Below are 144,179 nucleotides of genomic sequence, written 5' to 3' on the forward strand. Positions count from 1 at the left end.
GTGGGCCCCATTCACAAGTCGGCCCCCCACACACCAAGAGTGGAATCTGTGTGGACAATCACTCAAAAAAATATTTGTTTAGTATTTTCCATCAGCCACAAGAGATCTTTAGGTCCCTACACTGCCTTGCTCATTGTGACTGTATCTTTACTTCTTTTGAAGACAAAGCTAAACAAGAAGAGTAAAAATTACCAGTTGCTCACATTTGCGATTTTCTTTGCCTTTTTTAGCGTCTGTCAGGAGGTTCTCATTGCACAACTTCACCTGAGCAAAACAGCCTGAGATTTGATTGAAGGACTGAAGGTTAAAAATCTAGTTACTAATTCACAAAAGTCCACACCATAAGAATCCACATTCATCCTGTGGCTGTAATTTTCTGCCAGTTCACAAACCAGGGAGTATACCAAAGACAAGACTATCTGCCCTAATCAGGCATCATCATATTTTGGACCTGTCTCTGTTTTGACTGTTTTACTTTAAACATGCAACAAAGTACACCTTAAAATAAATTGAAAGTCAGATTTTCTAATTACCTGATATTGGAAAACCTTCTACAAATAGCGTCAGCTAGACAGTGAAGGTAAAAGCTTGTCTGAAATACAAGTGTTTATACTATTTTCAGCTTGCAGAGCAGAGTAAGAGGAAAGTTCGTAAGTGAAACAGCACCCAGTCTCAAAACAAAGCCATCCCCCAAGACACCCACAGACATTTAACAAATTTTTATTTATTTAATAGGAAAAACAGAATTGTAAAAATCTACATCATAAAATCTCACTAACAGATACTAGAGAAGAATGGTGCAAATTTCCCCACTGTTAAAAAAGCACCTGGATAGCTCCATGCCGAAGAGATCTCATGTTGCCTTACCTTGCCTTGTTTGGAAGAAGATCATTAAAAAAAAAAAAAAAAAAAAAAACAACCCACAGAAACATTATATAATGTGTCACTTATATAAAACCACGTTTCAGGAATGCTGAATATCTATGAAGAATCATGTATTACTAAGAGTACTGCTCCACACCACAATAAAGTGTTCATACAAATTTAAGAATTTAGCTATACAGCGAGTATTGCAACAATGTACAAAGAATGCATTTCCAACATGCAATTAACAAATTAAGTCCTACTATGGTATGTTACAACCCCTAGTCTTCCATCTGATAGTTGGGGTTAACTACCAGGTACGGGTCTTCATCAAAGCTCTCTCCTTCTGCGGAGCCTTTTAGCCCAGTGTGGGTGAGTTCTATTAGAATGTGGTCCTGAAACAGACACAAAAATCGTTACTCACACAAAGGCTTAAAGCCTTAATATTGAACACAGTTATTTTTCAAAGATAATTCTAATGCAGTAAGTGTTTGTTCTTTTTTAAAGAAAAAGTCAACTCCCTTTTGCACTTCACTTCATCTTTTCCCTCACCTCCCTTCTGCATGTTTCTATCTTAAGAACTTATATGGTACCCCCATTGCTATGATATTCAAGTGCAGATGCAGTAACTGAGACACAGATTTCAACAGGAGTCTGATGCCTAAATACTTTTGGGGATCTGGGTCTAGGCAACTTGCCAAGAGTCAGAAGATGATTGTGGCGGAGCAGGGAATTAAATCCAGGTCTCCCATAGCCTAGTGCTCTAACAACTGGATCAGCCTTCCTCCCAAGGAAGTGGTTCACTACCACTTTTACCCCTTTAATCCTGCATACCCTTCCTTATTTCACCTAGTCCTCATGCTACCAGACTCCATTGTCCCCTTCTCTCCCCACTCTTCCATTGTACACACTGTCTGCTTCAATTCTCCCCTGCAGAGAAACAAATTCCACAGGCTCTCTTCTGGTAGTTTTTCGCCTCTTAGAGCAGCTGACCCTTCTTATAGGCAGGGCAGGTAGCACCACCTATTATTAAAAGTTGCTCAATACTTTCCTTTATAAGAATGTTTTAAATTGTTTATAACATTACCAAGCCTTAGCCATCTAAGCTGAAATTTTCCTTGCCGGGTATGTCTCAGATGAATTTTTATTTTGAAAATTTCAGCCAAAATGGTTCAGCTACTCCCAAAAATGAGACCGGGGGCAGAATTTTTGGTTTATCTATGTAAAACATTTTGGTGACCTTTTATTTGAACAGTTCTTGTGCCTCATAATTTGGAGTAGGGACTTGAAATTTAGGTGCTAGGGATTTGTGCTTTGCTATCCCTAGGAAAATCTGCCCAAATTTGACCAAGTTATATTTTTTTTGGGGGGGGGGGGGGGGGGGAGGAGAGAAGAGCGGATAAATTCACAGTTCCTACATGCTCAGTAAAGACTTCGATTTTAGCAGCTAAAATCTCCAAACTTTCCATCTTCTGAGGACAGCTCATACACGTGCCTGGACTGCTCGTGCTCCATCCTCACAGAGCAACTGAGCATGCTCCATCCGGTCCGAGGCTAGAGGGTCAAAACAGAACTTTCCCTGTAATGGCTGCTCCAAGTGGAGGTGGAGCCAGGCAGTGGAACTGAGGGCAAGGAGCCTGCCTTTCCTGTAAATTCAATGCCCCCCTTCTTGGTACTTAGGCGGTATGGAGGAGAAAGTCAATTGACTCAAAGGCAGAGGAGACAAGAGCCAGACCAGGAACAGGGAAAGGAGCAAATCATGACAAGGAGCTTAGTGGAACTAGGGGCGGGTGGGCTGGCAGGTAAGGCGAGAGAAAAGCTGACCTAGTATCCGTGGGGAGCCTAGAGTTAGGGGAGACAGATCTGATAAGTCAGAGGAGAACTGGGACTGAGTGGGCAAGAGAGACTAGGCCTGGGATGAGAGACCTGAGAGAGACAGACTGAGACTGGGTAAATGGGGAGAACAGAACTGGTACAAGGAGTCAAGTGTGAGGAATATACTGGACAAGTTGGAGGGAATGGGGCAGGAGTCTGTGCTGACTAGAGCTCACTTCTCTCCAGAGGCTGGAATGGAACCCAAGATTCCAGAGTCTCACGATTTGTTTGATGCTGGGAAATCCCTGAGAAAGCCACTGGAAAAGCGTGTATCTCATCCCTCTCTAATGCTGGTCCACACAGAGGATGACAACCTACTCTTGTTACCAGTTATTCCATTAGCTGAAATGGCTGAGGTCAGGGTGGAAAAACTAATGGTTCCAACTCTGCTGATAAACCTCTTGGGTGTCAATAAGACATTGAAGCCTGTTCAGCCACATCTTCACTGCTATGTTTAAGATGTGATATCTAGATTAGAGCCAATACACACAGGCTTACCTAAACTGGAGTAGTATGTCCAGTTTTGGGGTCCCCCACTACAGAAAGGATGTGGACAAATTGGAAGGAGTCCAGCTGAGGGCAACGAAAATGATTAGGGGGCTGGGGCATATGACTTAGGAGGAGAGGCTGAGGGAACTGGGCTAATTTAGTCTGCAGAAGAGAAGAGTGAGGGGAGATTTGATAGCAGCCTTCAACTACCTGACGGGAGGGTTCCAAAGAGGATGGAGCTAGGCTGTTCTCAGTGGTGGCAGATGAACGAGGAGCAATGGTCTCAAGTTGCAGTGGGGGAGATATAGGTAAGATATTAGGAAAAACTATTTCACTCGGAGGATGGTGAAGCACTGGAATGGGTTACCCAGGGAGGTGGTGGAATCTCCATACTTAGAGGTTAAGGCCCAGCTTGACAAAGCCCTGGCTGGGATGATTTAGTTGGGGTGGTCCTGCTTTGAGCAGGGGGTTGAACTAGATGACCTCCTCAGGGCTCTTCCAACCCGAATCACCCTTTCAGTTGCAGTGCAGACATGCCCTAAGACACTTTACACTATTCTGACACTGTAAAATTGCCTTGAAGTGGACAAATTTATCCACTTTAAGAGGCCTCTTTTACACTACCAGAGTAGTGTAAGTGAAAATCAGGCCTGAAATTTGTATACTACCTGCCACCATTACAAGTGTCCATTTATTGTATTAACACAGCACTACTTCACCCCTCTACAAGTCTCAGCATTGAAGCCAGCTATAGGGATCTAAATCCAATCTTGTTAATCTAGAATCATGAAAATTAATATGGAATAAGGTACAGTGTGAATTTAAAGCAAATTAACTATTCTTGATTAACTCCATTTGTGGACACATTTATTCCAGAATACTGGGTTTGCCTTTTCACAAGGTTTCATTGGTCACTTTTGCCTCAGCAGCTGGGACAAGCTCTTAGCCATTTCAGCTACAAGGATAATAGACCAGATTGTTGTACGTGGTCAGCTGCCGTATAAACACGCTCCAGGCATGTTCATCTCATGAAGTGGCAGCTATTGGTGGCATTAAGATAAATACCATTTTGTTTTCAAAACCCTGAATCTGCTGATGACACGGCTTTGTTGGGTCGGTTTGGTGAATCGCTGCAGATGATGGCTGATCTGGTTGGGCACAAAGCAACATGCACTGGCCTCGTTATTAATATGGAAAAAACCAAGTCCCTGGCCATTATCAGCCCCTTGCATCTGACTACAACTAGCTCAGTATTAAACTGCCTAGTCAGATATTGGAGTAGGTGGCAACTGTCAAATATTCAGGAAGCATTACAGACCACATGGAAGATATTCACAAGATGCGGATGCTCATATCAGCAGCAGTTGCTGCCATATTCCAGGCCCTTAAACGGCCTCTATGGAGAAATTGTGACAACAAAGTTTCTACAAAGCTGTGTATCTACAGGCCTACAGTTACACCAACTCTTTGTATGACAGCGAAATTAGGAATGAAATCAGGAGGGCCAAATCGCACCTGGAGCTGCAGCTAGCGAGAGATGTCAAGAGTAACAAGAAGGGTTTTTTCACGTATGTTGGCAACAAAAAGAAAGCCAAGGAAAGTGTGGGCCCCTTACTAAATGAGGGAGGCAACCTAGTGACAGAGGATGTGGAAAAAGCTAATGTCCTCAATGCTTTTTTTGCCTCTGTTTTCACTAACAAGGTCAGCTCCCAGACTGCTGCGCTGGGCATCACAAAATGGGGAAGAGATGGCCATCCCTCTGTGGAGATAGAGGTGGTTAGGGACTATTTAGAAAAGCTGGACGTGCACAAGTCCATGGGGCCGGACGAGTTACATCCGAGAGTGCTGAAGGAATTGGCGGCTGTGATTGCAGAGCCATTGGCCATTATCTTTGAAAACTCGTGGCGAACCGGGGAAGTCCCGGATGACTGGAAAAAGGCTAATGTAGTGCCAATCTTTAAAAAAGGGAAGAAGGAGTATCCTGGGAACTACAGGCCAGTCAGCCTCACCTCAGTCCCTGGAAAAATCATGGAGCAGGTCCTCAAAGAATCAATCCTGATGCACTTGCATGAGAGGAAAGTGATCAGGAACAGCCAGCATGGATTCACCAAGGGAAGGTCATGCCTGACTAATCTAATCGCCTTTTATGATGAGATTACTGGTTCTGTGGATGAAGGGAAAGCAGTGGATGTATTGTTTCTTGACTTTAGCCAAGCTTTTGACACAGTCTCCCACAGTATTCTTGTCAGCAAGTTAAGGAAGTATGGGCTGGACGAATGCACTATAAGGTGGGTAGAAAGCTGGCTAGATTGTCGGGCTCAACGGGTAGTGATCAATGGCTCCATGTCTAGTTGGCAGCCAGTATCAAGTGGAGTGCCCCAAGGGTCGGTCCTGGGGCTGCTTTTGTTCAATATCTTCATAAATGATCTGGAGGATGGTGTGGATTGCACTCTCAGCAAATTTGTGGATGATACTAAACTGGGAGGAGTGGTAGATACGCTGGAGAGGAGGGATAGGATACAGAGGGACCTAGACAAATTGGAGGATTGGGCCAAAAGAAATCTGATGAGGTTCAATAAGGATAAGTGCAGGGTCCTGCACTTAGGATGGAAGAACCCAATGCACCGCTACAGACTAGGGACCGAATGGCTCGGCAGCAGTTCTGCAGAAAAGGACCTAGGGGTGACAGTGGACGAGAAGCTGGATATGAGTCAGCAGTGTGCCCTTGTTGCCAAGAAGGCCAATGGCATTTTGGGATGTATAAGTAGGGGCATAGCGAGCAGATCGAGGGACGTGATCGTTCCCCTCTATTCGACATTGGTGAGGCCTCATCTGGAGTACTGTGTCCAGTTTTGGGCCCCACACTACAAGAAGGATGTGGATAAATTGGAGAGAGTCCAGCGAAGGGCAACAAAAATGATTAGGGGTCTAGAACACATGACTTATGAGGAGAGGCTGAGGGAGCTGGGATTGTTTAGCCTGCAGAAGAGAAGAATGAGGGGGGATTTGATAGCTGCTTTCAACTACCTGAAAGGGGGTTCCAAAGAGGATGGCTCTAGACTGTTCTCAATGGTAGCAGATGACAGAACGAGGAGTAATGGTCTCAAGTTGCAGTGGGGGAGGTTTAGATTGGATATTAGGAAAAACTTTTTCACTAAGAGGGTGGTGAAACACTGGAATGCGTTACCTAGGGAGGTGGTAGAATCTCCTTCCTTAGAGGTTTTTAAGGTCAGGCTTGACAAAGCCCTGGCTGGGATGATTTAACTGGGAATTGGTCCTGCTTCGAGCAGGGGGTTGGACTAGATGACCTTCAGGGGTCCCTTCCAACCCCGATATTCTGTGATTCTGTGAATGGGTACTAAGGAAGGCTGAAGAGCACTGGATCAAAGTGGTCTTTTCTCATAGTCTTGGTCATTTGCTCCATATCAAGTGGCAGGACAAAATCAGCAATGAGGATATTCATAGCCAAACCCAGCAACTACCTTCATCAGCACTGGTTCAGTTTTGACAGCTTTCTTGGTATGGATATACTATTAGCATGGAAGACTAATGAATTAAAAAGTCCATTTACCATGGAATGCCCCTACATGGTTGGCAATCACATAGTCACCAAAAACTTCTCTTGGCACAATAAGATTGCCAATGACACAGAGACTGAACAGCCAACCCATTACTTGCTGGAGATCAATCTGGATGGCACTTGATCTGCAAGGAGGTTACGTCCCTTTAGGATTTGCCTTGAGGATGACTATTTCAGAATAACAGGTTTCAGAGTAACAGCCGTGTTAGTCTGTATTCGCAAAAAGAAAAGGAGTACTTGTGGCTCCTTAGAGACTAACCAATTTATTTGAGCATGAGCTTTCGTGAGCTACAGCTCACTTCATCGGATGCATACCGTGGAAACTGCAGCAGACTTTATATATACACAGAGAATATGAAACAATACCTCCTCCCACCTCACTGTCCTGCTGGTAATAGCTTATCTAAAGTGATCATCAGGTTAGGCCATTTCCAGCACAAATCCAGGTTTTCTCACCCTCCACCCCCCCACACAAATTCACTCTCCTGCTGGTGATAGCCCATCCAAAGTGACAACTCTTTACACAATGTGCATGATAATGAAGTTAGGCCATTTCCTGCACAAATCCAGGTTCTCTCACTCCCTCACCCCCCTCCAAAAACCCACCCCCAATACACACACAAACTCACTCTCCTGCTGGTAATAGCTCATCCAAACAGGAGAGTGAGTTTGTGTGTGTATTGGGGGTGGGTTTTTGGAGGGGGGTGAGGGAGTGAGAGAACCTGGATTTGTGCAGGAAATGGCCTAACTTCATTATCATGCACATTGTGTAAAGACTTGTCACTTTGGATGGGCTATCACCAGCAGGAGAGTGAATTTGTGTGGGGGGGTGGAGGGTGAGAAAACCTGGATTTGTGCTGGAAATGGCCTAACCTGATGCTCACTTTAGATAAGCTATTACCAGCAGGACAGTGGGGTGGGAGGAGGTATTGTTTCATATTCTCTGTGTATATATGAAGTCTGCTGCAGTTTCCACGGTATGCATCCAATGAAGTGAGCTGTAGCTCACGAAAGCTCATGCTCAAATAAATTGGTTAGTCTCTAAGGTGCCACAAGGACTCCTTTTCTTATTTCAGAATAAGAGTGCCTTATACCAAATTAACTTAATCTATTTAGTCAGGAATCGTTGCCCTCCCAAGATAGATAAATCCTAAAAACAGTAACTCTTGGCCCTGTAGAATTTACATAGCAAGCCAATTTAGCAATATTTTTACACTGTTTTAAGTAGTAGACTTGCCTGCCCCAAACGTTGCCATAGTGAGAAGGAGCATTTCTTGTCAAGTATAGACCAAGCAGTACTTTCTAGTTAGGCTTTTGATTAAAACGGACTTCTCAGCATCCCTCTGGCAGCTCTCATTTTAATACAGAGAGAAGAGAGATATAGAAAGTCTAAATTTCCAGAGAGCGAGTTACGCCACCATGGCAGAGAAACTCAGGAGTGAGGACTGTGACACTGAGCCTGTCATAAATATAAAGGGAAAGGTAAACCCCTTTGAAATCCCTCCTGGCCAGGGGAAAGCTCCTCTCACCGTAAAGGGTTAAGAAGCTAAAGGTAACCTCGCTGGCACCTGACCAAAATGACCAATGAGGAGACAAGATACTTTCAAAAGCTGGGAGGAGGGAGAAAAACAAAGGGTCTGTGTGTCTGTATATATGCTGTTTTTCTGCCAGGGATAGACCAGGAATGGAGTCTTGGAACTTTTAGTAAGTAATCTAGCTAGGTATGCGTTAGATTATGATTTCTTTAAATGGCTGAGAAAAGAATTGTGCTGAATAGAATAACTATTTCTGTCTGTGTATCTTTTTTGTAACTTAAGGTTTTGCCTAGAGGGGTTCTCTATGTTTTTGAATCTAATTACCCTGTAAGATATCTACCATCCTGATTTTACAGGGGGGATTTCTTTATTTCTATTTACTTCTATTTTTATTAAAAGTCTTCTTGTAAGAAAACTGAATGCTTTTTCATTGTTCTCAGATCCAAGGGTTTGGGTCTGTGGTCACCTATGCAAATTGGTGAGGCTTTTTATCCAACATTTCCCAGGAAAGGGGGGTGCAAGTGTTGGGAGGATTGTTCATTGTTCTTAAGATCCAAGGGTCTGGGTCTGTAGTCACCTAGGCAAATTGGTGAGGCTTTTTACCAAACCTTGTCCAGGAAGTGGGGTGCAAGGTTTTGGGAAGTATTTTGGGGGGAAAGACGCGTCCAAACAGCTCTTCCCCAGTAACCAGTATTAGTTTGGTGGTGGTAGCGGCCAATCCAAGGACGACGGGTGGAATATTTTGTACCTTGGGGAAGTTTTGACCTAAGCTGGTAAAGATAAGCTTAGGAGGTTTTTCATGCAGGTCCCCACATCTGTACCCTAGAGTTCAGAGTGGGGGAGGAACCTTGACAGAGCCAGATAGGGTTAAGCAACTAGCAAGCTAAATGACCTAAATTCAATCTTTAAACACATATTAGAAAAGTATATAAATGGCAACTAGGGCTATTCCTTATAAATAGCTAACATAGCCACATAGATTAGAGCTTTGAAATGCAAACCCATGTTGTTAGAGAATTAGAGGTAATACTGATTGTGTTTACTTATATCTTGTTAGATGTTAACCATGTAAAGAGACTGTTCCTGTCTGTTACTATATCTATTGATTCAGAGATCAAAAGGGAATATTAACATTTAGACAGAACTTGGATGTAAGAACATCATTGACTATATTTCTCTTTGAAGTTTGTAGTAAACTGTTTCTCAACTGCTTAATGGATAATTACCTTATGCTGATGAACGTAACTAGTTACCTGTGTATACATAGGAAATAGGTTACTTTAAAGCCAATGTTCTTCACCCAAGGAATGCCTGCTGTCAAGAAGCTATTGATGGCCTGCCAGAGAACTATAAAAAGAGCTCTTGGGCCCTGATCCTGTTATCTCAGATTTGCATAAGCTTCATAAGGGGAAGTTTGAGTAGCAAGACTGAGGTCCCCAGCTCCAGACTGGGTCACCCCAATATTGGACATTGGACTCTGACCTATGGAACTAATTCTGAAAGAACTCTTTGCATCTCTAAAGCTCACCATCTTTACTATGAAACTAACCTAAGGACTCTATTTATGTCTGTATGTGTAATGCTCTTTTAACCAATCCTCACTCTCTCTTCTTTTTTAATAAACTTTAGTTTAGTTAACAAGAATTGGCTGTAAGCGTGTCTTTGGGTAAGATCTGAAATATTCATTGACCTGGTGGGTAATGTGTCTGATCCTTTGGGATTAGTAGAACTTTTTATATGACGAATAAGATTTTCAGTAACCCTCATTGTATTTGACTTGGCTGTCTGGGTAGGAGCTCAAGGCTAGGTTGCTTTAAGAAAACTGTATTTCTGGCTTCTGGGTAAACCAGTAAGGTATTGGTGAAGCTATTTTGTTGCTGGCTGGTGAATCTAAGTATCAGAATAACCACCAGTCTGGGGGACTGTCTGTCCCCATTCTTTGCAATTTGCTCTAACTGAGCAATCTCAGTGTGGCCTGCCCTAGAACCCTAAATCACAAGAATATTTCAGCTACATGGGCAAAGGGAAGGGGAAAGTTCCATTCCTCGGGAGGCTCACATTATTTACTGAATGCCTCAAAAGACACTACAAGAAAAATAGCGGCCCTAGAAATTGCAGTCCATGAAAAGCTTCAGGGAGTATCACTGCCTGCTATTAACCCTTTCTTGTTTGCAATTCAGCAGGACAAAGGAAATCTACTAATACATGGAAAAAGAAAGAATGTAATACCTACAGCTTACTCACACCCACTCACCCCTTTTCTAGGTCCTCAGCCAGTAATTCTGACATACCTTCCATGACCGGAGTTTTAACAAAGATATCTAGGTATTTATACAGCACCAATTATTGGTGCCGCACACAGAGATACTGTACGTTCCTAACTTGTCAAACATACCAACAAAAAAAAACATTTATAAGCTAAAAACCCTTTAAAATATCCATGCAACTGCATACATACATAGTGTATAAGTCGATGAATGATTCTCTCTATGATCTTCTTTCTATTTATAAGCTCTTCTTCAGACTCTATTTCTGATTCAATTTCCTTTAAGTACCAATTAATAAGATCACTCTTCTTTAATGAGGAATCATCCTCTTCTGCAAGGAAAAAAGAAACCTAGATTATTCTAGTTACAATGCCAATCCCCAGATTGCATAAACATACAGCAGCAGGAGGATACTAATCAAACTGTCAAAGAGAAGGCTTAGTATAACATTTACAATGTTGATAAGAGAAACCCAAAATAACTTCTCAGATAATTTGTATCAAGGAGTTTTGATTTTCCAGGCAATGAGAGGTGTCTGATGACACATTACATGTCAGAATCACATTGGAGTCACATTTAGACTGAGAATTGAAGCTCTCATTTCTATCCATCCATGCAACTCACAAACTAAATAAGCTGTCTGGCAAAAAACCATCAGCTTGAAGATTCAAAAGGTAAGAAGCAGTGGCAAGCAGCGCTGTCCAGTTTCCTCAAAGTAAAGCCAACGAAATGAAAGCATTACTGTTCTGCCCAAAAAGGAAGAAACTAGTGTCTACTGTAATAACTGCACATTCTGTCTACCTATAGTGCTTTTGCAGCTTTAACTGGATATTGCAGTCTTCATTTCCAATCTTAATTTTTTCTGTAGGATTGCTATATTATTGTCAAACAGCTGCCATGTTTCACCCCAGCAGTGACCTCATTTCAGCTGACATATTGTGATCCACAGTGCTGTGAAAATGGGCCTCCCACTCAATTCATTAAGACAAATCATGCAGCCTTTCTCCCAACTTTCAAATCAACACTCTTTGGTTTAGATGACTGGGTATTAATGAACCCAAAGTCTAACCTAAGAGAAGTTTCCTCGTGGGATTTGTGTGAACTTGGTTTCTGAATAGGTTATACTGTCTGTCAGGATATTCTTCTTGTGTCCTTTTACCACAATCATAGGTTTCTCCAGCGTTGGGAACATAATATGGCTTGGTCTGTAGCCCTGGTGAGATCTTCCATGGTGCACGGTTCCTCCAAAAGCTGGCAGACCAACAAATGGTGTGTGTTTCACTGGAGTCACATGTGTCTGGATCATTATCATAGCCCCACTTCTGACCTTCCAGCTCTTGTTTGGAAGCTAATTAAACATCTCCTGGTCTATCAATCTTTCTCTGTATCTGAGGGAAAGTGTTCGGCAACATCAATGTGCGTTTTGATATCCTTGTTGATTATTTTGAGCTGTGTGCGCTACATTTCCAGTCTCGTAGCTGCTGCTGATTTTTTAAGCAGTTCTGTTGCTGCTAGGGAGGCCATGTATCAAAATGTAGCAGATGTCTGGTATCTTCAACCTGTCATAATCATTCAATTTTGCTTGTGACCACTCTCCTGATATCCGGTGGAGCAACTCCAGCAAGCACATAAAGGCTGTTCATGTTTGTTGGTTTTAGACACCTTGTGATGTAGCGGCAGCTGTCATTCAGTACAGGATCCAGCTGCTTTGCATGAGCCAATCTTTTCCACATCAGACTTGTGTATTTGGCCCTCAAATAGTGAGGTGTAAGTGCAGTGGCACTTAGGATTCAAAATGGGGAACCATCCCCACAATTAGCAATCTTTCTGGGCACGAATTTTGCCTTCTCCACCTGTGCCTTGAAGGAGAAAATGTGGCCTAACATCACTCCACGGTAGACAGGATTCCAACAGTGGACAAGTGATATCCCATTCCTGATGATGCCGAGTTGTCTCTACTGGCCTCACGATTCCAAAAATTGAAGAGAAGGACTTACATTTTGGCTGTGCTGGCGTGCACTTGATTCTCGGTGTAACAGACCCCAGACAGTGCTGATGTTTGCATAGCTTTGATCTGGGCAAGAGCCATGGCTTGGGCAGAGACACCTAGGTCATTGGCAAGATAAGAATTGTTCTTGCCAATTGATCCAGAGGTGGTGCTAGCCTATTGGGGGCCTTAAGCAGATGCATTTTTGCCCACCACAACGCATAATAAAAAGCTGATAGCCCTTGAGCTGCTCGGGCCCTAAGCAACTGCTCAGGCTGCTTATGCCTAGCACCAGCTCTGAGTTGATCATTCACATAGATGCTGAGAAGTATTGAGAAGAGTATGCTCCCTTTTGGTAGACAGTTTTTCTGTTGCCACCATAGGCTCCACTTGCCGTGTTGTTTGATGTAAAAACATCAGTTCTCTAGTAAACATCATCAGTTGTACAAGTTGGTAACCTTTCATCATGTTGTATATTTTAGTGAGGAGACTTCAGTGATTTATTGTGTCATGTGCTGCTGGTCGGTGCTATGTTTGTTGACCCTGTTACCATACCATTTTCAAAGCCATCTTCAATGTATCGAGTGATGTTCAGCATTTGACAGGTGCATGACTTGCCTGGGCGGAATCTAGCTTGCTCTAGGATTAGATCCTTTTCAACAAGTTGTGACAGGCGGTGTAGGATGAGATGCTCTTACAGTTTGTGGAGATGACATAGTAGTGATACAGATCCGAAGTTCTTCAGCTCCACTGTACCCTTCCCCAGTTTCAGGAGTGCCACAACACATGCTTGTTGCCAGATCTTGGATACTTTGTATGCGTCTGAGCAACCTAATTAATCAGTTCTTTATTGCTCGTCCAAAGCATTTGATTTGTTCAGTATGAACGCTGACTAGGCCAGCAGCTTTGCCATTCTTAAGGGCATTAATTCCAGAGGTTAATTCAGTATACAAAAGTCTCCTGCTTTTCTTGCCACTTAAGCTGCTTAGGTTGTTTGTTCAGTGCCTTACCATTTTCTAGGAGACGTTGCTTTGCCTTCCTTGGGTGGTTATGCTTTCTTCCTGCCGTGGGTCATGTCCATACTCTCAGTGAGATTCTGCCTTTACTGCTGTTTTTCCTTCTTTAGTGCAGAGACCAGTTCTTTGCCAGTTGCAATGATATCCTCAGTGAATGGGTCTTTTTTGAATTTCTGCTTTTATTTTGTGTACCGATCGGATAACTCAGATGTTAGTCCTGGCAAATAATTTGTTCTGCAGTCTCATGAAGTATGCTTCGACACAATACATACTGCATTGACAAATGGTTTGTAATTTTCTAGTATTGGTTCGATCTTTCTAACAAAGAGCGTTGAGGTCACTGGGGAAGCCCTTTCATTCTGCTGTCTTAAAAGTAAAGTCATGCTGGAATGATACTGAATTTGGCATTATGGCTTCATTGATCTGAATGGCAGTGGGCCAATGCTGCGAATGTGGAATCGGACCCAAACTAAGTACGTTACATGAACCAGCTATGTTATTGCTGACAAATGCCAGATCAGAGTTGTAGCCCTGCACTACAATATAACCAAAGAGTATCTGTGATGATGTAGCCCATTCACTTTACAGTTTTTAAATTAGTTCTTACCTTCTTCTGCTTTCCTGAGGTGCAGCACAATGAGGTTAGAGATTCGGCGGTATTCAGAGAAGCCAAGTTTCATGGAAGCCTTTGGGGCTGCATCTTTGTTTGCATCCTCAGAGTGGTCACTGATCCCATTCACAAGGCCGTTGCCACCTGTTGGAGCATCTGCACCGTCTGCATCAACAATTTTTATGAATAAAGTTTAATTAGCATCGTTACGCTGGATCTAGAAGCTGAAGCAGTGTGACTTTCCCAAGATCACAGCAAGACAGTGGCAGAATTAAGTACAATCCCCTACTCAAGCCACTAGAGCATGAGAAAGTAGGGACAGAGGGTGAAGCAGGAAACAAAAGAACAGATGCACTGTGTCAAACAATTAAGCACTAAACATTGGAAGGTCCATCCTCCCATTCACAAGCAAAGCCAGAAACTGTCAGCAGGTGACTTACCATCGACTCCATCTTCAGCCTCCTGATCCTCCATTTGCTGTTCGTCATCTTGATCTAAATTGACATCTGGAGTCTCAACTCTGATGATAGATTTGTTTAATAACCTGAATGCTTCTTTCACATGTTTTGGATGAACCTGGGAGAGATTTGCGAAACATATTCACGTGTTCAGAACCTAAGAACTGTATTTCAGATTGTGATTCTACCCTGAGAAGTGACTAAAAATGGCATTGCAGAGGTCTCCATAGTCACATTTCACTAATCCTACCTACATCAAAAGGAGTTTTGTTTTTTTTTTTTTTTTGCCAGCCCCAGAAAATCACCCTCAGCTGACAACCAAGGTGGGTTCTTTCTCTCTCATACAATTGCCATAAACTAAGGATTCTGAAGGCCAAACTATGCCTCTGACAGCCTGTGACTTTCAGAAAATTTGCATAGGATTACTGAAGAATAAATAGCCTGCTGATGGTGAGTTTTCAGGGCTGGCAATTAGAAAAGTTTTTGTTCAAACTGAGCCCACATAGAGAACATCGAGACAATGGACACGGAGTCCCACAATGACATTTTTATAAGGTCACTTAATGACTTTTGATGGGACATCGACCCTCAACACGACAAGCAACATTACCTAAATTACAGATAATCCTAACCTTTTCTTAGAAAGTGACACTTTTACTATGCACTAGTGGGTTTTTTTGCACACTACTTGAAAAATAAAAATGTAAACTCGCTTGTTTCACTTTCAGGTTTCCAATAAACCAACACAATCCTGTGATGTTTGACTGGCAACGGTATTCAAGAATGTTTATAACTGAAGTGTGTTCCCCTTGGAACCAGAAAGAAGTTAACTAGAATCATCTTCATTGGCCCGACTACAGGCTGCAAGGTTTGTTTTTAAAAACTAAATTTATCCAAAATCTGACCTGACAAGCATCTTTAGAATGTAACTAGCAGACGTGTTTTGGATATCCTATCAGTTTAGAACAAAATGCATCAAATTCAAACAGTAATCGGTAAAATCATGTTAATCCTATATTCACACTGAAGCAGATGGGTTTTTAAACTGGGATTAGATTATGGAAAAAAAAAAAAATGTAGTGAAGCTTTCCAAATCCCATCCATATAAGAAACCACATTCAGTAGATCTGAACAACTGCATAAATATTATCATGCATGTTCTTTGGGTTCCCTAGACTTGGTTCCCCCTCACTGAGTTCAAATACACACAGAGGCTCTGCTGGGCTCCTTATACTTGGCAATCCGTCAGTGAGACTTAGATGTGCTGCCGGGTGCCTCCTTCTTGATTGGGGATAGAAGAGAGTGCCAACATCTCCCACGCCCACTCAATCACAAAGCCAATGGAGCTGTACCTCAGTATATTGTGTAGATCTTCATAATATTGTCCTTCTCCTTCCTTACATGTTTTGATGAGCAGTGAACATTTATATTAATATTGCCAAGCATATGAATTAATATCCAATCAGGCAGATCACATACATCTCAGTTAACTTTGAAAATGTGAGCCACAGTGTACCTCTACACACACACACACACACACCCCACATCATCTAGAGATTTTTTAAATATGGGAGAACAAGGCAGCAGCATGAAAGAGGAGCCGACATGCCATACAACTGAGTACTGGGCCGAATCAGAGACCTTATTTTAAGCTGGGGAAGAAAATGGCCAGGAAAAAGTAAATTCAGAGTATCACTGTCAAGTTTCAAGACCAAAATGCTAATTGCCTTTATGCAGCTGTTTAAAAAATTTTTTTAAATCTACGTGTTACCTCATCACAACAGTGCATTCGGGCCATAGCTTCAGACAGTCGAATCATGCTTTCCAGTTGTCGTACTGTGATTCTCCAGGATGACTTTATAACTCCAGAGCCATCCCGTTGACGTAATCGTTTATACTGCTCAACTATGAAGTCCTCTGACTCTTTAGAAATCTGATTGAAATAAGATGGTACATTTGTTCATAATGAACTGGCATAAGTATACTGCTTCCATTAGTGGAACTTCTGAAAGTTCCACTGCATAATTCTAAAAGCCACTTTAAAGTTGAAATTTGGATAAACAACAACAAAGAATTTGCTTCAGTTATGTTCAAATTTACATTTTTCTATGTGCAGTAATCTTTCAAAACAAAAAAGTTGTTCAACCCAGTTGTTTGATTAAGCAACGAGTTGCTAAACTCCAAATTACCAGATACTGTTGAGGCAATGATTATTCTCCCACACCCAGAAATATGAACTGAACACAATGAAGCTCTTCATTTGCTTTTGGTACTGACAGACACTCATCTCAAGTTTTAAATCAGTTTTCAAGCTGTGCTGTCTGGGGCTCTGGCATTTATAAGGAGAGCAAGTGGATCCAAAATATTCCAAGCTTCCACACCACACCTTAATTAACTACTATACTGTGGGATCAGGTCATTGATTTACTCCCTATCTGCACAAAGAAAGCATGAAGTAGAGTAACTTCAGTTCCTTAGACCTTTCTGTATTCTAAGATAATATATAAAAAGTAAAGTTACCTTCGGTTTAAACTGTCTTGCAAATAGCAGGTACCTTCTGATATCATCTAATGAGTAGATACGATCAACGGATTCTTCTATTCTGGAATGCAGATCCACTATGCGCCTGGCAATGGCATAATCCGTAACCTAAGAAGTCATTGCTTTGTTAGATCATTCTCACTTAGCAGTGAAGCCATCATCAACTTAATACACAACAGGGACACGGTTCCTTCAGTTCCTGCTCTCCCATTCGTGCCCTTAATGACAGCTACTTTTTCCAGAAGCAAAACTATCAAAACTCTATGCCATAGCACACCACTGGAAACATTAACAGTTTTAAAGAGATGGAAGAGAGAGTAAAAAACCCAAATGAGACTGGCCATGACTTTTTGGAACTTTACTTTATGAATAATGTCTTAGCCAAACCAGTGGTAGACTCAGGAACTTGGCAGTGAGGGAATTCTAAATTCTCTTTTCTCTTCATCTCAGACTACTTTTTGTGTATTCGATCAACTCAATTCTGATTAGAGTGTCAATCTTAGGGAAAAAGAAAAGGAGTACTTGTGGCACCTTAGAGACTAACGAATTTATTTGAGCATGAGCTTTCGTGAGCTACAGCTCACTTCATCAGATGCATACCGTGGAAACTGCAGCAGACTTTATATATACACAGAGAATATGAAACAATACCTCCTCCCACCCCACTGTCCTGCTGGTATTAGCTTATCTAAAAGCCATTTCCAGCACAAATCCAGGTTTTCTCACCCTCCACCCCCCCACACAAATTCACTCTCCTGCTGGTGATAGCCCATCCAAAGTGACAACTCTTTACACAATGTGCATGATAATGAAGTTAGGCCATTTCCTGCACAAATCCAGGTTCTCTCACTCCCTCACCCCCCTCCAAAAACCCACCCCCAATACACACAAAAACTCACTCTCCTGCTGGTAATAGCTCATCCAAACTGGCCACTCTCCAAGTTTAAATCCAAGTTAAACCAGAACATCGGGGGGGGGGGGGGTAGGAAAAAACAAGAGGAAATAGACTACCTTGCATAATGACTTAGCCACTCCCAGTCTCTATTTAAGCCTAAATTAATTTAAACTTGGAGAGTGGCCAGTTTGGATGAGCTATTACCAGCAGGAGAGTGAGTTTTTGTGTGTATGGGGGTGGGTTTTTGGAGGGGGGTGAGGGAGTGAGAGAACCTGGATTTGTGCAGGAAATGGCCTAACTTCATTATCATGCACATTGTGTAAAGAGTTGTCACTTTGGATGGGCTATCACCAGCAGGAGAGTGAATTTGTGTGGGGGGGTGGAGGGTGAGAAAACCTGGATTTGTGCTGGAAATGGCTTTTAGATAAGCTAATACCAGCAGGACAGTGGGGTGGGAGGAGGTATTGTTTCATATTCTCTGTGTATATATAAAGTCTGCTGCAGTTTCCACGGTATGCATCTGATGAAGTGAGCTGTAGCTCACGAAAGCTCATGCTCAAATAAATTCGTTAGTCTCTAAGGTGCCACAAGTACTCCTTTTCTTTTTGCGAATACAGACTAACACGGCTGTTACTCTGAAACCAATCTTAGGGAAGGGTACAAAGAAAGGCATCGCTTTCTACATCTCATTTTCTTATTATTTGTATTATCATAGAGGCTAAGAGCCACAGTCACTGATAGGAAAACCATTGTGCTAGACAGGGTACAAAAAGCAAAAAGACTGCAAATTCTATGGGGTATAAGGCTACCTAAGATAACATAAAAGATGGATAGACAGACTGACAGGGGAGTACAAGGAAACAGATAATATGGTAAGCTGTAGTGTCACCACACCAAGGCAAATACCATGTGGACTATAGGCAGCAGTCACAGCTTCAGTGACCAGCCAAAGCACAAGTTAAATCAAACTACTAGACATTTTAAAGGTCAACATCTTAATGAGCACAATTTGTACAGTAGATTTGTATTTCCAGCCTTGTAATTCTGTAGAATGCAGAGAGAGAGTCCGAAGAAAAGGCTACTGACAGCTACTGCCCCTGCACTTACCTCATTACATTCATCCACAAGAATGAAGAAGAGATCAAATCTGGACATGATGGGAGCTGACAGATTTATGTTCTGTTTCAGAGATTTTGATCTGTCATAACGCCCACCAACTGGGTTTGCTGCAGCCAAAATGGAGGTCCTGGCATTCAGAGTAGCCTGACAATGAAAGAAGAAAAAAATTACCAAAGCTTTAATGTGTGACATGTCACTGTCACTTGCTAAAGGAACACAACAAGTTATGGCTTCTCTTCGAACTGGTAGGTATAGAATTTAGCCATCTGTCTGCTAATGCAGCCACATACTTTGCAATATCCCCATTGATATAGAGGGAACCTCTACTGACAGCAGAAGCACAACAAACACAGAGGAAACGATGCCACAAAAGAGTTTTGGCTAACTAGTACTTTTCCCTGATATATAGTTCACATTAAAGGTAATCATTTTAACAGTTAAGATAGTAGTATCTGAAATATTGCAGCAGGCACTTTTTAATTATTATATAAGGCTCAACGCATTCAGGATAGGTTTCTTAGTTTTACAGATAGCCTTCCTGAGCCTCACTTTCCCCTCAGTAACCTTAAATTAAACATATATGTTACAAATACAGAAATATGCATGCACACTCTGCAAGGAATGGTGCAAGTTACCTTAACTCCTGCTTTTGTTATAGATATAGTCTGTTGCTCCATTGCTTCATGAATGGCAACTTGATCTCGTACATCCATTTTGTCAAATTCATCAATGCAACAAACCCCCTAAAACAAGAGTATAGAAATAAGATCATCCAACTTCTACAGCAACTAGACCAGAAAAGACAAAACTTTTGCAAAATTGTATAAAAAGTGAATCAAAACAACACAGGGAATTACTGGAATCCTACTATTCTTAAATGCCACTTCAGATTTTAGTTAGTGGACTTACATTATCTGCCAACATCAGGGCTCCTGCTTCGATGACAAATTCATGAGACTCCTCATCTTTCACTACAGCGGCTGTTAGACCAGCAGCACTGGAGGCTTTCCCGCTGGTGTACACAGCACGGGGACTGAACTCCTCTACATGTCTGTTGGAGAGGTACCAATAAGTGATTAGTCTGCACTAACTATCCACTTTTGTTAGAAATGTTGCAAGAGGTGCGGATACAAGAACTTTTACACAGTGATGCCTTCTACCTCTCTATCAGGCCAAAACAGTACCTATTCTGTTCTTTAAAAACAAGAAGATAAAACTAATAAATCCAAGTAAATGTAGTCTCACTAAAAGTTTTTATTAAAGCTAATGTTAAAGTTATAAGAAAGAGTGTCTATATATCAAAAGTATAAACTTTGGTTTAAAAGTCATAAAATGCATATAGTACATAATCTGCAATATCCCAAATTTAGGTTAATAAATTTAACAATACAGTTTAGATATTAGCATCCAAATATTTAGATACATCTCTCAAATGTTATACTAAGAGTAGCTTGCGGAAAACAAATATAGCAGTGAGTGTAGATTATCCCTCAGTAATTGAGAATTTAGGATAGGCTGTTCCTTACTAAACACAATCCACACAGTTACTTTCCCCGACATGTTCCGAGTGCTATGTCTCTAAAAATACCTACTAGACCTCAGAAGTAAAGTATACAAATCTTACAGGTGGAGGAAAAAACACAGGTATGTTTAACAATTGTCAAAGGCCTCACTGCAAGTCAGTGTAGAGCTGGAATTAGAATTTAATTCTTCCTATTCCAAAATCTATGCTCATTCCTCTAAACTATGCTGTGAGTGGAAACCCCATAAAAATAATGCACCAAATATTGAACAATAAATTTACTTGTTTATTTTCTAAAAATGGGTAGCATGAACCATGGTACTATTATTTCTGCTGTAAAGAGAAATAAAAATATACTGCATTTATTACTCAAATTCTGTCAAAAGCAACACTTGTTACCAGATTTGTCAAGCACCAGTTCATTTTTGATATCTAATGTCATCACCACCACATTGTTCATACGGTGTAGCCAACAAAGTTTATTGTTTACTTCTGTATGTCAAAAATATTCAGTGATGTTTGCATGGTTCTGGAAACAGATGCTCAAATAACTTATTCCTCTTTACCTGACTTAAGGCTGAACAAATATGCTGCACAGATACGCCTCAAGTATGGCTTGACTCAAAGATTTATTTTTTTTTACTCTCTGGGATACAGTAAAACTTAAGGAGGAGAAATATTTAAGCCTTACAAGATTAACTCAACTACTTGCCAGTGCTCCTTAAAGTTCTTGACTACACATACAAAGTACTAGCTTAGGAGGCAAATGCATTGCCTTCCCATATCATTAAGTGCTTTACAACTTTCTCCCAACATACACTCCTAGCTCAGGTTACAACTGGCAACATTTAAGTGCTGGATTTTAAAGAGATGCTTACTTGAGAAACTGACTCTTGGCTGTACTTGGATCCCCAACAATGCAAACATTGATATCCCCACGCAATGAAGTGCCTTCTGCAGTTGTCTTCGGAACTCCTCCAAAGAGCATCAGTAGAATCCCTCGTTTCACTTCATCATTACCTGCCCCATAAAGAGAAGTTCTAGTGAAGGCCCATAATGGAGCTTTGGGATGTTACACTTTGTGTAGATAAAAATTCTGCCCAATGGAATTTTAAAATCTCATGTCTTTGAACATGCACTGGTAACAGCATTTATATGCTTGATGCAATTTCACCGTAGAGAAAATCACAAGGAAGATGATTTCCTTGGTGCTACAGTGGCCCCAAATCTTTGGACAGAAATTCAGCTGATCAACTTCTTCAGAAAGACAGGGGAACCTAAGTGAATTCACAAGCAATTATTCTGAGCCAGTGTCAAAATGGCTTACTATCAAATTGCAGCTATTATCTGAACAGTATTTCACACACTACATTCAGGAGATATGTGAAGTCCTATCCCTTGGATGTTCCTAAGAGTGTCTATATCAGACAAAGTTTGCATCCAACTGCTAGGCTGTAGGGTTTACTGAACAACTAGAAATAAAGAGGTCACCCTGTGATGGAGATTACTGTTCTGATTGCATTTCATTCAGAAATATTAAATAAAAAAACATCCTCTTACAGAGCACCATAAAAACTAGACAGGAGGATTTGAGATATTAGTTACATGTCTTCGACCTACCCCAACACATGACTAAATAGCAGTAGCGGATACTGTCAAGAATACAATCTGCTCACCCTGCCATAACAGCTGGACTCTTACCATGTACAGTAGGAAAGAGGCTGGTACAGAGATTGTGGTAAAGGTTTTTATCCTGGCTCATTTCAAACACCTTTTCCCATTCCTTTACAGACATCTGGTTTTTAATGCTCTCTGCAGTCTGTTCCTCATCTCGGAGCTCTTTTCCACCAAACTAAACACAAATTAGAAAGTAATAGTGAGGTAACTTGATACAAATGCAAAGTATAGCAGCTACTGGAGAAGAAAAAAAGAAAAAGAAAAGAAAAAAGAAAAAAAACTATAGGCTTGAAATCACACAAGCTTAGCACGGAGAAGAGAAACAAGGTTTTTGTTCCATGGGGGCTTGTTTAACAGGGAAATCAAAAATTGAGGAATTTAACTTTTCTTTTTTTATTTCCATGGAGAAAATACATTTGGAACATCCTTTTCTTTTCTAGTAATACCACCGAACCCCTTCACTCCCAAAGCAATGGAGCCACGTGCAGCATTTTGCACATAGCAAAAGAGAATTCAGTGGTGAAAGGGGTTTAGGAGTCTGTGCTAAAACTGTCCTTTTAATTCTCTATTGAAATTAATTACAAAAGGAAAGCATATCACTAATACTAGAGGAAAGATACTTCTGCTTCCAGCAGATTTAGGAAGGATTCAAATGGTCTTTGTGCCTATGAAGATGTCAAGTTGCTGGTGGAATTATGCATCATAACTCATGTGATGCTAAAACTTAGCCACAGATAGTTTTTTAAATTGTTTTTAGTTCATTTGTATGTGGGAGCACCCAAAGATCCACAATTTCAAGATCAGGAGCTTGGTTTTGTTCATGTCACCATTTAAGATGACCTTAAGACACCCAGGAGGAGATGTTGGGAGAGATGGGCCAAGATGTATAACTGGATAGAAGGAGATGGATCATTTACTACCTTCTTATTTTAAAACTCGACAGTGGGCCAGATAGTTACACCTCTGAAGTATAAGTGCAGGAGGCGGGACTGCTCTCTAGTAACCCCTTCAGGCCCAAGTATGGTACTGTAGGTGCTCCCTGCAAGAGTCTGCAAGGCTTGGCTGCCCGCTTGGAACAGGGCAGTCTGTGCTGTAAACTTGGTGTCAGTCTCTAAACTGTAAGTATCAAAACAGCAACTCAGGTTTCAGCTGTCTGTACCTTTAGACAAAGAGGAAAAAATGCAACCTTAAAATGTATGTGCTTAGTTGCAGTGATTAGGGCAAGGCCCTGTTGTGAACCTGAGTTCTGGGTTATCCCTGAGGAGTTCCTCCTCTGTCCCAGTCTCACCCAGCTCTGCCCCTGAGCAAAATCAGGCACACCTTAAACGGCCTGCTGGTTTTTGAATGGTCAGTATTTCCTTTTGGCTGTTCTAGGCCTCTGGAGGATTATCTTGTTGGCTTGCTTAAACTGAGTGGATTTTCCTTGTGCAGGGAGTGTCAGGACCTTGATGTCTCTAGCAGGGGTCAGAAAAGGTCCGACAGACCCTGTCAAAGTAAGACATGGGAAGAGAGACTTTGCTACATAAACCAAGATGGAAGAGGAATAGAACAGTTGCAACACATCAGATCCAGGGCAAAAATCATAAACAGATATAAACTGAAGCCTCACGCTCTAGGAGAGGCAAAAAAACCCACAACTCTCTCCAAGCCAGATCTTTAAGTCTATTTTCTTTCAATACTTACCCGTGGATTTGTTGGAGCAACGTAACATGCTAGGAAGACTAGTTTATAGGACAAATCTCTGACGCCCAGAGCACGAAGTCCTCTGATTCCTTCAGTTTCATAACCCTCGGTACCACTGACACGGGAACCGGTTTCTGCACGCACACCTGCCATATGAACAAGAGTCTTAACTTTGTTTCAAGTAAGTACACAGGACAGCTTAAGTCACCATTTACAGACAGCAGTGTACCTGGGGTGGATAGCTGAGCTACATCAGGCACAACAATCAGCGATCCTGTGAAGTCACACTTGTCACCAGCCTGGGCTGATTCTACCGCTTCAGCACGCAGGATAACTTCTACGCTGCGAGGAATGCTTCCTCGCGGCAGTTCAGCCTGCGTTTCCTGAATGCGAACCTGAAGAGGAAGAGAATATTAAATGCTCTGCCAAAACTGACAAGTTACTTTAAATTGTTAAAAATGGATTTCTAAACTTATGAGATCTAATATGTGGGGAAATGGCATTTGCCCTCTGGAAGCTTCATTCATAACAAAATCATGCCACTTCCTTTTAAATAAAAGAAAGGTTACTATTTAAAAATGTTCTACTGGAACAGAGGATTAAGGATGCTGGAAAAATTGGACAGGGTGCAACGGAGAGTCACAAAAATTATTTGAGGGCTGGGGAAAATGCCTTGCAGTGACAGACAAAGAGATCAATCTTTTCCTTCCTCAAGAAGAGTGCATAAGTTAATTTATGCCTGATCTAAACAGTAAACATTGTAAAAAAGGAGGGTGTATTGATTTAAAAATCAAGGCAATTTAAAACACCAAGCAGAAAGCCTCAATTTAGGTAGATTTTAATCAACTTTTCCATTTGTACTTCAGTTATTTTCTAAAGAAAGAAAATATTCACATTGGTTAATATAATCATTAGAAAATCATGTTGATTTACAACTAAATAGAGCCTTTACACTAGATTTAGTACATCTTTTTGCTTCCTAGGAGGGTACATTATAACAATATACATTGATTTAAGCAATTATATAGCTTAATATTTTCAGATTCTTATTAATGTGCATTTTTAGTATGTTAGAAAATGGTGAATGATATATTGCTTATTTATTAGATAATTTTTTGTTCATGATTTGTGTCAAACTGTATTAGGACAGTAGCTGGAATGTAATCAAACACAAAACAGCATATTTATTTTTCATTTAAAATATTTTGAGAGACTATACAAGTGTAGGGCTTAACATGTTTTGTATTAAACTCTGATTATAAATAGGTTTACTTTTTAAAAGAAAAAATGTAAACAAAATTTTAAAAAATCATTTCAATTTTTAAAAATACATATTATATACATTTTACCCTAGGAACAAAACAAAAAAAAAATTAAGTGCAAAATATCACTCTCATTGAACCAAGTTTTAAAAAATAAGTATTTCAGCATAGAAAGAGACAAAGGCTATTGTTTTTTAAAAGCCTGCTAAAATGGGTTGGCTTTGCTCATCTGAACCAGTCCATATTAAATATAACTCAGTCATAACCAAAGTTAATAACTGTTAATAAACTCTGTTGTAGGTGGATAGAAAAAAGCCAACAGTATATTTGTATATTTTACCTTGCTTATTATGGGAAACTGACATTGAAGCTCTCCTGCCTTAAAATTTGTGTTTTATTTATAGAAGAATAAAGCATCTCAAGTCTGAAAATTGCTTTAGTCCCACCAGTAACTTCAGACACTTTTAAAAATACATCTTCTGAAGATAGAAAGCAGCCACCTATAAGTTCCAGTGCCTTATGTTAGGACTGCAAAATATCTTACTCCATGTAATCAAAATTAAATGTGGACTAGTGGCAGTAGCACCTTCTAAATATGCAGAAAGCATTAACTCATACACTCAAAGTTCTAGGGAAGCCATGGAAATACCTTTTGAAAGTCAACAAATCTTGATTTGTTTGTGTCCAGCAGGAATCTCCTTCTATTGGCACAGACTGGGTTTCTGCAAATGTTTGGCTGTGTATATTTAAATTGCTGCTCCACATCTTTTATCACTGTCTGACAGTCTAGACACAGGAAGGTTCCACTTACAAGCTCTGGATGAACTGGATGGGTACGTACCACCTGTCCACTAATACGCATCAATGAGCCAATTCTGGCTGATGTCAACTCTCGAATTCTGTTAAAAATATCAGATTAATAGCCATTCAATTCCTAGGTAACTTGGCATTCCGCAGTTTTATACCCCATTTCAGCAAAGTACTTAAGCGCTTAAGATAAATATGTGCTAAGTTCTAAATAATACAATGGAATCTAAACACATGCTTAAGTGCTTTACTTAACTGGGGTCGTTAAGAGCATTCAGTACCACACCAACATAATTCTAGGACAGACACGTTACTGCCGATATCATGCTTAGCATTAATGCAAGTTGCTCATTTACTCTGTGTTTCTAAAATTATCTGTGATAAAGAACATAATCTGGATGATTTCTAAGGTTTAAGTCAGCATTACAAATGTATGAGAGTTGTGTTTTGAAAAAAAAACATGTTTTAAACTGATTTAAAAATAGACAAGTCACAGAACGCTTGTCTATTTACAAGCGACAGAGGGCTTGGAAAATATTTCTGTGGAAGACTAGATGTTTTTCTAAAAGATATGCTCTAGGAATTATTTTGGGGAAGTTATCTGGCCTGTGTTACACAGGACATCAGATTAGATGATCACAATGGTCCCTTTCTGGTTTTGGAATCTATTAATTTATTCAAATTTTTACTGCTCCATCCTGTGTTTATTGTTGTCAGATCTTCTTTATACTACATCTGCTTAGTCCAGCTCGATGTGTTTCAACTATGAAAAGAATATATATCCTACTTATGTCTGGTAGGTAGATCCTGGAATGCAACATAAAAGTCTTTGTTTGGAGGAACATTTCCATGGTCTCTGGCAAAAGTCTTCACTGCTCGACACAGATAAGGATAAACTCTGAAATACAGGAAAGAATTTCACATTTTACAGAAATTACACAACTCCTTTCCCCTTTACAACCAGTCAAATGTCTCCCTCATATATGTGTAAGCTTTGGCTTACAGCATGCCAGGACACATGTAAGCAAGTATAAATATGCCAAATATGAAATATTGTGATATACCACAATTTTGCTCTTCATTCTAAAAAAGATGTTTGGGTAAAGCTTATTTCACTACTAAAGGGCACGTCTTCACTTCATGTCTTTAACGTGGCTTGTGTAGTTGCAGCATAGCAGAGCTCTCCCAGTGCTATTAAAAAAAACCCACCTCCATGAGGGCAATAGCTTCCAGCGCTGATGCAGTCTCTACAGTGGCACTTTACAGCGCTGAAACTTGCAGTGCTCAGAGGGGTGTTTTTTCACACCCCCCAGCAAGAAAGTTGCAGCACTGTAAAATGCCAGTGTGGACAAGCCCTAAGTCTTCTTAGCCTTAGGGTCAAGCTTAGCCTGAATCAAATGTTGAGACTAGAAAACAGCAACTAGCTCAATAAAGTATTTTCAAAGTAGCGAGTACAATGATGGGTGGATTCATTTAGTATTTCCATACTGTACATCTAGTTTTCCCCACAGCACAAATGCAATTGCCTATTTGCCCCATGTTTGGTGATAGTTCTGAACACAGCACCTGAAGTGGGCAGAACTAGTAATGGGGCCAGTCAGCAGAAAGTTCTGATGTAATGGGGGGGGGGGGGCAGGGGGAATGTTTTTCACTGTAATATCCAGGTCATGTTGTCCAGTTCTCATGTGAACCTTACCTGTAGAACTCCTCCTGGACAGTTGTAGAGAGCTGCTGATTGAACTGCTCCAAATCCACAAAGCTCACAATTAACGTGTTCCTCTCTGGGCGGATTAGCTCTTCAGCATCATGCAAGTATTTGACTTCCCCATCACTGTTCTGGAATCTGAAAGGGACAGTATTTCAGGAGAAAAGTTTTGCAGTACTGTATACCAAACAGCAACTGAATACAGTTCTTCAGTGCCCTGTGTAAAGGGGGTAGAAGAAAAAGGCCATATACCACTAGCACTTGCAAATGTCACTGCCAAATATAATTTTCCTCCTGTCCCTTTGTCCACTGATCCACAAATGGGGATTTCAACATGAATATATATAACTGGATCTGTATTTCACATACCTGGTTCCCCAGACAGCATATTATTTATAGTTTAACAATGACCTGCACAGGTAAAACGTGTTTTCTTTCTTTATGATTGTTACAGATTATATGAGGAATAGCACCATGTGACAGCCTTTGTTTTTGATTGAAGACCCCTTGGACGACTAATCTGAACCTCGAATGTGAAAAATGAAACGTAAGCAACCAAAAGATGAAGGAATCTTTGACCACACTGTAAAAAACTTCATTAACAGCTATTGAACAAATATTCCTGATAATAACTTGGAAAAAAAGCAGTCTCTAGGAAAATTAAAATAACCCAAGGGAGACCCACATTCTCTCTCACAAGCCTTAGAAGAGACTCGCTATTCAGGACAATGAGGTATTATGGAGCACCAAATTTAAATGCAGTTCAAATCTAGGCCAAAATGATTTTGGCAGTCTTGCTAACAGTAACCTTTGTGTGTCACATGTGCATGATCGTACAGGAAACGGAGGGTACAAAATAAAGGCTGATTTCTGTCAAGCGTTAGCATTGTCTGTGCACAGCTATCCAAATGCACAGAGCAAAGCACAGGTGAATAAGGTACAAGGAAATCTCATATAGAATCTAAGAATTTATTAATTTGTAAACCTTCTTGGATTATACTTTGCTTTAACAAGGGAATGTTTAAACAGAAGTCAACCAAGAGGGAAGACACTCTCCCCCCTCAGGTCAAACATAACGGACACCAACCAGTTGCAAAAAGAGAGCTTACAAAACAAGCTCAGGTGTGTAGGGTTTTAACGAGGAGAGGCAGCATCAGTGCAGCGAGATGCCGAGAGACTTCAGCCCCCGTCAAGCAGTCGCAATGACCCCGGGCTCGTCCGCCCGGACCCCGACGAGCCAGGACGTTCCACCCCGCAGCGTCCGTGGCTTCAACAGACCGAGTTACGGGCGCTGGGGAGGCCTCCGGGACGCCGGGTCACAGCCAGACCGTGCACCTCAGAGCCGCCGCAAGGCCGCCTGTGCACCGCCCCGTCCCCCGCCAATTGCTCGCGGCTCCTGCAGGGAACATCTCCGCCCGGGGGGGGGGGGCACCGCTGCCGTTGCGCGGGGGCACTTACTCCTCCAGGAAGTCCTGGAACAGCTTCTGGCACTTCTCCGCCACCTCATCGCGGAGCTGCTGGGGCGCGGCCCCCGCATCGCCGGCCGCGAGGTCCATGGCTCGAGCTCAGCCTTCCCACCTCCACCGACCCAAGAAGGGCTAGACGAGCAACTCGCGCGCCACGGATGGAGCCCCACGTGGCCAGCGGGCAGCGCCATCGACCAATCAGCGGCTGCCTCTCCCCGCGCCCCGCCTCTTCCGAATGTCCCCGGCAAGATTTTCGCGCCAAAGCCGACAGGGCCAACAGATAGAAGGAGGCCGTGTAAAAGGGGAGGTGGCGATTAAAGGGGAAGGTTGCGAGTCGGCGGACGCCAAATGAAGAGACAGTGAAACAACAGCTGAGCCTCTGCTGCGGAATGTCTCAGCAGCGCAGGCAGCAGTGGCTGCGCATGCGCAGTGTTGGCGGTCCCTTTCTTCGGTTGCTAATCGTTTGAACAGACCCGAGGTCCTTTCCAGTCTGATGTTTCTGTGATTCCAGGCTTGTGAGCTGAGCCGGCGACCAGCGGCACCGGCCGGCCGCAGTTTTCACACTATGTGCCCCGCAGAACCACCCTCCCTTCAACTTAAACGAGAACCGCTAAGGTTTGTCCCAGCTGCCCCTCCGTCGTGACGGCGGCGGCGCCACCGGGCCAAATTTCAGTGGGTGGCGCTGGATCTTCGCGTTGCTTCCCCTGCCAACGGTAAACCCCGCAGCAAAGGTGTGCCTGGCTGCAGGCGCCACTGCCAGGGACGGCGCCTCTGGAACAGGCTCTAGGAGGGGCGGCGGAGCTCGCTCGCCAAGGGCCTCGCTGCATCCTTTTTGCTGATCTTAGACACAAAAAAGCTGACAAGAAGTGGAAGATTGGACAAATGACCAGGGAAGAGTATAAAAATATTGCCCGGACATGCAGGAGTGAAATCAGGAAGGCCAAATCACACCTGGAGGTGCAGCTAGCAAGAGATGTTAAGAGTAACAAGAAGGGTTTCTTCAGGTATGTTAGCAACAAGAAGAAAGTCAAGGAAAGTGTGGGCCCCTTATTGAATGAGGGAGGCACCCTAGTGACAGAGGATGTGGAAGAAGCTAATGTACTCGATGCTTTTTTTGCCTCTGTCGTCACGAACAAGGTCAGCTCCCAGACTGCTGCACTGGGCAGCAGAGCATGGGGAGGAGGTGACCAGCTCTCTGTGGAGAAAGAAGTGGCTCCGGACTGTTTAGAAAAGCTGGACGCGCACAAGTCCATGGGGCCGGATGCGCTGCATCCGAGAGTGCTAAAGGAGTTGGCGGATGTGATTGCAGAGCCATTGGCCATTATCTTTCAAAACTCATGGCGATCGGGGGAAGTCCTGGACAACTGGAAAAAGGCTAATGTAGTGCCCATCTTTAAAAAAGGGAAGAAGGAGGATCCTGGGAACTACAGGCCAGTCAGCCTCACCTCAGTCCCTGGAAAAATCATGGAGCAGGTCCTCAAGAAATCAATTCTGAAGCACTAAGAGGAGAGGAAAGTGATAAGGAACAGTCGGCATGGATTCACCAAGGGCAAGTCATGCCTGACTAATGTAATTAGCTTCTATGACGAGATAACTGGCTCTGTGGATGAGGGGAAAGCAGTGGACATGTTGTTCCTTGACTTTAGCAAAGCTTTTGACATGGTCTCCCACTGTATTCTTGCAAGCAACTTAAAGAAGTATGGGCTGGATGAATGCACTATAAGGTGGATAGAAAGTTGGCTAGATTTTCGGGCTCAACGGGTAGTGATCAATGGCTCCATGTCTAGTTGGCAGCCGGTATCAAGTGGAGTGCCCCAAGGGTCAGTTCTCGGGCTGGTTTTGTTCAATATCTTCATAAATGCTCTGGAGGATGGTGTGGATTGCACCCTCAGCAAATTTGCAGATGACACTAAACTGGGAGGAGAGGTAGATACACTGGAGAGTAGGGATAGGATACAGAGGGCCCTAGACAAATTAGAGGATTGGGCCAAAAGAAATCTGATGAGGTTCAACAAGGACAAGTGCAGAGTCCTGCACTTAGGACGGAAGAATCCCATGCACTGCTACAGACTAGGGACTGAATGGCTCGGCAGCAGTTCTGCAGAAAAGGACCTAGGGGTGACAGTGGACGAGAAGCTGGATATGAGTCAACAGTGTGCCCTTGTTGCCAAGAAGGCCAATGGCATTTTGGGATATATAAGTAGGGGCATTGCCAGCAGATCGAGGGACATGATGGTTCCCCTCTATTCGACATTTGTGAGGCCTCATCTGGAGTACTGTGTCCAATTTTGTGCCCCACACTACAAGAAGGATGTGGAAAAATTGGAAAGAGTCCAGCGGAGGGCAACAAAAATGATTAGGGGACTGGAGCACATGACTTATGAGGAGAGGCTGAGGGAACTGGGATTGTTTAGTCTGCGAAAGAGAAGAATGAGGGGAGATTTGATAGCTGCTTTCAACTACCTGAAAGGGGGTTCCAAAGAGGATGGCTCTAGACTGTTCTCAGTGGTAGCAGATAACAGAACAAGGAGTAATGGTCTCAAGTTGCAGTGGGGGAGGTTTAGGTTGGATATTAGGAAAAACTTTTTCACTAGGAGGGTGGTGAAACACTGGAATGCGTTACCTAGGGAGGTGGTGGAATCTCCTTCCTTAGAAGTTTTTAAGGTCAGGCTTGACAAAGCCCTGACTGGGATGATTTAGTTGGAGATTGGTCCTGCTTTGAGCAGGGGGTTGGACTAGATGACCTCCTGAGGTCCCTTCCAACCCTGATATTCGATGATTCTGTGATTCATGTCTGACCCTGTACTAAGGGCCCCAGACTTTGACAAACCGTTCCTAGTAACCACAGATGCGTCCGAGCGTGGTGTGGGAGCAGTTTTAATGCAGGAAGGACCGGATCAAGAATCCCACCCTGTAGTGTTTCTCAGCAAGAAGCTGTCTGAGAGGGAAAGCAACTGGTCAGTCAGTGAAAAAGAATATTACGCCATTGTCTACGCTTTGGAAAAGCTACGCCTATATGTTTGGAGACGGCATTTCCACCTGCAAACCGACCATGCTGCGCTACAGTGGCTTCATACCGCCACGGGAAATAACAATAAACTTATTCGGTGGAGTTTAGCTCTCCAAGATTTTGATTTCGACATCCAACACGTGTCAGGAGCTTCTAACAAAGTGGCTGATGCACTCTCCCATGAAAGTTTCCCAGAATCAACTGGTTAAAATCGTCCTTGAGATGTGGAAAATATTGTTAGTCTTTATATATTTGGTAGTGTATTTAGAGGTGCATGTGTCTTATTAACTCTGTTTTTTCCTAGAGCTTCAGGAAGAAATCACAGCCAGCGTTTCACCCTATCTGTGATTTGGGGGGTGTGTCATAAATATAAAGGGAAGGGTAAACACCTTTAAAATCCCTCCTGGCCAGAGGAAAAACCCTTTCACCTGTAAAGGGTTAAGAAGCTAGGATAACCTCGCTGGCACCTGACCAAAATGACCAATGAGGAGACAAGATACTTTCAAAAGCTGGATGGGGGGAGAAACAAAGGCTCTCTCTGTCTGGGTGATTTTTTTGCCGGGGACAGAACAGGAATGGAGTTTTAGAACTTAGTAAATAATCTAGCTAGATATGCGTTAGATTCTGATTTCTTTAAATGGATGATAAAATAAGCTGTGCTGAATGGAATGTAGATTCCTGTTTTTGTGCCTTTCTGTAACTTAAGGTTTTGCCTAGAGGGATTCTCTATGTTTTGAATCTAATTACCCTGTAAGGTATTTACCATCCTGATTTTACAGAGGTGATTCTTTTTACCTTTTCTTCTATTAAAATTCTTCTTTTAAGAATCTGATTGCTTTTTCATTGTTCTTAAGATCCAAGGGTTTGGGTCTGTGTTCACCTATGTAAATTGGTGAGGATTTTTATCAAACCTTCCCCAGGAAAGGGGGTGTAAGGTTTGGGAGGATTTTGGGGGGAAAGACCTTTCCAAACGGGCTCTTTCCTAGTTATATACCTGTTAGATGTTTGGTGGTGGCAGCGATAAAGTCCAAGGGCAAAAGGTAAAATAGTTTGTACCTTGGGGAAGTTTTAACCTAAGCTGGTAAAAGTAAGTTTAGGAGGTTTTCATGCATGTACCATAGAGTTCAGAGTGGGGAAGGAACCTTGACAGAAACCAAAACTTATGAAGCAAAGCCTAGCATCTTCAAGTAAGAAGGATTTCTCTTCAAGGATGTTCCTGGGAAGATTTGTTAGGGCTTGTCTATACAGACAGTCAGTGCACAGCAGACTGGGTTGTAAATGGATAGTGCACTATCTTGCCACATGCTAACTGGATGTGTGGTTCCTGCTACAATGCATTAAAGTTCTGTAGTGTGCTTTGATTTGCTGGTGTTTCACACTGAGTTAGTGCACAGCAAGCTAGTGCATTGTAGATTTCGACTTCACCTTGCCACGCACATTTCAACAAGCCTTAAGTAACCCCACTTTTTATCACCAGTTCTAAGCAAAGTTTGAGAAGTACAGGATCAGAGTGCAAAGTTAACAGGGGAATCAGTCACACAAACACCATGTGATGTGAACAATTGCAGTACTTTATAATTTTATCAAAAGAGCAGATAAAATGTACCTATCAGTTACCACAATGAACATGAGTCCAGAGTAGGAAAATCAAACAAAAAAAAACACCACTAACCCATCATAAACCCCAGTAGAGCTACCTGTAGGATTATCAGTTTTGCTGGAGATAAACAAATATGAACATAATTAAGTGTTACAGTAAATGCACATGGGAGTTTTTGAAAGAGTTGATAAGATTAAATACCTGTAAGGTGAACACAGGAGGTATTAAAGGTTTTACAGAAATGTTTTAACTCCTTTCATGCCAGTTCCACATTGAATGGGCAATTGCTCTAATGTGTATGTGTGTTGGGCAATCATGATACATTATATTATACTTATTCTTGCCTACATATGCTAAGGCATATATCCCACAATGCTCCAGGACAAGTATAGCTCAGCCCTTGGCTTATGCAAATACAAAAACTGTCAAAAGCTAAATAGCTGAGCATTATGTTCTAAAATGTAATATCTAGAAACAAAGGGAGTTTCAAGGAAATAATGTAAGATGTATGAATGCTTTGTATTGGAGAGTACCTACATGCCCCTTCATGTTTGGAATTTAATATTCAGTAGAAAAATAGGAAAGTACAGGAAGCACCAAAGACAAAGCTGGCACAAGCTAGCTAGTTCAACTGTAAGTGATGTGAACAGGATTCTGTAACTTGTATACAACCATCCTATGAAAAATAGCTAGTTTAAGGGGGGGAATTTGGAATGCACATCTTCTGTGTAAGATGAACTAAACACATTGTGAGATTTCACTTCCTGGGAAGGATTGGCAATGTATTAACTCTTTATCCTGTTCTATATTGTCTTTAGACAGTACATTTGACTGAGTTTGGTTATTTAGTGTCTTGAATGTTCTTAATATCGAATTGCAAGTATAGTCAGTTAGTTGGCTGTACACTTTGCGTCAATAACTGCCATGAGTAACAGTATTTAGAGCTTTTTTCTTTTTTTTTTTTTAATAGATAGCTGGATTTTGGGGCTGCTGTTGCTTGTAACCAAGAAAAATGGAAACTGGCCAGTCTGTCAGTAAATCCTTGTGTTCAGAGTGGGTGATTGGACTCTATGCTGTTTAGTTCATCCTTAAGCCAACATCCAGGTCCTTTAACACAAGCAGCCAATATGAACAGGTAGTAATATGAATCAGTGCATCTGGTGAAATATTAGGTTGTATGTTCTAAGAGTGCCTTTTATAGTAACATACACGTTTGCAAAGTCCAGTCAAAAAGGGGACCTGGCAGCATCTGGTCAGATCTACTGGCCGGACACCAAAATTCGGGTTACTGAGGGCATGGGAGGTGCCAGGTCATCACCTGCACCAGTCCCTTCTCAGCTGGGGCCGTCTCCTACCTGCGTCTGACCGCTGCAGCTCCCAGCTCCAGCTCCGCAGGCGAGTCCCACCAAACCTTGGGCGGTGGGGGAGCACTGAGTAATGGGGAGGGGGAAAGAGGAGCAAAGTGGGCGCGGGGGGGGAGGGCAGCAAGGCCTCGGGCAGAAAGAGGTGAGGCAGGGCAGGTTTCAGCACTCCCATGGAAGTGTCCAGTTTTTAAGTATTACAAAGTTAGCAATAACTATCCCACCTCTCCCCAAAATAAACAAACCATCACATTGTTCAGTGTGTGTGTGTTATGCTCCTTCCCCCATCTTGGGTCTGCTGTGTCTAATTAGATCAGGGGAGGGCAAACTATGGCCCGTGGGCTGGATCCGGACTGTCAGGGCTTTCAGTCTGGTCCGCGGGATTGCCAGCACCATGGTGCAGCGGGGCTAAGGCAGGATTCCTGTCTGCTCTGACCCCACACCTCTCCCAGAAGTGGCCAGCACTATGTCCCTTCAGCCCCTGGGGGGGGGGGGGGGAGGAGGGACAGAGGGCTCTGTGCACTGCCCTTGCCTGCAGGCACCACCCCCCACAGCTCCCATTGGCTAGGAATGGGGAACCGTGGTCAATGGGAGCTTTCGGGGTGGTACCCACAGGTGAGAGCAGCTTGCAGCAGAGCTGTCTGCCCTGCCCCACCCCCAGGAGCCACTGCCGGACATACTGGCCACTTCCAGGAACAACATATGGCCAGGGCAGGCAGGGAGCCTGCCTTAGTGCCACTGCCATCCCAGAGCTGCTCAAGCTATGTGGCACCAGGCTGGAGCCCACACCCCAAACCACTCCTGCACGCCAAGCCCCTGCCCTGAGCCCTCTCCTGCACACCGTACCCCCTCCTGCACCCCAACCCCCTCCAACACTCTGCACTCCTTCTGCACCCTAACCCCCTGCCCTGAGCCCTCTGCTGCACCCCGCATCCCTTCTGCACCCTAAGCCCTTGCCCTGAGCCCCTTCCTGCACACCACACCCCCTCCCACACCTCACCCCCTTGCCCTACATTCATGGCCCTGAATGCAATTTCCCCAAGCAGATGTGGCCTTCGGGCCAAAAAGTTTTCCCACCCCTGAATTAGATTGTGAGCTGTTCAAGGCAGGGACTGCCTGCTGCTCAAGGCACTAGCATGATAAGTAATAAAAGTTTTTGATCTGACAAAAAACGTAAGCAACTATGCAAACTGTTTGCTTTTTATCTGTATGCCATTACCATTATCTACCTTATCCAGCTACACTGATCTTTGGTATAAAATTTAGGCAATACATTTCTCTCACACTGAAAAGTTTATGTTTGTATGCTGTATGATCTCAGTCATTCTTTAAAGGCCATCCCTTCCTGCTGTGGAAGTTAATATTTCAGTAACATGAGACAGCAACAGAACAAAGGTATCAGGGCACTCTGCCATTATTTGGAACATTGGTGGAACCTAGTCTGTCCCCTGTTCTCCACCATATTTTATTTCAGAATTCAGGAAGGGGATCGTCACTTAAGATGAGTAATTTCCATCGGTTTCCACTTCTGACCTCAATACACTAGATTGGTAGAAGGAGCAAATACATTCCCCACCGTGGACGATGTTTATTTTGTTAGCAATGTAAACACTGACCCTGTGTGTCAATGTGAAGTTAAAGAAAAGCCATGACATTAGAAATTAGCAGAAAATGCATAAATTAGTTGAGACTTATTTGGCCTGTTAATGGCTACTACACTTGTAAAAGTCATTCACATATAACTTTATAATGTGAATACTCATGTTATGTGGACATTACTCATGCTAATAGCCAACTCTCGTTTTGGTTCTCATATGTAGAAGGGCTTTAAGTCTTTTAAAAAAACATATGCAAGTTAATGGAAGCTGCATACTGCTTCCCAAACCCTCCTCACACCACCCATGCACTGTCATTACAAACTGAACCCTTGACCAGATTCTAATAATGGACAGATGTTTAGAAAACAAAACTCAAGCCAGGTAGCTGTAATTAGGCAGGACCAGTGCAAGCATGAATGGGGCAGCCAGAGGGGAAAAAGGAATAGGGATATCAAAGCCAGCTACCCTCTTAATAAAATGCACCAACTTCTCTTACTCTTAATGTTCAGAGCAACTTTCAATAGCACTGTGAACTGGTTTTTGCTTCCTAATATGAGACTGGTTTCTCTGCTAATTTATTGTCTACAGCAGTGGTCTCCAAAGTGGGGTGCGCGGCAGGAGGAGCATCGCCGGACGGCATTCCGCTGTTGTTTTTCTTCGGCAGCAGCTCTGCATGCCTGCAGCAGGTCTTCCCCTCCGGCGGCACGCCTGCGGTTGGTCTTCCCCTCTGCTTTCTTCAGTGCCATTGTGGGGGTGCGTGATCCAAAAACTTTGGAGACCACTGGTCTACAGGATAGTATGCCTGGCAATACTCCTAAGTGGATTGTCCCTCTGCTGGGCAGATTCAAAGGCAATTCAGAGCTGTCAATCAGGAAGCCCACTGCTCTGTAGGTCCACCCCATAACTTCATGCTTCTGACTGCTAAAGTTGAATAAAGGAATGGAAATATTAATAAAGTTTGCTTCTGCCTGACTTCCTGCTGGCAAAGGCAGGACTCTGTTTCTATGCAGCCAGGGGATGGTCTGCAGAGCTTGGGGTCGCTGATTGTCAGCTTTGAATTGCCTTTGAATCTGCCCAGCGTGACAGAGAACTTTCTTATGAAGAATACAGATGTGTTCTCGTAAGAGAACTAGCCCCTAGGTTTACTTTGTATTAATATTTTAGAAGCAAAGCAAGTTTTACAGAGGCTCTGTGGCTATTTCTCTCTAATATCCTTTCTGATTCTGGAATGTTTGACTAGTTACACATGAGACTTTGATGTCCTTATATATATTTAAGAATACAAAAAATAGAAGTCTGGATTGGAATAAAGGAAGCAGTCATGCAGATCAGTGTTTAACATTTTGGGATCTTTCCCCAAAATTGGTGGAAATTAAGGATTACACACAATTAGTTTTTCTAAATCTGCTATAGGAGATTAAATATTTACCAAGACAGCATCCATACAATTGTAGGAGAACTATTTGTAAAGTTTTAACTGTATGTTATAATAAAGTGTTTTACACCCAAACTTACCCCCACATTAAAAAAAACCCACCACCAGAGCAGAATATAAATCTTAATGTAGAAAGTATTTGTTCTTGTGAATTATTTTTTAGGCAGCCAAGAGGAAATTGCACGTAAAGGATTATGCATATAGAGGAGTCCAGCCTCACATCCTAAATATGGCCCTAGTGTAGCAAGTGTGAATAAACTGAACTGAAACATGAGCTAGGACAGCTCCTATGGAAAAACAGATACAGCACATTGCCAGAGAGTACCCACAGTGATTACATGGTATGTATGCACCAAACATGCTGCATACTTACATGGCTAAAGGAAAAAAAGGCAACCTGCATTTAATTCTTTCTGAAACATAGTCTTTCCTCAATTTTTTTTTGGCACAAAACATGAGACAGTGATTTTTATCACAAATGGGGCTTCCAAAAAAACCTGTCACCCAGACACATTACCAGCTCTCTGTGAGAAAAGTTAATTGAATTTGATTAATCCCCATTAGATTAGCTGAATAAACAACTCTTTTGAAGCTAGTAATAAATCTGTAATAATCAGCTGTATTTATAATCCATGTAGCTTTGTTAAATACAACTGGGACACTGTAACAGATTTTAAACATAAATTAATAATTCTGGGAAAGTTCCACAATAAATCACCACAACAGCAAAGCTGTGCAGTGTATTCTCTGAATTGTATGACTTCTATCAAAGCTTTTGGCATCTTAAACTGATAATGTTTTATTAGAGAACTCCATCACAAAACATTCAAGGTTAAAGCCTTGTTAGATGGCAACTGCAAAAACTGATTAGCCTTTTTGAAAAATGCTCCACAACTGCACATAATTTGATCCTTGTATTATAACCAGTATCTGCTTCCCCAAGCACTTTATAGATGCTAAGTGTTGTTGCCATCTTGATTTTAAAGTTCCTCCTATAGAAGGCTCTCTAAACATGTTAAATGTTAAGGCCAACATTTTATAACAGGGGCGGGCAAACTTCTTGGCATAAGGGCCATATTGGGTTTCCAAAATTGTATGGAGGGCCGGCCCCTGCTCCCATCCACCTCCCCGCGCTTCTTTCCCCCTGCCTCATCCATTTTACCTTGTGAGTGAGGCTACTTCAGATAATAGCCTCACTGGAGTTATGTTTCTAACAAAACAAAATGCTCATTCTGAAGATTTTGCGAGTAGACATTTCATATATACAAAGATTAACAATTTTAATTTATTTCATTATAGAAGGCAATGCATCATTCTGAGAAGGAACAACTGACCTTGGTAGGCTTAAAAAAACCAATAAACTATTGAGAGATGGAAAAAACCAATCTCAAGCAAATTGGTTTTGTTTTTTTTTTAAACTGATCAGTGTTAGTAGAAATAAGGAAGAATATGACTAAATTGCTCCACAAACTGATGCTTGTGGGCAATAATCAATCCTAATTTGAATTTTTTTCCCTATATCTACATGGGTTGTTTAAAAGTAAAGACTAGTTAATACAAGAGCTTTCAGGTGGTAACACTGTGTTGGGGAAATAATTTACAAGTTTAAAAAATGAACAATAAAAAATATAGTTTTTCAGTTCTATGTATCAGAGATGCAAAACAGTGGCGTAATGCTCAGTTCGTCCTGCTCATGGGAGTTATAATTAACAGAACACAATATTTATTGGCTCACATTATTCTCCTGTCTTAAAATGATGGTGTAAATATGTAAAAACTTTCTCCCTCTTTTACTAACTATTCCATAAGGACCGGACACTAAGAAACCACCTCATGGGAATCTCTTTTAAAATTCATTTTCTATGCATTCCTCTTGAAATGTTTTTGCTGATTTCTCCTCAGATATTCCTGTTTCGTATGTTGTCAGAGGCTTTACCTTTAGAGCACCCCTTTCTGGGTGCTTCTTTTGCCCCAACACCTTTCTCTTGCAGCAGGATTTGCTATAGTGTTGGTCCAAAGAGGGGGCTGTGTCCCCTGAGTTGTAAGTATCAGGGAAGCAGTTCCTTCCTCCCTCCCTGTACAGTTCTGTAACTCACAAAAAGTCCAGCTTTGCCCTATTCTCCTTGCAAGGCAATGGGGTCAGTTGTCAGGGCTGGGTTTCTAACCCCTTGTCAGGCTGAGGGACCAGGCTGAGTTTCCTGGGCTCTAAGTAAAAGAAGAAAATAAACAAGGTAAACAAGGTCTATCTACTTATCCAGAGGGTCCAGGCAGCAGAGAATCTTAAACGTCTTTTCTAGTCAGCAGTCCCTGCTCTGTGGGTTTAGGGAGTTCTGTGAACTAGTTCTGTATCCTCCTTACTGGGTTTAGATACTCACTTTTAAGGAGCTGGCCTTCTCCTGGTGGAGCAGGCCTCACAGGTGTGTGGGGTTGGAGCTGACTGCCCAGAGTAGGTCTTTAACCCCCTCCTGACAGGGACGGGGCAGGTTCCTACCACATACATGGGTAATACACACACTATCTTAAAACCAAGAGTGGTCCCATTGTCTTTATATTACTTTCTGAAGGAGTTTTATACGAAAAGAAAAAAAAATAAACCAATTAAACTTCAGGTGGTTGTAGCATCTCTTTCCAAACAACTTCTGTATGCTCAGGATTATTTTATATTAACCCAAAGAAAAAAGACAGATACGGTACAGATAATTTACTTTGAGTTTTACTGCAATCTATTTTTACAATTTAGTATGAACACTTTTAGTTAAGAAAGTTCAACTTTTCACCTGCTTTTCATAATACTCAGTTTATCATGCAAATTAGTTAGCAACTTGCTACTTTCTGCCTGCTTTTTAGGTTACCATTGTATACAGTTATTGTTTAAACTTCAATCAAATACTGCACTAGAGGATATACAGTCTTTTTGCTGTAAGTTAAAAATTCATATCTTTGTAATCTTTATTGCACAAACAATTTATTAAAACTGAAGTGTTTAGAAACTTACTAAGTAATGCATTAGTATAACGTTAACTGAACGTAAGTATTACATAAAAAATGTACACACACCTATTGCAAAGAGTCCGGATTTATTAAAATACTTCCCTTTAAACAGATGGTAGTGAAGGATTCAAAAGGTTATTGTTGTGGCACTTCAGTAGATTTGACTTCCTTATTTTAGTGCATATTACAAGTAGTCAGGGTATAGGCTGATCAATAGCAGGGGACTGGAGGAAGCTTTCAGACAGACGTCTTAAGGAGTTAGTCGTTTGGGATCCCGAGGGAACATGGAGGTTTGACGAACATTGCTCAGTCCCAGATAGAGCATAGTTACTCTTTCCAACCCTGCAAAAATTAAATCCAGTCTAGTCACTCATTAGTTTCTAACTCTTGACAACATGAACACACAGTTAGCAATTCTAGCAAGCTTTATACACAGCAGAGTAAGGACCACCACACAATAGGGCATACAACTGCTCTGAGGTATCAGTATAACTGACTACAAAATGGAACTAGCACCAGAAAAAATGAAAGTTTCCCAACACCACACACATTCTGCCATGTGTTACTCTGCCTCATAAAACTAGTTACTGTGTACCTGGATTGGGCTATGCACACTAAGTAGGTGAGCACTAAAGGACAAAATGGAGTCCCAACTTCATTGGGAGCCTCTGGGTGCTACAATAAATAAATAATAATAATAATAAAGATGGAGAAGAGAGAAAAAAAATGAGGGAGACAGGAGTGCTGTCTTAAGAACATAGTAGATGCCAGTACACATCCGAGCAGTCTCTGACAGTGTCTAGTACCAAATATTTCAGGGCAAAGTGTCAGAAACTTTAGTAGACAACTATGGAATAACCTATGCTGAGGGGAAGTTTCTTCCTTATCCCCTAGTGGTTATAGGCAATTTAGAACTCATACCTGCTACTGGATGTAGCTGAAATTATTATTCCTTCCAGTGTGCAGTATTGTGTATTTATAAACGCTGAATTTTATGTGCCATCATGCTGCCCATTCACCTAGCTTTTTTAGGTTTCTCTAAAGTTCCTCACAGTCTTCTCTAGAGATAATTATTATGTTGGTCAGGACATCAGCAAATGCTGCCACTTCACTGTTCAAGCTGCCTTTCCAGCTCACTGACAGTTGCATCTTACATAAAGCCCTCTCTGCAATGGGTTGCTTACAATTTCTTATAAATCTAATTACTGAGGAAAATATCTGATTTAGAAATTTTTCTGAAAATTTGTTTAGAATTTTCTAAATTCATTTTACAAAGATAAGACACCCATGCAAAGAGAGACCGGAACAAAGAGCATTGGTTTCGGGCACTTATTGTGTTTAAGACACATATAGAACTCTATTTCAAAATGCGTGAATAGGTTACATTTTGCTGCTGAGACCAGTGTGTGCAATTGCAAATTGCTGTGCTTAACATGCATTTTAAAATTTAATGCTATACACTTCGAAAAATTCTCTCATTTTTGTTCACTTTAATATTTAAAATGCTCACACATAGGAAGCCCCTAAACCTCAGTATCTTTGCTGAACAAGTAGCTGCAGCCAAAGCTGATCAATGAGATTCAGCTGAGTAACTTCACCATAAATAAAATAAACGCAATCACTGGTTTCTCCTGACTTCAGAATGGCTTAATCAAAAGCAATGAGGGGCCTAGAGCCTCCACTATCTTTATTCACTTTAAGTCAGTTATAATAAATCATACGAAGTAGAGTATTTCTTTATTAAAGTTGGAAATAAGAATGATCAACGTGACTAACAAGTGATTTATTCTTGTGCTCATGTGTCTTTGAACATTGGCAGATTGTTCCCTCAATATTTTCCATTTTATGAAATTACTAATGCTCACAATTTAAGCTTTTTTCCTTAAATATTCTTAGATAAGGAGCTTACGATGTTGCTCACCAAGGCCACACCATACATCCAGGTTAACTTTTTGAATTTTATTCTGAACACTTGATTGATTACTGTAATCATAAATAAAGTTATTTGAGACTGACCATCTGAAGTTAAACTTGGGTTGGAATCTAGCAAAAATAAAATCAAGGCAGATACATTACCTATCCCACCACCTGCATGGGGAGGTGCACCAAAACGGAAGGAATCAATGTAAGCCTTTATTTTCTCCAAGTCTAGAGAAGAAAATAATTTTTATTTTCATGCAGTGCTAATGTTTTATCTTACTAATATACGCAAAGAAGCCCAAAGACTAAATGCTTGGATGTGTCTATAATGATTCTACAAAACAAAAACTGGGCAATGAAGCTGTGAAACCAGATGTCAGTCTGTAGCCATCAAACAGATGTAAATAATGAAGCACTGTCTGGAAGCTATGACTTTATATGGAATATTCTCTTTAATTTATGAAACTCCATGAAGTCCCCTGATGTGATTTACTTGGGGAATGCCTTTTATAGTGGAATGACAGCTAGGCCTCTACTGTACATCATGGCGATCTTAACCCTTACAGAGCTGAGGAATATAATGGAACATTCGTGCTGGTACACTATACTGAGGAGCTGAAGCTCAGTGTACCCTCTTCAGCTTCTCTGTCTCCTCACAGCCACCAGCAGAAGACCTCTCCCAGCTGCTGTTCCTTACCTCCAAGATAGATGCACTGCCACCCTACTTGCTACCCTTCACAAAGTAGCCCGACTCAATACTCACCTCACCTCTGCTGATTCACTTCTGTTTTCCACACATTCTCTTCTGTCTCCCTCTATTATTCAGGCTGCATCCATGCTAATTCCCTCCCCAGTTCCACTGATGGATGTTCCCTACATGACCCATTTCCCCTCTAACTGGTTCAAAGCCCAATGGTCACCAACAGTGGGGAGTTGCACTGAAAGTGGTATACCAGAAATCAGCATGACTTCACAGCTGCAGGTAACCATGCCAGGGTGGGACTTGCTCTGGTAAGAGTGCCCTGTCTGTTGCTGCAGAAGGCCTTCCTACTTCCTGTACTCTCTACAGCTCTTAGAAAATAGTTTATATGTTTTTCATAAGGATTAACAATATAATGGATTAAAAATGGTTAAATTAGAAATAAATTAGTTAATGTTGTGCAAGTGTCAGTATTACTATTGCAATATTGCACACGATTATGATATCAAACTGTCCCAAAATCTTTCTTGAAAGGTATAAAAAAAACATTCAGAACTCTCTTGATGCAAATGATTCAGACAAGGAGTATGCCTGTCATGCCTGAAACTAAAGACAGAAATAGAGAAAAAGGTTTTGATTTCATGCTTCAATTTTGAACTGTTCTCTCCCTCATTACCAATGCTTTGCACAGATTTTGGAAGTCATATGAAAAAACAAATTCTATCTCACAATTTATAATCTTTCAAAGTTTAAACATTTTATTACCAATGCCATGATGCTGGGCTCTTTCTGTCAGCAGCTGAGGATTGTGAATTCTCTGAGCCCCAGATAAAATCTCTTCCCCTCTCATGAACATATCATAGGAGTTGGAGTTTTTCTGGAAAGGAAAAGTTTGCATTTCATTAGTGATTGAAGTTGGAGAGAAGGGTGCATTTCCCACTGACACCTGCTCAGCCTGCAACCAGCCAACATGCACTTTTCAGTAAATTCACCTATGATACTTGATGCGGCGAGATGACGGTGTGAAGTACTGTGGGCTGCAGCAGCATCAGTAAGTAAATTCAGCTCTGCTTCCTGTCATCACATTCAGACAAACTTGATTTATGAACCTGAATTCTTCCACCTCCCTCTTTGCAGAATCACAACATTTATATTTGGAGTTTCAGCAAATGTAAAAACGCAGAGCCCATTCTGGCAACAATTTGGGGACTCCATACAAAAACTAAAGAAAACATAGCTTCCTCTGCAGCTTTTATTCCCCTGTAAGAATAGTTTTGCTCTCCATGCATTAGTGACTACAGAAACAGCAGTACTCTATTAGACAAGGACTCTGCTGGGAAGTTTTCTCCTACGGGTTTCTAATATTTACAGCTCTGTTTTCTTTCTGGCAGATTTTTACTAGTAAATGTAACTGTAATACATGTATGGCCCATCAGACATTGTTTTACTCCTAATACCAATGTGAATAACAAATCTTATTGGAACTGCAGATCACATATAAAAAAGTTTTTAACTCAGCTGTGTTTTGTCAGATTAGGTTTTCATAGCTAGATTAAAACTTTGCTTTTTCACACTGACAACACTACACAACTTTACTTACGGGATTTCCTGGGTCCGGCATTGTATAGAAAGGCCTCACAGCCAGAGGATATTTGTCAAGAATATAGAAGTCTGTATCATACTGTAAGAAGACCAAATATTTTAATAAAGTGAATACTAGATCAAATGGGGTGAGGTGAGGGTTACATAGAGGAAGCCACAATCAATGATTGTTTTAAATCTAAACAAAAGGTCTGTTAGTTTAAAACCTCATCTTTTTATTAACTTTTGCACAATTTAAGAAAAGGAGAAACAGTTGGTCCATTTATTTCACCATATCTTAGCTTGAAAAACAATAGTTAAAAAGGGGTACTACTATACTATCTTTACTAGATTTTTGGACACTGCAATTGTAATGAGCTCTAGCATTCTTGAATATAAAATTCCTTGTCCCAATAAATGTGGTGTTGTTTTTTCTAAATTTGCCAAACACAGATTTTCCCTTCTCCCACCATTCCTAATGGAAGCCAGACTAAAGGGCTACATTTTATTTATGTTCTTAGTGCACCAGGTTGAATGTACTCAGAATCATGTTTGTCAGTGAACTAGTTACTGCAAAACTACCAGGAGAAACTCACATTGTGTTTTGGTTAGAGGAACTAAAAATGTTTTCTGGGAAGAGTAGTTTTTTAAAGCATTATCATTTTGAAATTTACAATCTATGAGATGGTAAAAAATAAATATTAAAAAACCCAATAAAAAGATATTCAAATATTTACTTTATAGTTTGCTTTTAAGAACAATTATTCATGTGAAAGAAAATAAACTGTCAATAGATTGATGAATAGTAAAAAAAAAAAAAAACCTCGCACACATATCTAGAACAGAGATCCTCAAACTGTGGGGCGCACCCCCCCTCGGAAGGTGTGTAGAAACGTTTGGGCAGGCCACAGCAACCCCGTAGGGGGGCGGGGAGGGAGCATCACCCAGCCCCAGCCCTGCACCTGGCCCTATCCCCAGCTTCGGTGCGGCTCCACACCCAGCCGGGGGCTTGGCACCCCAGCTACAGCTCCACTCCTGGCCCCACCTCCGCCCCCAGCTGCAGCTCTCTTCCAGGCCTGGGGCCGAGGCCGGGGCCAGGACCGGTGGTGCACCTGGCCGTGGACCAGGCTGCAGGCCCCCACCGTGGCCAGCTGCAGCTCTGCTCCCGCCCCTAGCCTCGGCCCCTTGCTGCAGCTCTGTTCTCAACCCCACTTCTGGCCCCAGACCCACCCCCAGCTGCGACTCCAACCTCAGCCCTCTTACCCCGTCCACATTCCCACTCCCCCCATCCAGACCTGCAGCCCCACTCCCAGCCCCAAGGGGTACGGACAGGGGTAAGTGGGGGGCACGCCCCTCAAAAGTTTGGGGACGACTGACTAGAATAATCATTGAGGAAGTCTTATGTCAATCATAGAATGCTGCCCAAATGACTCTGGCCTGTTCTGAAAACAGCCTGAATTAAAGATGCAAAAAGCTGTTTTGTACAAAACAGACATTTCTCTTTAGTTTTCTATGTTGAGATTAATCTTCAGTTTTAATAAAGAGAGTAATTTATTCTGAAGTGATAGTTACCTTCTCTTTCACCAGACGACCCAGAAGCTTTTCATTTGGTGTGCTGAAAAGAAATATTCTCACCATCAGAATATATCAACTTAGACCTTTACCAGACATACACCTCAAAGAACTAAACAGATTTATATCTGATGGGTTCCCCCACACCCTCCTTTGGAAAACATACAAATAGTTCCTGAATATTTTTAGATCCTACAACTCAGAATTTTAAAAACATTAATCACATTTCTTTGTGTTCTTAAATGAAGTATGGTAGTGTCCTACAACATCCCACTTTGCAGACATATAACCCCCCTGAATTAACTAATATCTACATATGTGCTTGCTATTACCTTGCTAGTTCTTCTCACATTATTTTGATTAGTGAAAGACTATGGGCCTGATTCCCCACTGCCGTGCACCTTGCACAGTCATTGACACTTGTGTAAAATGGGTGTAAAATGCTACCACTTAGATATGGAAATAAGCATTTTGCAATATTGTGCCCTTAGACTGCAACCTTTTGGGGGCAGAGATCTGTTATTTTTATTTACCTGTAGAGTAACCCACACCTCTATGTTTTTGTACATATGTGAAAGAACAGAAATGTTTTAATGTAGTAAATGTACTTGGAAGCTATTGTGAACCCACAGGGCCTTTATCCAACTTCCACTGATATCAGTGAGAATTAGATCAGGACCAACGTTAAACAGGAAAAAATGTATAGCCAATTTCCATGGTAGAAGGAGTGATTAATAAGCAAGATTTTTGACCGGAGAGTTTTTGAACTAAAATCACGCACAGATTCCTGCCACTCCTAGGCAGAAAAGTGTTTTATTCTTAAAAGGAGTTCCACCCTCTTCGTACTTTTAGTTTGTTTTGTGTTGGGTTCCAGGGCTTTCTAAGGTATAAAATCTACAGTGGAAAAAAAAATTATTATTTTCACATTCAGTCACTTTAATTTTTTAACAGATATGGTCTAGTTTATTCTTCATTTCAAAACTTGTGATGTGCTCTCCTGCTTTTTGGTCACACAATGCAAAATTGACACCTTAACAACAGATGGTGCTAGACCACTTTTACAAGATTGTGCTACATTCCAACAATATGTATGTACCTTAGATCGTCTTCATCACCCATCTCTACTCCAGCTTCCCTGAGCATAGCCAGAGCTTCACGGTACTCCAGCCTCAGAGTTGGCTCCAAAAACTTAAATGGTTCACAAGGAAACTGTTTGTTCACTGTCAGAATTTCAGTTTGAAACCTGTATACATTGGGGAGGGAGGAGGGGCGGAGAGGAGAGGTATTTAATTTGCAGTGGAGCAATAAGCTTACAATTGCAGTGCATACTTTTGCCACAAGAAGTCACTCTTGCAACACACAAAAACTAATTTGAAGCAGTTTCTAGGAGAGTTCTATATAATCAAAACTGAATTTTATCCAAGATAATGCAATCCCCATTTAAATATTACAGAAGTTAAATATTTTAACACTACTCTTGCTGCTTCATTCCTCTCTCAAGAAGTAACTGACTGACCAGATTATTCCTCATAATCATTGCTCTTAAAAACAAAACAAAAAAACCCAACCCTCTTTACTAGCTCTATTCTTTGAAATTAAGTATTACGTAAATCCAACATTAAAAAAACAGATTTCCTTTTGGTCGGGTAATAAGATCTGTGTTTCTGGCAGCAAGATACTGTATAATCTGTAAATGGATGTTAGATTTCCTCCCAGAACTTGATGAACTAGATTTGTCATGTGAGGTATGTAGCAAAAAATGGAATACACTGTTCTTGGCTTTCATAGCAGATAATGCTGACTACTACAATAAACAGGATTCTAAAAAAATTTCTGCAAGAGCAAATATATAGCTCAACATCAAAATAAGGACAAAGAGTTTGTATGTGCACAAAAGTAAGGACATTTAAATTTGAGGACAGATAATTTCTTTTAGGAGGCCATTCCAACAGAAGAACAGTGAGTTTTCTTAATGCCCTCTGACATACCCTAGGAATTACAGCCCCAGGTAGAAAAAGATCATTTCCTGTCCTGATTCTTCAGTGAATTCCAAAATCTAAGATGCACAGGGCAAGTCTAGCAGAGTAAGAGCTTTAATTCTGAAGCGCTCTCGGTATAAATCAGGTTCCTAGCAGTTATTTGACAGAGCGCCCACTACTTTCCTGCGAGGACCCTAGAGATCTCAAGCAGATGAAGCTGTTCACGGAATGAAAAATGCTCTGTTTACCTTTCTTGAAGTCCCTTGAATATCTGTACTAAGGTGTCCGCAATCTCATCAACCACTTCATGATAGTGGTAATTAAAAGCCATTTCAATATCCAGACCAACAAACTCAGTTAGGTGTCTGTGTGTATTGGAGTCCTCAGCTCTAAACACTGTAAAATTAGAGTACAAATTCTGAATGATCTTGTATCCTAAAGAAAATGACTACAATAGTATTTGATTTACAAAAAATAACTCAGACAATCATATCATGTCTTGCATCAATCATGCACTGCTGTATGTGAGCACGACAATTCCTTTTACTTAAAACCACATACAACTCTTCCTGTAGAGATGGGCTGTCCCCAGAGCTTAATTTTGGTAATGAGCAAGACTTATAACATTTGGTACCTTTAGAAATCTTTAGTTCTCTTACGTTAGAAGTTGTTCTGCCAATTTAGAAATAAATCACTAGTTACCAACTTTAAATGTACTAGTTTTACAGTTCTGAGAAAGATATATGTTAGTGCTCAGCAGACACTATTTCTGTTTTTCAAAAGCTTTTGAGGAAAGGGAGATTGGAAATCAAGGCCTAGGGTTCTTTGCTCTAAATCCAATTTACATTGGGGGTGTTGTTTAAATGAAGTTGTTGGTAGACATACAACACAGGATGGGTGCATTTTAGGAATTAAAATAAATTTAAAGAATGTAAAAAACTATGCATATTTTTAACTGCTTGGTATTGGACAAGTGAAGAATGTTCATCAAGAATCATCAGCTTCTGGCATCACAGAGTTAGTAGATACTTTGCTAGCTTGTTTTAGCTCATCATTGAATTATTGACTTCCATTCCAGTCCTCCCTCTTTTTCATCCCTGGGCCTGGAATATTACATAGCAACATCTGCTAGAGAACACCAGTGCTTTCTATCAACGCATCTGACTTGAGCATTGCACTTTTATTCCATCAGCTTACCCCTTAAACACTGTCATTATGTCAGTCCAATTAGTAGCCCTTCCTTGAAACTTTTGTTCAGTATGTAGAGAAAGCAGCAAAAGGAATCAAACGTTCAGTGTGTGCACATCATCCCATTTGTCACAGGCTTGCTCTAAGCCATCACTGCAGCATGAAAAACTCTGATAAAACAAAGTTATTCTGACCTGGTCCAATGCAGAAAACCTTTTCGAAGTCAGCACAAATACACATCTGCTTGTACAGTTGTGGGGACTGAGCCAGGTAGGCACTGCTTTTGAAGTAGGATACAGTAAACACATTGGCTCCTCCTTCACTGGGAGCTGAAAAAGCAAGTGTTCACAACAATTAAAATATAAACTTACAAAATCTGAGGTTGATCTATTCAAGTACCTTTGGGTTCGTATGTAAAGTTTAGGATGAGATATTTCAAAACCAATTAGGAGAATATACATAGAGCAACCATTAATTTCAATGGGAATTGTATGTCTAAATCCTTTACTCAGTTTAGGGGTGTAACACGCTGGGCATAAAAAGTTATCCTGAAAAAGCAAGAGCATGCACACTTGCGTGCAAAGTCATAAGGAGCCAAGAACTCCTGCATTCTAATCCCACAACTGAAACCGACTCCCTTCTGTGCCCTCAGGTGAGTCACTTTACTGTTCTGTTTCTCTGTCTATAATATGAGAAAAATACTTTCCTACCAAGCTAACAAAGGATGTTGTGAGGAATTGTTAGCTAATGTTCTTAAAGAGTTTTGAAGATGAGAGAGTACTATGTAAATACTGAAAGATTATCATCTCTTCCATGAAGATGAGCTTTTCTCTTTTACCAATACCCTCTCTCCTCAAACTCATGCACAAAAATTGTTATGCCATTTGAGTTGCAACACAACTTTCCCCCACAAAGATCTCAGATTTTCAGCAGCTATTTTTGCACATTCTCAGTAGAAATGGCTTAATTTAAGTAAATACGGTAACATAATTATTCTTGAGCATGGAGCAACAACTTTTGAAATCTCAAAGACTGAAAACAGCTAGGATATGAAAATTAGCATAGACTGTACCTACTTTACTTAACGATTTTGCATAAACATAACCTCACTGAAACAAATAGGATGTCTGCACTATTGGTATGCAACACAGTAAGAATGGCACACTTCCTGGTGGGTCATATGCAGAGAGACCCTGTGAGCCATTTGTACTACAGCATCATTTCATAGTTTTATAACACAGAGACATCTAACATGAAGGTGGTGAACTGCTGCATTCAGTGAGATTTTGTGTAGTAAGACAATTGCTTACATATATTAGGTTATAAAAAGGCTGCTGTTACAGTCTCAGCTGACAACTGGTTTCATAAAATGAGAATTACAAAATCCACTTCTAAGAAAGATGTCTGGGTAAGGCACATCCAAGAAAGAATACCACCACTAATACTTTGCCCTGATACAGCACCTTCCATCAGAGAACTGCCATATACCTTAGCAACATCACTGATGCCTCACATACCTGACAGGCACATACCATCTCCCAATTTACAGATGGGAGAAGTGAGGCACTGAGCCGTTAACTGACTTGCTCAGAGTCACACAGCAAATCAGTGGCAGAGCCAGGAACAGAATCTACATTTCCCAGCTCCTAGTCATGTGCATTAGCCATTAGGCCATGCTTCTATGCAAAGCTATGTTAGCAGCTTCAAATAACCTTATTTTGCTCTCTACAGATCTGACAACTTGCAATATTTTCTACCATGGAATGATCTTATGTTCAGTATCAAGGGAGAGAAGACTCTTCTGTGAGGAAGCTGCATTTAAGTTACAAAACTACATACAAGTCTCCTCTTGTTTATGTAACCAGGTGCATCTGATTTTAGATTGGTGGTACCCAACATTCAAGAGTGTTCAGGTTCAAGAGCAATCTTTGTTTAACTTAACAGAATTTTTACATGCCCATGAGAGACTGCAAGTCAGCTAAGAATAATCCTTTCTTGTCAGGAGTACTAACACTAAAAGGTGCAAGCACTGGGCCAACTACTAACATCTAGGGATAGGAGAACAACAGAACACACTGTTTTTCCTTTCTAGAAGATGCTATTCTAAACTTAAAAGATAGTAATTTATTGCTTGTTAAAAAGAAAAAAAATCATCATTTTTCAGCCCCCCAAATAACAATCCAGTATCGCTGTGCTAAGTAAATGCCATCCCTCAGATTTGTAGTTGGTAATTAAACCACACAGTACCTGAGATGATTTTGGGAGTCTGAATTTCCACAAACCCCTTGTGAATGAGAGTTTCTCGAAAGAGCTGACAGATACCAGACTGAAGGTGGAAGACAGCTTGACTAGTACAGGTCTATAAGAAAGGAAATAAAATAATTAATCCTGAATTAGTTTTACTTGTTGAACTTTATTACTTTTGTCATGACCATGGAATGTTTAAGCTATTCTCTCAGGAGTGCTTATCCCATATTCCCAATGGCCTGAAAAGAGAGAAATCTGAACTGAGAATTACTGATTACCCGAAAACAGTAATAGCAAAGGTAACAAGTGAAACCCTTTTACTTCACTTTACAATGCATACAGTTACAAGAAGGCACTAATGTGAATTTTACGCCCTCTTAAAGAACCACTAAGTTGTGAGATACATCATGCTTCTCCAAGACTAGATTTACAGTACGATAACACTGTAAAAGCTAAATCTACTAGGAAGCTTTCATTGCATTGAACCAAAACAGATGCAGAAATATATAATGGATTAGTTTTAAATGAATACAAGATAAAAACAATGACCTTGGTACAACACATAAGGGAGAAAAAACTGTTTAGTCCTGTTAAAGAGACCACTGAAATACAGGGCCTTTGGAGGTGATATAAGATGTACCTATAGACATAAAACCCCCCCAAACGAGACATAAAAGCATTTAAAATTTCCCACAAAAACTGGTCAAGTAAACTGCCTTTTGTTCAGTCTTTCCCATGTTTGCTGCAAAATGTAAATCACCTTTTAAAGTGAAAACCTTAAAAAAAACGGTTATAAGAATATTGCTTTTCATGTGTGCAACAGTTAACGCACTTGTACATCTAAGTGCACTAAATATTCCTGTAACGCTTTCTGGAGCTCTGGTGTAAAAAAAGTAAGTCAATGCTGAAAAATACTTCAATACGTCAACACTGAACCCACATCTGATTTCATGCATATACAGCATGAAACCTGACAGTTAGTGATCTACAGCTGTATATAAATATATCAGATCTTTCAGTTGCTTGCAGGAGTTAACATTTTTTTCAAAAAAATATGATCTGCGTCATAGCACTGTTTACTTCTTCTTTCTGCAGTGTATCTGACTTTTCAGTTAGGTGAGGAGAGACTTGTGGTTTTTCACATGACATGCCACCAAACCACATATACCCATAAACCAATCAAAACAAATCACAATCATCCAAGTTTAGACAGACAGCATACCGAATGCTTGGAAACAAACCTAGGCTCAGCTCCATCGGAAGATGAAAATTTCACTCAACTCAAAAAGCAAAATAGAAAGCTGTAAAATATAGTGGCCTTGTAATAAAATGCCAATACACTCTAAATTATCAGTCTGATTACATGTTTTGGTGATGAGTGAGACTCTCTTTATAGTTGCTGGAGTTTTCACAGACTAATGTCTTAACCACAACTGTACTCCCAATACTTTCAGAATGTGGAAACTAAGGTTTTGAACAACAGTTAAGAAATGAGTCCTCTCTACCTTTTTTCAACCCCTGCCCTGCTCAGTTTCCAAAATATATTCACTCCAAGAGGCAGGCACAGATGCCAAGACAACGAATTGACCCCAAGTCTTGTGGGCTTAGGCATTGCAGTATAGAGTGCTATATCCAGACCATGGGAATGATCCAGAGGGATATTTTTCTGTTTTCCAATTTAATACTGAAAAGTTGGAAGATATTGTCCACCAGATGATGACCATCCAAGCCATCAAATTTGGGACCTAAATTGTCAGTGCCTTATATCTGATTACGAAGGAGATATGTGCTATTATATGGCACTATATGATATGCCACTATCAAAATGCTCACAAAGGCAAGTTCCTAGAGTATTCCTTTTAGGTGGCAGAGTAATAATGCCTCTTCCATATGTTTGATGGACTACCATTAATTCTATGAGAGAGAGAATTCCTGGGCTACAAAATCATGAAAAAGAAAAAGAAATGGGATTTTGCTATACCTCTTCCTTCCCAATCTGAAAGCAATTATTTGTTCTGCAGCCTAAAACTGTACACAGTAATACGGCCAGCTGAGATCTAACCATTCTCTTTTATAAGTAGTTTCCCCAAGAATTCCTCTTCTATTTCTTTAGCAAGACCAAAGAGCAAAGACCGTGGCTTCTTAATCCCACATACAGTACTAAGTTCTCTTTAAAAAAAAAAAAAAAAAGTGAGTATTTGTGAAAGTTGTCAGATTGACAGGCCTAGAGATCGATGCTTTTATTTAGTTACATAATGGGTATAGCACAAGCAGTGACAATGCAACCCTCTCCAAAGTGCCTCAATGCTGACCTGATAGGACCACCTCCAAAGGTGATATGGTAGTTGATTTTCAATGCTCATTCAATCATTGGCTTCTCTGTGGAGACTGCCAAGAAGGGTACCTATTTAAAGTCCATTGTGATGTGGAAAACCTATTCAGCGGGAATTAGACAGGCCACCAACTCATTTCACACAGGCTGCTAAAGAGCCATCACTACCAATGTAAAACAAATTCAAACTGCTGACCTAGAAGTGAAAAGCTCTGTATCCTATTACCAGTTTCCTGAGCCAGCCAGTCCTGAACTGAAGATGTGACAAATTATTCCCTGTCAATATGAAGCAACACCTCTCTCATTTAAACATTTTCACTACATTAAAATAAGCCTTAGGACAACACAGATCTAAACTGAACTGGCTAAAGAAAGGAATTCAGACTGTCACCCTAACCTTAACTATCTCAGCTGATGTATCTAGTATTGTGGGGTTTTACAGTGGTATGCAATGCTGTTACCCATGTGCTACAATACCTAAGTACAAAAGACCAAATTAAACAGTTACAAGCTCTGACTGTGAATAATTTTTACTATTGCCTTTAAAAAAGTTACACCACCATTATTATTACTCCTACAACACAAAACCTTCCACTGATATATTGGCAAATTACATTGTCCGTGTCCATTCCATTGTCTGTGAAGATTCCTTCATGGAATTAAATGGGAAATTGAAACAAACACATGCTACTTATATGTTATACCTATTGCAGTATTAATGTTCCAAGTAGGTCTTCTGATTTGGTTTCATATGCCAGCTCATCTGGCCTCTGTCACAAACAATGGAAGAAATCCTGCTAACAATTTGAATCTTATGCTTTCTTGGTCATAATCTCTTCCCATTTTCAGCTATCAACTACTATTTTTTGGCCATTTTAATAATACAAAGTAGAATTAAAAATAAGCTACATTTTAAAGATATAATTAAGCTTGTAAATATATAGTGAACACATTTCAGTCAAAAGGGGTTGTCTACAATAGAGTGACTGTAGCCATACAAAATACCTAGACAGAGAAAGAAGTGGTTCCAATGGAATTGAGGGCACTTAGCACCTTGCAGGACTGAGTTACAAGAGAGTAGCAATTTGAGCTCAGACGGGCAGAGCCAGGAACTATGAGTACAGCTAAGATTTTGTCATGGATATTTTTAGTAAAAGTCACGGACAGGCGCAGACAATAAAGAAAAATTCACAGAAGCCTGTGCCCTGTCCCTGACTTTTACAAAAACTAGCCATGATAAAATGGGAAGGGGCTAGGCAGCTGTGGGGTGGCTAAAAGCTCCAGGGCCCCCACCACCCATGGGGGCTCAGAGCTCCAGGGTCCCTCTGACCCCCATGGTGGCAGGGAGCTGCAGGGTCCCCCTGCCACATCCCCAGGGGTAGGGAGCTGTGGGGATCCCAACAAATTGCTGAAGAGGTGTTTATGCTCAACCAAACTATTTTTTTTTAAATGGTGTGCAAAAGGAGTAAGCATTCTTTATATTTATTCTGCAATGAATGAAAAGTCAGTGCATATTGCAGGCTCAGAACTATTAGTTTAAAGCATTTGTCACTAACGTGTGAAAGAATATTTTCATCCAGGTAAAAACAGTTTCTTTGTATTACTAGTGAAGTAGTCAGAACAACCAGGTTTCAGAGTCGCAGCCGTGTTAGTCTGTATCCGCAAAAAGAACAGGAATACTTGTGGCATCTTAGAGACTAAAAAATTTATTTGAGCATAAGCTTTCATGAGCTACTGCATGTATCCGATGAAGTGAGCTGTAGCTCACGAAAGCTTATGCTCAAATAAACTGGTTAGTCTCTAAGGTGCCAGAAGTACTCCTGTTCTTTTTTCAGAACTACCACTTACTTAAAAGTAGTACTCCATACATTTAAAATCGGCAACAACACACCGGAAATGGCCTTTGCTGGATATATGTATTAGGAATTTTGACAAATCCAAACTATTCATAACTTTAAAAAAAGACTAAATTTTTACATCTTGCTTTTCACAACCTATACCCATTTAAATATACAGAGAAGCAGAAAACAATTCATAAAAGGAATTCTGAAGCATTTACTGCTGCTTTCTGCCTGCTATAACTGACTGACTTCCAACTATTACAAGAATCACTAAACAGCAAAATTAAAAAGGGAGAAATAATGCAATTTCTCATTCTCAACATCTAGATTAAAGTTTGCAATTTAAAGTTCTTGCCCGGTGATAAAACATGCTTTTAAAAATGCATCTGGTCTCAATCTCCAAAAAAGGTTTGAAATAAACTGTGTTATATTCAAATGTCAGTGTTATTTTATAGTAGCAATAATAAAATGTGAGTTTGAACTTTGTTTTCAAAATGCTAGAGACCGTATTACACTTTCCCTCCCAAATAATCTCCAGTAGGATAAAAGAAAATACACATCTGCTTCCTCATTCCTGCTTAAGAGTCACTTTCATGAAAACTTACAGCTATTTTCTGCAGTAAGGAAACTGAATGCATCATATACTGAAGTCAGGCTTGAAGCCATTGAATATTTTGAAAGAACCATATTTAGATAGTGCACACTTTGGACTGTCAAATAATTTGTTCTAATGTTTATATCTTACTACAGGTTCCAAGCTTAATGGCTGTACACTGCTCTGAAAAAACCCCCCAAAAACACTAAAGTGTAATTGGTTCTGTGGATCAGACTTAATGCAGTTCTGCACAGGCACATTGTATGTGTGTGATCAGACCTAACTGCAGAAGCAGAGCTGATAAATGCTCTGTGTGATCTGAGCCAAATCTTTTGTTCAAGCAAGACTCCTGTTGAAGTTAATGGGAGTTTTGCCAGAGTAAGGACTCTAGGATTTAGTCCATCATTAAACTATGGTGAACTTGATTTGATATTCCATTCCCCAGACAGACATTCCAGGAAGCAAAACTCTGAATCTGTTTTTCATCTGTTTATACTCCTCTTTTTATTTAACCATTCTTGACATACGGCTGTGAAATACTGGGGTACAATTCAGACTAGTGGGGGGCTCTGTTATCCCTGCCCTGAAACTGTGGCTGCCTAATGCCTTGCTTAAGTAGCTCCTACCTGGGCTGCTCACAAACAGCCTTCCAGCATTTAAATCATGCCCTGAGTGTCTGTATGTAACTGGAGCCTGCCAGCTATACCCTGGCTCTCACCAGCCTTGATTACACTACAAGGTGACCCAAAAACTCCCCACTCCTGGATCTTCCCACAGAAATGCATGTCCTGTACTGCCCAGACCACTCTGGGACCGTACAAATATATTAGTTCATTATTCTTTGAGGGAATAATATGTCGTCATCTTATCTTAAATAGTTACCCAGACAGTTCAACTTAAATACACTGGATTAGATAAAACAGTACAAGTTTATTAACTATGAAGAGATAGATTTTGAGTATAAGTAATGAGGCATAAAATTTGGAAATGGTTATAAGAAATAAAACGCTTACTAGTATCTACTTAAACTATCTTAGTTGCAAAGCAAACTTCCTCACCACATGCTCCAGCAAATTACTGACCAAGCTTTCATGTTAGGACCCCGCACTCCCACTCTGAGACCAACAGCTATTTTCCTTTGTCTTCTTTGGTCCGATGCTAGAGAGAGGAAAGGTGTCTGTCCCTTCTTTTCATAACTGTCTCCACAGTATGCATCCAATGAAGTGAGATGTAGCTCACGAAAGCTTTGCTCAAATAAATTGATTAGTCTCTAAGGTGCCACAAGTACTCCTTTTCTTTTTGCGAATACAGACTAACACGGCTGTTACTCTGAAACCTATTATTACAATAGTGTGTAGTTTCTGAACACAGGGGCATATTCTGTCACAATGCACCTTTTGTTTTAGCAGTTTTGGCCATAATACTTATGAAAACAAAAGGCGTGTATGTCTCTGAATAGCATATTTAAGTGCAAGCCTACAGGAGAGATACAGGGATGAAAAGGAAGGAAGAGTCCCTTACCAGCCTATTCTTCTGACTCCAATTCAGGAGTAGCGAACCAAATGTTGATTCGATATTTTGAATCCTATAATGGTAACACACAATTGATACCTTTTGTATCAGTCCAACCTGGGATATATTGTTTTTCAATTCACCTCCCACTAGCCTTTCAAATGAATTTTATTTATCGTGCTCAGAGCAGCTCATGGCTGTCTACGAAAGTGGATATTTTAGAAAGCAATGCCAGAATCTGAAGCTTTTAAATGATTTTCTTCCCTGATACACACCACAATTTTAAAATGATGAAAGTGGCAAAGCTGACATTTACAGAAAGCCAAGGATCATAATTTAAAAATAGTACCTAAGTTCACTGTTATCAAGGTCTTTTGCTACCTGTCCTGTTGCAGAGTCCATTTTGCCACACAGCACTTCCTGTTAATTTGTAAGAGAGAGTGCTTCATAGGATAATGTGCATGCTGAGTGCAGAATGTCAGACAGACCTCCAGAGATAGCACAAAGGAACTCAACTTTTTTTTTTTATTGTGCCGTCTAATCGTCCAATCTTTTCTAATCTTCTTTTTCTGAACTAGACAAATGGTTTAAGTGTGAAACTGCTACATAGGGCTTTTGTTTTTTTAAATAGAAAGACCCTGACCTCGCTGTTAACCTAAACTTCCTTTTTGCTGAACATATAGAAGAGATATCGTCAGCATCAGATTCATTGAGTTTTCTCTTATTAGCTGTGACCCATGAATGAAGGGAAGCCAAGGTAGGAGCAGAGGCAGTGGTTATAGAGTCCTGGGTCTGAAGATATCCCCCTAGCTATAGATTTTTCTCATAGTCACTAGATCATATTGGAGATTAAGACCTAGCAGAATCCTACTTAGATTATATGGTCGCTTAATCCTCCAAAGTAATTTTCCCCACACTCATATCTTTGTTCCCTAAGTAGCCTGGGCTGAACTTCTATTTATTTTGCTTATGTATCAGGGGTTTCATCCTCATCTACTCTTTAAAAGAATCTTAAAGACCAAATGTTCATCCCTAGACTTCCATAAATTTAGAACAAACTAACATACATTTGAAATGTAAAAGGTCTAGGTGGTAATCTTAGTCTATTTATCCAGTGCACAATTGTTCTATACAATGTTTTCTACTGCTCAGTGTATTTTCAACTGCATCCAGGAATTTTTTTTGCCATTTAATTTAGGAGGCTATTCCTCACTATGATCTGACCGTCAAGATATTTTTCTCACAATATTTATCTTAAAATTTCTCTTCTGTAATTCTCTCTCATTATTCCTAATTATGCCTCTTGTATCATACCATGTCTCTCTCCTTGAATTTTTTATTCTTCAGAATATATACACTTCTGCCCTGCTTCCCCACTGGCCAGGTCTACTCTGGGATTAAGACCTGGTTCTAAACACAGTTCAGAATAAATTCAGGCTAATTTGTTTTAGCATACCATTGTGGATGAGGCCAAACCGAGTTTGGAAACCACATTTCCCTAATCTAGGGCATAGTTTCTAGACTTCGTTTAAGTGTGATTTGGTTCCAGCCACACTGGCTGGTTAAATTGTGTTTAAAATGAGGTCACCTGTGCTAATATAAAATAAATGTAGTTAAATGGTCAGCAAACACAATTTTAGACCTGGTGCAAGGACTATTTAGTTGTGGTCTAGCCAAGCTGTATGTATTTAGTTCTTTCAGTCTTTCCTAATAAACCAACAGCTCCAGTTCCCTAATGATTTTTGTTGCTCATCTCTGAATTCTCCCATTCCTCTACATTTTTCTAATAATGAGGTACCCAGAATGAAATACTATATTCTTGGTGTGATCTCACCACACCCTCATGGGGTGGGATTATGATTGTATCTTCGTTAGGATTATTTTGCTAACATTTCCTGTCATTGCTATCAATGGTTCAGATTCATCAATAGGAGCAACAGTGGGACAGCTAGTGTAAAAAGGGTTTCAGCTGACTCCTGGCATTTTAAGCACCCTGCCATCTAACCCCTGCTCAGACCACATCTACATGAATAGAGCTCTTGAAACACTGGTGGCTGACTGGAGTCCTGTCTATTCTAGCGCTCCCAACACTGCTACCACCAGAGAAACCAAACCATTGAAAGCAATGATACATTTTTTTAGGATGAAGTTGCTTAGTACAGACAAGGCCTATTGGTCTCTCTGCTCTGTAATGGGATTCCTCTACATAAAATCATATGCCTATACATAAACACACACTTAGACAAAAAGGCACCAGAGTGTGGGAAACTCTCTCTTCCACTCTCTGTGTTCTGGAACAGAAATTAAGGGTCAGGTTCATGCATAGCCAATTTGGTATCCTCTATTATAAAGTGAAGCTCCTGCAGAACACTGAAAGCCAGCTTATGAATAGACATGAGCATGACGCAGTGTTTTTGTTCCGGAACACAGAGGGAAGTAGGGGTACTCAAAATGGCAACTGAAGGGGCAGGCAGAAAGGTGCAGAGTAGAGAGAAACTGCCCAAGTGTTAGGTGAAAGAAGGCCAAATAAGCACCTAACTTCAATCAACTGGAAGTTGAGGCCGGGTTGCTGATTACAGGAAGGGGTGTGGGTGGAGAAGAGATCAAAATTTAACCTCTGACCCTTCTGTCAGAATTCACTAAAATATTAAACAATCTTACCAGATTTCAGCTACTCCTCTGAGCTACTCTCTTGAGACATCCATTTAAGATGAGCCAACACCATCTCTCCCTTTACATAACCACCAATTCTTCTTAACTAGCAGGGGAAAGGGAAGAACATGGCTTCTGTTAAAGACAGAGGTGGGATTTAGAAAGCAGTCAGATGGAAACTGGGAGCCCAAGAGTTTCTGTGGCATTTGGGGAATTGACAATAGCGAGGACATCTGAGGCGGAAAGAGATGCAGGAGAGTCCATCCTCCTGAAGATCACCAGTTGCATATCATGGGCATTAAGACAAGAAAATTGTCTGAAATAACAGGCTAGTAGGATTTTCCCTAGAATTCTGAAGAATTTAACATGCCTGTAAGCTAGAGATGAGTGAGGTCACAGTTACGCCACACTAGGTTCACCTCATCTCTTTCATCTCTGTCCCTTATGTTTGTTTTGGCATTTCAGCCTTCCTGGTTTCTCTCTCACTGTGTAAGTCTGCTACAGGTTTTTTCTCCCCAGATACATTAGCTTGCATTATCATAGAATCATAGAATATCAAGGTTGGAAGGGACCTCAGGAGGTCATCTAGTCCAACCCCCTGCTCAAAGCAGGACCAATCCCCAATTTTTGCCCCAGATGGCCCCTTCAAGGATTGAACTCACAACCCTGGGTTTAGCAGACCAATGCTCAAACCACTGAGCTATCCCTCCCCCCAAGTCCAATCTCAATTTGTTACTTCCTGCCAATATTTCTAACTTTAGGTACCTTCATATTATTTCTCCGTCCTCCTTGGAGTTCACAGCCATTTCCAGTATCTCCAGTGGATTTCATTAGCATGCTGCTTCGCCCCTCTGCCAGATCATCAAAAGATATTAAATAAAAATGGACTCCACAGCACTCCACCAGACTTCTGCTTGTAATGTCACACACTGCCTTTACCACTACTCTTTTTTTATAGTCTTTCAATCAACGTTCACATGACAGCATTAGTTCACAAGCAACCTAGTTTTCCGAGTAAGATTCTGAGACCCTATCAAATGCTTTATTAAAATAAGATACTAATGAAGGGACTAATTCAATGAGATGCTGCTGAGTACCTCCAGAGAAGTGAGAGAGAGTGGAGGGTGCTCAGTATCCTACAGCAATTAATCTTGCTGCAAATAAAAACTCCTACTGTGATAATAATCCAAATTAATCTTAGTTGCTGAGAGGAGGAGATCCAGTGTTCATACAAATCTCCAATTAACTTGATACCAGCACTTTTCAATGAAATGAATGACCACTGATTGTTGGCTTTCCATTCTCTCGCATTTGTTTATTGAGAACTTGTGTCATTATTACTTGTTACATTAGCAGTTCCAAAGAGGGTGCTACATATCTCCCAACACAGATAAAAAGACACTATCCTTACCCTGAGGAGTTCACACAAATACAATTTCAGTGGGGAGTCCGGGAAAATAAAAGGGAGGAGCAGTGAAGGAAGAACAGGGCCATATCAGTAGATCACACTGTTACTTAGTAAAGGCAAATGCATGATGTGCAGCAGAACGGTGGCTGTGTTTTGTTTTGTTAAAGAGAGGTTAATAAAAATAGGTAGGTGATTTAGCCAGTCAATTTCTTAAAGCTGATGTAGTAGTAGGTATTTGGGAGGAACCTGAATCGTCAGAGGACAGCGGCTCTGTAGATTAGCTTGGGAAAGGTGTTATATGTGTGAGAAGAAAGCACAGCAATGTTGTGGGAAAACTGGACAAACAGTGTCCTTAGGATGGCATTGCTACCTAATATAATGCTGCATGTGAGACATGTATTATAGTACCTATTCATCAAATTATGTGCCATATTCAAAGCTTCCGTCTTATATTTCAAAATTGAGGTCTTATTAAGCTTCTTGAGTTCAAAACATTGTATTTGAAAGGAATGCTATTTTTTACATTCTCTGAGTTATCCCTATTCAGTCATCTTGGTATTTCATTAATAAAAAAGGGTCCTAGCTGTACATGGCCATTTTCCAGATCCTAAATGTTCACCTCCAAACTATTATTGCTCACCATTTTGTGAATTTCAGGAAGGGCCTGTACAATATCTAATTCCTGCTTTATTATTATTTATCTGTATACATGTAAATAAAGATGCCTCCCACACTCTCAAAATTGAAAAATAAGTTAATAGTTTTTCCTCTGGTTAGGAAACAAAGCTCTCATCAAGACCATTGCCACAGCTGCTTTGTGGATCAATCAAAGACTGCTTCATCACCCCTTTAACTTTCATCTCACAATTGGTATTTTTTTTCTTTTCTTTTTTTTCAGTAAATGAATTAATTTAGTACTCATGAATGAGAGATACTAATAGTTCTGGACAAAGACAAACATATAAAAGACAACAATCACTCTGCAAGTCTCCCCACAGAGCACTGCAAATGCACCTCAATCTTAACATGCAGCACCCTTATTATTCCAACACTGGCCTTCTTTTGAGAAGCTTATCAGCACCAAATTGCCTGATGGTGATATGCACTACTAAAAATTAAGATACTAAACTATTTTCACTTGTGAATTAAAATAAATGCTAGAATTTGAATTTTATCTCAAAGTGAAAGTTTCATACTTTTAGTTGTACAGTACTGATTACTTACAGTCAGTTACAGGAACATATAATTATAGAACTGGAACGGACCTTGGTCATCTAGTCCAGTCCCCTGCACTCAGGACAGGACTAAGTATTATCTAGACCATTCCTGACAGGTATTTGTCTAACCTGCTCTTAAAAATCACCAATGATGGAGATTCCGCAACCCCCTAGGCAATTTATTCCAGTGCTTAACCACCCTGATAGTTAGGAACTTTTTCCTAATGTCCAACCTAAACCTCCCTTGCGGCAATTTAAGCCCATTGCTTCTTGTCCTATCCTCAAAGCTTAAGAAAAACAATTTTTCTCCCTCCTCCTTGTAACAACCTTTTACATACTTGAAAACTGGTATCATGTCCCCTCCCAGTCTTTTCTTTTCCAGACTAAACAAACCCAGTTTTTTCCATCTTCCCTCCTAGGTCATGTTTTCTAGACCTTTAATCATTTTTGTGGCTCTTCTCTGGGCTCTCTCCAGTTTGTCCACATCTTTCCAGAAATGTGGTGCCCAGAACTGGATAAAATACTCCAGTTGAGGTCTAATCAGCGCGGAGTAGAGCAGACGAATTATCGTACATACTCGATCATAAACCGGTTCGTTTATAAGCCGACCCCCACAAGATGGTTGAGTAAAAACGGAAAGATTTTATGACCCATTCATAAGCCGACCCTATAATTCAGGGGTCGGCAAACTTTGGCTCCCGGGCCATCAGGATAAGCCGCTGGCGGCCGAGATGGTTTGTTTACCTCGAGCGTCCGCAGGCACGGAGGTAAACCTAAGTAAATAAAGTGTCCCGGCGTGCCAGCTGCTTACCCTGACGGGCCGGGACAGCAACTGGTGGGGAAATTTTTTTGGAGGGGTGAGGGGAGAAGCTGGGGGTTAGGAGAGTAACCCCTGTGACCACCCCCCACATGACCCCACCCCTCGCCTGGGACCCCCTCACTCTCCCCATCCCATCCCTTCCTACCTTATCTGGGGAGGACCAGGGGAGGATGTCTCTGGCCTGGCTGGAACTGTTCCAGCACACTGGGCAGCGCGGCCGAAGTGTGCTCCGACAGGCTGGAGTGGGCAGTGCGGCTGCAGCATGTTCCAGCAGACTGGGCCGGGCAGCACAGCCACAGCATGCTCCAGTGGGCAGGGCCAAGCGGCATGGCTGCAGCCTGCCAGCCCTGGCACTGCAGCTGCTTCGGAGGCTGGGGGGAGAGCAGCATGGCCAGAAGCAGAGAGACTCTGGCCCCGCCTCTTCCCTTCTGGCTCTGCTGCCTCTCCTTGCTCCCTCTGTTGGGGGGAGGGGCTGTGTCCCACCTCTCCTGCTCTATACCCGTTCATAAGCCGACCCCCTTCTCTGATGCTTCCCTTTTTTACTAAAAAAATTTGGTTTATGAACGAGTATATAAGGTACTTCTCGTGTCTTGCTTACAACGCTCCTGCTAATACATCCCAGAACAATGTTCGCTTTTTTTGCAACAAAGTGTTACGCTATTGACTTGTATTTAGCTTGTGGTACACTATGACTCCCAGATCTCTTTCTGCAGTACTCCTTCCCACGCAGTCATTTCCCATTTTGTTTTGTGTGCAACTGATTGTTCCTTCCTAAGTGGAGTACTTTGCATTTGTCCTTATTGAATTTCATCGTATTTACTTTAGACCATTTCTCCAATTTGTCCAATCACTTTGAATTATAATCCAATCCTCCAAAGCAGTTGCAATCCATCCAAGCTTGGTATCATCCGCAAACTTTATAAGTGTACTCTCTATGCCATTATCTAAATCATTGATAAATATATTGAACAGAACCAGACCCAGAACTGACGACTACGGGACCCCACTCATTATGTCCTTCCAGCATTACTGTGAACCACTCATAACTACTCTCTGGGAACAGTTTTCCAAACAGTTATACCCCACCTTATAGTAGCTCCATCTAGGTTGTTTATCAGAAGGTCATGCTAGACAGTATCAAAAGTTTTACTAAAGTGAAGATACACAACGTCAACGCTTCCCCTCTATCCACAAGGCTTATTAACCTGTCAAAGACAGCTATCAGGTTGGTTTGACACAATTTGTTCTTGACAAATTCATGCTGACTGTTACTTATCACTAGGGCTGCCAATTAATCACAGTTAATCACAGTTTTAATCACACAGTTAAACAAGAGAATACCAATTGAAATTTATTGAATATTTTGGATGCTATTCTATATTTTCATATATATATATATATCTTGTATTCTGTGTTGTAACTGAAATCAAAGTATATATTTTAATTACAAATATTTGCACAGTAAAAATGTTAAACTGAAGAAATAGTATTTTTCAATTCACTTCATACAAGTATTGTAGTGCAATCTCTTTGTCCTGAAAGTGCTATTTAGAAATGTAGATTTTTTTTGTTACATAACTGCACTCAAAAACAAAACAATGTAAAACTTCATAGCCTACAAGTCAACTCAGTCCTACTTCTTGTTCAGCCAATCGCTAAAACAAACAAGTTTGTTTACATTTACAGGAGATAATGCTGTCCTCTTCTTATTTACAATGTCACCACAAAGCGAGAACAGGCATTTGCATGGCACTTTCGTAGTCAGCACTGCAAGGTATTTACGTGCCAGATATGTTAAACATTCGTATGCCCCTTCATGCTTCACCCACCATTCCAGAGGACATGCTTCCATGCTGATGACGCTTGTTAAAAAAAATGTGTTAATTAAATTTGTGACTGAACTCCTTGGGGGAGAATTGTACATCCCCTGCTGTTTTACCTGCATTCTGTCATATATTTCATGTTATAGCAGTCTCGGATGATGACCCAGCACATGTTGTTCATTTTAAGAACACTTTCACTGCAGATCTGACAAAACGCAAAGAAGGTACCAATGTGAGATTTCTAAAGATAGCTAATGCACTCGACCCAAGATTTAAGAATCTGAAGTGCCTTCCAAAATGTGATCGGGACTGGTGTGGAGCATGCTTTCAGAAGTCTTAAAAGAGCAACACTCCAATGCGGAAACTACAGAACCTAAACCACCAAAAAAGAAAAGCAACCTTCTGCTGGTGGCATATGACTCAAATAAAGAAAACGAACATGCGTCGGTCTGCACTGCTTTGGACTGTTATCGAGCAGAACCCGTCATCGGCATGGACGCATGTCCCCTGGAATGGTGGTTGAAGCATGAAGGGACATGTCAAGGTTCCTTCCCCATTCTGAACTCTAGGGTACAGATGTGGGGACCTGCATGAAAACCTCCTAAGCTTATTTTTACCAGCTTAGGTTAAAACTTCCCCAAGGTACAAACTATTTTACCTTTTGCCCTTGGACCTTATCGCTGCCACCACCAAACGTCTAACAGGTATATAACTAGGAAAGAGCCCGTTTGGAAACTTCTTTCCCCCCCAAATCCTCCCAAACCTTACACTCCCTTTCCTGGGGAAGGTTTGATAAAAATCCTCACCAATTTGCATAGATGAACACAGACCCAAACCCTTGGATTTTAAGAACAATGAAAAAGCAATCAGATTCTTAAAAGAAGAATTTTAATAGAAGAAAAAGTAAAAGAATCACCTCTGTAAAATCAGGATGGTAAACACTTTACAGGGTAATTAGATTCAAAACATAGAGAATCCCTCTAGGCAAAACCTTAAGTTACAAAAAGACACAAAAACAGGAATCTACATTGCATTCAGCACAGCTTATTTTCTCAGCCATTTAAAGAAATCAGAATCTAACACATATCTAGCTAGATTATTTACTAAGTTCTAAGACTCCATTCCTGTTCTGTCCCGGGCAAAAGCATCACACAGGCACAGAGAGAGAGGCTTTGTTCCTCCCTCCCCCCCAGCTTTTGAAAGTATCTCGTCTCCTTATTGGTCATTTTGGTCAGGTGCCAGCGAGGTTATCCTAGCTTCTTAACCCTTTACAGGTGAAAGGGTTTTTCCTCTAACCAGGAAGGATTTTAAAGGTGTTTACCCTTCCCTTTATATTTATGACAGGACATATGAATCTTTAGCACATCTGGCACGTAAAAATCTTTAGCGCATCTAGCAAGTAAATGGCCAGCTACAACAGTGCCATGAGAATGCCTGTTCTCACTTTCAGGTGACATTGTAAACAAAAAATGGGCAGCATTATCTCCTGAAAATGTAAACAAACTAGATTGTCTGAGCAATCGGCTGAACAAGAAGTAGGACTGAGTGGACTTGCAAGCTCTAAAATTTTACGTTGTTTTATTTTTGAATGCAGTTTTTTTGTACATAATTCTATATTTGTAAGTTCAACTTGCATGATAAAGAGATTGCATTACAGTACTTGTATTAGGTGAATTGAAAAATACTATTTCTTTTGTCTTTTTACAGTGCAAACACTGGTAATCAAAATAAATATAAAGTGAGCACTGTATACTTTGTATTGTGTTGTAACTGAAATCAATATATTTGAAAATGTAGAAAACATCCAAAAATATTTAAATAAATGGTATTCTATTATTAACAGTGTGATTAATCATGATTAATATTTCTGATCCCTTGACAGCCCTATTTATCAATTTATTATCTTCTAGATGTTTGCAAATTGATTGCTTAATTATTTGTTCCATTATCTTTCCGGGTACAGAAGTTAAGCTGACTGGTTTGTAATTCCCTGGGTTGTCCTCATTTCCCTTTTTACCGATGGGCATTATATTTGCCCTTTTCCAGTCTTCTGGAAATCTCTCCCGTCTTCCATGATTTTTCAAAGATAATTGCTGATGGCTCAGATATCTCCTCAGTCAACTCCTCGAGTATTCTAGGACGCATTTCATCAGGCCCTGGTGACCTGAAGACATCTAATACATCTAAGTAATTTTTAACTTGTTCTTTCCCTATTTTAGCCTCTTCTGATCCAACCTCATTTTCACGTCCAATCACTGCCAACCCTTCTGGTGAAAACCAAAACAAAAAAGTCATTAAGCACCTCTGCCATTTCCACATTTTCTGTTATTGTTTCCCCCCCTTCATGGTGTTTGTCTCAAAGACTGTGTAATCTAAATAACTACCATCAATTTTTTTCTTGGACTGTTTGTAAACAAAAGCCATCTGCTCTTCAGAGCAAAACTTTGCATTTGAGTTCTGTTTGACCTTAAGGGTTTCTTAGAAAATTTTACATGGGATCCCGGTCATTTAAATGATGTAACAAACAGGAATGACAATTTTTCTGAAGGAGCACTGATGAATATATAGTACAATTCTCAGAGGTTTGTGCTTTTTCTATTTCCAGTATGGCTGCCCATGCTTTTCAGACATATACAATTGAGGATTAGTTGCACAAAGAATCTAAACTTTCATGTCTGGAAGCTTGAATTCAAATCTTGACCAAGAACTCAAATTAAAATGAGCTCACTGAGCCAAATACATCTCTGACTTACATCCCAAAATGCTTTTGAGTCCTTATTGTGTCATCTAGTATCTCTCTCCTGTATCCATAGAGTACTTTCTTACCTGAATCCTTGGAATTCTACGTCAATCAGACATCTAAGAGGACATGGACACTGTTTAAAATCTATGTACCTTTATATCATGAAATACTGAAATCTTGGTAGGAGTTCAATTCAAGTGCATATGTTTAGCACAATTATTACTAGTGCAATATTTTTTTCCCCAATGTTATTTATAATGATCAGTTAACATGAGCTCAAAACCATTAATTCAAATCCTGGGGTTCTCATGGATATTTAAGCTCTAAATTGCTGCAGTTAACCATGTAACATAACCAGTTCCTTACCCTCAGATCAATTACTCTGTTGTCCAGCCGTGTATCTTGGTTTACAGTAGCTCTTCCCTCCTAAACAGTTGTACAAAACATATGTAATGAAAACATATACACACAAAGAAATACATTCCATAGAGTTCAGAGTAGCAGCCGTATTAGTCTGTATCCGCAAAAAGAAAAGAGTACTTGTGGCACCTTGGAGACTAACAAATATATTTGAGCATAAGCTTTCATGAGCTACAGCTCACTTCATCAGATGCACTCTAAGGTGCCACAAGTACTCGTTTTCTTATTCCATAGAGTGAAACACACTTTGGTTATAAAACATTTGCAAATTCAATGGAAGGACTTCTAATACTATTTTGAGGGGTTTAGTAGAACAATTCAAAAAAGGATTGTGGTGGATTCTCCATCTCTGGCAATTTTTTAATCAAGATTGAATTTTTTTAAATTATATGCTCAAGTTCGAAAGCAATTATTTTGGGGGAACTTCCATGGCCGTTGTGATACAGGAGGTGAGATTAGATTATCGCAATGTTCCCTTCTGGCCTTGCAGTCTCTGACCAGTTCTTTGTTCCTCCAATGTGATCATAAGCGTTTAAAATGTGGCCTTTCACAATGGATACAACGCATAAACTAGCCTCGAGGACTGCCAAAAACCTGAAACATGCACAAGTACTTGTTTCAGAATGAAGTCCTGTAACACTAATTGGTACAACAGAACAGTATCTGCAAATTATGTAGCTCTGACTATCCACTGTACGACAGCAAGTATCACATAGATGAGAAGGTTTCAGGGAACACACACAATCTGGATGTAAAGGAAGTTAAATAAAAGTCAAAAAGCAAAAATCACTGCATAAAGAAGTGCTTTCAAGTTTTTACTCAACTACAAATACAACGAAAATTCACAGGTGTGTTAAGGACAAAAAGTTTTCACCTCCTCGCCTTCCACCTCAGCTCTAACAGCATCATCCAGCTGCAAAGGCAGTCGGGGCTCAGCCAAACTGATCACATAGATCTGAAAGTGAGACAGTAACAGAAATAGCATAAAACCCAGCTCAAAACAAAAGGGTGATTTACAAAAAGGTATTTCTGGCATAACCATGAAACAGTGTTTGCATAAATCGTTAACTGGAAGCATGCGAGTTTACTCAAAAAGTCAAAAGAGGGAGATGTTTATTTGGCTTTATTCTCATGGCTGTACTGGGAACACTTAGTATCATTTCTTTCCTCCAAAAACCAAGAAACAATGCATTTTATATCTTTTTTGGAATAAGCACATCAAGGAAACACAGCCTGAAGGTGCCAGCCTAATGATTCATAACTGGGCTTTTGGAACCTAAGAGATCACATCAGTCCTTTTCCCTTCTGAGGAAGATAAACAGAAGTCCATGTGGTATTAAAGTATTATTATATCGGCAATATGGTAGTATCTAGAAGCCCCGATTAAGAGCCCATTGGGCTAGAAGCTGCACAAACACAGATTAAAAGACAGTCCCTTAGCTTACTCTCTAAATGTACGGTGAGGCATGTGTGGACACTTTCATAAAAATCCACAGCCTGCCTGATTTGCATGATTATTAAAACAAATTTCATGGAACTTTGAGTAAGTCTAGGGGCTTTCCTCAATATCCTTGGCTAAAATATACCTCCCCTCTGCACCTGTGTAACGTGTTATACATTGGCTGGCTACTGAACTCCACCCCCAAGATGACTACATATCAGTAGTTTGTACGGGTATAGTTTGTGAAGTGTTTAAGCGTCCTTTTGGTGAAAGATGCCATATAAATGTTAAATACTAATTGTATCAAACTGCACTTCCCCAGCCACAATATACAAACTATGGGGAATTTATGTACTCTCTTATATGTATTTCACAGAACTTTAGAGGGGACACATATTATGCATAGCTCCTCTGCATCATAGTGAAGACATATGCATCTTTCTGTACTAAAACAAACATCTAAAAAAATTCTTGGCTTCTGAGTACAAAGAAAGAGGCAGATCTGTATGGACAGAATTTGCTATTGACAAGAATCAGAACTGGAATTAAAAGCCAATCCTAGCCAAAGCGTTCCAGCTATTAACTTCAAAATACGGTTCCGAATGAGGAATTTTTTTTTTTTTTTTTTTTTAAAAAAGAGTAGATGGAAACCACAAATTCCTAAAATTGCATGTGTGCGTGAGTACAAAACCAAAACCAAAACCCACAAAAGTGCTTCATGTTTACCGTATTAAACATTTAAGTTTGTGTTTTAATGAGCTTTACTGTAAGACCAGTCTACAAATCTTATGAACTTTTACTGAAAACATAAATTTGTATAAAAAAGGGTGTCAGAAATAATTACCCAGGTGCACTATTTGCTTAAAAACATGTTACCCTTTGAACGTGCAGCTCAACATCTTGCTGAGTACAGCCTCCAATTTTCTGATGTACTTTCCTCACAACGCCTTCAACATCCACAATGCTCTCTTTGTTGATGCTGTCAATAGAGATAGCCAGTTTAATAATTTCAACACACTTAAGTACTAATTTGGATATCACCCACCGAGAAGACTATGTTTTGCACGTAACGCAAGAACAATATAACAGACTAGAGCATTTTAGGTAAAGTCATTGTTTATTTATATACAAGTATTGAGCTAGCGAGAGGTCTTTGTTAAAAAAATGTCACAGCTGCAATAAATTAACATTGGGGTGGAGGGTTGGGTAGAAAAGTGGTAATAATTAAAGAAATTTCTTCAACATTTCAGATTTGATTACTATTACTTCTGTCTGGGAATTTCTTTTTCTTTCTTTCTTCAACACAAAAAAGAAAAAGGTTGCTCTGTGTACTTGCAACTGAATGAGGTAGTAACAGAGTACAGAGTCAAACATCTTTTAGGAACAGATTTCAAGGGAGGGTGCACTTTTTGCAGGCTGTGGAGTCTAAAATAGTGGTCCCTCAAATTACAGGAACACTAAGGTGAGAACTAAATCAATCACCTGCAGGTTTGTTTGTGTTTTGCTGGTGAGCTCCAACAGGAAGCTCATTTAAGCTATAACTTAAGATACAAATCCATGTTGATATTATGGTTGTGTGTGTGTACTTTTGGTAAAAAAATTAAATTTATACACAGATAGGGAGGCAGATACTAGCCTTCAGAGTAAAAAACTGGGGTACTCAAAGGAAGCTAGTTTGCCAAGGCCGATAAATGCATTCTTCATCTCTAGATTTCTTGGCCTGCCTTTCGTTGCTTCTGTGATCACCTTCCCTCTGTTAGAGATGATAGATAACATATATTCTTGTGCTATAACTGGCCTATTTTCAGGTACAGGTAAGCTGTGCTAAATGCTCATTTAAATCCAAAGACACACACCTTTGCTTAAATTGTTTGTATTTGTCTTTTTTTACTACTGTAATGCCCGCGCCAAGAAAAAAATATACTCTTCCTTTCCTTCCAATGCCTGTCCTAGATTAAATAAACTTGTCTCAGAAAGGAAGGTAGTTTAGATCCAATTGGTCTATATTAATTTATCTGCCATTTAATTGGAAGTATCATCTCAAATTGCCAGTTCACTTTTTTTCTGGGGTGTAGGCCAACAGTTCTGTTTTTATTCTGTTCAGTGCTGGTTCTCATCAGCAATATAACTTAAATCTAACAAGAAGTTTCTGGATCAATACAAGATGATGGTTCCATTTGCTTCAGAAGAGATGTAGCTAAATTTTGAATTACCCAAGTAACTTCTAAGAAGTCTATCAAAAGAGAGGATTCGGAACTAGGAAAATATACAGATATTTCCTAGTTAGTTCTCTGAAGTTCAGATTCTTCATCTTTATTTTCTAGTGTCATCATACTATGGACAAGTATACTTACAATATTTAATAAACCATATCCAAAAGGATAACTAATTCCACTCTACACACCAAATAATATACAATGGGTAATGTGGAAAACAGGTTCTCTGCCATCTAAAAGAACCTGACAATTACAAATTAAAACAACTCAACCTTGAAAAACACATGCCCTCCCCTTATACCTGCCAAACTACTCCACACAATAAACAAACAAAATATTTCTTAATGTTCTCTGATGGTTGTCAGTATTTTAAAGTCAGTGGTATAGGACAGGAGACAGCAAAACGCCTTGTTTTCTTTTTCATGTGTCTTTAAAAAGAAACAACACTACCAACAACCAAAAAGCAGCACTAAGCCATATAGAAAATAAATCCACAGCACTTGGTAGCAGTACTCATGGCCATTTCTTAGTCACTTTATATAGACTACTGTAGGTTTTGTCTGGTCCATCCAGTTCTTCAGCTATTTGTGGCAACAATGGATGTAAAAAGCAAAGCAAGACCAATGCTGAGCTTTTTTAAACATTCCACCCTATACATTTTTTTTAATAACTTTTTTCTAAAACTGAAGCCCAGGTGCTGAGGAGAAGAGAAATTAAGAATACACTAAGAAATTACCTATTCAGATGAGATTTTACATGAGATGAACCATCCATGAAGAGATGACAGATTCAGAAAGACTGTTGTAAAGAACAGGAGCAGCAAAAGAGAAAAGGCTTTTCCACTGGGGTGGCAAGAATATGTAGAAGAACAGAAGTCAATGCCAGATGAACAGAAGGAGCAGGGAGGAAATAAAGAATGAGGAGCAGGGTGAGATATGCTGAAGAAAATCTATGGAGATTACATAGACCAGGAGAGCAATTTTAAATGGGATACTTAAATGAATGGGAAGTCAAAGGTGTTTTTACAGGCTGAGAGAGTAATTTTTCTTTCTACATGGGAGAAAGGAGGCAGTAACATTCTGGACATGCTAGAGTTTTACGAGCTGTGATTTGAGGAGAATGCTACAACACAGTCAAACTGAAAGGAAAGAAATGAAGACACAAATGAGGATTCAGAAGGTCTACCCACAGAAAAGGCTGTAGATGAAATGACAGACCTGTAAATTTGCCCAGGTGGCAGAAGGGAGGGAGAAATGAGCGAATTTAGAGATATATAATGGAAGCAAATGGATGGTCTGAGTAGAGATATGGGAGGGATATGGAGTTATATTAGGCATCTCCTCTTGCCCAAGAAAAGTACTTCTATGTTGGAGTCATTTAAATGGAGGAAACTGAGATGAAGTCACAAGTTTGCTTCGGCAACACAAGCAGAGAATGTGGATATGGAGAAGTCATTAAAGAGAACTAAAAAATCCCTGGTCCTTGTATTTCTACTCCTCCCTTTTTGAAATATCGTTTTACAAAGCACAAAACACACTTGTTACCAGAGCCAGGTATATGTGGGCATCTCGATGACATCAGACACAAGCAAGTTTATTTTAATGAACTAAAAGGCCTAGCTTTTATGTTACCATAAACATTCACATTATATAAATGAGTATTCATGGTTTTAATTGAAGGCTTCAATACATATAATGTGGATTCCAATCAAGACTGGAATTACACAGAATCTGAATATTTAAACTCAAACTTAATACAGTTGAAAAATCAAACAGCTAACAGTTGTGTTTCAGGTGACATGAATGACAAATTAGAGTGTGTGATTAATGTCTGAATTCTTAGCTGTCCATTGAACCATCTTCTGTGTAAATTAAAGATTACCATTAAGATCCTTTCTTATCTAAATGAATCAGTCATTTCTTGGTCTGAGAGAGTCCAGGTGACACAGACATTCAGTAAGTTTCCATCAAAGCACTACCTATTTTAATGTTGTATAGAATTAAGTTCAAGATTAAAGAAACAGTCAAAGATTTCTTTTAAACAGACTAATTAAAAACTCCTCAATTTTCTAACCGCATCCCCAGACATTTTTAAAATTCCTTTTTTATAATGCTTTACACAGATCATTCTTTACGTTTTTGTTGATATGACTGTTTCAAGCAGGGGAGCAACAGCCGGTCTGAAACTCAAACACGTCCAGCCTCACGCCTCCACTCTTCCCACAACCTGCTGCTGAGGCATCTTCCCTGTTAACTTTCATTCAGCATTCCAACATGCTACTTTCCAACTCCCTATGGATGAAGCTGGGAAGGGGATTGCCACTGTTCTTCTGAGCCCAAGCACTGCTGCAGAGAGAGCCACCCCAGAGATGGGGAATCCCCACTGCCTTTCAGCTCTCTAGAAGTGGAGACTCTCTCTTGGCTTCCTGGCTCCTGAGACAGGAGATACAACTGCTATCCAGGTCCCACACTTCTCCTGACCCTACTTCTATGGAGGTATCTGGTGAGTTGAACAGAGGACTCCCTCCAGGATCTTGCACCTCTTGGCTCTGCTCCACTCCTAGCTCTATGGAGGAAAAGGGGGAAGAGGCTGGTTGACCCTTGGCTCTTTTGATCCTATTTTGGGGGAGGGCATCCTTTCGCTCTCTCGGTCTCTCTTTCCCCCTCAATGGTTTGTTTGTCCCTGCTGCCACCAGGTGTTTTCTGTTCTGTGGCCTGCAGAGTGAAGAAGTTGGCTCCCATGCTCATGGTGCTCCTCAAGCCAGTGAAAGGGCTCCCACAGCCTCAACATCAGACTCCCAGTGCTCCCTGATACACATAGAACCAGAGAAATGAAAGGGAGACTAGTTCCAATTCCCCCACTCCTAATGCTGCACCTCAGACTTGTTGAGAGGCCCAGAGAAAAGGAGTCACTCTGGACCCAAAATCAGATACAGCAGCAGCTGTACTGCTGTGTTACTGGTAACACACTTGCAGAGCCTGGGATCTACCCTCAGAACAAAAGTACAAGGGTCTCATGCTAGTGAATGAAACAGGAAGTTCACCTGACCATTAGGAGAACAGTGAAATGGACCACCCACAAAGTGGTGTCAAATGCACAAAGTTAATATAGAGAGAGGACCAATAAATATTTGTTTATTTATATCATTTTTTGCAATATTAGGGATTACTTGTAACAACAGTAGGTATAATTTTTTCATACAAGTATGATTTTCAAATTTGACTTTTTATCAACTGTCAAACTAAAATTTAAAATGGAGGATAACTAAATAATGTAAAATTATTACTTCCATTTGAATTTATCACTCCAGAATACTTTTTAAAGCAACAAATCTAGAAGGAGAAGGGGAAGGAAGAGGGGAACAGGAAAGAATGGGGCACACAGGACTCCTGGTTATAGGAGAGATTGGAGGATCCTGGTATGGCAGAAGAGGGGTGCACACAGCCTCTAATGGGAGGGAGGGAGGGAAGGGGGAGTCCCTATTTAGATCCAAGATCTTAATATTTTGCCATCATTAGCAGATATCCAGTTTGCACTGGTGTATCTGCCACACATAGCAGCTGATGCAATAGTCTGAAGACTAACTCTAACCAACAGAATAGCAAACTGAAGGAAAGTCCATTAGCTGGTAAGGAAAAACAAAACTGACTGAACTTGTTTAAACTGCATGACTTGTTACTGAAAGAGGGAACATGCTTGTGATTCATTAGCAAAACAACACAAACTGCAACCTAACTCCTTTCACTGAAAGTCAATAAAAGATATATTGTATAGCTTTGTAACATTTTAAACATTTCTCAACAATATGACCTAAAGCATGAGTGTTATCAGCAATCAAAGCTCTGAGGCGATGAACAATAATGAAAGAGATACTGGTGAACATGACAATTAACTTATCTAAATAATTATCTCATATAGTAGATTTTACAATAATAATTTCACCCATCTAGTTATATGGACATTTTATACAATTTACCTGTGATGCAATGTTAAGCTAAGACAAATTTTCACTCTGTGTACCATTGCTAGCTAGCTGATAGAAGGTGAAGGATTGGGAAGGGTGTTTTTTTCATGATTCTGTCCTATGAAAGTATAAACAGTGCAACTATTACAACTAATGTTATTTTGTACTAATCACAACTTCCTTCAAGGATCTTAAGGCTAGTCTACAATACAAAGGCTATACAACTATATTGGCAAAAACCCCTTGTGACTACAGTGTACACCAGTAAGACGAGTTCTTTTTGTAGTATAGTTAAACCATCTCCATGAATGACATAGGCTATACCTACAAAAGAACTGTTTTTGCCTGTATAAGCTGCACCTACATGTGTGGGAGGGGGCTGCAGGCAAAGCTATGTGGGTTAGGGATGTGGTTTTTTTCACACTACTGAACAACACAGCTATGCCAGCAAAACTTTGTAGTGAAGATCTGGTTTTCAAACACTTTACAAACATTATTTAAGGTAAGCCTCACAAACTCTTGTTAAGTAGGTAAGCAGTTGCCCCATTATTCAGATGCAGAAACTGACAAGTGAAAGTCACTTAGCTCAACAGAAGAGCTGGGAACAGAACCCACAAGTCCTGGCTCTCAGGTCTTTCCTCTTTCAATTAAACCAACACATGAATCCCATAGGAATTAAAAGTTAATCTTCATATGCACCCATATTTGTTTAAAAAATCATCATTCCCTTGTATTGTTTATTTAATGAGGGCACTCCTATTTAAATAGTGCAGTCTGCCCTTTTGATTAGCATGGAATTGGGAGATACTGTTGCAGAGAAAGGTTGTATTGTGTACTCCACATGCAACTTACTTCACACTCAGGTTGGTCCACTGTTGTTTTACATAAAAGCGATAAATTCTATGAAAAACTAATGACTGCAAAGTAACACTGGCAAGTTCCAGCATTATAATTCTCGAAGCTTAAGGTTAGCATCAAAAGAATTACAACTAGCTAAAGGCAAAAATGGTCAGTTTTAACATCTTAGTTAATTATATGACTTAATTAATAATGATACACAAGAACAGCCATACTGGGTCAGACCAATGGTCCATCTTGCCCAGGATCCTGTCTTCCAACAGAGGCCAAGGCCAGGTTCTTCAAATGGAATGAACAGAATAGGCAATCATTGAATGAGCAATCACCTTTTGTCCACTCCCAGCTTCTGGCAGTCAGAAACTAGGGACACCCAGAGCATGGGGTTGCATCCCCGGCCATCTTGGCTAACAGCCATTGATGGCCCTATCCTCCAGGAACTTATCTAGTTCTTTTTTGAGCCCCATTATAGTTCTGGCCCTCACAACATCCCCTGGCGATGAATTCCACATGTTGACTCTGCGTTGAGTGAAGCAGTACTTTCCTTTTGTTTTATGCCTGCTGCCTAATAACCTCATTGGGTGACCCCTGGTTCTTGTGTTATGTGAAGGAGTAAATAACACTTCCTTATTCATTTTCTCAACATCATTTGTGATTTTATAGACCTCTAGCATAACCACCCCCTTAGCAGACTCTTTCCCAAGCTGAAAAGTCCCAGTCTTTTAACCTCCCCTCATATGAAAGCTATTTCATAGGCTTAATTTTTGTTGCCCTTCTCTGTACCTTTAATTCTATTTTTTTTTTTCAAGATGGAGCAACCAGTATTCAAGGTGTGAGCATACCATGGATTTAATATAGTAGCATTCTGATATTTTCTGTCTTCTGATTTATCCCCTTCCTAATGGTTCCTAACATTCTGTTAGCTTTTTTGACTGCCACTGCACATTTAGCAAATGTTTTTAGAGAACTATCCGCAATGACTCCAAGATCTTTCTTGAGTGGCAACAGCTAATTTAAATCCCATCATTTTGTATATATTTAGTTGGGACTAATATGTCAAGGTGACAAAGAACTCTAACCATAACCCAACATAGCACTGTCCATGCCAGTGCTTTTGTCTGTGAAACTTATGTCGGTCACGGGTATGTTTTTTTCACACCCGACCGACAAAAGTTTTGACCACAAAAGTGCTAGTGTAGACAAAGCCTTAGCAAATGTACAATAATTCCAATTATTCTTTATTGAAATTAAATGTATATGCACACACATGAATTTCTATATGTATAGTAAATTATTTTTGTAACCTATGATACCAGTTGATTCTCACTTAGTACATACATAAGTAACACCACAGTATAGAATTTGAATGAAAAATACATTGATGTACCACTAAGGCAGCAAACATAAATATTTAAGAGTTTGGAAACTCCAAGAGTGATGTTTACTGACCACATTGTACATCCTCTATATTTCATGCTTTGTATTAACAATAATGTCTAAATACAGGTTAAAAGGAAAATATTTATAGAATATATATGAAATACAACCAATTTAACATTTAATTGGTTGGTTTTTTAGCTCTAATGTTGCTTTTTAGCTATTTACCTAGCACAGCTTACAAACGCTGCAGTCTTTGATAAAAGAGTTTGCAGGTTCCTTGCTGTGAACAAATGGTTAGTTACAAAAGTGCTGTAAAGCTTCTTAGTCTGGAGCCACTTTAAAAGCTCCACTACCCATTACTTTAAAGCCATTAAGTCTGTCAATCCTACAGTCTCCTTCTGCTTTAGCAGCTTTGCTCTAACCAAACAGCTGTGCAATTAACCGGGTGTGCATACAGAGGCACCACATCCATCAAGCTTAATGGAGTTTTCTCCTACATGTGCTCAGCCTTTCATTTACAAATGTTCATAACTTACTTTAAAATCAATTTATTTTTGTAACTACAAATCATATTCTTATTCATTTATGCCAGACTTCAAATCTATCATGCAAGTAAAAACTCAAGTCCTGAGCTGCGGCTGAGTTGTACTCAGCACAGTTGAGGAGAGAATGGATCAAAGATGACTTTAAGGCCTAGTCTACACTAAAAGTTAGGTTGTGAGAAATCCACATCCTTGAGCAATGTAGTTAAGCCAACCTAACCCCCAAGTTAAATGGTAGGTTGACTGAAAAATTCTTCCATCCACCTAGCTACTCCCTCTCGTAAAGGTGGATTACTATGCCAATCGGAGAACCCCTCGTGTTGACGCATGTAGTATCTACACTGAAGTGTGACAGCATTTCAAGTGTAGACAAGTCCCATGTTATTTCTCTGATCTGGGGTTGTGTGACACCCAGTGCCAATTAGAGCAATCTCAAAGAGGCTCTATTTTAAGAGTGTTGCTAAAAGTCCCAATGGGCAGTTCCAGCATGCAGAGATCACTGTTCAATAGAAGTAGCTATAGTTTAAGTTAAACACGTATCAGTATGTTTAATTAACAAGTGTGGTATTACTACTGAAAGCAGCTTAAAACTTGTCTATGGCAGAGCTCCCCCTGGTCAGGTGGGAACTTTTTGGTAAAATTCCTTAGTATTCATACTGCTTACCTGAATCAGCTACACAAACACTGACCAAAACTGTAACTACTTCTATTAAACCCAACAATATTTGTGCACATTACATCAGCAGTTAATTCAGTTAAGTTACAAGATGTGAGAGCATCTGAATTAGAATACAAAGGAAAACACTGATTTACACAGGATTCACAACCTTTTAGTCTTTATGTCTATATAAAGCTGTTTTACAGAAAACAGGACCTCTGTATGACAACCTACTCCCTTACTCTACACCAGTGGCTCTCAACCTTTCCATACCTCTTTCTGGATTCTGATTTGTCTTGCATACCCCCAAGTTACATCTCACTTAAAAACTACTTGGTTACAAAATCAGGCACAAAAATACAAAAGTGTCACAGCACACAATTACTGAATAATTGCTTACTTTCTCACTTTATCATATAATTATAAAATAAATCAACTGGAATATAAATACTGTACTTACATTTCAGTGTATAGTATATAGAGCAGTATAAACAAGTCATTGTCTGTATGAAATTTTAGTTTGTACTGACTTCATTTCTGCTGTAGACTGTTGTAAAACTAGGCAAATATCTAGATGAGTTGATGTACCCCCAGGAAGACCTCTGCGTACCCCTGGTTGAGAACCACTGCTCTACAATGTAACTTTCTTTCCTCAAAGCTGACAGAAAGTTGAGTTGCTACAATGGCCACTACATGTCTTAGATTTCTCTTTGTTATCTGTACGTCTATTAATCTATACTTTCTATTTTAACATTTATCAGTGACTGCATTATGGCATCACTGCATGATAACATCTTTCACCAATAGCTTGAGATGGCAAGCAAAAACCCACAATAGCCACTTTGCAGTGAATCACTTTCTCTTAGCTGCTGTTTTGAACAATGGTCTCATGAACTAACTGTAAGAAGCTAGTTTACTGAATAGTTTACTTTAGATAGAAAACAAAATATTTTTAAATGTAAATATTTATATATACTTATATATTGTTCTATTCCTTTGTTTCCATCACTACCAAAACTATTGTGTTTAGTGTAAAGTGGTTGGGAAAACTAGATATTTGAATGATTATTTACTAAATTATAAAAGTATAAAAGTCCACCTTTAAATTAGACCCAAGAAAATGCAATTGGGATATTTAAAACTGTCATGTACCTGACTGTTAGTGATGATTCAAAGATACAGTTCATTTGCAAGATAGATGTGTTCAATATACAGTGCACATTTTATCCAGTTGAAAGTATGAAAATTTCTTCAACCAATAAAATATTGGCTAATCACAAGAATAAAATTATGTAAGATGGATTTATAAAGTATTTGCTATGTTCAGACATTGCACAAATACAATTTTTAACCATAGCTGAGCCTCTGAATCCAAGTTTAGCAGGAAAGTTCATTCAGATTCTCAGGATTTTAAGGCCGAAGGGGCCATTATAATAGTCTCATCTGATCTACATAACACAGGCCACAGAATTTCACCAAGTATTTCCTGCATCAAGCCCACAACTTCTTAGTAAAACAGAGCATATCTTTTATAAAGTCATCTGATCTAGTTTTAAAGACTTCAAATGAATCAACCACATCCATAGGTAAGTTGTTCCAATGGTTAATAACTCTTACTATTAAAATTTGCACCTTATTTCTAGTCTGAATTTGTTTAGCTTAGCTTCCTATCATTGCATATACTATCAAAAATCTTCTCCCCATGTAGGTACTAATAGAGCATGATAAAGTCACCTCTTACCATCCTTTTGGATAAAGAGAAAAGGAGTACTTGTGGCACCTTAGAGACTAACCAATTTATTTGAGCATAAGCTTTCGTGAGCTACAGCTCACTTTTCGAAAGCTTATGCTCAAATAAATTGGTTAGTCTCTAAGGTGCCACAAGTACTCCTTTTCTTTTTGCGAATACAGACTAACACGGCTGCTACTCTGAAACCTTTTGGATAAACTAGACTGAGCTTCTTTAGTCTCTCACTGTAAGACAGGTTTTCCAGACATTAAATCATTCTTGTAGCTCTTTTCTGAATTTTCTAATTTGTCAGGGTATGTCTACACTACGAAATCAGGTCGAATTTATAGAAGTTGGTTTTTTAGAAATCGGTTTTATATATTCGAGTGTGTGTGTCCCCACAGAAAATGCTCTAAGTGCATTAAGTGCATTAACTCGGCGGAGTGCTTCCAGAGTACCGAGGCTAGAGTCGACTTCCGGAGCGTTGCACTGTGGGTAGCTATCCCACAGTTCCCGCAGTCTCCGCTGCCCATTGGAATTCTGGGTTGAGATCCCAATGCCTGATGGGGCTAAAACATTGCCGCGGGTGGTTCTGGGTACATATTGTCAGGCCCCCGTTCCTTCCCTCCCTCCATGAAAGCAAGGGCAGACAATCATTTCGCGCCTTTTTTCCTGAGTTACCTGTGCAGGTGCCATACCATGGCAAGCATGGAGCCCACTCAGGTAACCGTCACAGTATGTCTCCTGGGTGCTGGCAGACACGGTACTACATTGCTACACAGTAGTAGTAACCCATTGCCTTCTGGCAGCGGACGGTGCAATATGACTGGTAGCCGTCATCGTCATGTTCGAGGTGCTCCTGGCTGCGTTGGCCGGGAGCGCCTGGACAGACATGGGCGCAGGGACTAAGTTTGGAGTGACCTGACCAGGTCATTCTCTTTAGTCCTGCAGTCAGTCCTATTGAACCGTCTTATGGTGAGCAGGCAGGCAATACAGATTGCTAGCAGTCGTACTGTATCATCTTCTGCCAGGCAGGCAAGAGATGGGGATGGATAGCAGTCATATTGCACCATCTTCTGCTGGGCAGGCAAGAGATGAGGATGGCTAGCAGTCGTATTGCACCGTCTTCTGCCGAGCAGCCATGAGATGTGGATGTTATGCAGTCCTTCTGCACTATCTGCTGCCAGCCAAAGATGTAAAAGATAGATGGAGTGGATCAAAACAAGAAATAGACCAGATTTGTTTTGTACTCATTTGCTTCCCCCCCTCCCCTGTCTAGGGGACTCATTCCTCTAGGTCACACTGCAGTCACTCACAGAGAAGGTGCAGCAAGGTAAATCTAGTCATGTATCAATCAGAGGCCAGACTAACCTCACTGTTCCAATAAGAACAATAACTTAGGTGCACCATTTCTTACTGGAACCCTCTGTGAAGTCCTGCCTGAAATACTCCTTGATGTAAAGCCACCCCCTTTGTTGATTTTAGCTCCCTGAAGCCAACCCTATAAGCCGTGTCGTCAGTCACCCCTCCCTCCGTCAGAGCAACGGCAGACAATCGTTCCGCACCTTTTTTCAGTGCGGACGCCATACCAAGGCAAGCATGGAGGCCGCTCAGCTCACTTTGGCAATTAGGAGCACATTAAACACCACACGCATTATCCAGCAGTATATGCAGCACCAGAACCTGCCAGAGCGATACCGGGCAAGGAGGCAACGTCAGCGTGGTCACGTGATTGATCAGGACATGGACACAGATTTCTCTGAAAGCATGGGCCCTGCCAATGCATGCATCATGGTGCTAATGGGGCAGGTTCATGCTGTGGAACGCCGATTCTGGGCTCGGGAAACAAGCACAAACTGGTGGGACCACACAGTGTTGCAGGTCTGGGACGATTCCCAGTGGCAGCGAAACTTTCGCATGCGTTGGGGCACTTTCATGGAACTTTGTGACTTGCTTTCCCCTGCCCTGAAGCGCATGAATACCAAGATGAGAGCAGCCCTCACAGTTGAGAAGCGAGTGGCGATAGCTCTGTGGAAGCTTGCAACGCCAGACAGCTACCAGTCAGTTGGGAATCAATTTGGAATGGGCAAATCTACTGTTGGGGCTGCTGTGATGCAAGTAGCCCACGCAATCAAAGATCTGCCGATATCAAGGGTAGTGACCCTGGGAAATGTGCAGGTCATAGTGGATGGCTTTGCTGCAATGGGATTCCCTAACTGTGGTGGGGCCATAGACAGAACCCATATTCCTATCTTGGCACCGGAGCACCAAGCCGGCGAGTACATAAACCTCAAGGGGTACTTTTCAATAGTGCTGCAAGCTCTGGTGGATCACAAGGGACGTTTCACCAACATCAACGTGGGATGGCCGGGAAAGGTACATGACGCTCGCATCTTCAGGAACTCTGGTCTGTTTCAAAAGCTGCAGGAAGGGACTCTATTCCCAGACCAGAAAATAACTGTTGGGGATGTTGAAATGCCTATATGTATCCTTGGGGACCCAGCCTACCCCTTAATGCCATGACTCATGAAGCCGTACACAGGCAGCCTGGACAGTAGTCAGGAGCTGTTCAACTACAGGCTGAGCAAGTGCAGAATGGTGGTAGAATGTGCATTTGGATGTTTAAAGGCGCGCTGGCGCAGTTTACTGACTCGCTTAGACCTCAGCGAAACCAATATTCCCACTGTTATTACTGCTTGCTGTGTGCTCCACAATATCTGTGAGAGTAAGGGGGAGATGTTTATGGCAGGGTGGGAGGTTGAGGCAAATCGCCTGGCTGCTGGTTACACGCAGCCAGACACCAGGGTGGTTAGAAGAGCACAGGAGGGCGCGGTACGCATCAGAGAAGCTTTGAAAACCAGTTTCATGAGCGGCCAGGCTACGGAGTGAAAGTTCTGTTTGTTTTTCCTTGATGAAACCCCCCGCCCCTTGGTTCACTCTACTTCCCTGCAAGCTAACCACCCTCCCCTCCTCCCTTTAATCATTGCTTGCAGAGGCAATAAAGTCATTGTTGCTTCACATTCATGCATTCTTTATTCATTCATCACACAAATAGGGGGATGACTACCAAGGTATCCCAGGAGGGGTGGTTGAGGAGGGAAGGAAAATGCCACACAGCACTTTAAAAGTTTACAACTTTAAAATTTATTGAATGCCAGCCTTCTTTTTTTTGGGCAATCCTCTGTGGCGGAGTGGCTGGTTGGCCGGTGGCCCCCCCACCGCGTTCTTGGGTGTCTGGGTGTGGAGGCTATGGAACTTGGGGAGGAGGGTGGTTGGTTACTCAGGGGCTGCAGTGGCAGTCTGTGCTCCAGCTGCCTTTGCTGCAGCTCAACCATACACTGGAGCATACTGGTTTGATCCTCCAGCAGCCTCAGCATTGAATCCTGCCTCCTCTCATCATGCTGAGCTTCAGCCCTGTCTTCAGCCCGCCACTTACTCTCTTCAGCCCGCCACCTCTCCTCCCGGTCATTTTGTGCTTTCCTGCACTCTGACATTATTTGCCTCCACGCATTCGTCTGTGCTCTGTCAGTGTGGGAGGACAGCATGAGCTCAGAGAACATTTCATCGCGAGTGCGTTTTTTTTTCTTTCTAATCTTCACTAGCCTCTGGGAAGGAGAAGATCCTGTGATCATTGAAACACATGCAGCTGGTGGAGAAAAAAAAAGGAACAGCGGTATTTAAAAAGACACATTTTATAAAACAGTGGCTACAGTCTTCCAGGGTAAACCTTGCTGTTAACATTACATACATAGCACATGTGCTTTCGTTACAAGGTCGCATTTTGCCTCCCCATACCGCGTGGCTACCCCCTCAACCCTCCCCCCTCCCTGTGGCTAACAGCGGGGAACATTTCTGTTCAGCCACAGGTAAACAGCCCAGCAGGAACGGGCTCCTCTGAGTGTCCCCTGAAGAAAAGCACCCTATTTCAACCAGGTGACCATGAATGATATCTCACTCTCCTGAGGATAACACAGAGAGATAAAGAACGGATGTTGTTTGAACGCCAGCAAACATACACTGCAATGCTTTGTTGTACAATGATTCCCGAGTACGTGTTACTGGCCTGGAGTGGTAAAGTGTCCTACCATGAAGAACGCAAGAAGGCTGCCCTCCCCAGAAACCTTTTGCAAAGGCTTTGGGAGTACATCCAGGAGAGCCACGAATGCCAGGGCAAAGTAATCCTTTCACATGCTTGCTTTTAAACCATGTATAGTATTTTAAAAGGTACACTCACCGGAAGTCCCTTCTCCGCCAGCCTTGGGTGGGTTCAGGGGGTACTGGCTCCAGGTCCAGGGTGAGAAACAGTTCCTGGCTGTCGGGAAAACCGGTTTCTCCGCTTGCTTGCTGTGAGCTATCTACAACCTCATCATCATCATCATCTTCTTCGTCCACAAAACCTGCTTTCGTGTTGCCTCCATCTCCACTGAAGTAGTCAAACAACACGGCTGGGGTAGTGGTGGCTGAACCCCCTAAAATGGCATGCAGCTCATCATAGAAGCGGCATGTTTGGGGCTCTGACCCGGAGCGGCCATTCGCCCCTCTGGTTTTCTGATAGGCTTGCCTCAGCTTCTTAAGTTTCACGCCGCACTGCTTCGGGTCTCTGTTATGGCCTCTGTCCTTCATGCCCTGGGAGATTTTGACAAAGGTTTTGGCATTTCGAAAACTGGAACGGAGTTCTGATAGCACAGATTCCTCTCCCCATACAGCGATCAGATCCCGTACCTCCCGTTCAGTCCATGCTGGAGCTCTTTTGCGATTCTGGGACTCCATCATGGTCACCTCTGCTGATGAGCTCTGCATGGTCACCTGCAGCTTGCCACGCTGGCCAAACAGGAAATGAGATTCAAAAGTTCGCGGTTCTTTTCCTGTCTACCTGGCCAGTGCATCTGAGTTGAGAGTGCTGTCCAGAGCGGTCACAATGGAGCACTCTGGGATAGCTCTCGGAGGCCAATACCATCGAATTGTGTCCACAGTACCCCAAATTCGACCCGGCAAGGCCAATTTAAGCACTAATCCACTTGTCAGGGGTGGAGAAAGGAAATAGATTTTAAGAGCCCTTTAAGTCGAAATAAAGGGCTTCATCGTGTGGACGGGTGCAGGTTTACATCGATTTAACGCTGCTAAATTCGACCTAAAGTCCTAGTGTAGACCAGGGCTCAGTGTCCTTTTTGAAATGCAAACACCAAAACTAGACATAACAGTATTCCAGGAATAATCTCACCAATGCCATTTACAGTGGTAATACCACCTCCCTAATTCTACTCAGTTGTCCCTTGCTTATAAATCCAAGGTTTGTGTTAGCTTTCTTAGTCACTACATTGCACTGGAAACGCATGTTCAGCTGGTTATTTGTCAACCCCAAGTCCTTTTCAGAGTCACTGCTCTCCTGCACACAATCCCTGATCCTGTATGTGTGACCCACATTCTTTGTTCCTGGATGTACGACCTTGCATTTGACAGTGCTCAAGTAAACCAGTTTACCATGTGGTCCACACTGCTCTGTAAAACTGACCTGTCCTTATTACTTATCACTACAATTTTTGTGTCATCTGCAAACTTTATCAGCAATTTTATATTTTCTTCCAGCGCATTGATAAAATATTGGATATCAGTATTGATATCCAATATCAATATCTTTATCACTCCGTTCCAGGTGAGCCAGGAACAGATCCCTGCAGGACCTAACAAGAAACATGCTGGTCAGATGATGGTTCCCCATAAATAATTACTTTAAGAGGTCTAGCAGTTAGCTAATTTTTAACTCATTTAATATGTACTGCATTAATTTGTTAATATCAGCCTCATGGAAAGAAGTACGAACTATTCTATAAAGAAAAACTATACTATAGTTAAGGTTTCGATCTTAGGGGCATTCTAAAATCAAAAAGTGGCAAAGTTAAAATTGCACACACATCATTAACTATGTATGTTCTTTCCCTATTATCAGATAGAGTATAGTTTTTTTCTACAAACTGATATACGAACTTATATAATGTATTTTTTTATTCTTTCTGCTTTATCAAATTTCATTGTCATAATGGTCCAGACTAATTTTAATGACTTAATATTTTATATAAGGACTTCTTTTCTCTATGCTATTTACTTTATTTTATTAGCATCCACAAATTGTATATTTTCATTTCCGTTATCACCTCTGATGCAATTTAGGCAATGGGGAAAAACACTATTAAGTTAATTTCCCTGAACACATTAGGCACAATTCAAGGAGTGAAAGTTAATTATGAAGCTTAATTAACATACATAAATACATATGTGGTCTGTGAATGCCAGCAGATTTTCACTTCATATTTTTACTTAATCTTCAGCATTTTTAAAGTATTGGGTATTTTCCATTTAGCTGAGTTTTATAGATTCACTTTGTCTTCTATACACAATAATAGTGTATTGCACACTTGCAAAATACAATTTTCAGAGATTTATAAATCACACAATTAGGGACCAATGTAACTCCCACTGAAGTCAACAGGAGTCTTTTCATTGACTTTAATGGAAACTGAATCAAGTCTATAATATTCAAGGAGAGTTTTCACTGGAACACTCAGACATTTTTGCTCAGTGAGGACTCTTCCTAGGCCACATTTAAATTGTATTTCTTGCCACTTCAGAGCTACAGATATTCAAGATAAAGTTGCAAGAATTTTCTGTGAAACGTTTTCACCCCATTCTAATCATACTCAGATGTGGAAAAAAACTGACCTTCAGGGAGAGGCCAATCCTGGAAATTTTCAGCAAATTACACGTGGCTGAACATGGTATTAGAATGGAAATTCTTATGCAACCTTAACTACAGTTGTTCTTGATGGCCTGCTATAATACTAAACTACAATTTACAATAACCAAATCTAACCAACTTTCCTGGAATTGGAGTCAATACCTCATTTATGATAAGGCAGCAGTAAATGCTGATACAGAACCTTTGATTGCGATGCCACTGAGGATTGCTGCACCAGCAGTTTTAATCATGCTGATAAAGTCAGAGGGGAAAAATAGTCATCAGCAGTAGTTTTATACTCTCATTAGCTCATTCAAACATGCAAGGTGTGCAACCCTTTCATTATGATGGATAGAGCCCAACCAAATTCACAGTCCATTTTGGTCAATTTCACGGTCATACGATCTTAAAAATAGTACATTTCAGGATTTCAGATATTTAAATCTGAAATTTCAAGGTGTTGTAATTGTAGGGGTCCTGATCCAAAAAGGAGTTGGGGGGGGGGGGTCACAACGTTATCAGGGGGAGGGGAGGGGTTAGTACTGCTACCCTTACTTCTGCACTGCTGCTGGTGGCACTGCCGTCAGAGCTGGGCAACCGGAGAGCGGCATCTGCTGGCCAGAAGCCCAGCTCTGAAGGCAGTGCCATCAGCAGCAGCAGTAGGGATGGCATAGTATGGTTGTGACACTACGCCCCATATTCTTCATAGAGATATTATTATGATATGATTATGGCATAACTATGATGCATTTTATGCAAGATAGGTCATGTGAGATATTGAAAAGGTTATGATTTACTGAATATGATTATCCTATTTGTATGCATGTATCATTTTGGTATCTGAAGTTAGGAATATTGTCTATGCATCTATTACAAATGTGTTTACACCTGGGGAACGCCGACTAGGCAGAATGCCATCAGTCTAGAAAGCTGGTTGGGAAGGGCCATTAGAGAGAACAATAGGTCTTAGAAGAAGATAATCTCCCACCGGGGAGCCTACCTAAGAATGCTACAAAGAGCCTTCAAGTCATGGCTGCTGTGACCCTTCAGGGATATGTGACCAAGTCACCTGGTACTGGACTCCATCTTGGAATACCAGGGTTTTTCCACTGACCAGGCATGGGAACCAAGCTTGGACACAAAAGGTTCCCGCCATATGCGAAAGCTATTTAAGGCAGGGGAGTGACCTCATCGTGGTTCTTCACTGACTCCCCGCCCACAGAAACTCTGGGAAAGAGCAGAGGAACAAGGACGGAACTGGGAGAAAGTGCTGGACCCAGACTAGTGGGGGAATGGCCTGTGAAAGGAATACCTGGGGTTTTTAAGCTGCAAGCAACGGAAGCTGGCCCCTTAAGAATCTCTGCAACTGGCTTAAATCATCATTTAGGGTAAGAAGTTGCTATTCATATCCAATCTCTTTAGTATATTAAGCTCAGATTGCATTTTTGTTTATTTGCTAGGTAATCTGCTTTGATCTGTTTGCTATCCCTTATAATCACTTAAAATCTATCTTTTGTAGTTAATCAATTTGTTTTTGCTTTATCACAAACCAGTGTGTGGGAGTTATAACTTGGGGCAAAAAGCTGCTGTATATTCCATCTCCACATTGAGGGAGGGGGCGAATTTCATGAGTTTACGCTGTACAGATCACTGTGCAGCACAAGACTGTATAATTTTGGGTTTACCCTCCAGAGCAGGGTGTTTGTTCACTTGAGTAGCTGGGCAGTTCCTTAGCTGAAGCCTTCCCATGCAGAACGGATCTCAGCATCTCTACTTAGCTGCAGCTGGGTGTGTCCCTACCTGTATGTGTGCTGGAGGGAGCTTGAGGGCCTGTCACCATCAGTGCAGTGTAAAGGGAGCCCAGGCTGGTGGGTCAGGCGGGCTCAGTGGTAACCCAGTTCCAAGTGGCACCTTGGGGGAAACCCATCACAATGGTATTTCCACCCTTATTTCTGCGCTGCTGCCTTCAGAGCTGGGCCTTGGTCAGCAGTCACCACTTCTGGCCGCCCAGCTCTGAAGGCAGCAATGCAGAAGTATGGGTGGCATAGTATGGTATTGCCACCCTTACTTCTGCACTGCTGCTGGCTGGGCGCCCGGCCAACAGCCACTGCTCTCCAGCTGCCCAGCTCTGAAGGCAGCACAGAGGCAAGGTTGGCAATACTGTGACCTCCTTAAAATAACCTTGTGACCGCCCTGCAACTCACTTTTGGGTCAGGACCCCCAATTTGAGAAACGCTGGTCTCCCCCCGTGAAATCTGTATAGTATAGGGTAAAAGCACACAAAAGACCAGATTTCACAGGCAAAGACCAGATTTCATGGCCCATGACATGTTCTTCATGGCCGTGAACTTGGTGGGGCCTTAATGATGGACATAGGAGCAATGCTGAAGAAGAGACCTTTCCCCTGGAGTGGTCGAAGAATAGATGATAATGAATGATGTAAAATGTTTCTAATTCCATTCTGAATGCATGTGATTTATTTACCCAGCTAAACCTAGCTCGGTCGCATCATTTAATTCCCAGCAAGATTTTTTTTAACCCATTTTTCTGGCTGGTTGAATGAAACAGAGGGGGGCCAACTTACTTGACCAGGGTTACACCAGGTCAGTAGCTCATTTTAAAATTAGAACCTAGAGTCTCTTATTTCCCCACTGCTAGACCACATGGCCTCCTGTGGTACAAACTGAGAAGTAGGGAAAAGCTCAGCAAAGGATTAAAACAAAACAAACAAAAAAATCACCACCACCTCCTACACCCTATACCTTCTGGGAAAAATAATTCGCAAAATATTTTGACTACAAATTTTAACAAATTACTAATTGCACTGGTTAACACCCTTGTTGGCAGCAAGAAGCTTCTAATGGAAATGGCAAGGAGACAAGTACCCTCCTTACTTCTACAGAGGGTCCACTCCAGAAATGGACTGAGTCTTTTTGGTGGGGAAGTTAGGGGAAGCTTGAACTGATATTGTTCATGGCACTGTGTATTCTCTGGACTTCAATTCCAGGGCTGTTAATCCAGCATCTTTTACAGACACTACATTGTTTTCAGCAATTTGTTTATTTTTTAAAAAAATTAAAAGCAGAAGTGTATCATAGCTCAATTTACAGTTGTTCAATCTCTTTTCAAAAGCGAAGATTAGACAGTCTTTCTCTAAACCAAGGGAATAATACTGCATGAAAGCTAAAGCATTTAGAATATATTATATTAACAGTATGTTAACACTTTTAGACCATAGCAGATTACAAAAGTTCTCATTTTTCACATGTCAATACCAAAAAGAGGAACTAGTATGTTTACTGCTTGTGAGAATTTTTACAAGAATCTCGTTAATCTGATATTAGATTATTTTTGTAAACCACAGATGTATCGTGTCACCAGATGTTTAAAACAGTTCTTGGACATATGCAAGCTTGCAGACACGGGAGGCAAGGCAACTCAGAGTCAAGAGTTATGGGTATTCCTTCATATATGTGAAAGTACTACATGAATGCTGAGGTCTACATGCTGCCACAGGGGAAAAGGTCAATTTAAATCTTAAATATTTTATGAGGTAAAAGACTTTTCCTCAATTCATATTTGGGTAGGATGAGACGAGTTGAAGGGAAGGAAAAAGACATCAAGAATGGGAAGGAAGCAATATCGTTATTATTAATCATTTATGTATAGCATTACATTTGCAAAAGGTAATGGTCACCGGCCCAAAACAATCTTAGCTGGCACAAGACAATGAAAACAACAGTTGAAGTAAGGTAAGATAAAAAGGGATTACTGGGAGGAGAGCAAGGTATGAAGGAGTCCTGGAATGAGTTTAACAGGGCTTGTGGGAAGGAGACTAGGAGTAGAAATGAGGATTGGAATTGATGGAGAAGAAATGTCCGACTCTTTGAAGCATAGGGAGCAGTATGAATGAAGAAAAAGACAAAACAATAAGCAACAAGGAGCAGGTAGCGCATAGGAAGAAATTAATAAAGTGATGACGGTAAGATTATGTATGACCTTGAAGGTGAGGAAAGGTGCTTGAATTTCGTGTGGGAAGGCTGTGTGGGATTAAAGAGATGAGAGGAGAACAGTAAGAAAGTTACACCAATCAAAACAAGTGACTGCCAGGGCATAGGTAAAATGGTTTTGAACATAGGGATAGTGAGGAAAATGCAGACAGTGCTAAGAGGAAGAAGTGTCAGGATTTAGCATGAGAATGCACACGGGGGAAGGAGTAGAGTGAAAAATCAAAAATGATACAGCATTCTGAGCCTGGGCAATGGGAAGAATAGTGGAGCTGTATCTATGGTGATTAGAAAGAAGAGGAAGACAAAAATTGGGAGGAAAATAAGAAATTCAGTTTTATAAAGACTGAATATGAGATAATAGCAGGACATCCAACCGGAGATGCCTGAGACAGAGCTGAAGATGCAAAACTGGACAAGGCTGGATGCCGGGCTAGAAGGGTTCATGCAGGATTCATTGGCATAAAGTAAGCCACCGGAGCGGAGATCATCATATAAACAGAATGCAGGAGAGAAAGCCCTTTTTCTTTCAAAGTATCTATTAAGTACTGGGAAGAAACTAAACACAGGCTGTCACATGGAGACACAGAACACTTCACTTTGGCTCCTCAACACCTGTAAACATCATGTATCCTGCTGGTAGTGCCAACACTAAGTGCCGCCAAACAACAAACACTGCTGGCTCTGTTTTCCCGTTGCCTTGCATCTAGTCACCAGAAGCACTGTTCTAACCTTCTAACTCTGCTTCTGGGAGTCTATGGTATAATGAATCCCCCTCCCCCCTTTCCCTAACACATCAAAGGCTTTCACACTCTTACAGCTAATTACTGGGGGCTACATTCCCAGTCACATGGGTAGTGCCAAGAACTGAACAGAAGCACCTCAAGTGCCACATGTTAAACATATTACTGATTGGTTCTATATTTTAACCTGTGGACATTCAGCTAAAAGACTTGTAAGTTCAAAAACTTCCATTATAAAATCACCTTTTCCACACAGACATATAAAGTAGCAGATGACCCAAAACTTGAAAGTCCAGTCAGGCTTAAGAAAGGAGTGCAAGGAGAAAAGACCCCTTTAACTCACATTCATCATTTTAGCCTTAATAATACAAGCCAAATAACTAAATGTAAACAGCTATAATATACTTGTTAATTGGAAACAAGTCTAATCATTGCCAAAAAAATTTAAAAAGATTAAAAGCACAGCTTGAAAGGGACAACAATAAAGAGTAAATTAGACCAATTAGGTTCATAAAAGCAACTCTCAACTTTCGCCCACTCACTAATCAATTTGCAACATGGAATTTCTTCCAAATAAAATATAATTCAGAGCTTATATTTATTCTAGCTAAAAAACATTCTACTAGGCTGCAGATCTGCTACTTAAGGAAGATAAAGACTGAGCATGTGTGCACATCCCTGCCCCTCCCCCACAACACGACATAAAAAAAGTGACCCACTATGCTAACCCTGGCAGGCTTTTTGTTAGCTGGCTTGGAAGTAAACGTAGGTTGTCTGTGAAGAAAGAATGCTGCTTCAGCAGTTCAGAATGAATTTCAAGCCTCTGTTCTATTTTATCTTTTGTAAGTGTAATGTATTCAATGCAATAGTGAACTGACAATTTAAATAACTACATTTTAAAACAAACGAAGCATTGATGTTAATGTGTGAAAATGGTCCCAACCCCTTGGAGTCATGGTTCCCACCATTGTTTACTTTGACAACAGGATATAATTGCTTACTTACTTGGCAGCAAACTTTACCATCTGCTTGCTTGCATGGTCTCCCACAGCCACAAGAGCCTGGACATTAAACTGCTGCTGACGTAGGACTAAAAAACACTGCTTCCCTGAATAAAAGGAGAAAAAAATGCAGGTGTATTAAGGCCAAGTTACTCAGGATCTTTGTGAATGAGAAATGTTTTACTACTTTAAAATTAAGCTTGAGTTTTAACACAAACAAAACAAGGTACATATGCACGTGCATCCGAAATTTCAGATAAGACAGAATGATCTTATCTCTAATGGATGAAAAAAAAAATTTTTTTTTCTATAAATAACAATCTTTTTTTAAAGCAACTTGAATAAGATCACTGATATTTATACAAGATAGAAAGCTGGGACTGAAAACTACAAAACACAAGGTCAGAATGGGGTTGTATAAATAACTACAGAGCATATCAGTATTCACTGATCTTTGATAAAGTTACCCTTTTTAATTTTCTGACACTTTCCAAACAATTTATTTGTGAGAATGGCCCTACTGTTACAGTTGCAGCTGTCTTTTGACACTGCTTCTAAATCTTAATTATTTTTAAATACTAGAAGTTTATTCATAAGTTTTACTTTTCCTGAAGTTTCTCCCACTTTTATTCCCCAAGGTTTCACTTTACATGAACTGCAGATAAACCAGGAGTCTTCTCTAATCTATGACAGGTTTCAGAGTAACAGCCGTGTTAGTCTGTATTCGCAAAAAGAAAAGGAGTACTTGTGGCACCTTAGAGACTAACCAATTTATTTGAGCATGAGCTTTCGTGAGCTACAGCTCACTTCATCGGATGCATACTGTTTATGCATCCGATGAAGTGAGCTGTAGCTCACGAAAGCTCATGCTCAAATAAATTGGTTAGTCTCTAAGGTGCCACAAGTACTCCTTTTCTTTTCTCTAATCTATATCACTTTAGAATAAGTCAAACGGTCTCTCTGTCCCTCCCCTCATCCTAAATTTATTCAGTTACTGCCAAAATTAAAGAATAAATGAAGTGAAAGGCATCTAGGTCACTACAGACTTGCTATGACAATCACGGAGAGCAAAAAAGTCTTGATTTTACATCATAGGGACTAAACATCAGCGTGTACACACACACACAAAACGAGAAACAATATTGATTCTGGAGGCGGACAAGAACCTAAACAGTTAAAAACCTGAGGGAAATTCCAGAAGATCAATTTATTAAATCTGTAATTTAGGGAATAGATAGCAAGACAATGGTAGTCGTTTTCACAGAGTACAACAATGCAGTTTGTTGATTTCTGAAATATGTCTCTCTCACTCAGTGAGGTGAACCCCCCCACCTCAAACCTATTTAATTGACAGTTACAACAACCTGGCATTTCTTTTCACACTTTAAATGAACATTTACTTAATTTAATTTAAGCAAAGTTTATGATTTTAATTGCATTTTGTTCAGACAGAGCGTTAATAACATACATTCCATTGTTTTAACATCATTTGACAAGATGCGTCAACACCCTTTTAATACTCAGCTCTGATTCATAATGATACAGCAATATTTCTATTAAATTGTTAAGAGTGCACCTGCAAAAAGCCAGATGCTTCCCTAAAAATTATCATTGTCCAGTTCGTTAGTTACCTACACTGCAGAACACTAAAATCAACACATTGTCTATATGTAAGGGGGTTTTATGGTTTGCTGTATCCCTAAGGGCAGCTAATCAACAATAGGAACCCTTACGGGTGTCCCTCTGCTTTCGCCACCGTAGGTTTCAACTGTCTGGATTCTTAGCCGCTAACTGGTGGTGCCTTCACCTAACTGTTTATGATAGTCCAGAACCTACCTTACTTTCCTGTATGGTTTCAACTATCTCCAACCAGGTACTTATCCCCATGACTAGTCTGATACCTGGTGAATACACTATTCTGACACCTCCGTAATGGAGAACCCACAATCAAGGTACACTTTATTTACAAGGGGAACTAGAGAAAGCATATAAAGGGAAGGGGAAGACCAATTTGAAGTGGGTACATCTGATTTGCATTGCATACTCCAATATTCTCAGTTCAAATTATGCATAAAAGGACTTCAGAATTAGAACTGCAGATTTAATTTGCAATAACGTAGCTCTGACATGCAGCATCTGATACACATTTTGTTTGAAAGAAACAAAGCAGACAATGCTAATATGAAAATGAAACGAGCACCAAACAGTACTTAAAAAGTTAACATCGCAATGATGTGAACACTAAAGACGTTTTATCCTATTAGGTTGACCACAGAAGTTCTACTCAAAGTACTTGAGATTTTCAGAAAACAGATCACAAAAAAATTCCATACCTCAGTGATGGGAGGCGAAAACAAAGGAGACAAGTAGGTATGTAGGGATGAGCTTAAGCAAACAACATTAAGAGACTGATGTAAATTAAAGTTTTCACAGCTTTACAGTTAAACAGAGCACTGCAGAGGTAAATGTACTGTAGTTTTTGTTTATAAAATATGCCTCCGCAAACTAACAGTACAAAGACAAATCTGCTTCTTTTCAGTGATATATCTATCAAAGATAATCTTCCACAGATAAATTATCCTTATCCCACATCCATCAAATATCAGTGTTTTGTAAGTGTTAATTTTTAGTAAAAAAAGAACACACCAATATGGAGTTGCAAACAAAGAAAGGTGATCAGATAGAACAGATATTGAGCAATGTTGGTTTCGGGTTTAAGAAAAACACACAGTTCAGAACGGATATATAGTAATCATACTAGTAAATATTCGAGGAGAGGATGGCAAACTAAATAGGAGGACATTGATTTGCACAAGTTAGAAACAAAAATTTAGCAGTTTTACTAAAATCAAAAGTGAAAAGTTGTTTGCTACAGACTGATGGGAGGCTGCATTACAAAATGATTCCAAAATTTTTGTCACAAGTAATGTTGGTTTGGCTTGTTCTTATACTCCACAAAATGTTCTCTTTTCTCATATCAACTATTTCTAATCATGCAAATGATAAGTGATCAAACAAATTTCATGCTGGGGATTATTAAAACAGCACAGTTAAGAGAAAATAGGAAAAATCTGAACTTCTTCCAAAGGACTAAACCATGTGAAACAAAATATCAAAGAGGAGCCGTGATCATATCTAGTTCAAGATTAGATGCCTTTTGAGATGAGACAAAGGGAAAAGGAAAGCACCAGGATGCAAGAAAAATATTTAGGTTTATAGTTCTTTTCATGTATCAAAATCTTTTGATGTTCCTTAAAACTTAGAGCTTTAACAACCTACATTCAATCACTTTCACATGTCGAAATAAGGTTTGTCCCACAATAAGAACATCAGTGTTCAAATCGGATACTGTTATAGCCAAGAAAAAGCCTCACTAAAAATATGGGTAAAAAATAATACAGGGAAGCCCAATGCAAGAGATCCTACACAAGGAAAAAGGTTTATTTTGAACACTTGTTAGTTGGTTGCAGGAGGGGAGAGCCTAGGATTTACCTCAGCTAGCTAAAACCTATTACCTGCCCTGTCTACACTAGGATTTTAAAACATGTTAAAAACATATCTTTTTTCCTAGTGAAAATAAGGCCTTAATATCTAAGCTTTTTCCCATGTAAGATGTTCAGGCCCCCATCAGTGTATCACGGAAAAAAAAATCTTGCAATAAGCTGCTCCAAAAAATCTGGTTTCAATCTTCTAAGGTGTCATATTTTCTTATAAGCTTCTATATAATTACTGCATCTATCAAAACAGAACAAGGGCTGCAAAAAAAATTTAAATATTTTCTATTAAAAAAACTGAATTTTTGTTTGTTTAATGTCCACCCTACTCATTCTCCATTGGGGGAAAAAAATGAGAAAAGGAAGGGGGAAGCAGAACCAAAAGAATTGGCAACTGACAATTTTTAATTTTGTTTTGATGAAAAATTTCAGACAATTTCCACGTTGTTCGAAAAGCCATTTTTCTTTTTAAAAAAGCTTTTTGATTATAAAAATTTGACCAACTCTAAATGTAACATTGTATTCATTTGTGGATATAAAAAGACAAATAATAAATTATTCTTCTTTTCACTTGTGTTCTTCAACTTTAAGGACCCAGGACTAAGGGGACAGTTATGTCGGTGTAGCGAAGTTGGCATAACCCCATAATGTAGATGCAGCCAACACCAATGGAATGGGTTTTTCTGTTAGTATAAGAACTCTACATCCCTAAGCGAAGTTAGCTATGTTGACATACTACATCTACACTGGGGGTTAGGTGGCAATGTTATCATGGTCACGGATGTGTTTTTCACACCCCTGACTGACATAGCTATATTGACTTAAATTTTAAGTATAAACACTTGATTTGCCTGATATTCTGTGCCACTGGTAGCTCTTACAGCTTTAAGATGGCTTCAAAGTGAGGCTCAGAAGAAGGCCTGAGCACTTGATTTTTAGAACAGCTCACAGACTCCCCCAAACACCTCTGTTCTTCACACATCCTTGGCATTTCACCTCATTTCCATCAAGCCACATGGATGATTCCTTACGACGTGAAGGATGTGGTTTCTGAAGCCATTCCTCCAAGACATTCAGTTGTCAAAACAACAAAACAGGGCTGGATAGAGGAATTGTCACTTATATAAGTATCAAACCCAAGCTTCAGAGAAAAAATTAAGCTATTTATTGTAACATTCTCCTGCTTTGCGACATGGTAGGAATAACGCCCCCATAAGAATGAGAAGGTCTCATATTACACTTTACTGACAAAAGCTAGCTCTTCTCATAATCCTCCCTCTTCTCCAAAAGCCTAGGTAAATGAATGAGCCTCACAGCATGCCTTGTAAGTCAATAAATTGTTACCATTTCAGATCCAAGGGGAAGAGGAAGAGAAGATTAAGCTCCAACATTGAGAGCACTTCCTGGTAAAAACCCTACTGGCAATTCCTGCTTGTGTGACAGTCCTGCCAAGAAGCATTCTCTTTTCATCTAGCCAACAATGATCTTGCCTGAGGTAAAAGGTGAAGGAAGGGAAAGAACAAACAACCAATTCTACATATACTGGGGAGTTAGACATGCACTCTTGAACAAAGTACCACCATGCATATATTAAAGAAAGTCTTGAATCATCGTAATAGACTGAAATACACAAGAATAGAGTTTGACCCTTTTTATTTCATATTACAGAACTCTGTATTTGCATTCTCCTTGCCCACAAAACCTCCTTTGTGTTTCCAATTTAAATTAGCTAATTGCCCAGTTAACACCTCATTAAGATGCACACCTACACACTGATCAAAAGTTCTCTGAGGACTCCTATTTTTAACTTTTGGATTAAACGTTGGTAATAATAATAAATAACGATAATAAGAGCAGCCCTCTATCTCACATTGGTACTTTGGGGCTTAATGTTTGTAAATCCTACCAGCAATCTGAATTTACCCTCCCCTTTGTAAAGTCATTGCCTATGCAGTATCTATCCTGTGAATAAAATTTTAATAAAGAATAATAACTTACATATATAATGTCTTCTGTCTGAGGAGCTCACAGTGGTGCACAAATCATGAGGTCACCCTCAATACATGTTTTTTGAGATAGGCAGTATCCCAGTGTCCTATATGTAAAAATCTACATACTGAGAGGCTAAATAACTCCTGCGCAAGAAGTCTGTGGCAAAACCAATTACTACTCCTAGGAAAATTCTGCACCATTGTGCATGCACAGAATTCATGTCCCCCGCAGATTTCTTTGCTTTCCTGTCAGAAAGTCATTTTTCTGCAGGGAAGCAAAGGGAAGCTGCAAGAGCAGTCATGCACCACACACTGGCTGCACAGGTACATTGTTTCAGGCACCTGGAGCAGCTGGCAGAGAGGTAAATCACTGCAGGGCTGGGGACACCCCAGCCAGTGGCTCCTACCTGGAGCGAGAATCAGCCACTAGTCCCAGCTGGGCTGGAGAGGGCGGGACTTTCCTCTTCCCCTGCAAGGAGTGGCTGGGGCTGTGTCAGACCCACCCCAGAAACCTCCCCCAACTGAAGGAAGCTCAGCATCCTCTCCTGCTTCCTGCCCCCATCACTCCTCAGCTGCGGGGGTGAGGGGGTCACTGTACAGGGAACTGCTCCCCTATCTGCCCAACCCCCATGCATCCCGACCTCCCATACCCAGATACCCACGCCAAGCCTCACCCTGTACATCCAGAACCACCCTCACCCTCCATACCCGAACCCCACTGCACTGAACCTCAACCCCTGCATCTGGAGCCCCCTGCACACAGACCCCCTGCCACCAGACCCCTCCTTGCACCCAAACCACCCCCCACTGAGCTCCCTGGACTCAAACCCCCCATCCCAGCCTCTTGCACCACCCTGATCCCCCACATCCTGACCCCCCCATGCCACTGACTCCAATTAGCTGCAGCCGGACCCCCACCCCACCAAGCCCCACTCCCCCAGCACCCAGATCCCCCTCTGAGACCTCCACCCAGACCCCTCCGCTGAACCCCAACCACTTTCACCTAGAAGCCCCTATAGAGTTCCATTGCTCCTGCACCAGGAACCCCTCTACCGAGCCTCCCACACCTAGACCCAGCACTGAGCTGTCTGCACCCAGACTGTCCTGCACAGAACCCTCTCACCCCACACCTGGATCCCTCCACACCGGGCCCCTCCACACTTGGATCCTCCCTGGTTGAGCCTGCCTGCCCCACACCTGATACACCTGGCGCAGAACCCCAGATGTTATGGGGCAGGCCCAGGCCTTGTGCTGTATCAGGGTTGTGTGCAGCCTCACCACTGAGTCCATGTCCAGGGGGTGGGGAGGCTGCAAGGTGATCTCCCACCTGCATGCAGCCCTTCCCCATTGCCATGCTGAAGCCTCTGCATTTATTTATTGACAAATAAAACTTGCAGAATTTTAAAATATTGTGCGCAGAAATTTCAATTTTTTGTTGCAGAAGGCACTCAGGAGTACAATTACAGAACTCAAGACAGATCTCCCTAAATTTAACGTTTTTAAATGAGAACAAATTAAAACTTTTAAAAATTATATAAAGAGAGTCTAATTGTCTTAAGGTTATTTTCTGATCTGAGGGTAGGAATCTGACAAAGCAAGAGAGATTTTCTATTGGAAAACAATAGAACAAGAACAAGCTCTCTCTCCCATTTTCTCTCTCTCTCTTTTTTTTTTTTATCTCCACAGAAAGATTAACTAAACTGGTTTCTCAGGGAATTTCTTGGACTGAACTCTTCTCCCCTCTTTGCCTTCTGCATTTTTTCCTGTTCTCAGATTACTATCATGTGTAATTTCTGAGGACCATTTTCTTTATGTTCTTTTCTCCCGAAATCTGGGGAGGACCATCAACTGTCAACAGAATAGACAAAAACAGCTGAAATCGGCCCAACAGTTGTCAGTGTCTGATGTAACCTGAAAGGCCAAAGTCTATTTCAGCTTGCACATTGCAAACAGATCTCAAGGGAGAACTTCTAGTTCCAGTGAAGAAAAATGGCTGTCAGCCTTGTGTAACAGCCCACAGTCCTCAGGACCTATAGAGGACCTTCCCTGTCTCTCAGTTGAGAAAGGTGCTTTTTTTGTTTAATTTGAAGTTTTTTGGTAATCAAACTAAAATGGTTTTGTTTTCTTTACAGGACAAGATAGCAACAAAAACTAAGCCACAAGTTAATTATTCAGCTTGCAGAGTGATTTTGGTCTGTCCAGCGATTTGGAATGTGATTCAGTTTTACTTAGAAATCTGAATGTTTATGTAGCCGTGAAAGTATGCTTTAAAACAAACCTCTAAAGTTCAACTAAAATAGAATGACTAAGATTGTCTTTTTTTAAAACTCTTGGATACCTTTTGCCTATGAAGTAAACTTAGTAAAAGCAATGCTACATTCACAAAATGTGTTATTTCAACACAGATTCCAGTTTAACAAAGAACAACCTCAGAGTCTCTCTTCTCCCAAAGATTATACAGAGGGATGGGGAGGGGGAGATGGAGAGACTGCTACTGTCTCAAATTATCACACAGGGCAGCAAGATGGCAGCTCCAATACTCTAATTTGTATTGTTTTTACGATAACTAAAATTTAATTGTGAAATAAATGCCAGTAATTGTTTTGAAAAAGGATAGTGAAATTCTGGAAGCAAACTGATATTTTCTTGTGACACACACATAAGTAGTGGAAGTTTTATAATGTTGCTTCTCTCTGGTGAAGGACGCATTGTAAGGAAAATACAAAATACTCAGTTTATTGTAATAACAAAACAAGAAAAAACTTGAATGCATCTCACCTTTAGCTCTGCTTGTATGAATCCTGCCACGAACCCAAACCACTTCATCAGCTTTCTCCACTGTCAAGTCATTTATTCGAACCAAAACTCGATCTGTATCAAATGAAAGTTATTTTGGTATGTTTATCTTAATATAAATATTGTTTGTCATTGCATTCTAAACACTGTACTTCTCTACAGCACTTCTACATCTTTGTATGATAAAACCAAAACCATTACTAATTATTTACAGCATACTGGGTTTAAAAAGCATTAAAAACACCACAATCCCATTTGCAACATGCTATGAATTGTTTTGATCAACTAGCTTTAAGCTGGTTCAGGCTAGTTTATAGGTTGACTTGTAATTGTCACTGGGGACAAGGTCTAAATGAGTTTAGAGATTAGAAGTGGTGTAGGTAGAAAGTCATGCTGGACATCAGTTTCTAAACTCTGTTAATTAATTAATGCATTTACAGCCCTTTGGAGACATAAAGCCTTATAAGAGGCAAATCATTTTGCAGGTAGGTGTACCTGCAAAAAAGCATGAACCAGAAACACTACAGAGCTATGGATCCATAAAAAATTCTACATGAGCAAACCCAAACTTATATAACTCCATACTGACACAGAGGGCCTAAATAACTTTAAAAATAGGTCCAGGGTGCTGTGGAAGAACAGGGCTTATGCTTTGAAAGTGCAATCTCTGTGTAACAGACAGTCTTTTACAAGTCTGACAATGATTGCTTTGAGTCAGAATTCCCACATTATACTTTGGGAGTTAGTCTCTTGGTCCTTTCGAAATCCCCACTAGACATGTTTCTGCATCTTTAGCTGCTTAAGTATCCAAAGAGGCTGGATTTTTAAAGGTATGTCTACACAGCCCATGGGAGTGAGCCTCCAAGCCTAGGCTGACAGACTTGAGCTAGCATGGCTAATGCTTGCACTGTAAAAATAGCTGTATAGACAGCACTTTGAAGTTGCAGCTCAGGCTCTTGAGCCTAAGGAAGGGGTGGGCTTCAGAGCCGGAGCGTCAGCACAAACCACACATTCAAAGCACTGAATATACAGCTATTCTTACAGTGCTAGCCAACCCGAGCTCACTCCCATAGGCTGTGCAGACATAACCTCCACGCCTAGAAATTTGTATACCATCTTTGGGCTGGTGCTGAAGTGCCATGTTATATTAACTATAGCCAAATGGAGACTGGGAAATAGAAAGGAAAAAATTCCAAGAATGAAGGAAGTGACACTAGAAAACCAAAAGTCATTCTGAAAATTAAGGCTTCGTCTAGATTAGGATATAAAGATGTGGTGTTAGATCACGTTAGCAAACATATGCTAACTAACATTATAAAAGTCCAAGTTCCTCCTAGGCTTTACCAGCTTACTAAGTGCTATACAGTGCACTGTCTACACTAGACTTCATAATGTATTCACTAACGTGGTCTAACGATACAAAGGACATTCATAAAGACAGTGGTTTAAGTGTCTTGATTAAAGTGCAATTTTGAAAGCAATGAATATTGCTTTTAAGTTTTAAGACATCACTAATTTGGAATGAAGAATGGAAAGTCAGTTAAGAATGAGAACTTCACTTACTACATGCTTCTGTGCATCTCAAAAATCTAAAGACCACATTTATTTATTTTTTAAATTCCTATAAATGGGAATTATGTGTGGCCAGTCAAGGGCAGAATATGGCCCATAAAGTAGCATATTAAAGTACTGGAGAAAATATTTGTAAAATAAGTCCACAGTTAAAGGGATTAATTTACCAGACAACTGACATTTCACACTGCTGCTAACAGTTAATACGGTAACTCCATGAGAGTAGATTTATTTCTACCTGTCTCCTCAATTGCACTTCTTCCTAATTTCTTGTCTGTAATTTTTCTGAATAATATTGAGCACTCACTTTTATTTTTAAACAGTATCTAATGTTCAGTTACAGTATAAGTAACATTTCATAACCCACAAATTCTAGCAACAACATCTAATCATTCATAGTTGATATGTGCTTAAAACCACTACTCATTAAAAGGAATAATAGTTTTTCTTTACAAGAGATATGTAACACCGGCAATCTAAGGTAACACAGAGCTCCATCCCTGCTTCTAGGCTTCTCCATTCAGTGGGATCCACCTTTTCCAAATACCAAATTTAATTTCCCTGACTAGAAACCCGATCACACCTACTCTGAGCTTCCCTTTCCATCAAAACTCTCCCAACGCTTGCTCACTCCAGGTTACTGTCTGCCATTCTGAACTCCTTTCTGCCTTTGAATACCTTTCAAATCTTGCCCTGCAATGGTATTATTCTCTATTGGTTTGGGATTTAATTTCTGGGAATTTAGTTTTTGGTTTGGAAAATTCTTTTTTCTTTTTGACAACGACGTGAGTACATTAAGATAGTTCTGGGTAATACATCCATCATTTCACCCAAAATTCTGTTAGCAACACATTCATAGTTGATTTGCAATTAGCACTACTCCTCCAAATAGAAAAGAGCTAGTCATTCCTTTGCAAATAATAGACACTAGAAACAAAAAGCTACAAAATGGAAGTACGCAGAAGACTCAAACAAAAAAATCTACCCAACTGGAAAGGGTGATCCGACAACAGCTCCCTATCTTCAAATTTCAGCACTGCTATTGCAAATATGCAAATAGTACAACCTCTAGTTTCCAGCAGTTCTAAAAGTTCGATATTTAGGCAGAACTAGAATTACCTTAATTTAAAACTGCAATGTTTCAAAGCTACAACTTTTTCAAGGGGCTAACGAAGACAGACTGATGTGTCACTCTTTTTACGAATCTCTAATGCATTAGACATGACCAGCAATCTGCATTAAATTAACATTTCTAAAAGTTTACTGTACACAATGGTCCAGCTTTCATCAGACAACTCACATTTTGCTATGAATTTTTATAAAATTCAAATTTCTTTTTAAACTATTTCACCTTACATAGAAAGGGTAATAAAAGAAGCTCCAAAGAGAGGAATAATAAAACAAAACTATTTTTCCAGAAGTAAACAGCTACTTTTGTAGAAATGTTGGATGAATTTTAGCTTGTTGCTTCTCTTTCTGTCCTCTCTCTGCTGACATGCTGATTGTTCATGCCAAGATTTGTTCTTGCCTTGAACGACTGTAACCCTGACCCTCATCTCTCTTCAAGGCACCCAACAAGTTGCAGCTAAAACAATCTTCCCTTCATGCTGTTCCAACTATGTCCCCTCTCCCAGGGGTCTCTTTAATGGCTGTCTTTTCCCAGATCAAACTCAAGCTCCAAGTCCTCACCTTCAAGGTGCTACCCATTTTTGCTTCTGCCCACGTCAACCTTTATTTCTATCTACTGTCCTGTTCACTACATAAGTTGTGCCCATTCTTTTCACCTCATTGTTCCTTCTGTCTCTTCCTCCCACTTGTGCATCTATACCTTTTTTCTTTACTGTGCACTACACCCAAAACAGCCACTTCCTTTCAGGGTGACAAAAATCCTCACCTGCTGTTCAAAACACACTATTAAATTACCTATTATCCACTAACTCCACTCCAGCTTCTCTTGTGCCTCACCTTATTCTAAACAAGGAAAAATTTAACCAATAAAACAAGCTGTATCAACTGTACAAGTCAATCTTTATTGTAAACCAAGCTCTTTCATTCCCTCCCCTAAATCTTTGTCTTTATCGGTGTTTGTCCAATTTCTATTGTAGATTCCTCGAGGCAGGGTCTCTGCCTTCTGATATTCCTATGGTGCTGCATAAATAAAAAAGGCAGATGACTTATGAAGGTTGAGCAAAAGGAGCTGAAACTCAAAAGCTGTAAAGATGCAAGTAGTTACAGCAAGGGGAAATGGGCTAAAAGGAGGGAGAGTCAATTGGGGTTTAATTAGCAATTACAGCCTGAAGCAGACAGGAAAGATTCTAAAGACATGATTTAATGGGATGTGAGAACATCAGATAGCCGCAGGGTTGCCAACATTAGCAGAAGAGAGACTGAATTTATAGTTACAAACAGGCCATGACTGAAGGAGGAGATGGGTTTGAGATCAGTGTAGTAGGGAGAAGTACCTATGAAAATGTTGTGTGAAGTAGCCCAACAATTTTGACTTAGATTTGGGGAAAAACAGGAATCCATGAATATAGTGGGATGATAATGGTCCTGCTTCCTAGACTGAGAGAATAAATTGGCTGTATTATTCTGCACCTTTCAGCCTAATTATCAAGTGACTAATGATTTTGGGTTCTCAACTAAGATGTCTCAAAACGTGGGCACTAAAAAACTGAAGTATTCAAAATCACTAATCACTTCTGAAAATTTATGCTACTAAATTTGAGAAGCAATTTCATTAAACAAGTTGCGAAGTGACTGAGGATCAAAGAAGGATGTATTCTAGCAATGTTCCAATATAAGGAACAAATTTAGAGATGCAATATGGGGAAAAAATACGTTTGGGGTCAAGGGAGCTAAGTAAAAATCCCAGTCACAAACATCCAAAGACACAAGCCAAAAAGACAGTTTCAAAAGCTAAAGTTGGAGTGGGAAGTTAGTGTGGAGTTAGAAGCCAATGGATAATACAGACAAAAAGAAAGGACTTCACCTAAAAGTGATAAGTCAAGGTTAAAGATAACACCACCCCCTCAAGAGGAGATGGCCAATTTATTTGGTTCTTGACATCAACCTAAAGGCACTTCATAGGGAAAAGTGAAATGAGAGACAGTAGAAAGCAAGTATTCAAAGAGGAGTGTGCTGGATATATAGCATGAGCAACAGTATTCAATTACACATCCTACTTGATCTCAGTATGACGAGACTAATCCATAATGAGAGGCAATGAGATGTTTTTATCCTGTGAACTTCCGACACACAGTGATCACCACTTTCTTTAAAGTACAAAAGCTTTTAGCAAGGAAGTGACTATATGGTTAGACTGTAGGGAGAATATTGTACAGCAACTACAATTGTAAGAACTTGTGAGAAGATCTGAGCAGCAGAACATGTAGACAAGAAAGTACTTTTCCACTGTTTTTCTTTTAAACTAATATTGTTTCTCCTTATAAATCCCAACTCTTCTCAGGCGTGTTGGTTCTGTGGACCTTGTAATTTGAAGAAAACATTTTCAGTTAAGTATAGAGAAAATGTCCTATTTTTCAGTAAGGCAAAATCCACAAATCCTCAGACTGGGATTTTAAAAGTAAGAGAATTTCTGGGGGTGAGGGTGTTAATTTTGACGAACTAAACGAAGTTTTCTTTTTTCCTTCTTGAACTCATCTATTGAAGAACTACAGCACCGGGCACTCTCCTGCCAAAGCATGGGTTGATAACCATATGGCCCAATTACAGACGGGTCTGTAAAACTCTTTTGGGCAAGAACATGGCTATTGACCTTAAGGAGTTTGCTCTAATTTATGACAGAGAAACCCTATTACATGGTTTGTATGTCTTCAATATACATCATTTAATCCACCTGGAAATTGATGGTTTTGCAACTCTTGTCACTCTCTGAAGGATCATATAGGAAATCTAGGTTTATGGGCCTGCAATCTCTTCTTGTGTAATGTAGGACAATCTGTCCCTTATGTCACGCTTTATTATGATCCCTGAAAAATCTGTTTCTCTGTAGAACAGTCTGTACTTCTTCCTGTGCTGTCCAGTCATCGTCTCTTTTCTTTTTTTTAAATTTCTTTGCTTCTGTTAGCGTGCTGCCACAATTTTACCCAATTTCTAGAAGCTGTTGAGAACTCTATGATGATTTTCCACATGCAAATCCACATGTGCCTACATATAGCATGTTGTAATTCATGACTCTGGTTGAGAAGGGGAGTGTGTCCATATGGACGTCAGAGAAGAACAGTTAATATAAACTTTTTCCAGAAGGAAGCACCCAAATTATGGACTCTCTTGTCTTGAGTGGTAGTTCCTCCAAGACTGTCAATCCAAACAGGATACCTTGGGGTAGATATTGCTGATGCTGTTAGGGACAAACCAAACTCATAATTTCCTTTAAACAATAACACCATTCTTCTGTCAGTGGAGTCCTTTGGTAAGAGGCCTCCTTTCCTATGTTGCCACACACTCAATTAAGAATGAGAAAGTGGCATCTACCTTGGTCTTAGATTTGTGTACCTGCCCCCAGTATCCATGCTCCCCAGCTGCCACCCTGCCCACAACCCCTCCCCCCCACTGAAAACCTGGGCATCCAGGTTCCAGTTCCCTATCCGCAGGCAGTTTTGCAGGGCCTTCAGCCAGGGAAGGCACATCCCAGCACTTCTTTCCCTGGCTGCAGCTCCACATACCTTCCTTCTCTTATTGGCAACTGCTGCACAATGGCAACTTTTTGCTAGTAACCAAGGGGTTGCTAATAAGCAGAATCTATTGAATTTCCCACAGCTGATGCACTTTCCCCCTTCACAGCATTTCTGGTGGCGTTTCTTTGGATTTGAGATCTCTGGGGCAGGGTCCTCCCTGATAGGCAAAGAAAGGTACTGCGCTTTATCAAGATAAGGAGGTCCACAGGGCTGCTTGGTGGAAGGTCTGAAACTAGCAGAAGGGAACTGTTCTTGGGACTCCACTGTGGTGCAAATCTCCAAACCAAGAAGTTCTGGAACACCAGATCTGCTTGCTGGGGTAGTCAGTGTCCTCTTGGAGAAGGGCATAGGGGGAAAAGCACCTTGGGCAACCCTTGAAGAATGGAGAGGAGGGTTAGATGAACAGTCTGGGGTTGGCCCATAAACACTTATCATATTTTCTTTGTTAGTACATCTTGACATGTCAGTTCCTTATCCTTCTGTGGCCCGGTATAGTTTGTGCAGAGCTGCAATCACCAGTAATGGAGGATGTGTAAAAGGGGCAGGTTTTTCCTTTAATTTTACTATTTTCTGCCATAGTTTCTTGCTTCTAAGGCTATGAGCAGAGACTAGTCCAGTGGTTAAGCTGCTGGATCACAGGAGACCTGGGTTCAATTCCTCATTCTGTCACAGACTTTGTGACACCTTGGGCAAGTCACTTAGTCTCTTTGTACTTCAGAACCGAATCTGTAAAATGTGAATACTTCTCCATTTCACAGCGAGGATAAAAATCCATGTTTGTTAGGTGCTCATGTACTGTGATGAGTAGCCATGTAACTATATATGTATTTATGGCTGACAGCTGCTGCAATATCTCAGAGTGCTTACTCCAAACCAAGGGAACAAATGCTTTTCCATGTCCTAGGACTTGCTAAACTAATTTAAATTTTAGTAAATCAGTTTTAGAACGGTAACATTGTACATGGCAATTTTGTTTTAATCCTGAGAAAGAGTCAAGCCTGCAGTGGGGGACAAAGACAAAAACTCTTGGTTCTTCAGGGGACATTTAGGTCGCTTCAGTGACTGAAAGGTCTGTCTCTACTTCCAGTACTGCCAACAAGCTGAAGAGGCAGCGTGAGGAACGGTAGATCTTTCCCAGCTAAAGAATGAACATTTTAACAAATTAGGCCATGCCTACACTGCAGGGACAATAGCAGCATAGCTATGGTGCTGTAGCTCTGCAAACATAACCCTGGAGCACAGGGGTGGGCAAACTTTTTGGCCCAAGGGCCACATCGGGGTTGCAAAACTCTATGGAGGGCTGGGTAGGGAAGGCTGTGCCTCCCCAAACAGCCTGCCCTTCCCGCCCTGACTGCGGGACTCCCGACCCATCCAACCCCATTGCTCCTTGTCCCCTGACTGCCCCCTCTCAGGATCCCACGCCCCTAACCAGCCCCCCAGGACCTCACCCCCATCCAACCCCCCACATTCCACTGACTGCCCCTCCAGAACCTCTGCCCCTTATCCAACCCCACACACACACACTCCCTTCCCCCTTACCATGCCGCTCAGAGCAGCAGGACTGGCAGCCGCGCCACCTGGCCGGAGCCAGCCGCACTGCCTGCATGGCGGCGTGGCTGCAGGGGAGTGGGGACAGCAGGGAAGGGGCCAGGAGCTCAAGGGCCGGGCAGGACAGTCCCGCGGGCCGGATGTGACCCACGGGCCGTAGTCTGCCCACCTCTGCTGTAGCAGATGCAGCCTGCAGTAATGGAAAGGGTTTTTCTATTTCTGTAGGAACACCATGTCCCTGAGTGATAGAAGCTAGGTTGACAGAAGCATTCTTCCATCAACCTAGCTGCATCTACACCAAGGGTTAGGTCAGCATAGCTTCAGCACTCGGGACTGGATTTTTTCATACCCCTGAGCATTGTAGCTATGTTGACGTACATTTTAAGTGTAGATCTGGCCTAAGTGACATCCATATTTTATTGCCTAATATTTCATCATCTGTCTTTGCAGATCAGTGCAAATGCTTTCAGAGCCTTTAAACATTTCAAAGCAATAATTCTGGAGTAACAATTAGAATTAATTTTTTTTTCAAACACCTGTGCTCTAGTAGTATAAATGGACACAGATAGGGAGACAAGTAGTGACAAGGGAGACAGAAAAACAGTCTAGCAAAGAAGCGTTCTAGGTCAAAACTGGCACCACAAGTATCCAACATAGTATAAATTGTTTTAGAAGTTTGTTTTGTTTTTGTAACTGACCTGATTTCTCTTGTGATTGTATCAGTGGTAACACGCCATATCTCTCCTTAGCATAATCCTAAAAGGTGTTGGAAGGGACAAACAAAAATTATTTTTGTCAAAGAAATCTATACAAAAGCATGGAAAAAATAATTACATAGTCAACTGGCCCATGTCAGGACAACAGGGTAATCTAAAATAATTATAGCATTATTCCCTATAAGCTTCTCTATGTGTTACTACGATAGCCAAGACGAGCTGATGTATCATTGACAACTGCTACAAGATTAAATGCACGGGAACAGGGCATTATAAATGGAGCGATCCCAATCCTTGAATCCATTTTCCCTCTTAGTCCCCTGGAGCCCAAGTCTGCAGTGAACAAAGTAAAGTTCATCAATTTACCCAGCTGTGTGCCTGACAAGTGAACAGATTTGGCATTTTTCTTATTCTATTAGAATATTTTGGCAGTTGTGTACATTTACTGGCAGCTAATAGAGGCTTACCAGTTTCTATTGTTTTTAGTGAAGCCATCTCTGCCCAGAATTAATTATGAAGGGTTCATTTTTCACATTTTAAAATTAAACAAATCCGCTCCCTGGGCACGTGCTATTGATGTTTGTTCCACACGCCATTACTAAGGCTATGTCTACTCTACCGCAGTAAGTTGACCTACACTACACAACTCCACCTTCCTGAATAACGTAGCTGGAGTCGACATATCTTAGGTCGTGTTACCGTGGGGTCTACACCGGGGCGGGGGCATTGACAGTAGACTTTCTCACTTCGACTTTTGTGGGGGGGGCGAGGGGGTGTAGAATACAGGGGTAAACTGGAGAGTGATCTGCTGTCAGTTTGGCCGGTCTTCACTAGACCCCCTAAATCGACCACAGGTGGATCGATCTCAGAGCCTCGATCCGGCTGTAGTGTAGATAGAAAATGAGTACTTGTGGCACCTTAGAGACTAACCAATTTATTTGAGCATAAGCGTTCGTGAGCTACAGCTCACGTAACCTAAGGTAATGTTTTCTTTATCTGCAAAAAGACTTCGGTTTTCCACTTTTTCAGCTTTGACCTGTGATCTCAAAGTGTAAGACACAGACGCTTCCCAGGCCATCAGTTATACTCAGGCCGTAACTCCTATTTCGGCGCAGTGACGCTGAGGTGTTGATCTGGCACCTGACTGCCCCATGAGAATAACTGGAGCGTTTCTCATTGCTCGTGTGGGGACCCCGGTCGCGCACACACCCACGACACAACCCCACGAAGGATAAAACGCCATTAGTTTCTTGGGGGCTCAGACACGAGACTGAGAGGGGCCGCATAAGCACAGAGATCGCCACACAGAGGTGCAGCTGCCCCCTTTGGGAGAGGGGGGAGGAGCCAACTCCCGAGGCTGGGCATAGGTCCTCTGGGAGCCCGGGGGAGCGGGAGGCGAGCACGAAGCCATCTCCCGTGGTGTGGGCACTGCCTCCCTCTGCCCTGCCCTGGGGGGGGGGAACCTTAGGGACACCTGCCTCCCCTCCCCCAGGGCCTCACCCCCCGAAGGCCCGCCCGTCCCTCGCGGCAGCCCACACACCCCTCCACCCGGTCCCGGTGCTTTCTCCCTCACACCGCCCGGACCCACATCGGCAGGCGGCGGCTCCATGCTAGCTCGGTCGCGCTCCTGGCTCTTGCGGGCGGCGCTGGGCATCTGGCCGGTTCCTGCAGCAGCGTCTGCCCCTCGGCGGCTCCCGTACAGGACGTGGCGAACCCGCTCCCTCCCCCAACTCCTCGGCTCTAGCCGCACACACTACTCAGTCCGCTCTGCCGCGTGGCCGCACAGCTTCCGGGCGCGCAACGCTCGCGAGAGCGGCTGTCGGCAACGGGAGAACATCTATCAGTGGCCGTGCCCGCCTAGGCAGACACGCAGAGAGGTCCGTTCTCTCGCGAGAAGTGGCCAGCCTGCTCGCAGCGTTCCTTTTCCCCCGTCCCCCCAATGGCATCTCCTCTCGCTCAGGCTCCTCCCCGCCCCCGGGGAGACTGGGAAGCACCCGCCCCCGGCACGAGCTGGGGCCTTGTCCAGCGGGTCGCCACCGCCAGTCTGCGCTCCCCGCAGGCGGCCTGGCTCTGGGTGTCCAGCCCCGCTCCTCAGCCCCCGCCTGTGTGCCCGGTCCCTGGGGAATAGCACGCGCTGAGGCAAACCCAGGTGCTTCCGCCTGTGCAGGTGCCAGCGCCCAGCTGATGCCAGAAGGGGAGGTTGTGCCCAGCTGCTTGGTGCCGTGGCTGCTTCTCCTCCCCTGCCCCCCAAGACTGGGGAGGAGGGGGGGCTGGTTAGCGCTAGAGTCCAGCTTAAATTGGAGTTTCGAGTGTCTGCGTTTGGCCTCACAAATCTCTTGCTGTGTGACTGGTGTTCCCCACTCCCTGCCCTGCTGTGTAGTATTCTGTGCTGGCTCTAGTCCAGCTTCCAGGCCTGCTCGAGTCCCTGTGGTAATTTCCCCTTCTAGCTCCATCTCATAGAGCTATGCACTGTAGCAGCCATGGACTCACATCACGCAAGACAAAACCTCTTCCTTGCCCCCTGAATTGCAGCATGCAGTTGGAAGGCATCAGCAAAAGGCACAAAATCTGCTTTATATGCAGTGTTGCTGTAGCCCTGTTGGTTCCAGGATATTGGAAAGATACGGTGGGTGGGGTCAGATCTTTTACTGGAGCAATTTCTGTTGGTGAAAGAGCCAAGCTTTCAAGCTACACTGTCCTCTTCAGGTCTGGGAAAGGTACTCAGCGTCATAGCTAAATGCAAGAGGAAACATTGTTTAGCATAAGCAGGTTTCGGAGTAGCAGCCGTGTTAGTCTGTATTCGCAAAAAGAAAAGGAGTACTTGTGGCACCTTAGAGACTAACCAATTTATTTGAGCATAAGCTTTCATGAGCTACAGCTCACTTCATCGGATGTATTCAATGGAAAATACAGTGAGGAGATTTATATACACACAGAACATGAAAAAATGGGTGTTTATCATGCACACTATAGGGAGAGTGATCACTTAAGATTGACAGAGCCAGAAGAGTACCCAGAAGTCACCTAGTACAGGACAGGCCCAACAAAGAAAATAACAGAACGCCACTAGCCGTCACCTTCAGCCCCCAACTAAAACCTCTCCAACGCATCATCAAGGATCTACAACCTATCCTGAAGGACGACCCATCGCTCTCAGAAATCTTGGGAGACAGGCCAGTCCTTGCCTACAGACAGCCCCCCAACCTGAAGCAAATACTCACCAGCAACCACACACCACACAACAGAACCACTAACCCAGGAACCTATCCTTGCAACAAAGCCTGTTGCCAACTGTGTCCACATATCTATTCAGGGGACACCATCATAGGGCCTAATCACATCAGCCACACTATCAGAGGCTCGTTCACCTGCATATCTACCAATGTGATATATGCCATCATGTGCCAGCAATGCCCCTCTGCCATGTACATTGGTCAGACTGGACAGTCTCTACGTAAAAGAATAAATGGACACAAATCAGATGTCAAGAATTATAACATTCGTAAACCAGTCAGAGAACACTTCAATCTCTCTGGTCACTCAATTTCTGACCTAAAAGTGGCAATTCTTCAACAAAAAGACTTCAAAAACAGACTCCATTGAGAGACTGCTGAATTGGAATTAATTTGCAAACTGGATACAATTAATTTAGGCTTAAATAAAGACTGGGAGTGGCTGAGTCATTACACAAAGTAAAACTATTTCCCCTTGTTTATTCCTCCCCCCCCCCCCATTCCTCAGACATTCTTGTTAACTGCTGGAAATGGCCCACCTTGATTATCACTACAAAGGGTTTTCTCCCTCCCCCCCCCCACTCTCCTGCTGGTAATAGCCCATCTTAAGTGATCACTCTCCTTACAGTGTGCATGATAAACACCCATTTTTTCATGTTCTGTGTGTATATAAATCTCCTCACTGTATTTTCCACTGAATGCATCCGATGAAGTGAGCTGTAGCTCACGAAAGCTTATGCTCAAATAAATTGGTTAGTCTCTAAGGTGCCACAAGTACTCCTTTTAGCATAAGCAGTTACCACACGTTCTAAGACCTGAAGAAGAGCTTGAAAGCTTGTCTCTCTCACCAACAGAAGATGGTCTAATAAAAGAGATTACCTCACCCATCTTGTCTCTAAAATCCAGTTTGAGAGCAATGTTCCCTCTAATTTTTTACAGGTTTCAGAGTAGCAGCCGTGTTAGTCTGTATTCGCAAAAAGAAAAGGAGTACTTGTGGCACCTTAGAGACTAACCAATTTATTTGAGCATAAGCTTTCGTGAGCTACAGCTCACTTCCTCGGATGCATTCAGTGGAACATCCACGTGCGGAATGAATTTTGTTATGGGCACCAATATGCAGGTGATGTTTGGCAGGGGTGGGGCTGAGGGGTTCAGAGTGTGGGAGGGGGCTCAGGGTTGGGGTAGAGGATTGGGTGTGAGGGCTCCGGCTGGGGGTGCAGGCTCTGGGGTGGGGTTGGGAATGAGGGGTTTGGGGTGTAGGCTGCAGCAGGGAGAGAGGACACCCCCCAGCCCTCTCTCGCCGCATCGGGCCGGGGGAGAAGTGCCTCTTCCCAGCCACGGCAGTTCCTATGCCAGGGAAGAGGCGTCTCTCCACCAGCCACGGCAGTTCTGCCAGGGCAGAGGCACATCTCCCCCGGCCACAGCCCTTAGTCTGCTGCACAGACGTGCAACTTAGAGGGAACGTAGTTTGAGAGTCTTTGTGATACCTCTCCAGCACACAGAGGAAAGTAAGTTTAGATAGCATATTGATAGTTGTATTATTATTTAACAGTAATATAAGAGCATCAAAAAAATTAGGCTTTCAAGAGGTGTCAGATTTCTCTTTCCTAGTTCTTACTGCTGCACTTAATGACAACAAATGCAAATCCTGTGCCTCACCACTAGATAAAAGGTGCATTTGCTGCTATACTGGAAAGGCTCATTGCTCTCTGGAATTCCACTACCACTGAATTTGCTGCAGAATTGGCTTTTTCATTTAAAAAAAAAATGTTTTTGTTACAGAACCTTCCAAATGCAAACTGATGCAGTGATGATTTGCCTATGTCTGCAAACACCTTGAAGCAATAGCTCTAAGTGAACTACCCTATTAAACAGGATAGTAACTCTGAATCCTAAAGGTGGGAGTTTAAAGAGCAGCATTAACTGTTTCATTGCTGGTCCATTTACAAAAAACATCTATCTAATGTGCCTTTCCCACAGACCAAACCACATCTCATACCTCCCCATGTGTCATGATCTCCAACTTTCCAAAAATCTCATCTTCCCCATGCAATACAGAAGTGCATTTTCAGTACAGAATTAGGCAGCACACTGAAAATAAAAAAATAATAAATTAAAATATGACAACTGTACTAATTGTATTCATTCTTATATTTGATTAAATACAAAACTCAATTTTATGTGTATTTAAAGCTGCTGTAGGATTTCCAAGCAGTTGCCCCAGAGTGCTGCAGAGTCCAGACCCCTTGGCACAAAATTCAGGTCAAGCTTGCTGAAGAGTAGAAGGGGCATTGTTTAAAGGTAAACAATAGCTCATCTGCTGCACCTTCTGTTATGAAAAATGGTTGACATTCATTGAGGCAATTTTATTGAAAACCATTTAATTCACCTGCAGTGAACCCAAGAGTGATGAGTAGGAATAAACCTGTTATTAGGCACAGACCTGTAAAAAAGGCGCTAGGAACTCTGCCTAGAATGGGCTGGCTATTCCCTGTGGATTCACTGGGGATTACCAAATGGGGATAACATCACCAGCAGCCAATCAGATGGTCCTCTTGAGTATACATGGATGAAAGGCATATTACACTTAAGTAACAAGACATGACAGACCATGTGTTAGTGCTAAATAATTTATGCCTCAGTCACATAATTAACCACAAAGCCAAGATGAGACCTGATCAGCAGTTTGGGGTTTAAATTAAAACTAGCTTCTCTGTCTGAAAAGAAAGATAGTTAGCAAGTGTTATGATTAGAAGTGCAATGTAGAATTCCCAGTTGCTCTGTTTAGAAAAGACAGGCCCAGGTTTGGTTTGGTTTTTCTGGCAGACATTTAACCATTTTACAGTTCTGTCCTACCAACATTCTTTTCATTGACTCCATTGCATTTCCGTGGTGCTAAAGGTACATCCCTCATTTATATGTCTCTGTGTCCCTATGGAAAGGTTTAACGTTTATTTAATAGACTTCAGTTTTTAAAGTCAGCATTCAGTATTACAGACAGAGTTGATCTTTAGCCATAAATGCTAGTGTTTAGATGTTGATATTCTTGATATTTAAAATACTAGCATTTGCATCCTTAGCGCGTAGGTGATGCATAGCATAGGTCAAGTGCCCCACCAGATTTCTGCTTGGCCTGCCAAGGGGGGAGGGAGAGGGGCTCTATCCTTCTCCTGCTGCACCTGTCCCCTGGCATGCTTGGCCCCTGTGGGGAGTGGAAGGGGCAGGACCAGCCACTTTTCACGCTGACTGCTCCGGGTCACTGCTCTGTGCAGTGCGGCATGTTGGACCCCTGCCCCTGGCAGCTGTGCCCAAGGCACAGAGCAGGATGGAGCCGCTTCTCATACAGCTGAGGGGACAGGGGCTGAGTGAGCCAGGGGCTGAACTTGCCGGCGGGAGGCACACCAGGAGAAGGACAGAGCTCCCACCCCATTGGCAGGTAACTCTTGGGGTGGGAAGAGCATGGCAGGCCCCGGGCTGGGCGCAGGATAGGAAGGTGCCAGAAGCAGGTTCCCTGGCCTCTGTTCAGCCAGGGCTGAAGCTGGCCCCAGCCGGGCCCAGAAGCACATGCTTCCCACTCCTGTGGTCTCATCCCCCCAGGAGCCGGAGGGATTGGCTGCCCTGGCCCAGGGAGGTGAGGCTGGAAGTTTCTCCCAGAGGAGACACATGGCACAATCATGCGTCCTCCCCTTTACATTGTGTTCCCTTTCCCCAGTATTAGGAGGCATAATTATGGTCTATGTGGGAGGCTGGCCTAATGCTCATGTTGATATCAATATCACAAAAACTATTAAATACAGTGCTGATTGTACTTAAGAGTTTGATCCAGCAAGATGTGGAGCAGTCACATAGCCCATTGAAGTCAGGATGAGTTGAGGGTGCTTAGCACCTCACATGAGCAATCCCTGTCTATGTAACAATCTATAAAACTGTATCAGATACCCTTGAATCTCCCAACATGCACTTTAATTAATCAGAAATGGAGAGTTAAATATAAAATGTGGTTTGGGGAAGGAGCTTAGGCATTTGATTTTAAATCCGTTTAGGATCAAAAATCAAAAAGTCATCTGATTTGTGATATAGGGGTTCCCAGTATACATCTCCCCTTATCAGCTCTTTTGGATATCCATCACTCATCAGTAAGGGAACGTGTTCCAGTTTATGTTGTTCCTGATCCACATATCCGTCTTTTGCACGGATCGGGACTGACGTGAATTGGAACACGTTTCCCTATTGTACAGTGCAGTACTGTACTTGCATCCGCTGGCCACATTCAAGGCTTATTACCTAGAAAGGACATTCTCCATGCGGATTAAGGAGACTGCAGGTGAAGGAAAGCCTAGCGTAAAGGAGTTTTGGAAGTCCTACAACATCTTGAACAGCGTGGAAAACATTGATATGTCGTGGGAAGAGGTCACTTCGCAATGTATGAATGACATTTGGCGCCGTACATGGCCAAATGCTGTCCACAGCTTCATGGGATTTGATGCTGTTCCTGCTCTCGAGCAAGAAATTGTCAAGTTCGTGAAGGATGTCAGCTTCGAGGAGGTGGAGGAGGAGGATGTACAGGAATTCTTGGAGTCTCATACTGAGCAACTGACAAATGAGGAATTGATTGAGCTGGACTAACAAAGGATATCCAAAGAAAGCAAGGATGATGATGACAATGACATAGGGCAGGAAGTCAGGAGTCTGACAACAAAGAACCTCTCCCGTTTCTTTGGATTGCTGGATGAGATGATGGCAATCATACAGAGCGGTGATCCTTTTCATGAACGGTCTGCAAAGTCTCCAGGGCTATCAATGATGCAGTGGCTTGCTACAGGGAGCTCGATCATTCACAGATTCATGCAGGAGAGCAAACGTTGATAAAACCTTTTTTTAAGACTTCCGCAACCAAAAAGCCAGCCATGAAAAAGCCAGCCCCAGAAAACCCACCCCTACCTAAGTTTAGTGTAATTTACACTGTTTTGTACTGTATTTACACTGTTTTGTACTGTATTTACTGAATTAAAATGTTCTGTGTTCAAACGGTGTTAGTAGGGTTCTACATTCCTTTATTCAATGTTTTATGTGTAAAACGTGTAGTGTATAACCTGTCATAAAAAGGTACACTGTTTAGGCGAAAAATTCCCCAGTATACTTTGGTTCGGTATCCATGGACCTTTTCAAGAATGCAACCCCAATGTATGCTCTGACTACAAAGAGACTATGATTTTAGCTAATCATATCTTGAAAGTTTTTGAACTCATGTACAGAATTAAAATGTATTTGTGAAAGAACAAAAATTGGGGTGGCTCGGAAAGGCCTCAGAGAGCTCAACTTTATTGCCAACTAGTGCACTTTTTAGTGTGCAATTACTGTTTGTCAAGGAAAGGGATTTTAAAGTGTTTCTCCTATTTTGCATATTGCAGAACGTGTTTCAATGGGGTAAAAAGTTGCATTTGTATTTTTCTCCCAAAATTCATCTATCTAGATAGTATACTTATATGGCCCTCATCAGCTCAGTGCCTGAGTGCTCCTACAAGTAATTAAAAGCAACCAAACAAATACAAACATAAATTCTCCCTGCAGCATCTGTAAAAGAAAACTTCAAATAGTATTTGATTAAAAAAAAAAAAAGAGTACAGAGTGTGTGTATGTGAGAGAGAGAGAGAGGCATAGAGAGAAATCTAAGGTATTTTTTTTAACTTTCAAATTTTGGCAAGTATATAGTTTGTAATTTATCAGAAAAATTCACAAACTTCTGTAAAATGAATAACAAAGGCTTTGCATCCAAATTTGAGTAGGAACTGGATCTGGCAAATCCAAATCCTTCCTGGATTCTCCCAACTCCACTTCCTTTAGGAAGTTTTTAGTCAATGGGAAACAAAGCCTTATTCAAAGGATTAAAGTCACAACTATTCTCTTTGTTTTACAGCTTCAGTCATGGTTTTCCTCTAACAAACAACATTTGCAATTAATAAAACTTCTACAAAACAGGAACTTTGGAGACATACGTGCTTAGATAAGAAGCAAGGGGTATTTCTTTTAACAGAACCTCATACAACGTTTTGTGACCTTTTTTCATTAAGATGTTGATAATTGAGTTTCTCAATTAGTTTTGGAACAGTACTTAATAATAAAACAACATGTACTGTGATCTGTGATGGATGGTACATTAAACAGGAGAAAAATCTTGTTGGCACTTCATCTGTAATGGGTCCCAGGGTGATTTCAAATAGCTGAGAGGAAACAACTCAAATTTCATATGATGCATAGTTAATCACTGCTTATAACAGTGAAAAAACTGCTGCCAACTGGGATTTAATACTTCACAGTTTTACAAAAATGTGGTTCTGTATTACTTCTGTCATACAGATATTTGAAGTTGAATTCAGATTCTGTAATTATCAGTACATTTGTAAAAAAAATGCAGAATATCTTATCCTAATATTTTACCCCCATTGTTTTTATGCCAAGAGATATTTGATGGATACTTTCATATTTACATCCATTGTGTTTTTCTCATTGGTTTTATGTACTGAGTCCTAATTAATTATCTATTGCTACAGATACATTGAGGGCTGTATTGTGGCTTTTAACTACAGCCCTCTGTTGAGGGTAGGGAGAAGCTGCACAAACTCACCAGGCTTGACTAGTGACCCTGATCCTATGGAGATTATGAGGCAAGATTAATTTATATATCAGTGACAATAATACTGTTAGTACTTATAAGTGATTTACATATAGTTAAAATACAAGTAGAGAAACACATAAAATAGTAAATAGTATAAAGATAAGATTTAGGGTTGACAATTTTGATTAGACATATTCCTGGAGGTTTCATCACATGACATACTTTTTAATTAAAGATTAATCTTTGATTCCTGGAGACTTCAGGACAATTCTGGAGAGTTGGCAACCCTAATAAGGTTGGCAAAAGGTTGAGGCCTGAGGCTTAGTAATTATTGGACTTAACACAAGTGCTTCACATAAGGTCATAAGATTTAGCTGAAACTCATCAAAGAGGGTCCCAGACGTGTGGGGATAGACTGGGAAAAGTTGTGTAAAGACAGTGTTTGCCTAACCTTAGATGGACACAACAGGATTGACTAGGCTGGTGTAAACTGGAACATCGCCTCTCACTTATGGTGTACTCCACTGACTACCTTCTTCTATCTGTGTTTTCCACAGTCTCCAGCAGTTTGTGAGTATGACAGCACGGTGTACCCCCTGGCTTCCTCCCCCCTCCTGCCTGTTTTGGGGTGGCTTGTGTCTAATAGGGCGCTGGCAGGAAGCAGTCCAGAAAACAAAGGGTCTGAACTGTGTTAGGGTTGCCAGCCCTCCAGGAATTAAAGATCAATTTTTAATTAAAGATTATGTCATGTGATGAAATCTCCAGGAATACATCCAACCAAAACTGGCAACCCTAAACTGTGGCAGGCCCTTTCGTGGGGACAGAGAGGGTGCAGTTACTAGAAAGATCCCTTGAACTTTTCCCCTGTGTGCACTTCTTGTAGGGATTGCTTACTGTAATTAAAGTTTCCATTATTTGCGTTTTTATCAGTGCTTCAGTAGTTCGTATAAGTATCTCTGAAAGCATACAACACATTATATGACAGGAATACCTCATTTATGCATATAGATCTGTATCTTTTTTTAATTGTGTGCTTATTATAAAACATGAAACATATATCAATAAAAACTCTATTTGCTCTCTTACTAAATTATTATTTATAAATGCAAAGACTTTGTTTATAAATCTGTGTGCTTTTTTGAGCTGGTTTGCAAACCCATTGCCTTCTCCTCTTTTAAATCCTTCCTGAAGACCCACTTTCATAAAGCATACAACAAATTTGTTGATTAGGTCTTCTACTTATTCAGACTATTTATTTTATCATCTTAAAAAAATTCTCTGCTCCATCCTGCCGTGCACTAGCCTTCGCTGAACAACCATGTAATCTTACTGATGTGAATGCTGTCCTTTCTCCATTGTGCATTGTGACAATTTTTGTTGTGTCATGTCTGAAATTAGTTTTTTAGATCTGCACTGCAGTGATCCTGTCTTATTTTTTTCTGTACTGAGTAGTACTTTGTATATTTTTGGGCCGCATCAATCAGGATCCTGTACCCTAGCAAGATAGTTCTGACGTAGATGATCTAATACTTTATCTTTATAATTGTTTCCAAACAGCAAAGACAACTGTTGTCCATTTTAGACTAATTGAAAACACAGTGTTATTTAAAAATGCCATTTCTGAGTTATAGAAACATAACAAGCATCTTAAGTCACCTTCTAATTATTTTTTTAATACTTGTAACCCAGATATAGATTTATTTTCTTTTAGATTTTGGCAGCTAAATTTGCTTTTGCCTAGAGACTTTGTCTGCTAAATTTCAACCTGCAATAAACTTTTTCAGTCAAGTTATAAACCCCTTGAAATAGAAGGTTACAATGGAAATGCTGAATCAGGCCTCAGATACAGTGGCAGGAAAATTGCTACTCTGTTAGTAAAATATGAGTCAGGAACCAACACTAAATGTGATCCTTGAGCTCATCCATTAAGAGTAAATGTTCTTTGTCCCTGTCTAAAACAAGCAAGAAACTCAGAAGAGTAAATGATTATATGTAATAAAAAGGATTTAATATATAGTTCTTACATTTTTCTACAGAAATGATACGACTTATCTGTAAACAAAGTCTGCTATTAATTAAGGAAACTACAACAGACCTTTTTACATGTACACATTGAATCAGACCCCAAGATGTTAGTCACACAGTGGAAGTGTGGAAGTGGACTCAGTGATTCCTAGAGGAAATAAACGCTAGCATGAGAACAACAGCTGAACTAAAATCCCATAAGCCAGGAAAAACAGCTACACAATTACACTAACAGGTGGTTGGTTTCAAAACAAATTTCAAGGTCTGACAGCTCAATGCACCTGCTTTAGGCTGATTTCTTTTAAGGGTGTGTGTTTGGCATGAACTATTGATAAAAACTGTAATTATTTGTGCTTTAGAAAAGTCATTATTACCATATAGTGAAGATAAACTACTAGAGCTTGCAAGAAGCAGTACTTAGCCATCAGGTAATATGATTCATTCTGCAATCTCTTTCATTACATTTGAAACCTTTCAGTGCCAGACCTAGTCAGACAAATACACCTGGGGCCAAAATCATCTTGGTGTGAACGAGGTTACTCAATTGAGTTCACTAGATTAATGCCACTTATACCAGAGCTCAGTTTGGTCCCTGGTCTTCCCGATGATCAGAGAATAAAATCTCATCTCATCTGATCTCATCTCATCTCAATAGATAAAGTTGAACAATATTTTTTATGTTAAATGTCCTTATGACTTTGTTAAATTTTTATCTTTTGGGATAAAGCTCATGAACAATTATTTTTAAGTCTGAGCAAAAAAAGGTTAGCCATCAAGGAGTGTAGAAATACATACTTTTACCCTTCAAATATGAATGCTTGTGACCTTTCTTTGAACAGCTCCAGTGTTTTAGCAGTACATGTTATAAACTTGAAATTTGACAGAGACATAATCCCCGTTCAGACGTCTGCCTTTTGGTGGTCTAGTGAAAATTGGTTTTGATTTGATCAGTTTACAGGGGTTTAGGGTAAAATTTTCAAAAAAACCTACGTGGTTTTGAAATTCAAGTCCCACTAACTTTTAATTGAAGTCAGTGGGACTACTTGCAATGCATAAAGTTAACCATGTATTTAAGCCTTTGTAGGATCTGCACCTTAATTTGGACAGTTCTTGTTTTTTGAATGCTTTCACCTTGCAACCTTAATGTATTTTTATTTAGTATTTTGTATGCAGTAATTTTGTAGTTTTGTAGGTGTTCCTGGTATCGTCTGAAGGGAACACAAAGACAGTGACACAATTTACAGTATCATATTTTAACTCTATTCAGAAAACTTGAATGATTAAATAATATGTTTAGCAATCATACATAGTCTGTACATAGACTGGGAGGATAACTTTGACAAACACATAAGTGGTAACACAAACTATGTATTGCCTTAGTTAAAACATTGCAAACTGAACATTAGGTGCTTGCTTTTCAAGTACCACAGGAAAGATTTCATTCTTTAAAATTGGCCTCTCTGTACCATGAAAGTAACTCTGCAAATATCAGGAAATTTATAATCTATATTTCTAGTCTAACTCTTTAGAGATTTTGTACTATTATGGGTTTTTGAATGAGACTTTAAAAAAAAAAAAGGTTTTGTCTGCAAATCTTAAATATTCCATGGCACTTTTTGTAGCAACAAGAGTTTTCCCTGTTGTCTTTAGTTAAATTCCCCTTCATCCAGTTGTACTGGTTGGTTTCTACCACTTTCCCAGAGATGGCAGCATTTCAGTAGGACTGTATGTATATAATTTGCAAAGTGCCTTTGGATCCCAAGAGTATTATTGTTATTAGTTGTAATACTATAGGGAACCATCAATGCTGAAATATATGAAACACCAGACTGGGGGTTGTGCTGTGTGTCAGATTCATTGCTCCCTAGGCCATTGAGGTTGAGAGCATGTACATAACTTTTGTGGGAAGGTGAGCACTTTGTGAAGTGACTCCATTCCCTCCTCAGATCAAAACACAAGCATCATTCAGATTTCCTCCGCTGAAGAATTAGCTTTCTTGATACAAAGTGCTGGAGGGGAGAGTGGGCTAAATAAACTGAGCAAACGGGGAACAGGGATCCCAGGGAAACTTATGCAAGACGTATGCCTGATACCACAGAGAGCAGCTGCTTCCTAATGCTACTCCTTCTGTCCCCCCAATTGCTGTAGAGCACCATCCACAGGCATTTGAAACCTCTGCACTGTTTGGTGTTCTAGGTAGCATATGGTGAGTTGCTGGTTTTATTCTTCATCAACACTATGCTTCCCTCTGCAGCAGATAAAAAAGATGAGGATGTGGCCCAATGTCTGTAGTAGGGAAACTGAGTTGAACTGAATGTAACCGATTATCATTTAATCATTTTTTTCACAAATGAAACTATATAAATGCTACACTACCCTTTTTTTGTTGTTGCTCTTTCAGATTTAGTAAATTCTTTACCTGACCACAGTGTTGCTTGTAGAAACTTGTGCACGCCACACATTAGAATGACATCTTTTTTTGATTCATTGCGGACATTCATGCTAATTCACTATGCATGGCTTCTCTGTCTGAATTAACCATGGAGGATATGGAACAGTAAATCAATGAATATTTCTTTACTAAATATGTTCTTATGATTACATTTCAGCCCCTCTATGCTCTCTGGATTTGAACCCTCTCTAATTGCAAAAAGTGGATGAGAATAATGTCATGGAGGATATTTAAATAAAGTATATCTTTCCTGCTTTGTTGGAAGCTGTCAATTATCCAAACATTTAATTCATTAATTTAAAATTTTACTATTTGTTTCTGTAAAACACAAGTCTAATTAATCTATCTTTCTGTGCTATATGCAAATGATTTGCATTCCATACATTTACAGAAATGTTTGTTGGTCAGTGTGACAAATGACTCATGAAGAGCTGGGTTTTTATAATGTCTTAGAGGGCCAAGTGGGGTTTTTTTGTTCGTTTGTTTTCTTTTCATATGAATTTAGTGATTGTGAAAGGTGCTGTCTCATCAGTTCTGGTGACTGACGTCCTGTATTTAGTCATACAACTTGTGTTTCCCCTACTCTGTCCTACCTACGTGACTCAATCTTGATCAGTCTTCATGCCCTTTCAGTCCTTGGCCTTTTACAGTGAAACTATGATTAAAGATGCCAATAACATGCAGTAAGGACCACTTTCTCTTCTTTTTGAAATTGAGCAATTGTTCTTTAAATTAAATTGTCCTTTAAATTTAAAAAAATCATACAACTTTACTTGCTTCCTGAAGAATTTAGATTATGCAATGGCATAATGCAAGAGCCTGTGCTACTGCCGGAGAAAACCATCATATCACAAAACCCACTATTCGCAATTGGCAGTCTCAGGGGAGAAGGCATGGATCGAATGGGCATGTGGACTGAACTACCCTCCTGCTACCCACTAAAGACAGAATAGTTCCACTTAAGACAGTGTTGTTCCTTGAATGCATGAGTGAGGCACATTGGTAGGGCAACACAGAGAAGCTTGTACTGCCACTGTGCTGTACTTACTCAGCCAATGTAGAGAGGATGCCAGTTTCCTAGGTTACCAATTTAACATTGTTACCAGCTCTAAATGAATTAAACCAAAATCTCAGTTGTATTCCTCTGGAATAAAACATATCATAAAGCTCAAAACTAACTCCATGAAATCCAGGGACAAAGTGTTCTCAGTCAAGGGGATCCAGCAGTGAAATGAACTTCCAGAGAAGATAAGATGAATCAAAAAGTCTGAGCACCTTTAGGAATATCTGCTAAAGCTTCCCCTTTGGTAAAACGTCCCTCTACTAGCAGAAAACATTCACAACTATTTTCATCCTATGTCACTTTACTCCTAAAGTAAATGATCCAAAGCCGAACTTCCTGTGCAAAACAAAACAATAAAACAAATAAGCAAACAAAACCTGTGAAAAGGGAGAAATCCACTTGGAGCTTTGCTATTGCCAATCTTATTAATGTGGAAATGCTCAGATATTACAGGGTGGGGCAGCAGCACAGAATCTCAAGATAGATGGATAAAGTTCTGTTCTATAAAACAAGTTCTTGAGAAAGTATATCTTCCAGGAGATGCTAAATGTCTAGTAGACAGGCAAGAGTAGTCAAAAGGTAACTTTTCAAAAACATACAGCTTATATTTTGGTGTATAAACAGCAACATGAAAAATCCTTCAAACTAACCTTTGATCTGTTATCCTAATTTTTTAAGGATTTTATATTGTTCCTGTCACATGGCCTCTAAACACCAAATGAAACTAGATATCTATCAATTACTTTTGAAGAGTCAGATTTAAATAAAACAATGGGAGTGTAAATGTAATTGGGAAATGACATATTTTCAGCCTCTTAAGGAGTATAAGCCAAATTTACCCCGGTGTAACTACATTCACTTAACTGGTGCTACTCACTGAGTCAATTTCAGAAGATTTGAATCTCACTGAGTTTCTGTGTCCAGGTGGACCAGAACTATATTAGCTATAGCTATGTTGTTGCTAGTAGAACTCTAGCAGAATCTCCCTTTCCAAGGTGGACAGAGTTTTTTGTCTGAAGACTGATTTAGAGTTATGTTGTAAAATTATTGTGTAGAGTACATCTGAGGGGAAGGGAAGTAGGGCCTAGTTTTGCTCTCACACCAGTGTCAATCAGGAATAATCTACTAAAGTCAGTGGAGATACTCCAGTGTAAAACCAATGTAAGTCAGCAGAGACTCAGGGCTTGTCTCCACTACCAGTGGGATTGATGCTCTGGCAATCGATCCACCGGAGGTTGATTTAGCAAATCTAGTGAAGACCCGCTAAATCGACCACCAATCACTCTCCCATTGACTCCAGTACTCCACTGGAATGAGAAGAGTAAGGGGAGTTAACCGGAGAGTTTCTCCCGTCAACCCAGCGCGGTGTGGACCCTGCAGTAAGTAGATCTAAGTTATGTTGACTTGAGTTACGCTACTAATGTAACTCAAATTGCATAGTTTAGATCGACCTTTTCCTGTAGTGTAGACCTGCCCTCAGGGCTGTAACATTTGGTTGGCTAGCTGAGTTTTCAGAAAAATATTCTTGTCACCCTGATCAGGGAAACTGTGCTAGAACTTTGCCATTCAAATATGGTTGTAGCAAGCTAATATCTGATCCCAACATAAACAGAGTTTTAGTTTTCAGTTTGCTGTGATTTATAGATTCTAAGGCCAGATGGTACCACTGTGGTCATCTAGTCTGACCTCCTGTGTAACACAAGCCATAGAACTTTTCTAAAATGATTCCTGTTCGAACTAGAGCATATCTTACAGAAAAACATCCAATTCTGATTTTAAAATTGCTGATGGAGAATCAACCACAACCCTTGGTTAATTGTTCCAATAATAAATTGCCCTCACTGTTAAAAATGTTCACCTTATTTCCAGTCTGAATTTGTCTAGCTTTAACTTCCAGCCTTTGGGTCTTACACTTCTGTCTGCGGGATTGAAGAGCCTGTTATCAGATGGGCCTACACCAATACATTTGAATCTGGATTTGAACTTTCCAAAAGTTTAACAGGTTACATGTTCAGACTTGGCTTTGAGTTTAGGTCCACCTCTATTCAGATTGCTTACATTTTATATGGAATGATATGGCCTGGTTTGGAAAGGAAGTAGAATAAATAGAACGGGAAGTGGCAAGGTCACCTTTAATAGCATATGAACTACTTCTTAACAAGCTTTACAATTGCTTTGTTTCTTCCTCCTCTAGTGCTATAAACAGGCATAGTCAAAGAAAGCCCTTTAAAAACAACATAAGGAAGCTGCGAAAGATGTTAAGAAAGCAAAAGAGCTGCCAGACTGGTTAGTATTAAACACAACATTGTCCAACAATTGTATTTTGTGTCACAGTGTCCAGAAGGCGAAAACTTTTTTTTTTTTGAGGAAGGACTTATATTGTCCTGAATTCCTGTGTTGTAAATAAGACATAAACAGCATTAGAGTTGGAGGATTTCACTGATATGTGGTGTGTATCCAGTTTGTGGTTTTCATTGGTACATTTGCTATTGCCTTTAAATAACACATTTTGGTTGAATGGCACAGGTTTATAAACTGTAAGCCTGATCCTGCAGACTTTGCTCATGTGCATAGTCCCACAGGCTTAAATGGCTGGAGGACCAGCCAATGTGACATTTCAGAAGTATCATTACAGTTGTGCAAAATATAATGGAAATGTTTAACAATGAGTGAAAAGTGAATGGGTCTAAGTTTTAAATATAGGTACTTGAAAATTTCTCTCAGTGTGAAAGTGTTTAAGGAGCCTCACTCTTTATGTCTGATGACAATATACTATTTATACCCTGCATTGCTATAGCACCTTTCATCTGAGAATCTCAAAGCATTTTACAGACCAGTAACTAATTGCAATTTGCCTCCGTGTTCCATGCCTTTGTCACCTTAAGACTATACTACAGCAATGAGATTCTTCATTATAGCCTTCCCAGAAACTAGTTTGTGCAGAATGCAACAGCCAACCTGTTAAGGAGCACATCTGTCCAGGAACACAGGACACCAGTGCTCCATGTGTTGACTGCCTGTGGATTTTTATATGGAGTATAAGGGGTTGATTTTGACTTTTTAAACCCTAAATAATTTAAGATCTGTCTGCTTGAGAAACTGCCTCTCCCCCTGCAGTTGCAATCAGTAGAGGCACTCAGTGTGGAATTAGCTAATTTTAAAAACTCCTTGCAGGACATTTTCTGTGAGGGGCCTTGCTCCCTGCCCTAGTCCAAAGTAGCCTGAATTTCTTACCTTCAGAGGACCCTGAAAACTTCATATATTTTTGTGGGGTCAGAAGGATGTAGAGATACGAGGGCTGGTACACGTGAATGGTGTGGGGTATTGTTTGGGTTTGATTTTCATTTTTTATTGCTTATTTTCCACATTTGGAGATGAGGAGAGGCTTCTGGGGTTTTTTTCTGTGTTGTGTTTTAACATGCAAAAAACACTTGGATCCTTCGATAGGAATTTTTTTATATTATAAATTGAAAAGTAAATTAATTAATTATTGTTTATTTTAACTTTACAGTATCTCTGTGAGGGTGAAAAGCATTATTCAATTGCACAGATGAGAAATTTGAGGCACAAAGACTTTAAGTGATTTGCTCAATGCCATGGAGCAAGTGAGTCGCATATCCAGGAACAGAACTCTTCCCATTCTCTTGCTCTAACCACTGCACATGCTTCCTCTTTGGCCTTAACTGATAATAATGGTTTGATATCCAGCGATATCTTTGCACCAGTTGAGGCCTGTAATTTTTGATGGATGTAATAGCTGTGCTTTATCCTTTTCCTTCCAATGTTAATGTCTCATGTTATTAAGAGATCAACCACTATGTAGGTTGGTAGAAGTTATTTTTTCCTGAAACTTTCTCATTAGCATAAGTATCTACAATGACTATGTACTTTGAAATTCCTGAGTCCGAAGACAATAGTCATACACAGAATAAGAGGAAAATATGGCACAGTACATCACTGATTACGTGTGAACTATTGCTAGTCCTGTTTTTCAAAACCACAAACCCTGACAAAATGCTGTTAGTGGGAGCTATTCAATTGGTCATCTGAATAGTTCTTGCAAGAGATCTAAAACACTGCCTTCTTTTTAGAATAAAAAGACATTTAAATTAGCGTGCCTCTGAAAAAGCCATGACAGGTGATGAAGTAGAGGAACTACACAAAACGGATGCTCAGTGGGCAGTTACTACCACCTGCTGCAGTTTAGTCACTTTTTTCACAATTACAGTATTGATTTGTGGCACTACAGACAATGTGGATCTGATTTACCCTTGGGCACAAATTGTGGCACATAGTTGGTACTGTTTTGTGATTAAATACTTCCATAATGGCACCTAATATCAAACAATTGTGATTTCTAGTAACTATTCCAAACCCCCACAACTTTGTTTAAAATACCAATTTAAGTTCCTCCCTGACAAGAATGCATTTACATGCAATATACAAAATCATAGAATTGTGGGCTGGAAGGGACCTCAAGAAGTCCCAGACTGTCACAGTAAGAGAAGGCTCTTACACTGGCAGACAGGTATTTTGATTCTTTCTTTTATACCTCTATAACTAGCTAAGTGATAAGAATACACCTAAATTCTTCGAGTATAGGCCTTTACAGACAGGCCTGAATATCTATATCCTCACAAGGACTATTTAGAAAAGCCGGACGAGCACAAGTCCATGGGGCCGGATGCACTGCATCTGAGGGTGCTAAAGGAGTTGGCGGATGTGATTGCAGAGTTATTGGCCATTATCTTTGAATACTCATGGCGATTGGGGGAGGTCCTGGATGATTGGAAAAAAGCTAATGTAGTGCCTATCTGTAAAAAAGGGAAGAAGGAGGATCCGGGGAACTACAGGCCAGTCAGGCTCACCTCAGTCCCTGGAAAAATCATGGAGCAGGTCCTCAAGGAATCAATTCTGAAGCACTTAGAGGAGAGGAAAGTGATCAGGAACAGTCAGCATGGATTCATGAAGGGCAAGTCATGCCTGACTAACCTAATTGCCTTCTATGACGAGATAACTGGCCCTGTGGATGAGGGGAAAGCAGTGTTATTCCTTGACTTTAGCGAAGCTTTTGATATGGTCTCCCACAGTATTCTTGTCAGCAAGTTAAAGAAGTATGGGCTGGATGAATGAACTATTAAGGTGGATAGAAAGCTGGCTAGACTGTCGGGCTCAACGGGTAGTGATGAATGGCTCCATGTCTAGCTGGCAGCCGGTATCAAGCAGAGTGTCCCAAGTGTCAGTCCTGGGGCAAGTTTTGTTCAATATCATCATTTAATGATCTGGAGGATGGCGTGGATTGCACCCTCAGCAAGCTTGCAGATGACCCTAAACTGGGAGGCGTGGTAGACAGGATACAGAGGGACCTAGACAAATTAGAGGATTGGGCCAAAAGAAATCTCATGAGGTTCAACAAGGACAAGTGCAGAGTCCTGCACTTAGGACGGAAGAATCCCATGCACTGCTACAGACTAGGGACCGAGTGGCTTGCCAGCAGTTCTGCAGAAAAGGACCTAGGGGTTACAGTGGATGAGAAGCTGGATATGAGTCAACAGTGTGCGGCCTCATCCAGGTGAGTACTCACCTGGAGTACTGTGTCCAGTTTTGGGCCCCACACTACAAGAAGGATGTGGAAAAAATTGGAAAGAGTCCAGCGGAGGGCAACAAAAATGATTAGGGGGCTGGAGCACATGATTTATGAGTAGAGGCTGAGAGAACTGGGATTATTTAATCTGCAGAAGAGAAGAAGGAGGGGGGATTTTATAGCTGCTTTCAATTACCTGAAAGGGGGTTCCAAAGAGGATGGATCTAGACTGTTCTCAGTGGTACCAGATGACAGAACAGGAGTAATGGTCTCAAGTTGCAGTGGAGGAGGTTTAGGTTGGATATTAGGAAAAACTTTTTCATTCGGAGGGTGGTGAAGCACTGGAATGAGTTACCTAGGGAGGTTGTGGAATCTTCTTCCTTGGAGGTTTTTAAGGTCCGGCTTGACAAAGCCCTGGCTGGGGTGATTTAGTTGGGGATTGGCCCTGCTTTGAGCAGGGGGTTGGACTAGATGACCTCCTGAGGTCCCTTCCAACCCTGATATTCTATGATTCTATGATTCTATGAAGTCCAGCCTCCTGTGCTGAGGCAGGAACGAATAAACCTAGACCACACCTGACAGGTGTTTATCCAACCTGTTCCTAAAAACCTCCAGTCATGGGAATTCCACACCTCCCTTGGAAGTCTATTCCAGAGCTTACCTACCCTTATAGTTAGATAGTTTTTCCTAATATATAACCTAATCGCCCTTGCTGCAGATTAAGCCCATTACTTCTTGTCCTACCTTCAGTGAACATGGAGAACAATTAATGACAGTTGTCTTTATAAGAGCCCGTAACATATTTGAAGACTGTTTTTGGGTCCTCCCCCTGCTTTATCTTCTTTTCTCAATACTAAACATGCCCAGATTTTTTAACCTTTCCGCATTGATCAGGTTTTGTTGATCTTTTATCACTGTTGTTGCTCTCATAGACTCATAGATATTAAGGTCAGAAGAGACCATTATGATCATCTAGTCTGGCCTCCTGCACAATGCAGGCCACAGAATCTCACCCACCCACTCCTCCGATAAACCTCTCACCTATGTCTGAGCTATTGAAGTCCTCAAATCATGGTTTAAAGACTTCAAGTGCAGAGAATCCTCCAGCAAGTGACCCATGCCCCATGCTACAGAGGAAGGCGAAAAACCCCCAGGGCCTCTTCCAATCTGCCCTGGAGGAAAATTCCTTCCCAACCCCAAATATGGTGATCAGCTGAACCCTGAGCATGTGGGCAAGATTCACCAGCCAGATACCCAGGAAAGAATTCTCTGTAGTAACTCAGATCCCACCCCATCTGACATCCTATCACAGGCTATTGGGCCTATTTACCATGAATATTTAAAGATCAATTAATTGCCAAAATCATGTTATCCCATCATACCATCTCCCCCATAAACTTATCGAGTTTAACCTTGAAGCCAGATAGGTCTTTTGCCCACCCTGCTTCCCTTGGAAGGCTATTCCAGAACTTCACTCCTCTGATGGTTAGAAACCTTCGTCTAATTTCAAGTCTAAACTTCCCGATGGCCAGTTTATATCCATTTGTTCTTGTGTCCACATTGGTACTGAGCTTAAATAATTCCTCTCCCTCTCCGGTATTTATCCCTCTGATATATTTATAGAGAGCAATCATATCTCCCCTCAACCTTCTTTTGGTTAGGCTAAACAAGCCAAGCTCCTTGAGTCTCCTTTCATAAGACTGGTTTTCCATTCCTCGGATCATCCTAGTAGCCCTTCTCTATACATGTTCCAGTTTGAATTCATCCTTCTTAAACATGGGAGACCAGAACTGCACACAGTATTCAAGATGAGGTCTCACCAGTGCCTTGTATAAGGGTACTAACTCCTCCTTATCTCTACTGGAAATACCTCGCCTGATACATCCCAAGACCGCATTAGCTTTTTTCACGGCCATGTCACATTGGCGGCTCATAGTCATCCTGTGGTCAACCAATACTCCAAGGTCCTTCTCCTCCTCCGTTACTTCTAATTGATGCGTCCCCAGCTTATAACTAAAATTCTTGTTATTAACCCCTAAATGCCTGACTCTCTCCAGTTTGTCCACCTCTTTCTTAAAGTATGATGCCCAAAACTGGATACAGTACTCCAGGTGAGGCCTCACCAGTGCTGAGTAGAGTGGGACAGTTACCTCCTGTGTCTTACATACAACAGTCCTGTTAATACACCGCAGAATGACATTAATTTTTTTCCCACCTGCATCACACTGATGCTCATATTCAATTTGTGACCCACTATAACCACCAGATGCTTTTCAGCAGTACTACCACCTAGCCCGTTATTCCCCATTTTGTAGTTGTGAATTTGATTTTTCCTTCCTAAATGAAGTATTTTGCACTTGTCTTTATTGAATTTCATCTTGCTGATTTCAGACTAATTCTCTAATTTGTCAAGATCATTTTGAATTCTAATCCTGTCCTCCAAAGTGCTTGCAACATTTCCCACCTTGGTGTCATCCACAAATTTTGTAAGCATATTCTCTACTCCATTATCAAGCTATTAATGAAAACATTGAATAGAACAGGACCAAAGATGGCCCCTGTGAAACCCCACTAGATACATCCTCCCAGTTTGATAGTGAACCATTGATAACTAGTCTTTGAGTGTGATCTTTCAATTGAAGTCTATGGCAAAAAAATAAAACTCCCATTCAAATCAATAGGAACAGGATTGGATCCCAAATTACCCACAACAAAAATCATTACTAGATTTGGTTAATTACAACATACTTACTTTACACAGAGACAGTGCATGAGTTGTCAAGGAGATTCAAGTATGTGTAAAGTTTGAAGGTGGTGTAACAAACCATTTTTGAGTGACATAGAAACATTAGACAAAAGATACAATTTCAAATCAGAGTAATTTTTAATGACCTGTAGTAGAAAAGAGGTTTGACCACACTTTCTCCCCTCCCCCAAGAATTCTTTTGCATTCAGAGTAAATCTGGAAATTTGCAGGCCAAAGCAAATTTTCCAAACCATTTATAAAGGAGCTAAACTGGGGTTTAATAACAGAAGCTGGTTACAGCTTTAACTGTTGAGAAGGAACCATTTCACAGTTGTCTTGGATCACATACTTCTGGGAAGCAGGTACAAGGCACTTGGCTACTGGTGTGAGAGCAGCTTTTGCTTTATTTAAATACTGTGCAATAGTGGGTTAGGTTAGGTTCTGTTTGCTTGTCTTCCTAAATCCTTGCTGCATGGATAGTTGCTTTTCAGAGACTATTGAATAGAAAGGTTGAAGGTGAAAGGAATGGTTGAATACATCTTTCTTCAGTAAGAGAATATTTAGCTACATGGGCTTCAGTTTAAGGGACCTACAGCCATTTACTCAGCCTGGCAGCATAGAAGTTCACAAGATAGGAAGTGCTTAGGAAGGTGGGTGTATAACTGGTTGAAAAACCAAAGAACAATTATCAGTGGTTCACAGTAATGCTGGAAGGGCATAATGAGTGGGATCCCGCAGTGATCAGTGCTGGGTCCAGTTCTGTTCAATATATTCATCAATGATTTACATAATGGCATAGAGTGTACACTTATAAAGTTTGCAGACAATACCAAGCTGGGAGGGGTTGCAAGTGCATTGGAGGATCGGATTATAATTCAAAATGATCTGGACAAACTGGAGAAATGGTCTGAAGTAAATAGGATGAAATTCAATAAGGACAAATGCAAAGTACTCCACTTAGGAAGAAACAATCAGTTACACACATAGAAATTGGGAAATGACTGCCTACTACGGTACTGTACTGTAGAAAGGGATCTGGGGGTCATAGTGGACCACAAGCTAAATATGAGTCAACAGTGTAACACTGTTGCAAAAAAAGCAAACATCATTCTGGGATGTATTAGCAGGCGTGTTGTAAGCAAGACACAAGAAGTAATTCATCCGCTCTACTCCGCACTGATTAGGCCTCAACTGGAGTATTGTGTCCAGTTCTGGGTGCCACATTTCAGGAAAGATATGGACAAATTGAAGAAAGTCCAGAAAAGAGCAACAAATATGATTAAAGGTCTAGAAAATGTGACCCTATGGGGGAAGATTGAAAAAATTGGGTTTGTTTAGTCTGGAGAAGAGAAGACTGAGGGGGGACATGATAACAGTTTTCAAGTACATAAAAGGTTGTCACAAGCAGGAGGGAGAAAAATTGTTCTTCCTCACCTTTAAGGATAGGACAAGAAGCAATGGGCTTAAATTGCAGCAAGGGAGGTTTAGGCTGGACATTAGGAAAAAGTTCCTAACTGTCAGAGTGGTTAAGCACTGGAATAAATTGCCTTGGGAGGTTGTGGAATATCTATCATTGGAGATTTTTAAGAGCAGGTTAGACAAACACCTGTCAGGGATGGTCTAGATAATACTTAGTCCTGCCATGAGTGCAGGGGACTGGACTAGATGACCTCTCGAGGTCCCTTCCAGTCCTATGATTCTATGATTTTAAATTAAATAACTTATTTAGGTATTGGAGTTCTCAGCTATATCAGATGATTTTGCACTGTCCTTAGTTTTCTACCAATAGATGGCCCAGATGTTTTATTGCCTGCTCACAGGATGTGTTCACTGTAGATGCTGCATTAATGAAGTGGTATTGCTCGAGCTCCTTGTGTAGCCACTTGTTACAGCTGAACTGAAGGATAGAAAGCATATTACACAACAAACATTTGTTTAAATCAAGGCATTGAAAACTTAAGATCAGGTAAAACCTCTTGTATGTATCTAACAAACCCCATTCCACCCTTTTTAACTTGTAAGATCTGAAATTATCTCGGGGCAAGTTTGTATGGTTGACAAATGCAGGCGGGCCCATATATATATTTAAATATATATACCAGGTATTTTTAAGGCATTTATCACTATTTTATCTAATCTGTCATTGAAGTCTGTGAGACAGCATTGATGTAACTGGAGGCAACAATTCATCCTAAATAAGGACTTTCGGGGCCTAGTCTCCACCCATGAGATATGGGTAATTCCCATCAGTGGGAATTATTTGTCTCCTGCCTGGAGAGAAGGCTACCCCATGAATTGGTCCATAGATTTTAGGTTACTGAACTATATCTCACATCCTACAATTCATTGTATTTCTCTGGAAACATCCCATCAACTTTGTAAATTTGGGGACAGGAGGAAGGCTTGCCAGAATATTGTTACTGATTAAATGAGGCAAGCTGCAGCTTACAGTTACTCATGTAGGTAGGTTAATGGAGTTGCTTTTTAAAGAATTTTCAGGTGAGAGTGTTAGGATTTATTTTTTTAAAAATCTAAGTTCCATTTAAATACTTTGATTAAATGAGGGTGGTTTTTTAAATCTAGTCTACCCATTAAAGCATTTTGTATGAGACTCGAGAGAAGTGTAAATTCTGATAGGATCTGAGCTGGTACCAAATGAGGTGGAACTAGATGTCACATGCATGCACAGCAGGAATTAAAGGAAGTAATTCCATATGAAAGACTGTAGCAAATGTAAGGAGCAGAGGAGGATGTGTCTTCTGCAAGGTGAATGAGTTGGGGAAACTTATGAGGAGAAAACAAACAAATAACAAAGGGATAAGAAAATAAAACTAGTTATACTCGCTGTACTGAACTAGTTAAAATTATCTCTGTAACTTCTGTTCTACTGTCCTTAGGCTCTTATTCAAAGTACATTAAAAATAAAGAGGGGAAAATGCTTAATCAACCAATCCTGACTATGGAAGTCTGAGCTGTAAAATGTCTTTGTTTCATGTACTATTTGTTTTTTGATACAATCTTGAAGTGTTGACTGATTTCTTCCTGCAGAACACCCATTTGCTATGACAAAAGGGAAGGCTACCGCACTCAGTCTTTTGACTTTTAAGTCAGTATGTAAACTGTGAAGGTAAAAGGGACAGATTGCCCACTTTATTGATCTGACCATCCAAGTGGTTATGAACTTCTGCATCAGACTGTCTGCCTTTATGGTAAGTCAGAGGTGCCAAGCTGAATTAAGTTTGTAATTAGTGTCTGTTGGTCAAAATTAAGGCTATAAACCACCATTGAGATAGAGCAGAATTGTACCCCTATGCTGCTCTAACTCACTCTAGGGCTGGCAGAGATTGGCCCACAGAATAGGGGAGCCATAACCAATTGCTTGATGGTCCCCCCACTCTCTTGTGATGAGCAGCTCTTGGTGCAGGAGAGAATTGGTCCCAGTGCTGCATTTCACCAGCTGATTAGGACGAGTCCAACTGTAGGTTGCTGTCTACAGGTTCCCAGGTTTGAGTTCCCATCTCTGGAACTTCAAAAACCCTAACTGTCCAAAACCCAGACATTTCTCCCCTACCAAGACATGGTTCTGGAGGCTTCTGGCCCCATCTGATTCCAAGCTATCTTCTCTGTGAAATAAATTGAAAACTGCATGGTGAGAAGCCCTCGAGTCCATAAATGAATGGAGACAACTAGGCTGTTCACCATCCAGATTTACATAGATCAGAACTCTGTGGATGCTAAGGTGGAGAAACCTTCTATGGCCTCCACCACAGTCATGGTATAAAATAGAGAGATTCCTATATGTTTCTCCCTGTCATGGTGTCCACTCACTGCTTGGACAGCTCCTCCTGCCTGCTCTGGGGATTAATTAGGTCCTTCCAGGTCTGACACCCACTTCTGATACTCCTTCAATCACACCCTGCTGCCTCTCTCTGTCTCTGTGACTCAGGGAACTCTCTCTTCACCTCTTGCTCTTTGTGGCTTGGCTACTTGCTCTTTGTGATTTAGTCCTCCTGCAAGGGCATTATGTGTTTTTCCCCTTCTGGGGTATCAAAGTGTCTATGTACAAATGGTCTCAGGGAGTCTTCCTATTCACTGCCCAGACAGGGCCACTTCCCCACTGGCTGGTAGGGTAACTTGGGCCCGCCCTGTACTCCAGGAGTTCCAGCTCAGGGACCCTCTGATCCAGGGGTGGCCAACCTATGGCTCCGGAGCCACATGCGGTTCTTCAGAAGTAAATATGTGGCTCCTTGTATAGGCACCGACTCCAGGGCTGGAGCTACAGATGCCAACTTTCCAGTGTGCCAGGGGGTGCACACTGCTCAACCCCTGGCTCTGCCACAGACCCTTCCCACCCCCTCCCATTAGTCTGCAGTGCCCTCGCTCCTCCCCCTGCCACACACACACAGAGCCTCCTGCATGCCACAAAACAGCTGATCCGGAGGTGTGGGGAGGGAGGGGGAGGTGCTGATCTGCGGGGCTGCTTGTGGGTGGGAGGCGCTGGGGTGTGGGAAGCTAATGGGGGACTCCTGATGTATTACTTCGGCTCTTTCGCAATGTACATTGATACATTCTGGCTCCTTCTCAGGCTCAGGTTGGCCACCCCTGCTCTAATCAGCAGCCAAGTTCTGCACCATCTTAAACCTTGCTACCATTTCCCTGGGCCTTTTCCTACCTATGTTTCCTTCCTTCCCTCTCCAATGTCCAGAGGGTGACTATAGGCTCCCTAACTTCAGCCCTCTTCTGCTGCCAATTTCTTGGTTTTATACTAGCTCCGCCTAGTCCATCTCACCTGGGTTCCATCAACATTCAGGGGTTACCTAGGCTACCCAATTCTTTTCAGCTGTAACCTATCCAGTTCATTGACCCCTTCTCCTCCTCACTAATCTCTTGTAGGCTAGTGTGGGGTGAATACCCCATCACACTTCCATTCCCATATGTTTCTCCCATTTGATTTAACTCAGAACAGGATTTCCACCATCAACACTCTCGCCTCCTTTTCTGCTTCATTTGTCACAAGTTGCTATACTCTAAGGTGACTGGTGAAGATAATGCAGTGGATGAAGATGTTTAGGGGCCGTGTTTCACTAGCTGAAGATGAAGTATAATAATGTCCAACTAGACATAACATAAGAACAGCCATACTGGGTAAGACCAAAGGTCCATTTAGCCCAGTATTCTGTCTTCCGACAGTGGTCAATGCCAGTTGCCCCAGAGGGAATGAACAGAACAGGTAATCATCAATGATCCATCCCCTGTCACCCATTCCCAGCTTCTAGCAAACAGAGGCTAGGGACACCACCCCTGTCCATCCTGGCTAATATCCATTGATGGACCTATCCTCCATGAACTTATCTAGTTCTTTTTAGAACCGTGTTATAGTCTTGGCCTTCACAACGTCCTCTGGCAAGGAGTTCCACAGGTTGAATTGCGTTGTGTGAAAAAATACTTCCTTTTGTTTGTTTAAAACTGGCTGCCTATTAATTTCATTTGATGACCCCAAGTTCTTGTGTTATGAGACCATTGATAGAGTAGTCCACCAGCTGAACAGAGTCCTGCCTGGAGCCACCTGAAACCCTACTGCTCCCAATAATCTTTGAGGTGGTCTAATAAAATAGATCCTGTGCTCCAAGGAGAGCAAAGGAGAGTCCTGACTCCAGATTAGAGGAGGAATTGGTCTTTCCATGCCAATGGATTCATCTTGATGCCCCTCCATCCAAAACCAACCTGAAACCAAGATCTAGATTGTGTCTAAGATTTAAGTTAGCTATTGCACTCAGTGTTTCATTTAACTATATTTTCCATTCACTGGCAAACATGTATGTGGAGCACTTAAAGACCCACCCTTTCCCCTTTTTTCTCTTTCTTCATTTTGGTCTCTTTTTTCTGTCATGTTTATTTTTCCTTTCTCCTTTTTGCTCTTTGTCAGCACTGCCCTTTCTTGTTTTTCTGCTTTTCCACCTTTCTAAATGTTTGGTCTTTGAGGCAGCAAAAATCCTTGACTCTATGAAGTGAAACTGACTAGCATTCTTCTAGTCATTTTCCCTAATAGACCCTTTCCTGTTTAAAGAGCAACTCCATCAACAATAGAGGGCTAGAGAAATTTTGTTTTTAATATACCAGCAACCTCAGTTAAATCAGTGGAGCTGTACAGGTGTAACTGATGGCAGAAGTGGGCCGCAGAAAGAAATTGACTAGGATCATGTAATTCATCTTTAAGTAGTGTATCCACATCTAAAGGATGTGGGCTGAAGAAACAACGCCCTGACCCCTCTCACAAAGGTAAGGAGAGAGCAGGAGGTCCCCACAGTGAGCCTCAAGATAGCCATAAACGCTCTCTGGCATGCTCGATATCCTCAGTACCATTGGCACTGAGACCTTCTCAGATCAGTACCCATGGCTCATGGAAATCCTCAGTAGCAGGTACCATTGACAAGCTCATGGACCCGATAGGCACTGGCACCGAGTCATCGGCAGCGAGTGACAAGGACAAGAGTAAGCACTCCCCTAAAACTATATTTCCGGTAACTGATCCTATATCAGTACCATCATCGACACCTCATTCGGCCCCAGAGCGATTGGTATGGACAAGATCTCCAGTCCCCCCAGTAGCGCCAATGAGATCGAGTTGGTCGGTACCTATGGAGTTCCAATACTCTTGGGACCTCTGTGTATCGGAGGTACCAGAGTCCCCTCTTCTTGGTACCAGAACCTCTGCACTGAGTCTTTGATTAGCATGGGAGTCTTCCCGGCTGCCCTGTCATACTCCCCTGCTCTCCAGTGAGGGCTCAGTTAGTGAATCTGAGGAGGTGGCATCAAGTACTCCTCCCAGTCTCCTTTCAGTGGGAGGAGTACTTGATGTCTTACCCTGCCCAATATCAGCAGGGTCCTCGAGCATAGCCTCAAATGGCTCCACCGCCACCATCTTGGTACGGCCATCCATGGGCACCACTACCAACCTCTCTGCCACCACCACTCCAGTGGCCATACTGGGGCCGTAGGGCTGCATATCAGCACCATGCCTCTCAAGCTTCTAGCCCCACCCAAGAACCCTCAAGGCACACCCCTTTGGCCATGGCTTTCCAAATTTCAGAACCTCTGGAAGAAATCATGGAGGAACATGAGGGCGCTGTTGAGGAAGAAGTGACCCCAAGGACCACATCCTCCTCCTCCCCCGCCCCAGATGAGGCCATCTTGCCTCCGCTGTCATCTCTCGTGGATGACTTTCCCCTCTTCCAGGACATCCCAAAGGGAGTCCAAATACTTTCCAAATACCACTAGAGGAAGTCAAGGACACCCACCATTGTCTCCTTGACAGACTCCACTCATCCTCTTCCTCAAAGATTGCCCTACCAATTAACAAGGCCAGTCTGGACCTGGCAAGAACCATCTGGCAGACCCCAGCATTGGTGGCACCTACCAGCAAGTGGGAAGACAAAAAATATAATGTCTCAGTGTGGGAGACTGAGTTCCTCTTCTCCCACACTCCACCCAAGTCCATCATGATGGATGCTGTTAATTCCTGCAGCCATCAACAACAGCTGAAGTCCACTCCATATGCTAGGGAGTAGAAGTGTTTGGACCTTTTTGTGAGGAAGGCATAACTCCTCAGCTACACTTCAGTTTTGAATCACCAACTATCAAGCCCTGATGGCAAAATTCGACTATGTAAATCAGTCAAAGCTGCATGAGTTTATTGAGCAACTGCTTGAGTCACATCATGACCAATTCAAGGCCATTATTCAAGAGGGACAGTCAATAGCAAAAACAGCACTACAATCTGTCCTGGACGCAGTCAACACAGTGGCCAGGTCCATCTCCACAGCAGCAATGATGCAACAGGTGTCATGGCTCCATCCCTTGGGCTTCCCGAAGGAGGTACAGTCAACTATCAAAGACCTTCCTTTTAAAGACACTAAACTCTTCATGGAAAAGACTGATGCCTCTCTTCACACCCTGAAGAATTCTCTAGCCACTCTCCATTCACTGGGCATCTACACACCAAGACAAAAGAGGAAGGTTAGCCCACAGCCCCAGCACAAACCACGCACCTCCCTATATCCAGCTCACAAGCCACAGAGGAAACGTAATAAATTTTCAAGGCATAAACCATCTGGCCCGCAACCTTCCTCAACCCAGCTGTCTTCCAATTTTGATGTGTTGGTTGAGGCGCCGATAGACCACTCCCCCAACTGCTACAGCTGATCACTGCTATCCACCCATTTGGCTGCTGGTTGGCAGCATTCTGCAGCACCTGGGAATGCATAACATCAGACCAATGCGTCCTAGAGATCATTTGCAATGGGTACTCTATCCATTTAACCTCTCTGCTCCCTCCACAACAACCTTCCCCATCCGTCTTCAGGGACCCTTCTCACTAGAGTTTACTATGACAAGAGGTAGATTATCTCCTCCAGGTAGGAGCCAGAGAACCAGTACCTCAACATCTATGAGGCAAAGGGTTCTATTCTTGC

The 144,179-nt window shown here is 41.2% G+C and overlaps 2 protein-coding genes across 2 annotated transcripts; both read right to left on the bottom strand.

The window, feature by feature from the left end:
• Positions 1 to 704: 704 nt before the first annotated feature.
• On the bottom strand, positions 705 to 29,504 carry MCM6 (minichromosome maintenance complex component 6). Its single transcript, XM_077830240.1, has 17 exons — positions 29,351 to 29,504; positions 27,884 to 28,030; positions 26,975 to 27,085; positions 26,030 to 26,279; positions 24,348 to 24,513; positions 24,119 to 24,264; positions 22,460 to 22,610; positions 21,637 to 21,778; positions 20,146 to 20,287; positions 19,872 to 19,979; positions 19,225 to 19,380; positions 17,202 to 17,330; positions 16,453 to 16,614; positions 14,664 to 14,799; positions 14,221 to 14,388; positions 10,802 to 10,941; positions 705 to 1,259 (listed from the first exon to the last, which is right to left on the bottom strand). Exons 1-17 carry the CDS (start codon positions 29,446 to 29,448, stop codon positions 1,146 to 1,148), a joined length of 2,466 nt encoding a protein of 821 aa, XP_077686366.1. The 5' UTR covers positions 29,449 to 29,504; the 3' UTR covers positions 705 to 1,145.
• An 11,555-nt stretch (positions 29,505 to 41,059) lies between these two features.
• On the bottom strand, positions 41,060 to 113,836 carry DARS1 (aspartyl-tRNA synthetase 1). Its single transcript, XM_077830008.1, has 16 exons — positions 113,578 to 113,836; positions 111,972 to 112,029; positions 103,436 to 103,528; positions 95,177 to 95,279; positions 72,221 to 72,323; positions 70,778 to 70,858; positions 69,850 to 69,909; positions 52,541 to 52,652; positions 50,488 to 50,622; positions 49,354 to 49,501; positions 48,223 to 48,369; positions 47,127 to 47,169; positions 45,574 to 45,654; positions 44,739 to 44,850; positions 43,430 to 43,501; positions 41,060 to 41,695 (listed from the first exon to the last, which is right to left on the bottom strand). The coding sequence occupies exons 1-16, from the start codon at positions 113,641 to 113,643 to the stop codon at positions 41,604 to 41,606; spliced, it is 1,506 nt and encodes a 501-aa protein (XP_077686134.1). The 5' UTR covers positions 113,644 to 113,836; the 3' UTR covers positions 41,060 to 41,603.
• Positions 113,837 to 144,179: the final 30,343 nt, after the last annotated feature.

This window comes from Eretmochelys imbricata, chromosome 11 (genome assembly GCF_965152235.1).
Source record: "Eretmochelys imbricata isolate rEreImb1 chromosome 11, rEreImb1.hap1, whole genome shotgun sequence".
Taxonomy (NCBI): Eukaryota; Metazoa; Chordata; order Testudines; family Cheloniidae; genus Eretmochelys; species Eretmochelys imbricata.

Excerpts from the sequence above, each read along its gene's own strand:
- MCM6 (XM_077830240.1), bottom strand. The coding sequence starts at position 29,448 with ATGGACCTCGCGGCCGGCGATGCGGGGGCCGCGCCCCAGCAGCTCCGC. Across the intron at positions 28,031-29,350 it reads TTCCAGGACTTCCTGGAGGA|ATTCCAGAACAGTGATGGGG; the intron begins GTAAGTGCCCCC and ends TGTCCCTTTCAG. Across the intron at positions 27,086-27,883 it reads GTCCAGGAGGAGTTCTACAG|AGTTTATCCTTATCTGTGTC; the intron begins GTAAGGTTCACA and ends CCTGTATTTCAG.
- DARS1 (XM_077830008.1), bottom strand. The coding sequence starts at position 113,643 with ATGCCCAGCGCCGCCCGCAAGAGCCAGGAGCGCGACCGAGCTAGCATG. Across the intron at positions 50,623-52,540 it reads GACTCCCAAAATCATCTCAG|CTCCCAGTGAAGGAGGAGCC; the intron begins GTACTGTGTGGT and ends TTGCTTTTTCAG. Across the intron at positions 49,502-50,487 it reads GGTTTTCTGCATTGGACCAG|TGTTTAGAGCTGAGGACTCC; the intron begins GTCAGAATAACT and ends CTAATTTTACAG.